Source organism: Numenius arquata, chromosome 2 (assembly GCF_964106895.1).
Source record: "Numenius arquata chromosome 2, bNumArq3.hap1.1, whole genome shotgun sequence".
Taxonomy (NCBI): domain Eukaryota; kingdom Metazoa; phylum Chordata; class Aves; order Charadriiformes; family Scolopacidae; genus Numenius; species Numenius arquata.
This window is the reverse complement of record NC_133577.1, coordinates 76,127,863-76,265,267: the sequence shown is the minus strand read 5'-3', so window position 1 is coordinate 76,265,267 and position 137,405 is coordinate 76,127,863. Positions and strand designations below refer to the sequence as shown.

At 50.6% G+C, this 137,405-nt stretch overlaps 7 protein-coding genes across 9 annotated transcripts; 5 read left to right on the top strand and 2 right to left on the bottom strand.

The window, feature by feature from the left end:
• The first annotated feature begins 12,432 nt into the window (after positions 1-12,432).
• Positions 12,433-35,463, top strand: CSNK1E (casein kinase 1 epsilon). Its single transcript, XM_074144396.1, has 11 exons — positions 12,433-12,646; positions 16,844-16,931; positions 22,911-23,021; positions 23,184-23,332; positions 24,085-24,313; positions 31,555-31,725; positions 33,384-33,532; positions 34,045-34,237; positions 34,333-34,472; positions 34,842-34,907; positions 35,441-35,463. The coding sequence occupies exons 2-10, from the start codon at positions 16,856-16,858 to the stop codon at positions 34,872-34,874; spliced, it is 1,251 nt and encodes a 416-aa protein (XP_074000497.1). The 5' UTR covers positions 12,433-12,646; positions 16,844-16,855; the 3' UTR covers positions 34,875-34,907; positions 35,441-35,463.
• Positions 35,464-52,161: 16,698 nt separating this feature from the next.
• On the top strand, positions 52,162-66,578 carry TMEM184B (transmembrane protein 184B). Its single transcript, XM_074168469.1, has 8 exons — positions 52,162-52,362; positions 54,851-55,016; positions 58,480-58,570; positions 59,102-59,177; positions 62,191-62,282; positions 62,585-62,754; positions 63,987-64,181; positions 66,337-66,578. Exons 1-8 carry the CDS (start codon positions 52,162-52,164, stop codon positions 66,576-66,578), a joined length of 1,233 nt encoding a protein of 410 aa, XP_074024570.1.
• A 4,118-nt stretch (positions 66,579-70,696) lies between these two features.
• On the bottom strand, positions 70,697-74,396 carry MAFF (MAF bZIP transcription factor F). 2 transcript variants are annotated; one of them, XM_074168611.1, is made up of 3 exons: positions 74,007-74,396; positions 72,909-72,962; positions 70,697-72,814 (listed from the first exon to the last, which is right to left on the bottom strand). In XM_074168611.1, the coding sequence occupies exons 2-3, from the start codon at positions 72,942-72,944 to the stop codon at positions 72,401-72,403; spliced, it is 450 nt and encodes a 149-aa protein (XP_074024712.1). In that variant the 5' UTR covers positions 72,945-72,962; positions 74,007-74,396; the 3' UTR covers positions 70,697-72,400. The 2 variants fall into 2 exon arrangements, with proteins under 2 accessions (XP_074024712.1, XP_074024711.1); XM_074168610.1 differs by having other exon boundaries at positions 70,703-72,814; positions 74,096-74,116.
• Positions 74,397-75,050: 654 nt separating this feature from the next.
• On the top strand, positions 75,051-90,885 carry PLA2G6 (phospholipase A2 group VI). Of its 2 annotated transcripts, XM_074168481.1 has the most exons (16): positions 75,051-75,259; positions 75,793-76,008; positions 76,806-76,986; positions 78,506-78,693; positions 79,939-80,035; positions 80,997-81,179; positions 81,397-81,505; positions 82,100-82,249; positions 83,930-84,020; positions 84,934-85,097; positions 85,625-85,775; positions 85,953-86,089; positions 86,726-86,880; positions 87,627-87,794; positions 88,922-88,995; positions 89,592-90,885. In XM_074168481.1, the coding sequence occupies exons 1-16, from the start codon at positions 75,051-75,053 to the stop codon at positions 89,731-89,733; spliced, it is 2,415 nt and encodes an 804-aa protein (XP_074024582.1). In that variant the 3' UTR covers positions 89,734-90,885. The 2 variants fall into 2 exon arrangements, with proteins under 2 accessions (XP_074024582.1, XP_074024583.1); XM_074168482.1 differs by lacking the exon at positions 82,100-82,249.
• Positions 90,886-91,613: 728 nt separating this feature from the next.
• Positions 91,614-103,856, top strand: BAIAP2L2 (BAR/IMD domain containing adaptor protein 2 like 2). Its single transcript, XM_074168784.1, has 14 exons — positions 91,614-92,157; positions 93,107-93,182; positions 93,484-93,570; positions 94,678-94,739; positions 95,333-95,404; positions 96,022-96,138; positions 96,532-96,678; positions 97,149-97,301; positions 97,537-97,666; positions 98,626-98,851; positions 99,770-99,841; positions 100,197-100,377; positions 102,215-102,255; positions 103,072-103,856. Exons 1-14 carry the CDS (start codon positions 92,119-92,121, stop codon positions 103,145-103,147), a joined length of 1,479 nt encoding a protein of 492 aa, XP_074024885.1. The 5' UTR covers positions 91,614-92,118; the 3' UTR covers positions 103,148-103,856.
• Positions 103,857-109,120: 5,264 nt separating this feature from the next.
• Positions 109,121-114,155, top strand: SLC16A8 (solute carrier family 16 member 8). Its single transcript, XM_074168295.1, has 4 exons — positions 109,121-109,349; positions 109,854-109,997; positions 110,540-111,403; positions 113,764-114,155. Exons 1-4 carry the CDS (start codon positions 109,121-109,123, stop codon positions 114,153-114,155), a joined length of 1,629 nt encoding a protein of 542 aa, XP_074024396.1.
• A 4,284-nt stretch (positions 114,156-118,439) lies between these two features.
• Positions 118,440-129,902, bottom strand: PICK1 (protein interacting with PRKCA 1). The gene is made up of 13 exons (XM_074166858.1): positions 129,826-129,902; positions 128,778-128,869; positions 127,438-127,549; positions 126,834-126,962; positions 126,643-126,709; positions 124,900-124,989; positions 124,410-124,463; positions 124,248-124,310; positions 122,527-122,660; positions 121,657-121,749; positions 120,598-120,648; positions 119,029-119,173; positions 118,440-118,759 (listed from the first exon to the last, which is right to left on the bottom strand). Exons 2-13 carry the CDS (start codon positions 128,816-128,818, stop codon positions 118,509-118,511), a joined length of 1,230 nt encoding a protein of 409 aa, XP_074022959.1. The 5' UTR covers positions 128,819-128,869; positions 129,826-129,902; the 3' UTR covers positions 118,440-118,508.
• Between the last annotated feature and the right edge of the window lie 7,503 nt (positions 129,903-137,405).

Below are 137,405 nucleotides of genomic sequence, written 5' to 3'. Positions count from 1 at the left end.
TTTTCCTGCCGTGGTCAGGAGGGCGGGAGTCCTCTCCCCAGCCCGGGTGTGCTCCCGCCGCCAGGACGCAGCGCAGGGACGCTGAGCGGCACGGCACAAACTGATGGAGCCCGGCCATTGCCCGGCCTCAGAGCACCATCTAGAGATGAAAGCAAGGTTGGCATCCCTGCAGGTCCCGGCATTCCCGCAGGTCCCGGCATCCCTACAGGTCCCGGCATCCCCGCAGGTCCCGGCATCCCTACGGCTCCCGGCATCCCCGCAGGTCCCGGCATCCCCGCAGGTCCTGGCATCCCTGTAGATCCCGGCATCCCCGTAGATCCCGGCATCCCCGCAGGTCCCGGCTCCCCGGGCTGGCCCAAGGCTGCCGGCGGTCACGGCGCTGGCGTGGCACCGATGGGCTGGGGCTGGCTCCCCAGGCAATGCTATGGGTCAGAGCCGGGAGTCGGGGTGGAAACGTTTGAGAGAAGGCAGGCTCTGAGAGGAGCAGCATCCACCGCCAACGCTGCACCCATAACCTGCAATAAAGGTCAGCCCTCCTGACAGCCAGGCCAGGGCTTTCACAGAGGGACCACTGACTCTGGGAGCAGTTCAGTTATCTGTTACCACACCTGCAAAGGTGCTCCAGCCCTGGGAAGTTAGGCAGAGATGATCTGAGTTTGGAGTCAGGTCCTTTTGCCCTGCTGCTGCCTCACAGCCCTGCCTGGGTGCGTGTGCTCAACGTATGAGATTTGCTCCCCTTTTTTTATTATTCAAACCCTCCATGTGGCACGCACAACTTAAAGCTGTAGCAGGGTGTTGCTGCCTGTCCCCTGCCACAGGCAGCTGGCCAGCACTCTTCCCCTGGCATCAGAGGGGCAGTGAAACTGTGTGGAAGTGGAGAAATGCTCTGCTTGAACCTGTTCTCGCCAGCGTGAGGCCTCTCAGGTAGAGGGTTTGCAATGCCCTGGAAGCTCTTCTGTCAACCAACCTTTCCGTATCCCCTCAGGACATTAGATAATGACAGCTTGGCTTGCAAGCTGTATGGAGCCTTGGCTCCTGGGCATCTTACAGTTCCTGGGGAATGCAACACCAGCAGGGCAGTCAGTGGGCCATTAGTGTATTTGCTTACCTTTAACCATGTCCCCTCCAGAAGGAAGCATCTAGAGGGGCAATGCCTCTGCTCCCTGGGCAGCCTGGTCACAAAGACCCCAAGCGAGTGGCTGTCAAAGTCAGGTCAGCGTGGAACGAGGAAACGTGTGATGCCAAGCATATGATTTCACTGCCCTGCAAAAAAATTCAGGATGGACACAAACACCATCCTGAAATAGTCTGTGAAGCACTGGATATTTGAGCTTTAAAAGTTCTTTTGGCCTCTGAAATTAGCAGGATTATTTTGGTGCTGGCCCCAGATTTGAAATAGTACGTCTTGAAACCTGGGACCTGGGAATATTTGGGTCCCTGGCTGTAGTGCATTGACAGAGTTGTTTGAATGTCCCAGTGCTACAGCCACTGAAATAGTCAGCTGAAAAAGGGTCAGCTGAAGGCCTGTACGATACAAAGCCTCGTTACAGAAGACGTGAGACTGTGAGAATAAGGAGCTTGAAATTGCTCCTGACAGGTGATTAGATGCTCACCCAGCAATAGACTCTGCGTGTCTGCCAGGGACCTGCCACAGGCCTGTGCACCGCTCCTGGGGTATCGAACAGAGGAGGACGAGCTGACGCAGGAGCTCCAGAGAAGACTTTGAAGATATATATAACATGACCTGCAGCCTGCATGTGCTTCTCTCAGGGATAAAATAATGAATCAGTTGGAGAGTGGGTGCGAGCACATGACAGGCGATGCAGACCTATAGCAGAACACTGGGGACGACACAGAAGGAGCTGAGCAGAGCCATCATTTAGCTGCAGGCTGCTGGGTTACACCGTGTGCCTTTTTGCTCTCCAGGACAGCGTTGTGGAGAGTAGCATCCAGGCTGCCTTGAATAGAGAAACTTATATGTGACCCATCCAGCACCGCACGAGGCTGTGGGGGAAGTGGGGAAGAGCTGTGATGAAGAACAGCTCTGGAGCGGAGAGCTGCAGACAGAGGATGACTGGCTGCACCCAGGGTGCTAGGGTTAAGTAATTGGGAGCCCTGGAGCGGTCAAGGAGCTAGCAGTGCTTGGCAAGCCGGTAAGGACCAGTGGGACACAGAAGTCTGAAGTCAGTGGAGGAGGGAAGTCAGGGTGAGAGCAGCTGGCAGTGGTTGCTGCAGAGGAGGTACAAGGTGCGTCGGTGGAGTTGTACTGGCTGGATGAAACTGCACGTTCCCTGCTGCTCTGAGACACATCTCTCATGTAGCAGTCAGATGGTCTCACAAGCTTGAAACTCACCGTCAGCGGTTAAAATGCAAGAGCAATTTGTGAAAAACATGGGACTTTCTGAGTTATTGTAATTACTTGATAATTTGTCCCATGGAGAAGCCTCTAGAGCACTCAGGTCTTAAATGGCCCTGTTGTGCTTGCTTTTGCAGTCACAAGAGAAGGGGCAGGTCCTGTTCTCAGCCAGAAAGAAAGGGAAGGGGGACAGAAGTGGCTGACAGCAAGGCAAAGTGACTTGCCCGACACCACAAGGTAGTCAGTAGCAGAAGGAGGAATTTTAGCTGCCACTGAGGGTTGAACTTGTCACGTCTGCACAGATGGGGACTGTGCAAGCCATAAATGAACCAGGAGTGGTTGCCTGAATAGCTCTCTGCCCATCCTGCATCCGCAGCTGCAGCAAAGCTGTGGCCAGGATGTTGCACCTCCCCGGGTCTGTGCACAGCGCCCGTCACCTTCGTACCACTGCCTACAACCCCAAGCGCAGTGCGTATTCCCAACTCTGATACCCCCAGCCTCTAGACATCAAGATGTAGGAACTGGGAGCTGCCGGGCCACAGTCCTTCCCACAAAAGAGCCTATATGGGGCCTTATAGACACAAATCAGCACTTGCAATCACACCCAGAAGGGAACGGGAGGCCGTGGCTGGCTCAGACGAGCACATCCTGAGGTCCCTGGTGAGCAACTGCATGATGCAAAGCACAAACAAAAATCCACAACCTCAGTCCTTGCAGAGAACAAGTCCCCAGCTGCCTCTTGCCCTTCGCTGTGTGGGACGGGTGGTGAGATGGCCTTTTGTTAATCGGTGCCCTATGCCTGGCGTTCAGCTGGCGAGGACAGGCTGTCCCTTCCAGAGAAACCCCTTGCATAAGAATTAAAGAGGAGCTGGGCTGAGATGCTGAACTAATCCACCAGGGCATGCCGGGAAGCCGCATTTTAAGCCATTCTCCCTGCCCTCCCGTCTCCCTGTGCGTTGTTTATCTCTCCTGTCCCTCCCACAGCAGTACGTGATTTATCCTGACTGGGCAAGCTGGTTTCATAACCGCCTGCGCTACGTCGAGCCCCCCCACCCCACCCCCTGAGTCTGCATGGGAGATGCTCGTACACGGGAAGCTTTTTAGCTACCACTGGTTTGCGCTGCTGTGAACAACAAGCCCACGCGAACGCCGCTCTCCCCTCCTCTCAGTGCGTGCGGTATCGGCACCCTGCGCACGCATTTCGCCGCTACGGCTGCGTGTTCGCTCCCCTGGCGCACAGGCACACGCTCCCACCGCACGCTTCCACCGCAAGCTCCTTGCCAGCCCGCTTGGCAGGCGTGTGATGCTCGGCGAGCTCACCGCTACGTGCAAAACCGGCACACTTGCCGCGGGCGTTCAGAGCTACCGCCCCAGCTGCTCCCCTGCCATGGCGTGCTCCTCACCCACCGCCCGAGGTGTGATACCTCACCCTCCTTCAGCTGCACCGTTCACATGGGACTCGTGACACAGGCTTGCAGCTCACCTTTGCCACGGACATATGTGTGTGGCACGTATGTACCTGGCACATGCCAAACACACACCATACACAGGTGGGGCACTGCGCATCATGAGATTGTAGGATAATTCAGGTTGAGTGGCCTCAGGACAGCTCTAGTCCAGCCTCCTGCTCAGAGCAGGGTCAGCAAAGAGGTCAAACGGGGTCGCTCAGGGCTTTACCTGGTCTTGTAAACCTCTAAGGATGGAGACTGCACAGCTTCTCTGGGCAACTTTTCCCTGTGCTTGACTGTCTTTGGGGACAGAAAGATCTTCCTTGTATTCAAGCTGGACCTCTCTTGTTTCAACTTACGCTCGCTGTCTCTCATCCTCCCACCGCTCACCACTGTGAAGAGCTTGGCTCTGCCTTTTACCAAGACTCCCGGGTACTTTCCCACGGAGCTGTTCTCCATCTGGCAGGTCCCCAGCCCATATCGTGACCAGGGCCTCCTTCTTCCCAGGTGCAGGGCTGTAGTTCAGCCCTTGCTGAACTCACAATGTTCCTTCAGACCCAGCCCTCCAGCCTGCTTATGTCCCTCTGATGTCAGCCCTGCCCTTGGGCATGTTGACTTGTTCCCCCTCCAACTAGGTATCATCTGCAAGCTTGGTGGAAGTGTACCCCAGCACCTCCTCCAGGTCATCAATAACCATGTTAAAGAGGACAGGTCCCAGGACACCCCACGGAGACACCCCACTTGGTACCAGCCTCTTGGTAGAGTACGACACATTAACAACTACTCCCTGAGCCTGACCAGCCAACCATTTTTTTAACCATCTGCTTGTCCACCTATTGAGACCACAACACCTTTATTTGGATATCAGAACATCGTGGGAGACAGTGTTGAAAGCCTGGCTGAATTTAGAATCACAGAATCATCTAGATTGGTCGATCAGATGGATTCTGACCATCGCGTCCAATTTGAGATAAACGACTTCCACTACTTTCCCCTCACCCACAAATCCAGTCATTTTATCGAAGAAGGTGATCAGGTTGTTCAGGCATGATTTGCCCTTGGTAAATCCACACTGACAGTTGCCAGTCACCTTCTTCTCCTTCATGCGCCCAGAAATGTGCTCCAAGAGGACCCACTCCAGGGCCCACACAAATCTGACCAGCCTGTAGATCCCAGGATCAACCTTTTAGCCTTTTTTGAAAAGAATGCAGTATTTGCCTTTCTCCAGTCATGGGGGACCTCCTCTGATCTGTGCCTCTCCACCAACCAGCCTCCCAAACACAAGTCATGTCACAGCTGCACTGCCTCCTGCCTGACCAGTCCTAGACTTCATTTAGTCTGATCTGCAAATCTTCCTACAGAGGTGAATGTGGCTTCTCAGTTCTCCGTTGCTTTGCTCCCACTGTTCCTAAGAGAGACAGAGGGCTGTGTCTCTGAGCCCCAGGCTTGTTTCTCTTCTCCTTGGGCTGCAGGTCCTCTCACTAGAGGTTTTAAGAAGTTCACACTGCTGCCAAAAGCCGCCCCTGGTGCCATGCAGAAAGGCAGAGGGGAGCAGTGTAGCTTGATCCCACTCCTCCAGGAAGATGGGATGGGCCTGCCGCAGCTGATGGCTCTGCTACAGGTCGTGGCCATGGGGGCAAAAGCCCAAATAGAGAGAGGGACCAGTTCAGCTCCTTTTCTCCAAAAAATATGAGGGTTGGAGTTTCTTAGAGGAAGACGTTCTGCTTTCAAGGTGAGGAGGAATCCACAAGACTTGTCAAGGCAGAGCTGGTGCCTCCCCTGCATCTTCTCCAGGCTGCCGGGCCAGGTTCTTCCACTATCGCCTAGGCGCTCAGATGTCTTGGTGCCCAGGTTGCACGCAGCATGCAGCTGAGGAGGACAAGGTTACATGTCTTCAAGCAAGATCCTGCTGATTCAGCCCTGAGTCCAGCTCCTCCCAAAGAACCTTGGCCCTGACCTGTGGTCCTGTTACGTCTACCCTGGCCTGACAGAGCTCTGAGGGTGCACCTGAATATTATTCTTTGTTTGTTTTTTTTTTTTTCCATTAGGTCTTCTTTTTTTACCAAAGCAAGCCAGTGTGGGTGTAATAGTCAGTTGCAAACTGACAGAAGCTGGGAATACCACGAGGATAAAAAAGGCGAGGTATATGGAAAAAACCAATAAAGGCCCTTAATTACAGGTGTGGCCAGGAGCAGCTTCTATTATTAAGGTTGCCTACACTTCCCCTTTTAAGACCCTGTTTTCACTTGCTTATAACTTTGTCAAAGTTTCACCACTGGAGCAGAAATTTTCCACAGAAAGTGATTGCCTCAGCTTGAATTGGGCACATTTATTTAATTCTTTTTGAAAATGTTGGCCTACCACTAGGTTTCCTGGGCTGCAGGAATAGATATTTGGCCTAGGGGATGAAGCTGTGGATCTTCTGGGCTTTCAAGCAAGGGCTTGGCCTTGGCCTTGGGCAGGACCTCAGTTTTTCTGTCATGGAGGCTGTATTTTGCCTGCTCCATGAAACACCACTGCTCAGCCCCACCGGCGCAGACAAATTACATGGTTTTGTTAAACATGGGAGGAAGACTTGTCACAGCTTCACAGCTACAAACATTTCACAGCTAACCTGCCCAACCCTCCCTTGGCTGCTGAGGCTGGAGTGATGCCATATGGGCTTTCCCACAGAGAAGCAGGGCTGAAGGAAACCTGGAGGGCTTTCCCTCGTAGGGCATCATCCTGCTGCTCTGCGTCAGGCACTGGGCTGAATCCCTCAATGCTTCCCTCTGCCCTGTGCTCCCAGCTCTTTAGGCTTCTGGGAAGCCCAGTGGAGAAAAGCCCCTGATTTGAATAGGGAAGGGACGAAACTCAAACGGAAAGGACTAAAAATCTGAGGAAAAGCAAATGTGACTGGGAGGCAGATGAGACTGGGAGGTGCAGAGAGATGCCAGGGCTGGTTGGGCAAGGGGCTATTGCCTGGGAGCTGCTGGAGTGACTTGGGCTGGTTGAGAAGGGGAGTAGGAAACAGAAAGCAGGGCTGGTCAGGGCAGTGAGATGGGGAATGGGAAGAGCAGATGCATGGTGATCAGAGATGGGGAATGGGAAGAGCAGAGGAGGTGTGATCGGCAGTGGGGTGGGTAGGGGGGGATGGGAAGGAGGCAGGCAGTACTCAAACCATTTGCCTGGGGAGTGGGGGATTCTGGTGACAGATGGGGACTGGGGATGGAGGGGAGCTGCCACTGACCAACTGCCCAGGAAGGCTTGGACTGGTGACAGGGAGCAGCTTGTGTGGAAGGTGACAGCATGTGGTGGGAAGGCTGGGACCGACTGGCCAAGGACACACAGCTGTGCCGGACTGGTACTGTCTGGGCAGGACACCGGGCTCACGGGTGCGGTGGGGAAGAGACAGGGAAGGGCAGGTGAGGTGGACCTGGGAGGGGCAACAGACAAGGCCAGAGCCCAGGGCTTTGTGACAAGCCTGAAGAAGGGAAGCAGAAAGTGGGAAAGCTTGGAGGGGACAAGGGGAGCAGGGAGGACAGCCATATCAGCTTGTGTTTCTGGGACCACAAATTTCTCCAGTGCCCAAACAAGCATCTTCTCCCAAGTCTTCTTCCCATCTCTTACTGCTCCTGTGCTGTTACTCCAAGTGCCACCCAACCGTGTGTCTCGCCTCTCACCAGCTCTGCTCCTCACTGAAGACAGCAGGCCACTGCTGCTATCTGTTGTATCAGAACACACATTTCTCATTGCTGAGAAATGGCAGCACCGAGGCTGGCTGTGCAACTGCCCTTCAATGTCCTTATGCATATGAATTACAGTTGAGTCTTTAATTATGTGGCCACAGATTTATTTTCCACAGGACACCTGCAGCACACAGGTTAGATGGTGCTCTGGATGAGTCTGGGCTGTGTCATGAAGAAGGCTCTTTGTAGGGACTCAGCATCATCTCTCCCTTTTTTTCCTAAATGTGTGAAGAAAATGGAGTGACTCATTGCCGAGACAGTTGTGTCTTGGCCTGGATCCCTGCCCCTGCCGTGGATTTCCTACCTGATGCTGAGCCGAGTCACTTGAAGCAACCTTTTCAGAGGTAGCTATTAGCTATGTTTTATTTATTTTGGCATTTTGCTTTGTTTTTAGCCTTGTGCTATCCCGGGATGCTGATGTCTCATTTGCAGGAATATTTATTGCTCCCTGCTGTATGTGAATGGGGACTTGCACTTGACTCTAAAAAAAAAGGCTTTAAAATGCAGAGCACTCTGGCAAAGAGCTCAGATCAGCATCCCCACCTTGCAGGCTGCATTTGACCTTCCCTCCAGGAATGCTTGGTCTTCTCTAAAATGCTATTCTCTTGCTTGGTATGAGTATTGAAAAGGCAAATCCGTCTGGGAAGTACTGAGAAAGTAGTGTGTGTGTCCCATAAAAAAGACCCTGTGAACATCAATCATTGGTTTTGAGTGGGGGCTGCATGTTCTGCATAAACTGTGAGTTAACGCTTCAAACAACGCTCTTTCGCTCTGTTGGATTTGTCAAGCCGCAGGTACCTGCCTCCTCAGGAATGTCTGCTCTTGAATTGCAGGTGGAAATGCGTTTTTTTTCTCACTTCTCATCTCTTCTTGCTTTCACTGGCCTTGCAGAAGTAGAACTTCAGCACAGAGGCAAAGTTTTCTCTGCTGCTTCCCTGATTCCTCACACTTTTCTAGCACAGGCAAGTTTCTCTGTGAAGAAGTGGCTTTGGTCTTCAAAGCAGCATGTCCCTCTCCGGACAGTGGGTGAAACGGGATTCTGCTTACAGTGGATCAGGCAGAGCTGCCAAATGCGACCTGGCATTTCTCTGACACTGGAGCTCAGCTTTCCCACAAGTTTTACTAGGTGCTATGAATATCATATACGGTGACACTGGAAGGCCACCCAGCAGTGATACTGTGAATAAACAGGACAACCCTAGCCCTTCTTCTCCTTTCCTACCTGAGGAATGACACCGCAGGCAGTGGTGAGGCTGGGTGGATGTCCAGTGACGTACAGCCCCCTTGGACACACCAGCCCACAAGAGTCAGCCCAAGACACATTGCCATGGGTTCCTTCTACAGCCCTGCAGTGTGAGCACTGGAGACTGCCTGAGGAGCTTCCTGACAGCAGCCAAAGGGCCTGGAAGCAGAGCCACCCTGTGTAGCCCATCTTCTCCTTGCCTGCCTTCAGCAGCAGCACTCCCTGGATTGTCTAGGGATGCTTTGGCCGTACCTGAATCCCATGAAAGATGTCCCAGGTGCAGGTCCCCCAGTTGCTAAGCTAAGGGCCTCGGCTGGAGCCTCAATCCCCTTCCATGCTCTACACCCAAAGATCCTTCCCAGGCAAACCAGGGAGAAGGGATGAGGCGAGGCCTCCTGGGGTCTCATCCTGGCATAGGGTCACGAGTGTGACTGTAGCTCACTGCTGGGTCTGGGAGGTTAGACAGCCTTCCAGGTCCTGTAGTTTAAACAAAGTTTTAATGCACCTTTATTGTTGTATTCTGGTGCCTAATACAGGGCTAGACCTTAAGGAATGTTCATTTTTTGGAGCGGTGCAGAGAGAGGAAAAGATGCTTGTGGTTACCACTGCACACCAGTTTGGTAACTGGAGAGGAATGGAGGTGACCCAGCACAGATCAGATTGTGAGCATGGATTCTGCCTGTCCCTCAAATTTCTTCCCTTCCCTTCCCTTCCCTTCCCTTCCCTTCCCTTCCCTTCCCTTCCCTTCCCTTCCCTTCCCTTCCCTTCCCTTCCCTTCCCTTCCCTTCCCTTCCCTTCCCTTCCCTTCCCTTCCCTTCCCTTCCCTTCCCTTCCCTTCCCCAGCCTCTCTAGTCGGGGTCCTGCTGCTTGTGTGATATAGAACACTTAACTTTTTTAAAACACTGGGGCAGGAGTTACCTGTTACAATCATAGAATGGTTAGTGTTGGAAGGGACCTTAAAGATTATCAAGCTCCAACCCCCCTGCCATGGGCAGGGACACCTCCCACCAGACCAGGTTGCTCAAAGCCCCATCCAGCCTGGTCTTGAACACCTGCAGGGTTGGGGCATCCACAGCTTCTCTGGGCAACCTGTTCCAGTGCCTCACCACCCTCACATTAAAGAATTTCTTCCTAATATCTAATCTAAATTTCCCCTCTTTCGGTTTAAAACCATTACCCCTCATCCTATTGCTACCCCGCCTGATAAACAGTCCCTCCCCATCTCTCCAGTAAGCCCCCTTCAGGTACTGGAAGGCCTGAAGGCCTTCTCTTCTCCAGGCTGAACAACCCCAACTCTCTCAGCCTGTCCTCATAGGAGAGGGGCTCCAGCCCTCTGATCATCTTCATGGCCCTCCTCTGGACCCATTCCAACAGGTCCACCATGTCCTTCCTGCTGTACCACTGGAGCACTAACAGTCCTCATGGAGACAGGGTCCCGACGGTACTGGCTGCTACCCCCATAGCCAAAACCAACAGCCCCAGGCCCAGGCTCCTAATACAAATCACTGCATAGCAAAAGGTGTAACTAGGCAATGCTTGGAGAGAGGAAGGTGGGTGTTATTAGATCACATGGCTAGCCAGGCTAACAGCACTAAAAACTTGATTACAATTCAATTAAGGGAACGTTTCTAATTAAAGAGTTCTTATTTTAAGCCCTAAATGATTAAAATAAAGGTAGCTAAAGTGTCCGTACACACATTCTGATTTCATCCCCCAAGGGCTGTGTCTACATTCGGGATTTCTTCAAGTTCCCTCCTGCCACCTCAGCCAGCAATAGGGGGAGAGCTGGTGTGGCCACCGTCCCCCCAGACCTTATACCCACCTGCCAGGAAGCGTCACCCCCAAACTCTGCCCCCACTGGCCCCACTGAGAGCCGACTCTCCGGGGATCCGGTTGGGATCCATCCTTCCAGGAACCCTCCCCGGCAGAGCCCGCCTCGTTCAGTGCCTGTACGGGCCTGCCTCTCGCAGCACAGTCGTGAGCGGCGCTGGGCTCCAGCAAAATTCCCTCTCGGCTGAGGGTGGGTGCACTCACCCAGGGCAGTAGGAAGGGCGAGCCCTCGGCTGGATTTGGCAGCGGTGGCGTATTTTATTACCTGCCTTCCCATCTGCTCGCTGTTACGTAAGCTGGGAAATGGCGGAGGTTCAACGGAGCGTCATGTGTAAGGAAATGTCACTGCTACCAAAAACTCAATTAAATTTTAACTTCTCGGGGTGGAGACAAAGTTCTGTGATAAAATTGGCCCGGCAGTGACAGAGGGAGATGGCGCTGGTTCCCAAAGGGTTGCATAAAACAGGAACTATTCCCAGATCCCAATGGCCCATCAACTCGGCGCGGGTGCTGACTGGCAGCACACAGGAGGGAGGCAGCAGGGTTCAGAGCGTTGCAGCCCACCATCTTGATATGACTTGAATCAACTGCTTTCTGCACCACACAGGGCCGGCGAGGCTGCAGCTTGGGCCTCTCGGTGCCAACAGCCCGTGCTCACGTTCTGTGTTTGGAAGTTGACATGGAGGTCCTGGCCTTGATGCACCCAGGGGGTAGCCTGGTATGGCGGCTCTTGAGTTCTCCCCCATCACACTTATCTCCTCCACCTTCACTTGACTACAGGAACTGCAGTTATTGACTTTAGGATGACTGTGCCCAATCAGCTCCTCCCTAATGAGGCATCCCTGTGGCTGTGAAGCTTGGCAGTGCCTGGCTTTTGACCTACCACCATCCCCTTCCCTCTCACCCTACGCTGGCCTCCCCTGGCACTCCTGCTCCTGGAGCCCCCCATGGTGCCTCGCTCCTGCTTCACCCATCCAGCCCCAGCTTTCCACCTCCTGGGAGCCCTCAAACCCTTCCCCAGCCTGGGCTCCGCTCCTGCACCTCCATGTGGTTCTGATACGCCCTGGCTGCCTCCCACCCCCCGACTCAGCCGTCTCTTCCTGAGCTGCTCCAGGGCTCCCTGAGGCACAAGGTGGCCACCTGGCCCCCAAACACCCCGGGGGTAACCCTGGCTTTGGCCCTGTCTGCTGGTGGGCACCCCATGGGTGTCAGTCCCTCCGTGTTAGGGTCTAGGTGTGTATGCTGACATATGTGTGGGTTTGTGGGTGCGTCACCCAAGGGGTGACCCCCTGCTCCCATGGGGCACAGGCCGAGGAGCCCTGACCCTCTCTGTTGGGTTGAGGTGGCTGTTCCTGCTGGACCCCCTCCTTGGCACCCACTGCCATCGTGGTGGGACTCAGCACCCTTTGTGTGAGGATCCCCATGTGGGACCAGGGGCTGAGAATCCCCATGTGGGACCAGGCAATGGTGCCGTGTTGGGGCTGCCCCCCATGCCACTGTGGGGTGCCACGGGTGGGCTGTTGCCCCACTCTCCCCTTCCGAAAAAGGAGAAAGCTTTATGTGGGGAGCCCGGCGGCCGCTGAGGGGAAACGTCCCCCCAAAACCTACCCCGTGTGTGTGTGGGGAGGGGAAAGGGGGTGCAGGCCACCCTCCCCCCGGCCGGGTCTGAGGGTGGACGCTGGGCGGGAGAGCAGCGGGAACGGCGGCGGGCGGTTGCGCCTTTAACGGCGGGCGGAGGAGGAGGAGGAGGGCTGGGGCTGCGCTGGGTGACATCAGTGGGTTTGGCTCCGGGGCTCAATGGAAACTGGGTGAGCGCCGGGCTGTGCCGAGCACACGCCGGCTGGAGGGGACGGCGAGCGGGCGGGAGGCGGCAGGCAGCGCCGCGCCGCGCTGAGCCGAGCCGAGCCGAGCTGAAGGAGGGACGCGCCGGGCACGGCCGCCACCAGCCCTCCCCAATCCTCCGTCATCCTTCCCGCCGCGGCCGCCGGGCCCCCTGACAGCCGGCGGAGCAGCAGCCCCACACGGCTCCCTTCCCGCCAGGGTGGGTATGGGGGGCGCCCGCCTCCATCTTGGGGCGCAAACCCCGGGGGAAAGGCGGCCCCTCCGGCTCTTTGTGTGCGCGGAGGGAGGGGGAGGGGGCGGGGGAGGGGAGGGCAGGGCGCGATGCGACGGGACGGGGGGGACACGGGGGGGACAGCGGGGGACAAAAGCCCCTTTGTGGGGGCGCGGGGAGGGGGTCGCCCCCTCCGGAGGCGGCGGATTTGGGGGGGGCTCCCCCCATTCTTCCGCTTCTCCCCCTGCCTGGGCCCTGCCGGCGGGGCCGGGGCGAGCGGGGAGGGGGGTGCCGCGCCGTTGTCGGCGGGGGGCTGCGGGGGTCTCCCGTCGTCGTCCCCCCACCCGTGTCATTTAACACCCCCCTCACTCACTGATGCTCCTTGTCTCCCTTCCACAGCCCCCCCCATCGCCTGTTTCGGGGGTAGGGTGTCTGCTTTTTTATTTTTATTTTTTTTTGGGGGGTGTGTGTGTGTGTGTGTCAGTGTTTCCTTTTGTGAAGGGTGGTAAAGGTGGGGGTCGGCGGCCGGAGCCGGGGGGGGGACGACACACGGGGAGAAGTTCAGAGCCGTTCCCGGGGGTGGCTGCTTTTTGTTACCTACCCGGAAAAATAACAGCCCGGGTAAGGCTGTCTTCGCGTAGTGTTTTGCCTGTAGGGGGTGGGGGTGTAAGGGGACATATTTATTATGATTATTTTTTTTGTTCCCCCCCCTGTTTTCCTCTTGTGGCTATTTCTTCCTCAAATGTAGTCCAAATGCTCTGTCCGTAGGGTTTCTTCTCCCTCCTCCCTCCCCCTCCCCCCCCCCCATCTTATTTGTCGCTAGATCCTCTCCTTTTTGTAAGTGTGAAAGGGTCTGGAGGGGTTTGATGTTTTGCATTTCAATCAAAATGTGATTAATTTTTTTTTTTTTCCTCTTTTTTCCTTCCCTTTTTTTTTTTTAAGCCAGTTGCAATTATTGTTTTGCCAGCCTCTTCCTTTATTCCCTTCACACACACACACACACACACACAAAAAGCCATGTAAAGCCTTTATGGTCTATGGGCAAAGCAGCCCCCGCTCCCCACACTTCCCCTGAAAGCCAGAGCAGGGTGCTGGGCTCGGCAGCCTCCATTATGGAGCCGTGGGTTTGGTTTTGCCTCTGGCCTTTGCTAGCCAGGGCATCTTCTTACTCCCGAACCCCTCAGGTGGGGACCGAGGTGGCCCTCCTGTCGTGTATCGTGTCGTGTCGTTCCCCCCCCACCCCCCCACCCCCGAGATTGTCCCTGCATCTTCCGTCGCCATCGGTGCTGGCACAGCGGAGCGAGATCAACTCTATCGTGTGTTTATATAATGGCCTTTGTGCCTGTACGTGGGTATTTTATATTATATAAAAGGGGATTGGTGCAAAATGGTGTGTGTGTGTGTAAGCAGCGCTGGCGGCTGGATAGTAATTTTTTTTTATTATTATTTTTTTTTTTTTTTTGAGGCCGTGTAGTATATTGTAGGTGTCTGTGTAATGTTGGGTATTCACGTATGCAAGCGCTCATGCAGAGCACACACTCGCTTTGAGGTTGTATGTGTGTTAATCCCGTATGGAAAACTAAATGGTTTAACTAAATGATTGCCCTGCAGCCCCTGGGATCGCTGCCTTGGCTGGAGAGCGCAGGAAGGGTGGCAGGGCAGGGGGGGTTAAGCCCGCTGGGAGGGAAGGATGGCTTTTTGAATTTTACACGTATAAATAATATAGAGAGAGTAATAAAATTTTCATATGTAATAATATAAATTCTATACGTAAAATTTTCTTTCTTCTTGTAATAGTAGACCTGAAGATCAGATGATAAGGGTGGAAGCTGTAGATGGTGGGGGTATGTGTGTGAAGTAGAAGCAAATGTGGTGGATGTTTGAACTCCTGGAGCAGTTGTTGAGGGGGTGGGATGTGTTTGTCCTGCCTGCTCCCCTGCCCGTGAATCCAGGCTGTTGCTCTCTGGTTGTCCTCCACCCAGGTTTTCTAAGCACACTTGTGTGTGTGTTGCGGGGGGAGATAAGGCAAAATGACAGCTGTGCGAGACCCATGATTTTTCACTCCCATTATCCTGCTTCCCCGCTTCCACCCCCTCGCCCTGGAGCATTTTTCAGATTCCCCTTTGGAGCCTGTTGCTTAATCAGCCTAGAAGGGCTGCTGCCTCGCTGTGCGAGAAACCCTTCTTAACCTGGCTCCTGCCTGTCCCAGAAGGGTGGGACCAAAATTTCGGCTTGGGACTGTGGGGTGTTGCAGAGCAGTAGCCGCTGTGCCCTGGTGCAGAAGGGGACCTCACCGAGACCTGTTGCCCGGCCTCTGTGGCTTGCTTGGCTGCGGTTGCCCCGGCTGGGAGTTGGATTGGAGTGGAAGTGCTCAGGGTTCGCAGGCCTGGGTGAACGTGGCCATGAAGGAAGGAGGTTCCAGAGCCTGCCTCTCTGACAGTGGTGTGACGGGTTCCTGGGGACACAGACCTTTGATCGCTTATTGGAGTAGGAGTGTAAGCAAGTCAGATGTATGTTAATGTGGTTATACAGAACAGCAGGCAGCGGATAAAAATCATGTCTCTTTGCTGCGCCCTCACCCAGGTACGCCTGCCTCCTGGTTTGGTTCCCAAGGCTCTGCCTACATTCCTTGTAGTAAGAAAGTCAGAAATAGCCACAGGGTTTTGTAGACTTTAGACGCACAGAAACCCACATGCATAAGTAAATACTAGGTGAGGGGACTCCACCTCCAAGTGTTTTGTGTGTGGTTTCTGGTGACTGGAGCTCTGCTTTCAGGGTTCACAGTGTCCCCTGAATGCCTTGATAGGATTATTTCCCCGCACTTCTCTGCGGCCCATCCGTTCCTCTTTCTGTAATCCCATCTCCTGGGGCAGGAGAAGCAGCTCTGGGTTTATAGTATGCCCAGAATCCTGTAGCTGGGATTATATTTTTTTTGTGCTTGTGTCTCACAAGGCCATTCCTCCCTCCTTTCCTTCGGTGATACTTCCTTCCCACTGAGCTCCAGCAAGGGAAAGTTCCTCTCACCTACTTGTGAAAACATGAATCATTCCTCACCTTTCCTGTCCCCAACAGGCTCTGAGTCTGCATTCTGTACGCTAATAATGTGGCAGTGCATAAATTAGGAGTGTGGCAAATCCCTCTAAAAGGAGCCGTCTTGGGAAGAGCTGCAGTTTCTGGAATAAGTTGGTGGCCATGGAAGGGGCAAGGGAAAAGGAGCTGTTTAGGGGGGAACTGCTGTTTGTTGAGGTGTTTGCAGCAGAAGTTGAGGTTGGCAAGGAGAACAAACTCTGTGGCTGTGGTCCTTCCACCTAGTTGGTTTTCTGTAGAAGGTGAGTAGGCTAAGCCTGGGCATGTCGATTGGGTATAGCAGGTCAAAGGGTTAGCTAATCACCTCAGGTAAAGGGATGAGGAAAGGCCTGAGCTGCTAAAAACAAACAGTCAGCACACCTAGGTAGGCAAGAGAGACAGAGAGGCTCAGGTAGACCAAAGGAGGAGTCTGTGATCCCATCAGCAGAAGCGTGTGGAGATAAGCAAATGACATTCCTAGTCAGTGTGCACCTTGCAGGGTTCAGTTTAGTGAGATGTCTCCTCCCTATCCCCTGTGCTGGCCCCTGCCTAGGGGCGATGGAGTCGCTTGCTCCTGGCAGTCTGTCTGTCTCTCGCAGCCCTTGGGTCCTGTGCTTCGCTGCTGCTGAGGTGCTGGTCTAGGGCTGGGCCAGAGAGCGCTCCTTCTCATGGGGTTTATTGTGCATGTGCTTTCTGGTGCCTCATGTGGTTATCACGGTCCAGGTGCCAGGTACTGTAGGTTACAAGGAGCAGTACCATCTCACTTCACAGTAGTATAAAGCAATCACCCACTGAAACCTTCCTAGGAGAGATTTCCTGCCCTCTCCCAGTCTCTGAACAAAATGGTGGGGAAGAGATTCAATCCTTCTTCGTTCCCATAATGGGAACAAGGAAAGCATACTTGAAAGGGTCATGTTCCTGCAGCGTTTCTAGCTCATGCTGTCCCTGGACATCCAGGAGGTCAGGAGAGGTGATAGAAGCCATGTAGTAAGTGAAGTATTTCAGGATTAAAAACTGTACCCAGCCTCTGGGTGAAGTGAGGAGGTCTCTTCTGGAGTCTTGCATGATTCACTTCCTGTTTCTGCTCTGACGCTGTGTTTTCTGTGCTTTTTTTCTCAGCACGACTGAACCATGGAGCTTCGAGTGGGGAACAAATACCGTCTGGGCAGAAAGATTGGCAGCGGTTCGTTTGGAGACATTTACCTAGGTGAGTGTGAGTCTCTGTCCTTCCACCTGCAAGGTTGTTTTTCTCAATTGCGTCATTGTTTTGGGGTTGTTTTTCTTTCCTGTTTGGTATTTGTGGGAACCATGTAAGGGTGGAGGGTGGTGGAGACAAAAAGAGCTTCAAGGAGTAGTGCTAGTTGCTGCCAGTCTTCTGATGGCAAAGAAAGTGGGATGAGCTCAGCTTTGCCTCACAGGTATTGGAGAGACAGTGGTGTTTGATCAGACTGATTTAGATTTGGACTGTTCAGAGCACATTTGTCATACACCCTACTCCAGCTCTCTCGCTTCCTTTTCTTGAGCTTGGGTGTGGGTGGGTGGTGGAAATGGCTGTTCCTTCAGGGTAAAAGGAATAAAGTTTTGGGAAGATCGGTAGTGGAAGAGGTGGTCTGTCACCTGTGAGAGAGGTCTGAGACCATGAGATGTAAAACAGGTCAGAGAGGCTGGCCTGGTTAAAGTCCTGGGGCCTAGATCTGTTGGATCTGTAATGGGATTTAGAGTTAATGTCTGGAATGACCTGAGCTGGGAGCTCAGTGGACAGAGCCCATGAGACGCTAGGTTTCCTCTTACCACAGCAGGTCACTTGGGGAGAAGCTCTTCCAAGCCAGCGTGCTGATGTGTAGATATGTTCCCTGGTGCTTTACCTGCTGATGTTTTTATTGGCTCAAACTGTGTGGGGCCAGAGTGGTGAGACTACCCAGTAGCCTGATTGATCCCTCTGTGAGAGCTGGTGTGGCTTTACCTGTCATCTAGGTCTCACCTCTACCTGTTTAGCTGTAGTCCTGCAGGACAGCAGAATGATTTCCCGCTCCCTTCTTGGTGTTTGCACCCTTTGGGTACTTACAGATGGTTGTCAGGTGTTTCTTGACTGTTAATGTGCTTGGTTGAGTTGTAGTTTGCTTCCCAGTACGTCCACCACTCCTCACTCTTGCTGCTCCTCTGATTTTTCCCAGTTTGTCCATCTGCTGAGCAGTTTGGAGCCTACACAGCATTCGAGGTATGGCATTTCCAGTGCCTGGCAGTGAAGGGCTACCCTTGAGTGATCTGTAACGTGATGCCTCTGCATAGACTGCTTTGGGTCTCCTTGGCTTCCCCCATCACCAACACTCTTATCAGGTTGCAGAATTGGCCTTAGCACACTGTCACCTGTATTGTAGGAGATCTCTTCTAGGTTCTGCAACATCTTCCCATCTCTCCCTGAATTCCTTTCGTTGAATACCTCTTGTTCAGATTACTTTTCCCTGTGTTTGTAAATCACCTTCTGTTTTCTCCCTCTGGCTTTTATCTCCAGTTCCCTCTTGCTTTATTATTCTCTCTTGATTGGTGTTGGCAGCCTCTCTTGATTAAGTATCCTGTGGGAATCATCACTAACAGGCTTTGTTGCCACCTTTATCCAAAGCATGAACAAAGATGATAAATAATGGACCTGGGATCCTAATTCCACTGTATGTTGCCTTTACTGCAGCCTTCTCCTGTATGTCACTCCTCTGTGGCCCTCCAGCCAGTTAGTGTTTCAGGTGACAGTGCTTTTAATTCCCAGGTCCTAAGGATTGAGGGGTGGTAGCCCAGACACAGCATTTTTCACCTGTGCTAGAGCTTGAAGCCTTCCAGACCGTCTCTAGGACAGTATAAATCGTTGGGGTCTTGCAGAACATCTAGGGTACATGCGGAGAAAGAAGGGGGTAACTGAATGGCAAGGCCTGTTGCTGTATTCCTCTGCACCACGTAACAGGTTGTCCACCTGTGGAAACGGGGCATGCGAAACAGGCTCTGGTGAAGGGGTTGTGCCCGCCTTGCCTGTAACCAAACAACGTGAGAGGTAGAGGAAGCCCCAGTGCCCTGGTGTGGTGAGCACAGCAGGATCCTTCAACTGCCAAGTTCAACCAAGTTACTTGAATGCAGTATCAAAGCCCTTGTGATGTTCATTGAGGTGCAAGCCAGAGTGTTTTGAAGCAGTGATAGCGAGACTTCTTGGAGCCTGGGTGACTCCCCAGCCTGGAGGGATTGGGCATGTAGTCTCTGATGGTGCGTCTGGAGGACACTTGTGCTTATGCTATCCTCTCACGGTCTGCTCTGCAGACAGAGGGACTCATTCACGAGGACTTCTGTCCTGCACTGGCTTCACCTCACAGTTCTCTCTCTTGATAATGGTGTGTGTCATGGTTTGGGCCTCAAACCAGGACAATGTGGAGACAGAGCGGAGGACAAGCCTTGTCTGTCTCTAAAAGCGAGCATGGGCAAGCCGGATTTGTCCCCATCTTCTCTCTTGCAGGATGTTAGTACCTTCAGCTGCTCTGTGACCAGTGGGTACTGTGTGCTCTGCTGCTTGGGATTTGTTTTGGGGTTTTTCCTTTCAGAAGGAAACTTGAATTTCTACATGGGCAGACACAAAGGATGGTCTCCTGTTAATCCTCAGCTGGGGCTTAAAGCACAATGCCTTGCTTCCATGCCCTGCCTTGGGGGATATTCTCCCCACGGGTTCTTGGGAAGGTGGGAAGTGAGATTGGGCTGCCTGTGGGACTTGGCTAGCCCATTTGCCTCTAAAAAAGCTCACTCAGGAGAGCAAAATCCAGCTTGCAGAGGAATTGCTGAGACCTTTGGGCCGTCGAAGGAGAGGTGCTTTGTCAGAGGTGTTGGCCGAGGGGCAGGGCAGGGTTGCTGGATGTGGTAGGAGTCCCACCAGGCTGGGGTGCACTGGAGGGGGACACGGGTGGTGGAGAGGAGCTGGGGAGACAAAGCATGCTGGGACCTGCCTTGGCTGGGGACAGTTCCTGGTGGCAGGCTCCTCCCTTGCTGGGAGGGGAGTGCCTTCCCTTTGTTTCCTGGCCTGTTAACTCTCTCTCGCCCTATCTGACTTCTTCCATCTGTTCCCAGCCCTCCTTTCTTCCCCTGCCAAGCTTGGTGAGAGGGGAGTGGGGGGCTGTGCCTGTTGGCTTGTCTGATGCGCAGGGAGGGTGGCGTTTATTGTATCAGACACGCAGCAAGGCTTCTGCTCCGAAAAAGATCCTGTTTAGCTGGTGACATCCTCCGTCCCCAAGGCCCGGTTTCAAACAGCTCGCGATGAATGAGTTGAATTTGTGCAGCCCCCACAGCGGAGTGAGACTGGGGGTGGATGTTAGGAATTATCCCCAATCCTACATATGTCTCTCGAGTGGCTGAAGGCTCTGCTGCGTTTGGCTGAAATGGGAAGGGAGCAGAGAACTGTTGCTTTTGCAACCTGTATCTTTAAAAAAGATGGTGGTTAAAGTGTGGAACAAAGGATCAGAGAGACTCCTGCCCTTAGATTCCCTCCTCACTTGTGGTGGTTTTGGTCTGGGTAGATTTCTATCCAAGAAATGGTAGAGGGAGCAACCTGAAGACATAGGGGAGTTTGGGGAGGGGCTGAGCCTGAAGTGTTCACTTGGTGACCCCCTCAGCAAAGACTAACTCCTCATTAGGTGTGATTGGTCCTACTTTTGCTGTTCCAGGCCACAGGGTTGTCTCTTCTTTTTCTAAGAGACTAACACCTGTTTTTGGGCTATGAAGAGCGTGGGGCTGAAGGCCATGTTGATCATTTGAATGGCATATTCACATTATGCAGAATCTAAGTTTTCTTGATGCTTACCCCTCCTTTCCCTTTTCCTGCTTTACATGCTCACAGATAACACTCCCCACCTGCAGACAGCCTAGTAGGTGGATGCATCGTCATCTTCCTAAACACGCAGGGTAATGTGGAGATGAGAACTCATTCATCTTTCCACTGTTCAACTTCGGGGAGTAGGGTTCATTCGAAATGCTAATGCTGCTGCTGCCAAAAGTTAGCAAGACTTATCATTGTGTGTTTGTCAGCAGATGGACTAGGAGAGGGAAGAATACCCTCAGGGAACAGACAAGAGAGCTGGTGCAGAGCATTTGGAGGAAAGTCTTCATAAAGGCAGGGAAAAGAGAGAAGGGAAAGAAGCGCTCTTATCTTTTGGATGTCCTGGGTTTTTCATACTGAGTGAGAGCCAGTGATTGAACTGATCTTGATTGAACTAATTTAAAAGGTAGATACTAGTTCAGGCACATGTTCTTATTGTGATCTGAGCCCCTTTTCCTGCTCTTTTCCTCCTTACACTCCTGATGCTTGTAAGGAGGGTCCTGTGGTGGAGTATAGAGAATGTACAGACTTGTTTTGCTGCCAGCAGTTTTTAAGTGGAAAATGCCAGCATCTTTCCAAATGTAACCATTGGACAAATGGCTCTAGCTCTCAGGATGGCTTTTCCCCTTTCCCTTCTCCTGGATCTTGAGTAAAAACCCTTATTAAATTCATCCCATTGCTTCTCCTTCCCCTCCCTTGGAGCACCCTAAATAATTCCTCTCCCTCCTTAGTGTTTACAGCCTTCAAATATTTGCAGGCTGTTGTCATGTCCCATTCTTCCTCCCCACCCTTCTTAGTTTTATCTCTTGTCTATGTTACATATTTAGCTCTTTTAATCTTTCTTAGTAAATCAATCCCTCTAGGCCCCAATCATTTTTGTTCTTGTGTTACAAATTCCTAGCAGCTTGTCTGTCTCGACCCCGTGCTGTAGTATCTAGATGACGTCTTTTTGCTAACAGGCAGCTTTTGGCTAACTTTGTGTACATGCCAGAACTCTTCAACAGGAGATGGATCTCCTCAGGATCTAGAGGGAGAAGGGCTGCAGTTGTGTGAACATTTCCTTTTTGTCTTTGGTTCCTGGCTCTGGATGTGTTATGTGAAAGAGGATGGATGGAGAGATCTATCTGCAGCTGTTCTTGTGGACTCTGAAAGTCATCACATGGATCAAGAGGCATGAATTAACCAGACCTACCAAACTAGCTATAGGATATCTACAAAAAAATCACCTTTGACTCCAGATTATGTTTGGCATGCATGTTCTGGAGAAGTTTATTTTATGACAGTGTTCATAAACTTATCATGATTGGAGCTGCTCTCTGATTTGTGTTTGAGTGCAATTTTTAATAGTTTTAATAGAGGAAGGGCTTGTCTGTGTGTATGAGGCAGGCATGGGAGGGGGGGGAGAGAGAAGCACGTCTTGAGTGTCATTCCCGTGACCTGTGTACAGATCTTCATTCTTTCCATTTTAGGATGATGTGAAACATCTGGAATCCTCTTGGCTAGGATGAGAGAAAGACCAGCCTGTTACTCCTTTGACAGTGCACTTTGGGACCAGAGTGCTGACTTTTGTGGCTGGCAGCTCTGTTCTTTTCAGAAAGAAGCATATGGGGTGATGGTTTTGTGTCATCGCAGACTATCTATCAATACCTTCAACAAAGGCGTCTGAGTAACTTAATTCAGTACCGGATTCAGTTTATATCTTCACGCTTCTAATTTAGGATATAGCAAATGTTTCTGTGTTGGCAAAAGATAAAGGTATTATTAAAGCCCTCAGGAGAGGGAGAAGCTGGAGATTTGGGAATTGTCTATATTGAGCAGGTCAGGGCTGTGGAGACACCAGAGGTAGCTGGGAATGTTAGCAATGTCTCCTCCTGAACTAATTGGCTCTGTTGAAACAATGTACCTAAGGTAACCAGTAATTTTGCTCAGGAAGAGGTACTCTGTATCACTGCCTGAGGGGCTGGCTTGGGTTCAGGGACTAGGTTTATGATCAGGGACAGCTAAAACTTCCACTCAGTTTTGGAACTGAGTACATACAGATTGACCTCCTAAAGTCTGGCACTTCTAGAGATGACGAGGCAATTAACACCTTGTGGGACTGTTGGTCTACCCTGGCTGCAGGATCAGAGGTGGTTTCCTTTTCATGTGCCTTCCTCTGGGCTTGCCTTTGCAAATGGCAGTGCTGGAAACTCTGTATGAAGTTGAAGTGACTGAATCTCATTTCTGTCACAGAGGATAAATTTCAGGGCAAATCTTAAGGTTTTACCATCTGTATGGGCTTTGTTAAAATTGTTTAGCTTCAGTGGAAGCTTGCACAATCTTCATTTCACCCTCATTTATATGCAGGAGCCAATATTGCAACTGGTGAAGAGGTGGCCATCAAACTGGAATGTGTCAAAACCAAGCATCCCCAGCTCCACATTGAAAGCAAGTTCTACAAGATGATGCAGGGAGGAGGTGAGATGGGGAGGAAAAGATGGGGCCGGGGGAGTGGTTGAAGAAGGAAATTATTCTGGAGGGCCTTAGAAAGGAAAAGACTTGGTGTTGCATATGAGCTTCTCAGTAGGGGATGCAGCAGTTTTTCTCTGTTCTGTGGGCTTAATCTTTCTCTTTCCCCAGTGGGTATCCCCTCCATTAAGTGGTGTGGAGCAGAGGGGGACTATAATGTCATGGTGATGGAGCTCTTGGGGCCCAGCCTGGAAGATCTCTTCAACTTCTGTTCCCGCAAATTTAGTCTCAAGACAGTTCTGCTCCTGGCAGACCAGATGGTGAGTTTCCTCTGAAGCATTTGTGCCTACTCTCCTTTTCCATGCCTTCTTTTTTTTTTTTTTTTTTTTTTTTTTCCCCTTCTCTCCCATCCCCTCTGCTCAAAAACTGCTACATCCCAGGCTTTTTTCATTTAGCAGCAAGTGGCTGCCAGGTTTCTATTTCTTGATAAAGCTGGGGGCCTGGAACTTAGGCACTGCTGGCTTTTCTTGATCTCTACCCCTCCTTCCTTTTCCTGGTTCTCACCCTGTATTAACATTGAATGCATTAGCTTTTGCCTGTGTGATGAACGACTGGCATTGCTACCTATCTCGACTCAGCTGCCTGTGCCCTGGGTTTAAGACCCTTAACTGATCTGGACCCTCTCCTTTCTCAGCCTGGCTAAGTTTGAAAGTTGACCTATGTCAATACTGAAGCTCAAAGTTTTAGTCCATACGAACTTGCTTCCCATCCTTCCTTGTGGTGCTAATGGTGACCTCCCCAGATGGAGGACTGGGCTGGTGTGCATGGTTGAATTCCATCTCCATTCTTCATTCCCAGATCCTTCTATGTCCAGAGGATGTCTTTTTCCTTGGTTGTCATCTCTGATGTTCTCTGCAAAATGTCCCTTTCCCTGCTCTGACAGGCCACTGTCCTAGACAGGGTACCTTTTTTTTAACAGATGCAGTTATGATAAGTTACCTTCTCACTTGTCTCACCACCTCTTTATTTTTTTTTTTTATTTTATTTTTTTTGTTTTATTCCACCTCTCCAGATCAGCCGTATTGAGTACATTCATTCCAAGAACTTCATTCACCGGGATGTGAAGCCAGACAACTTCCTTATGGGCCTTGGCAAAAAAGGCAATCTAGTATACATCATTGATTTTGGTTTGGCCAAGAAGTACCGAGACGCTCGGACCCACCAGCACATCCCTTACCGGGAAAACAAGAATCTGACTGGCACAGCCCGTTATGCCTCTATCAACACCCACCTGGGAATCGGTGAGCCTGCTGTTGCCTCTTGGTGGGGCTTTCCAGGGGAGGTGGCGTGTCCCCAGAAGGAGGGGGTTGGGTTCTGTGCCTGGCTCCTCTGCTGACCTGTGTGGAGATGGTGGGCAAATAACTGTGAAGGCCTGTGTTACCTCACCTGCCTTTTGTGGCACTCTGAGCTCCTGAAGGCAGAAGTTGTCTACCAGTGTGTGTTTGTGTGCTGCTTAATACAGTGGGGCCTATTTAGCAGCAAGGCTGTGACCTCTCTGACTTTACTGCTGCTAACTCTGCCTTGTGCAGTTTTTGCCAGCTGATTAGATATATAAAGGAGTCATTGGCAGGCACTGAGCCTTCAGAGATATGTGCAATTGCAACCTCTCTTGTTGACTCCCGAGTGCTTTCATCAGTGGTTATTCTGTAGCTGTCAGAGCTGGAGGATACAGGCCCACTGCAACATGGTCATAGTCCTGTTACCCACCACTGAGGATGGGGACAGCCATGTGCTGGAAGTGTACAAGAAGATGAAGTAAGGGGAGGCTTCCTCCCCTTACTCAGATGGACATCTGAGTTTTGAGGATTGGCTGTCGTGGACCTTCAAAATACATGTGTGCCTGTGAACCATGCTGCCCTGTTCACCACTGCAACTTTAGGGAGGTAGGGCTCTGTCCTTAGTGTCTATGGCTAGAACCATGGGGGTAAAACTAGGCTGGGAAAGAGTGCTGAGAGTTTAGACAGGTCTTACACTGGTGATGGCCATCCTCCCAGGCTTTGTAAAAACCTTGTGCAGGTTAGTACTCACTGCACTTAAACCTCTTGAAGTCGCCCAAACTCCTGTCCTGGGAATGAGCCCCTGGTGCACAGCGCCTGGTTGCTGTGAGGAACAGAGGTGGAAATCTTTTGCAGTTTTCTCTTCTGTTCCCTGACTGGAAACTTCTCTCCAGTGTGTGACCTCTTTCCCCTGCTAAACTTTGGGTAAACTTTGTCCACAGAGTGAGGCTTTCATAGTTACTGTGGTGTCTGTTCTGAGTGGGCTGACTTGGTTCTGCTACTGATTGGCAAATCTAAAGAGCAGAAACACTGGAGCTGCCCTGGCTGTGGACCCAGAAAAGTAGCTGCTGTGCTCGCAGCTCAGTTTGTATCTCAGGGAGACCTTCTTCTGAAATGTGTAAGATGAGAATTTGAAAATCAGAGCAGGGAACTCTGCGAACTCCAGCGAGACCTGGACAGGCTGGAGAGCTGGGCAAGGAAGAACCTCATGAGGTTCAACAGGGAAAAGTGTAGGGTCCTGCATCTGGGGAAGAAGAATGTCAGGCACCAATACAGGTTAGGCGTGGACCTGCTGGAGACAAGTTCTGAAGAGAAAGATCTGGGGTCCTGGTAGACAGCAAAATGACAATGAGCAAGTAATGTGCTCTTGTGGCCAGGAAGGCCAACGGAATCCTGGGCTGCATAGGGAAGAGTGTGGCTAGTAGGTCGAGGGAAGTCATTCTCCCCCTCTACTCTGCACTGGTGAGGCCACAACTGGAATACTGCATCCAGTTCTGGGCTCCCCAGTTCAAGAGGGACAGGGAACTACTGGAAAGAGTCCAGCGAAGGGCAACGAAGACAATTCAAGGATTGGAGCATCTGCCTTATGAAGAAAGGCTAAGAGAGCTGGGACTCTTTAGTCTGGAGAAGGGAAGGCTGAGGGGAGACCTTATTAATGCTTATAAGTATCTGAAGGGTGGGTTGAAGGAGGAGGGAGCCAGACTCTTTTCAGTGGTTGCCAGTGACAGGACGAGGGGCAACGGGCACAAGTTGGAACATAGGAGGTTCCACTCAAATATGAGAAAGAGAGTTTCTTCACGGTGAGGGTGATAGAGCCCTGGAACAGGCTGCCCAGGGAGGTTGTGGAGTCCCCTTCTTTGGAGATTTTCAAGACCCACCTGGATGCAGTTCTGAGTAACATGCTCTGGGCAATCCTGCTTCGGCAGGGGAGTTGGACTAGATGATCTCTATGGTCTCTTCCAACTCTAAAAATTCAGTGAAATTCAGTGAACTCAAACCTTTAACAGCTTCCACAGGATTTTGTGTCCTCATTCTTCCTAGGGAAAGTTTCCCATTCTTCCCTCTTGTAGATGGTTTCTCAGAAATCTGGACTTGATCTGCAAAAAATAAAGCAGTTTCCCCACTGTCTTCCTTGCTCAATACTGTATAACTATAGACTGAAAATGCGTTATTTATATCGAAATGGGGAGTGTTGTGTGTTGAGAGTGGGCTGTGATCTCCTGACCTCTTCCATGTAGTAAAAATAGTTCTCATAGGGCTCTCCAAGTTGGTCTTCTGTATTTTGGCTTGGCCTGCTTATATATAACTGCCTCTCCATTGAATTCTCCGTCAAGATTTCCACAGCCATGGTAACTGTCACAAGGAGACATGCACAAAATAATTCTCACTACTATGTCTGTTGATACTTTAGTGTTTGCTTGCTCTGTCTGAACTGATCACAAGAGGCTAAATGGCTGGTTGTGGGGTTGTTATTTCTTTTTGAAGGACTTTATTATTCTTCCCACCCCAACTCAGCCCTTTACTACTGGTGCTTGGTTTGTGCATCAGGAAGAACAAACACTGTTTGAACACTAATCTGAGGGCAAACTGCATATGCCATCGGTCTGAGCGCAGCCGTCGTTCTCTTTATGCCCTTTGCTTTGGGAAAGTCTGGGTGTGAATCACTCTGCGCAACAGGTCTCTGGTGTATTATCTCCATGTTGCAGATAGTGTCCCTGAATGGCATAAAGGTTACATGGCTTGCCCGGAGGAAAGGGGATTGGGGTGTCAGGGTTGCAGCTGGGGTTCCTGTTTCTCAAGACCTTGCCACAGGGTGTATGACAGACACGTTTGTGAGTTAGCAGCGTTGCCATGGGAACCATCACTCAGAATTTTTTGACTTTTCAGAGACTGAATTCTCTGTCTTAATGTTACATTACTGTAGTTTAGGGAGAGGGAAGGAACCAGGTGCCGGGGTATTCGTGTGACAGGAATAGCAAATGAATAAATGCCTTTATTTGAATGTGCAAGCTAAGGGTTGGGCATTCCGATGTCTGGAGGAAACACATTCTTTTCCCAGTGACCAGGGGGAAAAAGTAGGAGGCGAGATTGGGGAGGATTTCCACAGCTGGAGACTTGCTGTTGGGGGAGTCATTGGACTGTGCAGGCTTTGGTTCACGCATTCCAGTCAATTTTCACATGCTCTGGGGATGAGAGTCCCTTGCACCCTCTGGAGCTTGTAAAGTCTGAAATAGATGCCCAGGGGTGCCCAGGAGACAGTCTTGGAAGAAGCCTGGTGGGCTCTGTCTGGATAACAGGGGGCTGGGAGCAATTCTTCCCCAACGCATGTCCTAGATGGCATCAGTGTAGGCTGTGCAGAGCATAAAGTTATTCTGCTCATCCTGCCCTCTGTCACCCGTTCTGCATTTTTGTGTGGTTTTAAAGGCTGTTGCCATGCAGTGGGGAGAGAAAGGGGAAGTGTGGTCCCAGCATGTGCAAAATCAGATCTGAGTCTATAGTCAGGAAAATGTTGCTTTGTTAAGACTGCTTCCCCCAGTGAAGACAGCTGATTTCTAGGGCGTCCTCCATGGGAACAACATCGCTTTGGATAGGATCAGGGTGAGGGGAGGCATTGTCCTGGGCGACCAGGAGGCACTTAGCACTGCAAACAAGTTTTGTCACGAACCTTGCATCCGAGGCAACCAGTCCTCAGTCTCCTGTCTTTGCCCAAGCATGTCTTCCCCAGGTAGCTCACCATCCTGCTACTCACCCCTGACTCAGCTCCTTGTGGGGACCCTGCTTTGGGAATGGAGTGAGGGTGCGGGCTGGCTGGGAGCCTCCTGGGAGCGGGAGGGAACTGGCACCAGTTGCTTGTAGAGTGGGCTGGGTTTGATGTGGGATCATGCTGGGTTGAATGGGAAGGCTACCTTGTGTTTCATGTTGGAAGGGGTTTTGCAAGGGAAGGAGGAAAGGATGAGTGTCCTGTAAAAGTAGCAGTCCCTTGTCTATTGTAGGAGAGCTGAGAAGCTGAAATAAAATGGAGAGAGGAAGTGTGATGTGGTGTCACAGGTCATGACGGTAATCCCGCTTCTGGACTGACTTGTTCTGGGCATGCATTGACGTCACTTCTGTTTCTCTTTCTCTTCTCAAACTGTAAAGTGAGATCTTTTGCCTGCGTCCCAGACGTGCTGTGAGAGTTAGTCAACAATTATCAAGCTTCTAAAAGTAGAAAGTTGTGATGTTAAATAATGTTTCTTTGGTGTGCGGAGGTGAACTTTTTTTTCTAACTAATTAACTACTCCACTTTTCGCTGTCTAATGTTGTCTGGTATCCTGTGGCTGTTGGTATATGAGGCCAGGCCAAAAAAAAAAGAAAAAAAAGAATTTGGAGATAGCTTAGGGACATGTAATAGTAACTGAAGATGAAACAAAGAAATGGGATGTATGAACTGTTTTTCTTCACTGTCATCCAAGGATGATTCATTCAGGATCTTGTAGTTAGGGTTAGAGGTGAAAGACAGCTACAGTGTTTTCAGGTAGCTTGACAACTGTGACCCATCATGTTGGTGCTTCAGGCTCCTCATGGATTTGAATCTCACTGAAATTGTTGAAGTGGGCTACAATGACCACACGTACCTAAGAAATGATACTTCAGGGGTGCAACACAATCAGATATTTATCATTCAGCATTTTAATAACTGGTTGTCCTGCTTGCAGTTATTTTTCCTTGATCATATTGCTGTGTTAAGGTGTAGCTAAAGTGTGTTTGCATGCATGTAATGGATACTAGTGAGCTGCCCAGTTTGGTTTTGTAACCCCTCTCCTTGCCTCCAGTAAGGACATGTAGCATCCACCAGTGACTTCAGTCTCCCTAACCTCAAGTCTCCAATTCTGGCCTTCCCCAGTTCACTAGGACTGTGCCTAGACGTGTTTGCAGAACATCTCCTGTTGTTCTGGATGGGGCTGGTAGCTGCGCTAAAAGCTGCTGTGCTCCACACAAATGGAGGTGTGTGGTCCAGCCTACCTTAAGCAGTGTGGAGTTCAAGCAAGATTTTGGAGGCAAGATCCGGATTTATTTCTAAAAGGCTGATTTTTAGCTGTTAGTAGGTTTCGTGTAGGTAGAAACCCAGTGGGTTTCTCTGGTTCCTGCCCTGCCTTTCCCTACTCCTTTGAGGCGCGCTTCCATGCTCCAGACAGGGAACCCACAGTTACAGGCTTTAAAGCTACAGCATGAATAAGTTGAGTGCTGGCAAATTGCAGGATTTAGGTTACCTTTGTCACCTGTGCTTTCAGGCCCTGGATGTGCATTCTGGCTCCCATTTCCACAGGCCTTCTGTCTCAGGATGTAGGTCATTATCAAATATTGTTTAGTTTTATTTATTTGGTATGTGTGGTGTGTAATCGCAGCCCTCTGAGAGTACGCATATCCCAGCCTTAGGCTAAATGCAAAACTGGGGGTTTCTTTTCCCTTCTCCCTTCAAAGCATCTAAGCGTCTCCCAGCCAGTCCTGTAGTTATCTTTGGCAGCAGCCTGATAAGATTAGGAAGTATTAGCCCCTTTAAAGTGTGCAACTTGAGGCAGTAAGTTAGAGAGGTCAAAAAATGCTGTTACTTCTACATGCTCCAAGTATGACACTTCGAGGATCTGCATGTCTGCCTTCTTCTCTACTCCTGTCTTGGAACATGAAATTGTTATGGCATTACATGTGCTGTGAACCAAAGGGAACCCAAATCTCCTCTCAGTTATGGAGGGCTGACACCCTCCTTTTCTTCTGCAACCACAGTGCTTTCCCCCCCCCCCCCCCCCTTAATATTTTTAATTTGCCAAGTCTTAGTCCTCAAAAATACTAGGAGGTTATGAGAGGCATGCAGAAGAAGGGCCCATGGTGACCCACAACTTGCATTGGTACACGTGGGCATCTAGATCTGTGACCTGCTACAGCTATTCCTATGTCAGGATTCAGTTCAGCTAGCAAAGTAAGGGGTAGCTGTAACAATCTCCTGGCCTTTGGATGGGGCAGGTGGTAGCATGTAACTGATACTGAGAATTAACCCACAGACCAATACATAATCTGCAGCATCTTCTAGGACATGGCACTGAATCCAACAAAACGTAGCCATATTTTGCCCCTCTTATCTGTGTAGGTTGTTGTTCTCCTCAAGATATAAAGTGCTTTCTTCATGGTTTATTTTATTTTTGGGAGGGAACAGGGGCAAGGGCTTCTTGGCAAAATCTATAGATGAATTTGTGGGCACGTTGAAGGAGCTGGGAGGAGTTTCGCAAGTTAACCAGTCAACACTTTAAGTTGCTGAGATTCTGTATCAACTCTGTCTTGAGCTTACTTGCAACTTAAAATGGCTTGGCCATTCCAGAGAACAAGTTCAGTGTGGAATGTTTTTGTTTGGGAAACAATTTTTATTTTTTTTTATTTTATTTCATAAATAAGCCTCTAAAAGCAGGCCCTTACAATGGCATATTAAGGGCAACCCTTGCTCTGAAGTAGAGCTGGTAGTGATTGATGCCAGTTACACAGTCATTCCCCATTTGGAGGGGAACCTTTTGTTCTAAGTATACCTCTCAATTCATGCCTCTTTTCTCCACAGCTTGAAAAAATGCCACCAGTCCAGAAAGATATTTGCACAGCATTACATGTTAGGCTTCTCTAAACTATCAACAAAGTCGTTTACCACAAGAAGGGGTCGCTAGTTCCTCATTTTTTTTCCTGTGTAAAGAGTTTCAGCAGGTTAATTAGAAGATGTGTTTGAAAAGGTTGTGTTTGGTTTACCTCTCCTAGCTTTGTCTTTCCCTGACTACCTCTGCCATGACTAATCCCCAGGGTGAAGTATCATTCTGGGTGGAGAAGTGTAGGTGCCCTTCCTCTAGGACTGGGAAGAGGAGAGGAGGCAGTCTTGCTGCAGCACTTCTTGAGCTGTTGAATTCTTGTGTGAATTAAGGCTTGTCCAAGTGAGGAGGTAGACAGAGTAATTATTCATTTATGAAGTGGGTTGGGCTGTATGGGGAGAGGAGCGCTTTAACTCTGGCAGTATGAACATCCCTGTGGGAATTTGTACTGGAATGTCTTCTACAAGTTTGTCTATCCATACAAATCTACCAAAGAAGAGAGAGGGGTTGTTTCTTTTGTTCCGCGTTCACCTCCAAAACTATGTGATTGCCAAAGCGGTTTTGGTTGTTGCTCACTCCTTGCCCCTGTGTAACTTCCTCCCACAGAACAAAGTCGCCGTGATGACCTGGAGAGCCTGGGCTATGTGCTCATGTATTTCAACCTGGGCTCGCTGCCCTGGCAGGGCCTCAAGGCTGCCACCAAGCGCCAAAAGTACGAGAGGATCAGCGAGAAAAAGATGTCAACGCCCATTGAGGTGCTCTGCAAAGGGTACCCTTGTAAGTGCTCCCATCTTGATGGCTGTCCTGTCTGGTGCATGGCTTGCTCTCCTGCTGAAACCCCATGAAGTTTTGAGTCCTGAAGGGCAACGCGCAGTACCCCCAGACCAGGGTGTGGTGCTGACACCAGTCATGAGAAGGTTAAGAGACCAGTGGTGATACCATTCTGGTTCAGAAGTGGGAAATGTGTTTTTTTGGAGAGTCGAGCCTTGTGTTAGTAAGGGCATGAGGGTGCCAAGAGGGATCTTCAGGATCTCAGAAACAGTCTGGAAGGGAGGCGGGCAGTGAGCTGAGAAGGTGTGCTGATCATCCTGAGTTATTCTGGATAATGAGGACGAAGGCCAACTGTAATGAATCCCAGAAATAACCAGGCAATGAAGTGGTAAGTGCAGTTCTTTGTAGGTAAAAGTAGAGTAATGTATGTGAGGGGAGAGTAGAAGGCTTGGTCCTCATCTCACATGCAGAATAGTAGGCTCTGAGCTGACCAGTGCCACTCACCAATGCGCTGTTGCAGCTACAATATTTGTTTCTGTGAAGGCATCAACTTTGCACTTAGTGGCTGCTGAGGGAAGTGGATCAAGTTTAGGAATTACTAGGAAAGAAAAAAGCACAACCAGTGTGCATAAAGCCATGGCCCGCTAATACTTTGCTTGCACTCTGCAGCTCTGGTCCATCCCACTATTTCAGAAGGGATGCAGTAGAACTGGAAGAAGGTCCAGGAAAGGGCCAAAAGGGTGAGCAGAGGTGAGGTGATTTTTAAACAAGAAACAAGCGAGTGGGCTGTAACCTGGAAAAGAGGTGGTTAGAGAGGTGATAGAAGTCTGCACTCTCACTGTGCCTCCGGAAGTTTGGATGGGAGTTGGTTATTTGGTGGCTCCAGCTCTTGGATTGGAAGAGAAACAAAGTTGGTTCCTGACAGCTTAAAAACAATGTGGTTCTTCACTCAGCCAGTAGCAGATGTGTGGAACTCCTTCCCAGAAGATGATGTGGGTTGTTAAAGCTTGCAGGAGTCCAAGGAGAGATTGGATAGCTACATGGAAGAGAGATCTGCTGAGGGTTATTAAATAATTAAAAAGCACATTCAGATCAGGAAGTTCCCTGAGGTGAAAATAGGTGGGAACTGGGATAATGTCAGTCTAAGTGTTAGACTTGCTTGCCATGGTCTTTCTCTTCTGTAGCTGCCTACTTCTGGCCACTGCTCAAGTCAGGCTGCTGGACTAGGAGGACCTCTGGTCTGGTCTGAGCTGAGCACAACTAGTCTTTCACAATTCACGTCCCTTCCTGTCTGTGGTGTTCCTCTGAACTGCATTGGTCATCTTCACACCATGTAGGCCTGGCTTCCCAAAGCTCATCTCAACCTGTTCTTTAGGGCTGCATTCCTACTTACCTTCAGCAGGCTCTGTGACTTGGTACCTCTTGCTTGAAGAAGCAGACAGAAAAGAGATGCATGAGCATTTCCTCTGATAAAAACAGGGGTGAGATCTCATCATCACCTTTGGCCAAAGCACTGCAACCATCAGGCTCTGATTTCATTGCACAACTCTGTGTGCCATCCGGGTCCTGCACACTGTGGTGTGCTGAAAGGCTGTGGTGGCTCTGTGGCGGGACCAGGAGGTTTGGATGGTGTTCAACAACCAGCTGTTCTCTGCTCTCTCCAGCTGAGTTCTCAACGTACCTCAACTTCTGCCGCTCACTGAGGTTTGATGATAAACCAGACTACTCATACCTGCGGCAACTCTTCCGTAACCTCTTCCACCGCCAAGGCTTCTCCTACGACTACGTCTTTGACTGGAACATGCTTAAATTTGTGAGTGTGTGTGGGGAAAAGGCTGGAGGGACAAGGGTTGATTCATGTCATAGAGATGGGGGAGGAAGGTTGAAAACTGCCTGCCATTTGTTACTTAACCCTGGTGAGCAACTTAACAAAGGGGACCAAGTAGAGTGAAAAGAGGCAGAGTTACTTGGTGGTGCTAACTGGGGGTATAGCTACTGTTGTATTAATGTGTCTGACGGAGCATGTGATCTATAGCTACAGGTAGGTGGAGACAATTTTTTCAGCAGAGAACTATGTTTGGAGGTGGGACACAGATGTGGACTGCAATATCAGCTGTAGTACCATATCCTTTCGTCCCTGTTTCTTCATGAAAGATAATGAGGCCCTCTCTGGGTGGATTGGAAGGTGGTGGTGGGAGAACATGTTTTGGGGATGGAGCTCCACTTTCTTGGCATGATGGAGCACTGTGTGTTTTCTGTCCGGGGCTGCTGCTGTCTCTCCTGCCTGACATCCATGTGTGGAATGGGGTTTTCTCTTGTCCCCAGGGAGCAGCCCGGAACCCTGAGGATATGGATCGGGAGCGGCGAGAGCACGAGCGAGAAGAGAGGATGGGGCAACTCCGAGGTTCAGCCACGCGAGCGCTGCCCCCCGGCCCACCTGCCGGAGCCACTGCCAACCGTCTCCGTAATGTCACCGAGCCCATGGCCTCCACCCCCACCTCCCGAATCCAACAGTCCGGTGAGTGGGGTGGGAGAGCTGGGGGAGGGTGCCACCCTTATTGCCACCCAAACTATTGACTGATACTCTTGTCTCGCGTTTCTCTGCCCCGACAGGAAACACGTCCCCCAGAGCAATCTCAAGAGTGGACAGGGAGCGGAAGGTCAGCATGAGGTTACACCGAGGAGCTCCTGCCAATGTCTCCTCATCTGACCTCACAGGGCGGCAAGAAGTGTCACGGATTTCAGCATCACAGGTGAGTCCCTGCTGTGATATTCGTGGCCTTGGCCTGGATGTTCCAGAAGGACTAAGGGCCCCACAGCAGTTTTTACCTCATCTGCTGGAGCTCGCATGAGCTTCTACAGTGTGGTGAGGGGAGTAGTACCGGGTTATGCCTTGCCTCTTCAGTTACGTATTTTCTGGAGGCCATGCTCAGTACTGTCTTAGTTCTTTGCTTGGAGTAAGCCTTCATCATCTTCCAGACCACAGTGGTTTGGAGAAGTGGAACAGTAAACTCTTGGGAGGGAGGATGTCCTGAGAGAACTGTGCAGCCACTCTGTTTTGGTGTCCTTCATGCGTTTTTATTCCTCTCCATCCCTTACCTATTATTCCTCTTCTTTTGTAGACAAGCGTGCCATTTGATCACCTTGGGAAGTGAGGAGCAATTGCCACTGGACCAGTGTTTGCTTAGGTGAGCCCCTCCTTGTGCCTGGGATCCGCCAAGGAGAGAATTGCTGGCATTAGGGATTAGGTTAAAGCTTTGATGTTGGTGTGGAGGATTGGTACGTTTCCTTTCCCTTCGCTTTACTTTGAGATAGTTTTTGGCTTCAGAGGGAAAAGTAAAGCTGGCTGCCAAAGCCTTGGGGGGGATGGATTATCTTGGGTTTGAGCGTAGCTTCCATTTCTCCAGGAGGATAGGAAATGTGGAGAAGGTAGCTGGGCTGGGGGGGCTATTTCGTTAGTTCCTAATGAATGCTTTTCTGGCAGTGTGATAGGGGTGGGGAGGCAAGTGCTGAGCGCGTAATCAAGTGTGCGAGACTTTGCACAGCTAGGGAGTGCCTCTTGTAGAGGAAACAACAGCAGCTGGAGAAGGTGACTAACGGGTGGCAGGAGTGCAGAAGAAAGGGCTGATTTGATTTGTTACACTACAGTTGTCATTGGAATTGCTGGGAACAGCCTTTTTGTCTAATGTCCTCTTTCTTTTTTTTTTTTTCCTCTTTTTAGTGTCTTCACTGTATTTTTCTTTTAAAAAACAAAAACCCCAAAAAACAAACAAAAAAATAAAAAAGACAAAAAACCCAACAAAAAAAAAACCCCAACAGAATTTCTTTTTGCCAACGACAAGGAATCGAGCTGTGCCCCTGCGCTGGCGTGAGCTGTTCCGAGAGGGCCACCTGCGTCCCCCAGCGTGAGCGAGCGCCTCCGAGAAGCTGACGACGTGGGAGCCCCCCCAGCCCACTCTGGCCCTACCGTTGCCCCACACTACTTACCCCCAGCTCCCTCTCCTGACTCTCTGCTCCTGGTTTTGGTTTCTCTCTTTTTTTTTTTTCCCCTTCTTTTTCTTCTTGGATATCTTATCTTCTGCTTTTTTTTTTTTTTTTTTTTTTTTTTTTAAATTTTAAAATCATATGGTTTCTAGCCATATAAATTTTAACTTGACTCTCCTTTTTTTCTTCTTCTGAGGACAGGGGATGGTGGGGGGACTGGGGTTTTTTTTGTTGTGTGGTTTTTTTTGGTGGGGTTTTTTTTTTTTCTTTTTTCCCAGGAGCCTTGTGGGCCAGGAGGGAATCAGATTCCAGCCACACTTGATGGTAGAAGTCTGATTTTTATTATTATAACAGAATTTATTTTCTCAAGCATTAAATGATTTTTAAGCTGTGAGGGGAATTGTGGCAACGGCCTAATCATTGACTTGGGCTTCCTTTCCTCGGGTGGCTTCTCTGCGGGTTGTTTTCGGCCGTCGGGAGGAGTGCCAGAGTTCCCTGATCCGAGCGGTCCTCACGCGCCGAGGGATCTCTATGGAGAGGCACCTGGTCCCATGGAGGATGGGAAGGCTGGAGCTGAAATACAGGGAGATGAGAACCCACTTCCCATCCCTGCAGCGGGGTCTTTTTTTTTGGTCTGGCTGTGCGTGTTTTTCTATTTTATTTTATTTTTTTCTAATTAAAACTTGTTTTAATTCCTGCGGAGAGAGCGTGGGACTTGAGGAGAAGAGAGGGGCACACAGAAACTGGAGTTTGGTGTTCTTTCAGAGCGACGGCTCTTGCTCTCTCCTTCCCTCATGCAACCCCAAGTTAAGATCCACCGTACATGCACAATCCCTTCCTACCCTCTCCCACCCATCTCCCCGCTCTTTCCCCCTCTCCCCCCCTCCCCCCCACTTTAGTTGTTTTTAAATATAATTTAGGAATACTCAAGCTGCTTTGTGGCACTTGGGGCTTTGAAACACAATGATCACCACTGCGACCTATGGCCTGTAGCAGACACACTGTCACTGTAGTGTGGAGCCGATGGGTTGTTGGCAGGGCGGGGAGGGTGGGGGTTAGTCTTTGTTTTGTTTGTTTATATCCTTTCTATTTAACACTTTGTTTTTCCTCCCTATTTTTTTCCTAATTTATTTACCCCTCTTACTGTCTCTCTCTTTTTTTTAATTAAAGAGCAAAACTTTTTATTACTTTGTAATTTAAAAAAAACAAAAAAAAACCTGAAGAACTTTGGGGGGGATTTTGTACTTTTTTCCTGTGTAAATATTGGACTTTTTTGAGCTTTATCGTGGTTGTTAATTTGAAGTAATAAAGTAGAAAATGATAAAGTGACACCAGCATCTGTCATTTTTTCCTTCCCCGGCATCCTTGCTGGGAGTGATGTCTTAACGTGCGGGAAGCCCTGTCTTGCAGCCGAACCTGTTCCTGAGTTCCAGGAACGAGTTTGATGAGAATTACTGGGAAAAAAAGGCAGTGGGCCGGAGCGCCTAAAAATAAATCTGAGCTGATCTCTGCAGTTGCAGCTTTGGGAAGGTGAGAGCTATGTGAAATCCGATTCAGGATCTCTCGGTTCCTGGACTTGAGCCCCTGGTGTCCTGCGTGTCTGGCCTTCAGGAGGAGGATGGGACCATTCCATGCCGTCAGCTTTGAGCGTGCACCGAGCGTGACAGAGGTGGACCCTGGACTTTGTATTTTCTTCTGTCCTCAAGCTTAAATCACGGAGGAAGGGGAAGGAGAGGGGTGGGAGCAGCAGCAAACGTGCTGAGCATCTGCCAGCAGCAAATACGCTGAACTCCCTGTGCTCTGGTGTCTGCGCTGGTGGGGCTAGTTTGGATTTCTCCTCCTTTGGGTGCCTGACCCCTCTGGCTGTGAATTACTAAATTTTAATGCTGGCTTATTTCTAAATCACTGCTCCTGTAGTGCTTCCCTGCGTTATCCAGAGGAGAGGCCTGTTTCTTGCAGGCTGTGTAAAAACTTCTCGAAACTGATTTTTTTCAGAAACACCTGCTGGGAATAAGTGGTGGATCTCGTCGACTTGGCAAATTCCTCCCAAGCCTCTTCTCTGCCAGCTGAGCAGGAAGAGCTGCTCCTTTGTTTCCAGCTCCTCGGATGAGAAGAGTCGGAGGGGAGGGGAGGGAGGAGGAGGGTGGTGTTGGTCCTGCCTCCATTTTGAGTGCATTTTGGAGGGGTCAAAATGAAGTTGGACTTTTTCCCCTTCTAAATCATGTTTTTCGGTGAGGAAGAGGAGCACCGCTGCTGAGGTGGAAGACGACACCCATCTCTGTGTGGTGCCTTTGCTCTGCCACGTACGTGGCTGTGGTGGAGCCTTTATCTGGCTGGCTTCAGGAGAGGTCCATGTCTTTTGGGTAGAAGCTCTCTTTTGTGACGGGAGGGAAGTGCACCTCCATTTTGGGAGATACGGGGATAGCAGGTCTATCTCTTGCAAAAGAAGCGGTCAAGCACCCCTCTAAAGAAGCAGGAGAAGGTCTCACCGAGACTTTCTGAGAGGATATCACCTCCTCCCGCAGCTTGCTTCTGTGTTAAAGTGTTTTTCAGGGCTTGGTTTGGTTTTTTTTCTTTTTTAGAGTTTTTTTTTTCTTTCTTTTTTTACATTGAAAATCCATTGTTCTGGCTTCAGCGGAGGTACGGCTTTGGTTCCCGACACCTACACGTGTGTTTTTCCTCGGTATTTCAGGGAAAAAAGCCCTGAGGTGCCTGCTCCAGGTATCTCAATCTTCCCGAGGGCAGGGCGGCCCCTTTAAGAGCGGGATGGTTACGTCATCCTGTTCTCCCGCCGTCCCGCCTCCGCCCGCGCGGTGCGGGGGAGTGGGCGTGGCCTGGCGTGCCGTGCGCAGGCGCAGAGGGCCGGGCTGGGCCCGGCGTCGCCATGGGCTCCTGAGGCCCTCAGCGCCCCCGCGCCGCTGCCGGCGCCCGCGGGGCAGCGGGGCAGGGCCTGACCCGACCCCTCCTCACCCCGACGGGCCGAGCCGAGCCGAGCTGAGCCGAGCCGAGCCCCGCCCGCCCGCCGGGAGGTAAGACGTGGCGGGAGCGACGTGGCGGGGGCAGCCTGGCCGCCGAGCCGGGGCGGTTGCGGTGGGCGCGCGGCGGGCCTCAGGGGCCGTGGGTGGGGGTGCCCGGTGAGGCCCACGCAAACTCACCCTTACCTCAACCCCCCTGCATCGCCACGGTGTGGCCGCCACCTCCTCCTCCCTCCCTCCCTCCCTCCCAGTCTCCCCCTTCCTCGATCCCCCCTCCTCCGCCTCCTCCAGTTCCCCTATGTGGCCCGCAACGATCCCCTGGTGCGGCTCCCCCAGCCTCATGGCCCCCCCGGTGTTGCCCCCCAGCCTTCCTCCCATTCCCCCCGTGTGCCTTCCCATCCCGTCTCGGCGTTCCCCCCCCTCCCCCCTCATGCATCCCTACAGTGTGCCCCCCACATCCTCCCCCTGTCCCCACATCCACCACGCATATTCTCCCTGCGTGGCTTCCATACGACACCCCCACCACCCCGCCCCGCGCTTCCCCACAAGCTCCCAGTGCAGCCACCACAATCCCACCCCCCCCACCACCCCCGCCGGTGCAGCCCACGCAGTTCCTCCCCACTCCCCAACATCACCCTGCTGCAGCCCACCCAATCTCCCCCTGCATACACACGCGTTGCCACATGCAGCCTCCTTTCCCCCGGGTGCTGCCGTGCTGCTCAGTGGCGTTGGGTGGGTGTCACTATCTGCAGGGATGTGTTTGTCCCCATGAGGGCTGGGAGCACAGTAGACCCCAGCAGTGTGGTGGGCACCGGGCTCTTGTTTGCTGTGCTTCCCCTGATTCGGGCTGGATGGACTGCCAGACACTGTATTTGTGACTGTGTGCTGATGTGGTAGGTGTGTTTCTGTGGAGGAGCCTGTTTCTGTGCCTGTGTGCTCCTCCATCGCAGGCAAGTTATGATCGGTCTTGTTTGGATGCTCACAGTGGCTTGAAATTTCAGTTGCTCCGTGAGGGCTAATTCAGTCTTGGCAGCTGCAACGTGTAGCGGAAAGAGGACTTTAGGAGAACGTGTGCTTGACTGGGCTCTGATGGATTGTGATCCAGGAAAGGGACTGGAGTGGTTTCAGGGACAGCTCTATGAAAGCTGCCTGGAACACCACGAAGCTGTCAAGAGTGGGAGGAGGAGGAGTGGGAAATCTAGAGGAAATACTGAAGATGGTTCCGCCTTGTAGAGAGTTTGAAACAATTCTTGCCACGTAAGGAGCTTGAACAGGAGTAATTATTGAAGACATAGACAGGCTTTCCCAGAGAGAAGACTGTTTGCCTCAGTTTAAGAGAAAAATAGAAGGCATTGATCAATAGTAGAGCGAAGGCTAACAGGATGAATAGACATGTCTGTTTCCTATCCTGCAAGAAAAAGACAACAATCGATGAAAATGTAATAAAGCATACATCCCACTAACAAGGACTTGGCTCTTTTAATACAATAGTTAACTGTTCCATTGAACTTGTGTTGCTGGAAGTTAACCTTGAGTGTTAGAGCTTAGCAGCCTCCTTAAAAGGGACCAGATATTTCTCTAGAAATGTTCGTGTTATTCAGGTTTCTGATACTAAAGGTTTGTATTTTTGTGGTGCTTTTGGAAAAAAATAAACTCTCACGCTTTTAGGATGTTGGCTAAGTACTAAACAATAGGGCTTTAGGGAGAGCTTTTCTTATGGTGAAAGTATTCCACAAAGGCCTATTTCAGACTTTTTTTCACTATTGTCCCCAGGAAAATGGGCTTTGAATCTGCTCTGGTCTAGTGGAGTGGTTTTTAGGTTCTTAATAGCATTGTTGTCGTGGTTGTGCTGTAAACCTTAAGCAGCATGTATGCAGCAGGTGGCTACCTCTGCATCTGGAGCAGAAGAGATTCAGTTTTGCTGTAAAATGATTGGGAAAACATTGCTACTGTAGTGAGCATTTCTAATCAGTTCAGTGGTGTGGGAAGATGTTTTTCTTTGTATTCTGGTCAGGTCTCTACAATGAGTTCAGAGTGCCGAACGGGTTGTGTTTTGGAAATGTGGGGCAATCAGAAGAACATCCCAGTCACTCGGACATCTCTTATACTTTTATTTGTCCATCTCCTGGGGACACGTGGCAGTTAGAAGGGGAAGGTTCTTAGACATGCATAAGCTGGTTAGAAAATAAAGTTCAGCGTGACTAGCTGGTTTGGCATATCGGAAGTGTTCCGAGTTGGCTGGTTTCTAACGATTCGACAGAATCCAGCTAGAAATCCGCCTTGTTCTCTGTCAGCTTGTTTGCCTGTTAGCTGGGAGCAGGCTGGGAGATGAGCTTTTGCGGTCTGCAGTTGTGGGATTAGGGTTCTTTTCTTCTCATAGATAAAGGAAGGATGGGTTGTTGTTTTTCCCAACTGATAATGAAAACAACTTTTAGAACACCTCTCCCCTCCCTAAAAATGTCAGTCCATTTCTCTGTCCGCTTCTACTGCTGAGTTAACTAAGACACATAATAATCATTAGAGGTTTTGACCTAAGACAACAACCTTTTAATTTCCATGTGAAGGAATTTACCCTTCATCCCTCCTCTCCTCCTGTTTTGGGTCTGTGTTTAATTGGCTTACGTTAGCAGCAATGGAGATGAGTGCTTCCCTGCTCCTAGCAGAAATGCCTGTTTCTTTTTCCAGCAGCTCAAAGGATATCTTTCAGCTCTTGCAGTAATGGCTGGTGGGGACAGGGAATTCCTTGGAAGATGTTTGTTATTTGGTTCTGGCTGCTTCAAGAGCCCAGTGTTGCATTGTTCAAAGTACTGCAGGTTGAAGTAAAATACGAAGTTGCAAATCAGACGTGTTGATTCTGAGAGGCCGCCGCTGTAACTAGTTTTCACAGGGTTTTCGGGGTAAAATTGAGGAAAACAAGGTTATAAAGCAGTGAATGTACAGGTTGGGCTGTCTGTAGAATCAGGAGAATAGTAGAGCCTCAGAGAGAAATTGCACTTAACCTTTGTACAGTAGAGCTTTCCTAGTACAGGACTGCTGCTAGCTATCTGCCTAACAAAGCTGCTCTGTGTTATTGAACAGCCAGGGCTGGGGGCAGAAGCTTTTCTCTGTTTTAGAGCTTGTGATTGATTGCACTCATCGAGGCCCCGGAAAATTGAGGTGGTGTAGAGAATAGCGTGGTGTTTGGGTTTTGTGTGCTGGCTGGCCCATCTGTTTGCTTGAAGCGGTGTGTGTGTTGTGTGCTGTTCTCGCTTCTTCCCAAACTCTTTGGGGTTTGCTTTCTTGTGGTGCAAGAGCGGTTTCCTGCCAAGACGTTACACCCTATCGGAACACTTGGGACTCTGAAAGTGGTTTGACACTGTGATAAGATGGATTAAAACATTTAGCTAGAATAACTGTAAAATATGATAGTGCTTGGAGTGGAAACTTCCTTTTGAAAAGGTTTTTGGTGTTTTATTGGTTTTTTTCTTTTTCTTTTTTCATTATGGACTACTTTGAGAGAGAGCAACTGGACATGTTTTTAGAGCAGCAATTCCCCAGGAAGATTTTGGAGGTGAATTTCTGCCAGTTGAAGCAGTGACCTGCTACTATCCTCCAGGAGTCTCACCTTGGAATCTTCTTCCTCTGGGAAGAGGCAGGGGACTGGAATACTTGCTCGTAGCCAGGTTTTTTCTAGTCTTTAAAAATCAGCTCAATCTCTATGTTTTTCGGGTTGTGGGTTGTTTTTTTTTTGGTGGTGTTGTTTGTTTGTTTGTTTTGTGATGGTGTAAGTAAAATATCTGGGAAGGCAACAGAGCAAACTGCACAGGGAAAATGTCGTGTATAGGCAAGCTGCCCAGGAACCCTGCTGTATCTGGGTGTGACCAGGTCTTCATAGCCCCTGAGGGGCACAGTTTACAGGAAACCTGAAGAGGGGAAGAACTTACATGCTGTACCTGCAGCATGTCCTTTAACCCATAGAGTACCTGGATATTTGTCTCCCCACCTTCAAGTCTGTCTCTGGATTCAAAGGATGGGAATACTGCTGTTATTTTCTGACAGTCACAGTGCCTGGAAATCTGATGATACTGAAAGGATCAGCTATTTGAGGATGTTGTATAATGGAGAATGACCAAGAGCATAGAGAGATGGTGTCACAACTTCAGGTTTTTTTGTGTCTAACCCAAAAGCATTCCTCTCTGCCTGGATGTGTTGTACGTCTGGCCTCTGGTTGATTCTGTGGCAAAAAGGTAAAAAAAAAAAAGGTCTCTCCGGTTCAGCAAAGAAAATAACTGCAACACGTTATCTAGTGCAGCAGCGAGGCTTTGAGAAGGACATGAGATGAAATAATACCTTAAAAGCTGACCTTGCTGGCCCACTGTTCCCTCCCCAGGCTGTGAAACATGACATGGATGCTATTGGAGGCTGCTGAGCTGATTGCTTGGGAGCCTGCGGTTGCCTGGTCATCTCCAGCACAGATACAGCCCAGGCAGCAGGAATTTAAGTAGCTGTACCTCTGTCTAGGTTACTTAAAATGAACCTGGACAAGCCAGTCACTTGAGGAGGCAGATTAGAGAGGATTTCTCTTCATGGCTCATCACGTCTCCTTGTTGCCAGTTTTGCTGGGAAAGGCTGGTTAGTGGTGGGTGAAGCTATTTGCAGCTAATTGTCCCATGGGAGCTGGGAGTGACCTCTCTCCTCCAAACTCCTCTGACTTTCAGACTTTTTTTCCCCTCTCCCCATGGCTTTGTGATGGCACTAATTTTACAGCAGAGTTTTAAGCCACAAGTTATTCATATAAATTCCCATTTAGTCAACTTCATCCAACTGGGTAATTTAATCTTACTGTGCCTGGAGAAATAGGGTTGAAGTTTTGTCCTTAAGCACACACCCTCTCAGGTGGGTGCTTGGTGTGCCCCGTTCTGTGTAGAGAAAATGCATTGCTGTTGCTGACTTCTGAGAGAGAGATGGGTATTTCAGAATCACCCTGAACTGTGTTTTAGTAGCTGTTGGAATCTGTCAGCTAACAGTGTTTGCAATTTCTCTGCAAACCTCTGTGGTCAGCTTCGGTGCCGAGTCAGGGAAGGTTGAGCAGCTTCTAGCCACTCATGTGGCCTAAGTAGCCTTTGGAAGATGATGCTGGGCAAGGGTTTCCCCTCTGGTGCTGTCTCTACTTGCTGTGCTTTAGCCAGTCAGGGTGAGAATGGTTTCCTCCCTCATGTATCACTCTCTGCCTGTGCGCTTCCAGGGGTAACTCTTCTGTAAGGGAAGCGCCTTACAGTGTCTGGGTTCATTCTTTAGCGAGCAAAGCTTTAATGCTGATGTATCTAGGGCTTGGCATTTTTGTGTGGGGAGGAACTGTCCTCTCCCAGGAGTACAAAGCTCCTCACTCTGCTTTTAGAAGTCTGCATCTGTAGGATTTTTAGTTTTCTTGATGGATTAGCAGGGCAGGAGAGAAGTGTGGAGGGGGCAATGTTGAACAATGTTGAATGAAACTAGGAGTTGGTGATTTTGGGGAATTTATTAGAAGGATGTATGTGTCTTATGTCCAGAGTTTAAAAAAAAGAAAAAAGCAACAGCCCATAAACAACAATAAGCAGATCGGATACTGTTTTAGGGATAACAGAATGGCTTCATAGCTTTTTCATAGAATGGCTTTGGGTGCTTTGTTGAGAATCACCATTTTTACTCCAGCAGTGCTCATTGCTGTTACGTGTTTGCATCAGAGAATGATTGCTGGGGAAGTCGGATGTACCATCTCCCTCACATGCTCACTGCACAGTTGCCTAGGCTTGTGATAAGATACCTGGCTTCTTCCAGCACATTTACTTGATAAATTTAAGTATGGATCTGATATGACAGATTCTTTATGTTATATTCTGTGTGGAAAAGTATGCTCCAATATACGTGCAACTGCCACAAATTCAATGGCTTTTGATCCTGCTGTAGAGTTTGACTTCCGATTCTTCTTAGTGTAACTGTATACCCTGTGGCAGCTTTAAAACTGTTTCCTCCTCTGTCTTGGTTGGCACTTGGAGGTGGGGAAGGATGAATTCAAGTGGTGGTGAAATAAGTTCTGATTTGACTTCATTCTTGAGAATTTGGAAAGTGAAATGCAAACTTCCTCTGTCACGCAGGACACAAGGGTTTACAACACATCCTTTTTCTCATCTCTTTCCCCTCTGTCAGTTGCAGAATATCTTTGTAGTCTTTCTGTGTTTATCTCCTGGGAGCAGAGGGCTTGACTGGTTCATGTGGAGTAGGGCTGCTGGGAATATGGGAAAGGGACACAGCACATGGCCCAAGTGTGCCTGATCCTACTCTTGAAGGAGAGGTTGGAAGGTTGGAGAACATCCTTTCTCCTTCTCTCCCTCCCCCTTTCTCTCTTTTCCTGTCCCCTTCCAAAAAAGGGACTGGATGTTGACCTATCACAATGTGGGTCAGTCCACAAAAAAAAAAAAAGAGGAGGAGGATGATGGGGGGAGGAGGGCTGTGTGAGTACAGCGAGACAACAGAAATTAATAGAGCAGAAAAAAACTCTGGAAAGAAGAGTGCACAGCTCAGGGTAAAAGGGTTTTATTGTTGATTCTGAGTTTTTAAATGGATGCACGGGGAGGGGAAGCTGCTCTCTGTTTGGATGACTATGTCTAGATTACCAAAATGGGTGGGGGCTGTGTGAGCTGGAACTGGAGAAGATTTTTTTGTGGTATTCTCAGCGTTTAATTTCTTTAAAACGAGAAAAGAAGCTGCATGGCCTTGTTTAAGGTTAAATTGTTTGTGTGTACGGTATGCTCTTATGTGTACATAGGCGTTGAATCATCTCTTGAGTATAGCTGAGTGAGTGTGTGTGCCTTGCCCTGTGGTTTGGTCCTCTTAGGTGACTGACTCCTCTCCCTTCTGCTTCTGAGGCTAATGGTCTTCCTGCTCCACTCATGCTGGCAGTACTGGTTTTATGTCCCAGTGACACTTTTCTCTTGTTTCACTGACTGTTCTGACAGCTGTTTTGATAACTGCAACCGGGGCAAAATCTCTCAGCTTTCCAACTCCTTACACCTCTGGAGAAATAACATTGTGAAGAACTGCATTTGAATCTGAATTTGTTGCGCAGAGAGAAATGCATTAAGCTAATAAAAAGCGCAGTAACTGTAGATTCATTCACTGCGTGTTTTTTGTAAATCTTGTTGAATGCCCATCTTCTAGCTGAGCACAGTATTGCTCACATGTGCTTGGAGTTCTGTATATATGCCTGTGTTTGGAGCATGTGTTGTGGGGTGACTTTCACTGACTTGATGTTAGTAAAGCTTTGCCCAGCATGAATAGTAAAACGTAAATGAGTTGCACTAGTAAAAATTGCGTGCCAGGTCATATACTTAACTCACAGATTGTTTTGGGAATGCTACTTGGAGAGCTTAAAAATGCACTGTTGGGACCTTTTCATGTCTCATAGCTAAGTAAACTAGATGCCACCCCAGAGAGCAAAAGCAATTTAAGAAGTAATGAATTTAAAAGCATTTGATTTTCTTTTATAGCTATCACTGATTTGAGCTGCATCAGCGACTCTTACTGTATAGCATTATGTTATTTTGTCCTGACTCTCTACCTCCTCCCTTTCCTACCTTTTGCCAGATGAGCTGGTGATGCCATGCCTTTGGGGGTTGAAAAGACTTTAAATCAATTATGAATTTGCAATACATACCCAGCACAATGGAAAGGACTGATCCCAGTTGGCAATTCTAGGTGTTCTTATAATTAAAATAGTCTAAAATAAACCTTGAACCATTTTGTCATGTGTTCTTTTACTCATTATAAGTCTAGGGGACATTCTGAAAACCGTAAAGCTCCTGCTTTCAATAATATAAAGCTCTGGCTTGTATCCTAATAGATGCAGAAAATTCAGATTTTAAATCACTTGCCACGTGGCACTTCTGCATCGGTCTTTTTGGGTCCAGAATAAGGATAATTTAGTGGAGAAACTCTTGGAGTAATAAGAAGTTAAGAGGGGAATGGAAAATGGTTTTGTGGTATCTTAACAAAGTTCAGCATGGTGGATATTTGAAACCATGGGAAGTGTGGAGTAGTTTTTAAGGAGGAGCAATTTCTTGCCTCATAGCTTTCCAGGAGAACCTTGCAGCCAGGTCATGCGTGTTTTGTTGTATCGTGTCTTGTACAGCAGGAGGAGGCTTAGCTGTTAAGACTCTTTCATGGGATAGCTTTGTGCATCATTCTTTGCTCTCTCAGCAGTTTAGAAATTAAATTCTTTTAGCCTTGGAGGAGATGATCTATTTTAAAAACACAGATTGTGTTTGCAGATGGCAGAGAATGGCACTTCAGAGTCGTGTCTTTGGGGTTCTTTTCCTACCAACATCAGGATAAAGTGACCGCGCTGTCACCAGCAGCACAACCGAGCGGGTCTTACTCAGAGCAGGCAGCCTGCTCCTCCTTACCTAGACCCTGTGATTGAATATCTGTTCAAAAGTACCCCTAGGAACTGAAGGACCAAGCTTGAACATTTCTTCCCTCCTCTTACACCACTGTAGTTGCATCGGAAATGGAGTTTACATGTTTGTTTATCTTTATGTAGAAATAGCTTCTCCTCGATGGTAACATTTTCCATGCCTTTACGCAAGCCAAAATGAAGTTTTCTGTATTCGCTTGTGCCGCATCTCTTCTGTTTACTGTTCTGAGTTTATTTTCAGTGCAAGAAGCTGCCATGTTAATGTTAGAGACAGAAAGCCTCTGTCTCCAAAAGATACGGAAATGACAATCTGCTTCTCATCAAGAATTACTGCGCTGCTGTTTTTCTGTGGATGCAGGCCCTGTGGACATCTCTCCACTAGCTTTACGTTGGTGTGGTGTTTGTAACAGAACCAGTCCCCATGCAGGCTTGAGCCCCTTCCCTATCAAGAATCTCAGTAGCAGTGTTTTACATCTCTAAGATTTTATCGGGATAGTTCATAGAATCGTGGAATGGTTTGGGTTGGAAGGAACCTTAAAGATCATCTAGTTCCAACCCCCCTGCCATGAGTGAGGACACCTTCCCCCTAGACCAGGTTGCTCAAAGCCTCATCCAACCTGGCCTCGAACACTTTGAGGGATGGGGCATCCACGACCTCTCTGGGCACATAACTTGATATAAATAGCACATGCTTTGCTTTATTTTCTTTTCTCTTCCTTACATTGAGAACAGATCCTAATACTCCTAAAGTGCTTTCAGAAAATCTCTTAGATAAGTTTAAGTTGGTACTAGGTTAGTGTTTAAGCTAATGCCCTGGCAGTAGAAGGTCCTGTCTTGCTCTAATGTGCATAACTTGTAATGGCATCTGAGCAGGAACACGTAACAGCTCATTGGGAATGGGGGTGTCGTCTCTGCATTCCGCATTTGGGGTGGTTTGCTATAAACCTCATGTAGACCTAAGCACTGCCCGAAGTTCACGTAGCCCACATACAGGAACTGTACCAGCTGATCCAAGTTTCCTGTGGCCATCCTGAAATACACCTAAGCCTGTATCCAAAAGCTCTGTGTGTTTGTCCAGATGTACTTTTCTGTGTGTGTGTTTCCAGTTTCCAAACCCGTCCTTTTCCTGGCTATCTGTTCTCCTGGTCCTACTTGTGACGTGCTATATTGCAGGTTACCTCCGGGGGGAGCAAGGTAGTCAGTTGGAGATGGGGAAAGCTTCAAGGGTGAAATTTAGAAGTGTTGAAATATTTTCCTTTGATATATTTAGGAGAGCCTTCCAGAGAGGGAGAATGAGTGTGCAAGTAACTTTACTCTCCCTTGAAGTGGAAGCAATGAAGTGGCGGTGAAAGAGATGGGCAGAGGAAACAGGATATGGCAGAAGAGTAAGGAACTCTTCAAAATTTATTATGAGTTAGATTAGTTTGGTTTGTATTCCATTGGTAATTTAGGTTTCGAAATGGCCCTAATTTGCCATATGGCAATGTCAAGTGCTTTGGTGCCTCACAGTGCTGGGAACCGTACGGGCAGAGAACAAAAAGGTGGTTGTCCCAAGGAGTTAAAATGCGCAAGAAACAACAGAGAAACGTAGCCAGCTGGGAGGAATACACAGAAAAGAGATCGCAGCCAGAAGCCTCACTTCTGTCAGGCTATTGCACAGCTGGAGTAGCAAAGTGAGAGAATGGAGAAAATCGAGGTGAATATGGAATAGCTTTGTGGCTCTTGGAAAGGACCTTTTTTGCCCAGGCGTGAGAGGAAGCAGGAAGGCATGTGTTGTGGCACTGCCATGGGTTGTGGTGGAGGTGGGTGTCCAAGAAACAAGTATCAAAACACATTCACTGCGTGAGGTAAGGGGAAAGCTGCTTAAACAGGGTGCTCGATCTGTCGCTTGTTAAGGGGGTGATGTGCTCCCAGGCACTGACTTTGCTGGAAGCCTGTTCTGATGATGTGCTGGGCTCGTGTCCCCTTGCATGGTGAGGAAGAGGCATCTTGGAAACAAGGCCTATTAAGAGAGTTGCCATAATCTATCCTCACGATGCTCTTTTTAACAAGGCAAAAGAGGAGCTGGCAGACTCTCAGCTGGCGGTGGCGAATAAGTTGAAATCCACTCACCTGGTTAAGGCTCGAATCAACTGTGCTATTATCTATTTCTTAAATGTAGTACAGAATTGCTCTTACAGCTTCACCTGCTTGCATACAGTTAGTCTTTCATAATAGCTTTGTGTACCGCTTATGCCTGTCACTGTAGCAGTGGTGTATGGGACTTCAGGAGATTAGAAGGGATAATTTGGAAGGTATATGTTGATTTTGCAGATTTAGGAGTACAGTGGTCCTTCATGTTTCACTAGCAAGGGGAATGAACTGCAAGCTGATGCTTACAAGTGATTAAAAGTATCAACCGATTAAAAAGCTGTCTTCGGGGGCAACCCTGAGGATCAGGGGGGTGCTCATGGGTGAGGTAGATTGGGGTTTGGGGTAGGAGAAGTGGAGACCTGGTTAAGAAAGTTTTTATTTTTTCTTTCAGAACACAGTGCTGGAAAGAGTTACTAGTTCCAATGACTGTGTGAATTAAAAGGGATTAGGTGAAGAATCATGCATGATCATGTAATTAATGACAGTTGATGTATAATCACAAGGGGGCAGTGTTAAGGTTACATACACAACTTGAACTTGTAAGTGTCCTTGCTTCTGAATATGTAACCCTTGTCAAGTCACAGTGCTTGTTTATCGCTTTTTGCTGTTTCAGCTACTTTTAAAATGAGTGCAGAGAAGCAGGGGAATTCCCTTTTGGGTCTTCAGTTCTGCTGATGTTACTGGCATTGCCTTTGGGTCTGTGCTATTGGTGTGGTTTGATTAGCTGGAGTATGGAGTTCCACCTGCCACTCGTGTTCTGCAATAGAGATCCTTGCCCCTGTGAACTTTAGGAAGAGCTTAGCAGCTTCCTCTCTTGCATAGCTCCCAAAGTGCACTGGGATGTGCAGGATCGCAGCTGGCTGGACTTTATTTAGAGCTAGGTTAACCACAGGTGCATCTGCTCTGATTTCACTTTAGATGTGCCCTTTGTGGGCTTAGTGGAAGCGCTGTGAATGTTCAGTAGCTTCAGAAGCCACTTGGTAGAAACCCCTTTCTTCTCAAAGTGATAAAAACCTTGCTACCTTGTGACATCTCCATCCACTCTTGATCTCTCCAAATTTTTAGATATAGTATGGTTAATGTAATATGTGTGTGTGTATGCTTTGAAACTCAAAACTTAACAGTTATAGTTCCTGTACTGATCAGGACTGGAAAGGAATTACCCTTCTGGAAAGCTGTAACTCAGAGCAGGGATATTTTGGAAAAAGAACAACTGGAAAGAATGAAGAAAAGCTAAATTTGAGGATTATTTTGTAAATTAAACCATAATAGTTGTGCAGCTCGCTCTGTAGTAAGAAAATACCTGCTTAAACAAATCTGGATATTTCCCAGGATCTGTATTTGTTCTCTTCCCCCTGTGGAAGAAAGCAGAAATGAGGTGGAATGTGGCATAAGTAACATTAGAGTGCTGTACACTGCCAGGGCAAGTATGTGGTTTGGAAAAGAATGTGCTGGAGGGGCCATTTGCACACCTTGGGTGTGCACGTGGATATTATTTGCTCCTGGCCCTCTGCTTTTACTGAGTGTCTGTTGCCTGATTTGTGCTGTGGCTTCAGGTGAAGCTAAGCTGGGGTAGTTCATCTGTGGATGTATGTTTTCTTTTATGCTTTGCTGTGACCTGTCAGTAAATGACAGACGTGTCCTTCCCTGCTGCAGCTGTAAACTGTGGCGATGGATTGTTGGCTTTTCTAAAGACCTTTCCATGTGTTGATCTTAAAGGCCTGCATAGGAGCTACATCTTGCGCTTTTACAGAAAGGGTATCCCAAAAACTATTAGGAGGCAATATTATGCTCTTCCCCTTGATAACCATGTCTTTACTACAGCCGCATCAGAAGCAGCTCTTCTAGTGGATAGAACCAATGGCTGCCCGCTTGTGATCTTGGTTTAAGTGGATAATCTTCTGCCAGTCCAGAGGTCACGTTAAAGTCTGCTTACTACCAAATTGAAAAAAATAGCTGCTTTAGATCTTAGACCTTCAAGAATTTGTTCCATTGACAAAAACAGCTTTTCATCCTGGAAATGACATGGGGTCAATGCTGCTTTGAAATTTTGCGTATCATTGTGTTCTGGATGTGTTTTCATGGGTCAACTGGCTTTTAAAAGCCAATTGGGTTAAATTCACGTCATATAGAAAGCAATGCTAAGTTAGAAATAATGATAGGCTTGCTAAGTGTACCATGCCATACAGCATTTGGTAAAAGCTTCACTTTTGTGCTTCACTTCTTTCTAGTGAGGAGAGCTTTCAGCACATATCCTTCCAATGAAGGTGCTTTGGGCTGAGTGTGATTTTCAAAGTGGCAGAGGGAGAGGTGGAGATTGCTTGCTGGAGGAACAGGGATGCTCTTCTTTCCCTCTTGCTGTGCAGTGACACTTTGTGGTGCATGTTCTTGTTGCCTGGTGCTGCTTGTTCTGCTGCCTTCCGGATTAAACCGTAAGACTAAGACTCTGGCTTTTCAGGACACAGCTGAATAGCCAGTGCTTTTGTGGAGTAGAGCTGTTAACTTAAGTGTGCCTGTTGTCTTCCAGTGTGGATGACTTAGATACTTCTTTCTGATCTCAGGTGAATGCTGAATTTGTCTCGTTCTTAAATATTTTTATTGCAGAATGGTGGTGACAATGGCAGTGGCAGTGTTCCATGATTTCGGGGAGGCTGTGTTGTGAGTGGTAGAGAGGTTCCTGAGTACCACATGATCTGTTGTATCACGAGGGGTGGCAGTGGCAGACTTACCCAGGTCCTGTTTGTAAAGCATGTGGGCAGCCTGGTGAAAGGCATGTGAGAGATGCAAAGCACTGTTACAGTTATGCTCCTGAGTCCTTTCCACTGGATTCAATTACTATTTGGTTCTCTTCCTTGACAGGTCTTGGCTCGTGGGTGGCTCTCTGGCAATCCCAACTGGAACCTCACACCAAAAGGCACCATGATAGTGATGACTGATGTCACTGCAGCCCCCAGATTGGGGTCGACTGCCACCACTCCAGCTGCGGCTCCGAACTTCTCCTGGATGCCAGAGGATGGCAGCCCCACGGCTGTGGAGCAGCCAATATTCCTCATGACCACGGCTGCTCAGGCCATCTCAGGTTTCTTTGTATGGACAGCTTTGCTCATCACCTGCCATCAGGTAAAACCCCGTCACTTGTACTTCTCATCCTTTCCTTTTCCCCATGTGGAGGAAGACATGATATGGCTTATCTTTGCCAAATACAGGTGTGTGATGGGGTTTTACAGACTCTGGAGTGGTACCAGGACCTCTTCTTTGGGGCCTAATATATTATCTGTGCTGATCAAGGTGACAACTTTTGTATGAAAGCTTTTCTGCCCAGGTTCAAACCGTTTCCATAGTGTGAATGGAGAGGAAGCAAACTCTTTAAAACTAGCAGGTGTAAAACATTTGGCCATCTCTTGAGTGTTTGCAGAAAGGTGTGTTATCTCAAGCTATCCTTTCCCAGGTCTTGTAGCTGGATCTGGCCATTTTGTTATTGTGTCAGCTGTTTGCTAAATGATTGTGGTCATGTTATTTGACATACCTCCTTTGATCTCCTGTGCCAGTGGATTCCACAGGCTGAACTCTGCTGCGGAAAGGAGTAGCAGGAAATGTTTTATTTTAATTTTCTCCCCTCTTTCTGGGGCAGGTGTCCTGGGGGCCAGAAAAAGTCAAACCCTGCATCCTGTTCTGTACCTCTCTTTCAAGCGGTTGTCATGTGAACTGAAAAACACAGTAGGGAAGAGCAAGCCCTGTTATTTATCAACCTGTGTTTTGTACCTGTTGGTCCGTAGATTCCAGAGTGGTGACTAGGATCTAGAAAACTACAGCCTATTGATGGAGTACAGGGGCTAGTGAAGTTCAAAAACGGATTAGTCACTGATGAATAAGAGTAACACCTGCAGTTTCACCAGCTTGGGTAACAATTACAAGTGCCATGGATCCTCCTGTTTCAGAGCACAAATTGATTGCCTACTGAAGGTAGAAAGAAATCTTTCTTCTGCAGTATAGCATTGCACACTTAGGCATTAATGCCCTTCTCCGAAGAAACCAGTGGAGGTCAGTGCCAGAGAGACAGTGTTGACTGAAATGCACTGTTGTCCTGTTACAAGGCAGCAGTTCCTGTGCTCTCGTAGGTGCATGGATCGCAGGGCTCTTGTGACATCCCAAGGGCAAAGCTTAGAGTCATCTGAACTCCAGCGTCAGCTGTTCTGGAGCGGGGTGAGGTGTGTCACTGGGATTGTCACAAGGAAAAAATATCCCTAAGGTTTGTTAGTTTATTTTCAACCTGCTCTTCTCAGGAAATGAGGCTTTTGTGAGCTCCTTGTGGAACAGGGAGAGGAAACAGAAGTATTTTGAGCCCTTCAGTCGATTTTGACCAGATTGGGCCAAGAGGCAGCGAGGGATGAGCAACAGACACCTGGAGAGAGTCAACATCCTCTCGCTTACAAGGGAAAGGCAAGAGCATCAAAGTATGCTTTGTAAGACCTTGGAGAATCATCACAGCACCCCCAAATGCAGGGTGAAGCTTTGGAGAAATGCTTGTGCCTCTTCAGGCAGCAAAAGCAGTCAGCTGTGAAGCACGTATGTAGAAAACTAGCTGTTACTAATCCCAGCAGTTGAGCAGCAGCTTGATGAGAGTTGCTGTATGGAGGCCTAGCCTCTGGAGAACGTGCCCTCTGCTGACTCCGTGTCTGACAGAGTGTACCTGCAACTCATGATGAAGTTCTGGCCGTGTTATTAGGCCATTTCAGCAGTGGTATTCATCTTCAGGGTAGGCTTGTGGTCAAACCCTTTCCCAGGAGGTGGGTGTTCTGTGACAAAGCATTTTAGGTGTGGGATTTAATGATGGCTAACAAACTGTGAGTGGTGGGAGTGGATAGGGTGGGGACACTGCAGTCCACTCAGCCAGTGACTTAGGGGGATTAGCATGTGTGCAGACAGTCAGACAAAATAAGCAGTGTGGCTGCGCGGTTCCTTTGAGCACGGTGCATGAGCTCGGTGCTCAGTTGATGGCTGACGCTTCGTGGCTGTGCTGTCACCGATGTGCAGAATGGCACTTTCTGAGCAGACGGGCTGTGGCTTATCAGCTCTTGGCAGTGCTGTGAAAGGCTCTCTTAGGTTGTTTCAGGTGAAAGTCTTGAAAGCATCCAAAACTGCCAAGAGGGAGAGTGTTTACAATGAGCGTGCGCTTAAGTGCATGCTCTTAAATGCATGCTCTTTCCCTCTTGAGAGAACAGCAGCCTGCAGTGTTGTGAATCTTAGGTACTTAAAATGGAATAGCAGCAATACGGGATTGATAATTAGAAGAAAAGGTATGAACAAAATATGGGCAAGGTGGTGATGATAATAACAAATTAATTCGCTATGAGAAACTAGATTAGAAATGCCTCCCATTTTCTTTTCCTCCTCCTTCCCACTCTCTGCAAACTAAGGGATGCTGTGTCAATGCCATCACAGTGATATTTTATTATTTTTTTTTTTTTAATATTCATCACCTTGAGGTTACTGGAGGCAATCAAGAGATGATTTACTGAGTTTGTTTTTTCTGGTTGTCTAGTTGACTCTCCAGTTCCTCCCTGTGCCGTATACCGCTGATCCTGGTCTTTTCCTTACTATCTCTCAGATCTACATGCATCTTCGCTGCTATAGCTGCCCAAATGAACAGCGCTACATTGTTCGGATCCTCTTCATTGTGCCCATTTACGCCTTTGACTCATGGCTCAGTCTCCTGTTCTTCACCAATGACCAGTACTATGTTTACTTTGGCACAGTGCGGGACTGCTATGAAGGTAAGGAGGGGTCAGACAGAAAATGGGGGAGGTGGGAAGTCTTTGCCCTGAGAGAGCTTTTGCTTCTGGTTGGGAAGATGGAGAAAGCATCACTCTCGCCTACTGAGACAAAATTTTACAGTGTGCCTCACTGGATGGCCATGGGTTGCTCAGTGACTAAAAATCATAGAATCATAGGATGGTTTGGGTGCATTGCCCCTGCCTTGGGCTGGGACATCTTTCACTATCGGGTTGTTCAAAGCCCTGTCCAACCTGACCTTCTCCCTCGCTGGCCTCTGAAGCATGACGAGATGTGTTGAGCCTTCCCTCCAAGTTCTGTAGAGACAAAGTTATTATTTTCTTGGGTCCTTTGCTTCAGGAAGGTGTAAAGCCAAAAATCTGATTCTAGCTGGGTGTTTAAAGTGAGGTATTGGTTAGCTCCCAGTTCTTGGAACAGCACTTACTTAGCAGCCAGGCCCTTGCTTTGTCCTGTTTTCCTGGTGCAGTTTGTTAGCAGTGTATTCTTCTGGTCCCATACTGTAGCTGCTTGTGCGATCACACAGGGTAGCACAGCCACCACGTGCTGGTGTTGGTGAGGTGTAAAGTGCCTTGGAGTCCTGCAGAAGTCAGGGTGCCATGTTCAGGATGAGTTACCAACTGCATCATTTTTGGTTATCTGCTGCGGATGATACCGCTAGCATTTTATGCGAGGGAAACAGTTACTCTCCAATAAATACTGTCTAAACCGCCCTCCTGATCTCATCCAGAAAGGGGCCTTTTACCCATCCAGCAGGAGAAACTGCACTCTAGCATTGTATTTTTGAGGACGGTTTATCTCCGTACCCTCAGTAAATCATAACTTCCTGGTGCAGTTGTTTTGGCAAGATCTGCATTGCAGAGAGGTGCCCCGGCCATGTGAACAAGTTAATCAGCTGAAGGGACCAGCAGGCCCTTCTTCACATACAGTGACAATGCTCTGACATGCAGCAGCAGATGGCAAATGTGTGCACGTGATGCAGAAAGCATCTTTGTTTCAGCCTGGATTTTTTTTTTTTGATTTTTATTTTTTTTCTCCTTCCCTACCCTGTGCGCATGTGTAGGTCTAGCAGGAAGCCTGCTGCTCTGCAAAACTCCTCTCCTAGCAACAGCCAGTATCTTTCTCCCTCACTTGCTCAGGGAGTTTGCAAACATCTGAGTGTCTGCTCAGGAGGCAGCCCATGCTCTGGAGTTCATGTTGGCATGTTGGGCTGTGGGAAAAGACTACAGGTGAAAGCAAAAACACCTTTGGTCAGCAGGGTCTCTCCCTCGCTTTTTCTGGGGACTGCTTTGAAACAGCCTTTGTGGTTTTTGCCTTCCCTTGCCATCCACCTTATTTCCACCATTTTTGGGAAGGTATTAGATTGCAAAATGGGGGGAGCTCTGTTAGGGAACCAGAGGAGAAGACCCCGTTCATAAATTTTGAAAACTGTCTTGGACTGTTTGTGGGCTGCATTTCATAGTGCGCGAAAAGATGAACGTATTTTGGTGTTGCTCTTTCACGTGACTCTGCTTCTGTACAAATCTGGGTGTCAGTAACACTGACACAAGTAAATTTTTTTGGTAATGTTGATGTCATGAGCACCATCTGATGAATGTAGATCAGGAATGGGAGAAGAGCTCTTTTGCTGGTACGGTGAGCTTTGATAGTTACTAGTTAGCACTCATTTCTTTTGGGGATAGACGGGCAGATATTTCCCCCTCCTTTTTTTTTTCCCCTTTCTTTTTTTTTTTTTCTTGTCTTCCTCTGATGTCATCTCTTTCTTAGTGCTTGTGGAATGGGCAGCTGGTATTGTAATGACCACATCAGAGGGCAGGGGTCACTGGAGGACAATAGGAAAAGCTCAGCTTTTCTTCCTCTGGGTGCTGGGAGCTGTCAGCTAAGTTGCAGGAAAATTGCAGGCAAAAGGGGTTACCACAGTTATTTAAATAAGTTTTCCACGGTTGGTGTTTTCTCTTCTAATTAATGCTTTAGCAAAATCATTGCTGTGTGAACGTACCTAACTTTGTTCAATAGCAAGGATTACAGATGGAATAACAATATCTCAATTACATACATAGAAGCAGGTATACCACTGGCTTTTATGTGTTGTGGCATTCTTGCCAGCTAGGCACGCCTACAAGCCATAAGTGTAATGTTTTGAGAGTATGAACGTTTTGGGGAGCTTTGAGTACATCTTTTTCAGGGCATAGTTTGGATGCTTGTAGAAGAATTAGACTTGATGTCTGCCTCTGACTTTGGAAGTTCATCCACATGGGGAAATTGACCTCAGGTCTAATAACTGCCTGCTTGGTGAAGTCAGCTTCTCAGCACTGTATATTATTAGGCTTTTGTTCTTATTTCAAAGTTCCTTGAGACTTTTGTTTCCATCCCAAGTTATTTTCTGTTTGTATTATGTCAAAGCTGGAGGCCAAAACCAGGATTTGGGTGTTGGCATTCCAGGGAATGCCCAGGTACAGACTATCATAGAAAATAACACTGAAAGATGGATCGCCTGGTCTGTCATTTTTCCCAAGGCTTTATGTGGCAAACTGAGGAATACAGTCCTTGCCCTAAAAAAATCTCACAAGCGTATGAGGGTTCAACAGCGATTATAACAAGTCAAGAGAATAGCAGACAGGGCATGCACAGGCTTACTGTCCGCGCAATTCAGTGTGTTTGGATCGCATGAAAAGGAAGCATGTCTGTAGTTATGATGAGAGCCCTCCCCACAGTGTCTTCACCTCAGTTTATATGTATCAGCAAAACTGAGACTTGAAGAGAATTGAAATGGGGCAGTGTATTAGCGGTCAGTCTGAGAAGACTCTTCCTCATCTGTACCAGGTTGCTGAGGAAGGCAGAAAAGAGGTAGCCCAAGGCAAAGGCTGTTCAGTACGCAAGAAGTTTCAGCTTTCTGAGGAAATGAAGCCCGGAGCCTGTTTTTCAAAAATCTCCACCAGACAGGAAAACAGAGTTTCACTGATTGGTAAAAGCCCTCTGTTTCTCCAACTCTTAAGTCTATAGTCTGGTTACCTCAGAGAGAGAAACTGTGTTCATCACCAAAAAGGTTAAATACAGGAGATAAGGTATGGTTGATGGATCAGAGATAACTTTTCCAAATTATTTAGTACCAGTGTAATGTCCTGGAATAATGCACAGGAACCTTGTAAAGAACAGCATCTTACAGATGCCAAGTAAAACAGAGACTGACCACAGTTTTAAAAGGTCCTGTGACATTTTTGGCATGAGTCATGGAACTAGCCTGGGACCTTGGCCAAACTCCAGTTCAGATAGTCTTGTGAGTGCTGAGGTAGGATGATAAATGCAGTGAAAATAATCTGGAGTGCTTTGAAGGGAAAGATGCTGCATAAGCAATCCCTGCTAATGTTTGGTCTGTTGCCTGTACTCTTGGTTCTTCCACCTGTTTTGAAGTTGGTTGTCATTTTACTCTGATTGATGTCTTTGCAGCCTTTGTAATATACAACTTTCTCAGCCTCTGCTATGAGTACTTGGGAGGAGAGAGCTCCATCATGTCTGAGATCAGAGGGAAACCAATTGAGTGAGTATTTATTGCGCTTAAAGCATGACGTTCTCCTCCTTCTGTGCCCACCTACCGTGCCTCTATCCTTTACCCCAAAAAACTGTGTCAGGTGACAAATGTCTACTGGGACTGGGCAGCATGGATGATTTATCAGTACCCTGCTCTGAGACACACCAAGCTGATCACATCCTCTTAGGCAAGCTGGACTGATTCACAACTTTTTTGGACACCTGCCTACTCTTTTGTTTCTTTTCTTACTCTCTTCTCCTCCTTTAAATCTTTTCTGTCTTCAGTTGGTTGCATGTGCTTCCTCTAGGATCTGTGTTTTTTCCCATGCTATTCAGTTAAAAAAAAAAAAGATTAGAGTGTGGAATCAGAATGTTTTTAAACACATCTCTGAAAGAGGGTATTGCTGTAACTGTAATCATGGTTAGAGAAAGCACCAGTCTTACAACTTTGCTACAGAGAAGTAGACAAAGAGGGTAGGAATCTTGCACTCTAGCCTGAATCTTGCTTCTGAACTCTGTCATCTTGTGCTGGCTTTTTCAGGTCCAGCTGTGTATACGGGACTTGCTGCCTGTGGGGAAAGACCTATTCGATTGGATTCCTGAGGTTCTGCAAACAGGTATGGGCTGAAAGAACTGTGCTGTTCTCTAGAAATGAATAAAGTGCGTATGGGTGGCAATGGTGCTTTTTGCTGCTGAACTTCTAAGATGAGCACTCCTCTGAGGAGTTTTATGATATCATTTCGAGAGGCCTGTAGACTGGTGAGAAGAGAGGGTGTTTCAAGGTTGGGTGGGTGGTTTGTTTTGAATGATCTTAACATTTTCTACTCGATCCTGCATCAGGAAGGCCTTAGCAAAAGACCCAATTTATCTCCTGGATCTGATGTTAGCCCTGGGAAGAAATTCTGATTTCCTCTTCGCTTTCTGGATTGCAGAGGTCCCAAGTTTAAAAAATTGATGGCTGTGTTGTGTTGCAGACACCCCACAGTTGTGTAACAGCCTCCTGAATTCCCAGTGCTGCTGTTGTGGTTTGGAGCTGAGGAGAGGGTCGGGGTTAAGCATGACACAACTCTTTGTAGGAGGAACCGAGTATTGCTCACCATGTGTGTCTGTCTGTGCTGAATTGGGGATGTTGAGGGGGAGGTAATGGGGGAGATCTAAACCTCGATACACCCCTCGTCTGCTCATCCCAGGTCAGTCACCTCTGGCTGCCATGTAGCAGCAGGTGAGTTTCAAGGCTTTGCTCACTTGCTGTAATGAGCACATGAGGTTTCTCTGAAGACAGCATGAAGCAGGTCTGGTTCTTTGAAAGGGTTCAAGTCGCTGTAATTCCAGTCACTGGGTCTAGGTATCTGCCCTGGTGGGGCAGATGATCTCCTCCATGTCGTGCCCCATCTTCTGTGTTTTAGCAATATGCAGGAACATCAAAAGTACAATGCAGCCTCATAGTAATATTCAGTGTTAATCTCTGCAACACAACTGGCCTTTTTGCAAAGGACCACATCTTTATTTTCTCTGTTGTTTTTGTTTCTGTTGCATATTCTTTCCTCATTGCTTTCCTGTTTTCTTGCTTGATACTTTATTTACTAACCTGCTCCCAATATGCTGCTTCACCTGTTTTTCTTAGGCTTCATTTGTACACACCGTGTTTGATTTGACACATTATCCATTCTTTTTGCTCCTAATGTTAACTTTTTCCTTTTAAATATGTCATAAGCAAACGTAACACCCATCAAGGTAAATGAATGCTGTAGAAATAATTTCCCTTGGACCTCTTGTTTCTCATGTCCCACAGCCTTTGGCAGTTACCTCCACATGGGTTGCACCTGGCTGTGTTTGGAAAGTTTTTTGACAACAGTGAAGACTACAAGCACTTTTATGGGGGGAATTCTGCCTGCTTCCACAAATCCTCAGCTCGCTTGGTAACTCAGGCTTAGGTGGATATTTTGCTTTTTCTTTGCTGCTCTCTGGCAGCAGTTCTTCTAGTCAGGCCTGCCGTTTGCAAACTGCTAGCGCTGTTCTGGAGGCTGTGAGGGAGGTGTCTTGCAAAGGGATGTTTAAGTACTTACGTCCTTCTTGGCTCCAGCTTAAATATTGTCCTGGTGAGAAATCTTCGGCACCAAGACTCACTTTCTAGTACTTCTAGACTTCCAGGATTGCTGAGGAAGACCTTTCAAGGCAAATTCCTGGATAGATTGGTGCAAAAGGGTTACAGAGCACATCTCAGTGCTGATCTGTGCCGTATCCACCATCGTGGTGATCAGCAAGAGGAAGGTGCTGGAGGGAGCCCGTTTTGTCCCTGCTCTCAGTATCTCCCTCTTTCATCCTGAGAGAATATGTGTGTTTTAACCATTCCTTCTTTCCAACTTCACCCCCACCCCAAGCTGTTCTCAGGCAGGTGCCTGTGGTGGGTCAGTCAGTCTGCCTGCGTTGCCTGCAGCCCTCCAGCAGTCGGAGGACAGTGTGTGTCCTTACAGATGTCTTGATCAAGATTCTATGCTGAGTCTGTCTGGTGACCCTCACAGATCAGTCACACACCATCCATGTGCTTCCCGTATGCTGTAGCATCTTCTAGGGAAGCAGCTAAAAATAGGACGTGGTGGTTTGGATTGCGGGGAAATGGTTAAAACATCCCCAGATTGGAAGGAGGGGAAGCTCAGAGGACGGAGTTGTTTACCAATTAGCTTGACCTTTTCCAGTTCACATATTTACAGTGACTCACTAACTGGCATGTGCTGGGGTTTTTAATCTCCTTGAAGTCTTATGACCACTAACAAATTGCATCGTAGCCAAAGCAATTATGCCTGTTTGGTTTACCTTCTTTCCATACACAGCCCTCCCCACATGTGTGCAGGTCAGTGCCTGCCCAGTGACATTTTTAGGGTCACAATCCTCCACTCTCTTAGGACCTTGAAGTTCAGCGTCTCCAGAAAGATGAGGAATGGAGTGGCTTTGAGAGAGGAGTTGACCTTTTTCGGTGATTTATATTGGCAGAATGGACAGAGCTGATCCCAAGTGCCACAGAACCTTTGGGGAGATTGAGTAAAGGTCACGTGGCTGACAACAGAATAGTTCTTAACTTTTGTCTGGCAACACACGTTACTGTATACAAAATGCCTTAATATCATGGCAGTTGTCAAAGTTTCCTCCTCAGAGAGCTGGGTTCCCCGCCTATCCAGGGTAGCTTCTTGCCTAGCTTTATGGCAATTATGGATTGGAGTTTGCTTCCCTTCACCAGTGTCCCTTTGTTAAACTTGCTGTGTCTGTATCAGTGTGGGATTTTTTGCTTTTCATGCTGTTACCATGCATAAATGTGCTGCAACACAGCCTATGAAAAACAGCCTTGAATGAGAACAGCTGAGCAGCTTCTAGGAGGAACCTACAGAGAGGTTTTTCATCGCATTCTGGACAAGTAGATAGCACATATACTTTTGAATCTTCTTTATCTCCTTTTGGGTGCTGCAGTCCACAAGCACAATTGATTAGCAAGTGGTGGGGTCAAGCTCCTTGTTGGGGCTGGATTGTGTTGCCTTGTTGAGTTGTCCCAGTGGACACTCCATCGTGGTGCTGGTTTGGGAACTTGGCCTCTTGCACTGCCTGCCTCCTCATTCCCCTTCTCTCTTGTTCCTGTAGGCTACCCTGCAGTTCTGTGTGGTGAAGCCCCTCATGGCGATCAGCACAGTCATCCTTCAGGCCTTCGGCAAGTACCAGGATGGTGACTTTGAGTAAGTTTGTTTGTCTAGCACACAAGCTTTGGCTGCCCTTTCTCTGTCCAGCTGTGCTTATGGTCTGTGTGTGTGCTGGGCCATGGGAAGAGACAGGGGAAGAACACAGGCTGAATATGCATGTGAGAAAAGAGGGCAGGGAAAAGCCTGTTGGTTTCAGGTTTTTTTTTACCTCGGTTTGGGGGTGGGAATGGGAACAGGGAGGCAGGAAAGAAACTGAGTCTTGGAACTCTCCAGTGATTGTGGCAAGGGAAAAAGATCATGCTGAAATTTCAGACGTTCATATGTTTTTCTCTTTTCAGTGTAACCAGCGGCTACCTCTACGTGACGATCATCTACAACATCTCTGTCAGCCTGGCACTGTATGCCCTCTTCCTTTTCTACTTCGCCACACGCGAGCTGCTCAGTCCCTATAGCCCAGTCCTCAAGTTCTTCATGGTGAAGTCTGTCATCTTCTTGTCCTTCTGGCAAGGTGAGCTGCTTTTCCCTTCCCTTGGTAGGCACAAAGGGCTCTCTGCAGGGGCTCAGACACTAGAATTGACAGAGCAGATGCTGATTAATAGCCAGATTGTTTTCCTGTATTATTATTATATTTGTTTTATAGCCTTTCATTGTTTTTCTCAAAACAGGGAGACCTGCTTTGTTCATTTTAATCTTTGTTTCTATGCTCCTGAATCCTCACTATCCCTGTGCACGCGCATGTGCACATGCATATCTGCCTGGCAAAATCAGCTGTTTGGATGAAGAGTCCTTTGCATTGCTGGAACACAGTCATAAAGCACAAGCTGCCCACATTTTATCTGCATGCTGCCATTTTATTGATTAAAGTGGCACATCTAAAAAATTTTAATACTTTTTTTAGTGCTCTATAAATAAAATTTTAATGCTATGTCTGTGATTCATGTGAAGCAGCAAGCTGGCTGAATGCAGTGTGTGCTGCCATAGAACCGCCACCGAGCAGAAGGACATTCAGGATACGTATGCATGATGCAGAGGCACATTCAGAAAGCTGAAATTCTACCTGAGCTTAGTGCTTCTTACTAATTGGCTCTAAGCGTTTCCCTCTTCAGTGCCCTACTTAGGTTTACTGAGTTGCACTTCAAAGACTAATTGAATAGGAACTTAGGTGGAATTTTGGCTGTTGCAGTATGGCCTATCCTCCCTGTCTACAGACAAACTAATAAGCTGTCTAATTTATCATTGTGAGCCATCTGGTCACATGCTTTCTGCCTTCTCTGGAATTCTTCAGCCACCTGGCTATGGACAGGGAGAAACATCTTTCTTGCAATGGTGTGTCAAAACCACTTTATGCTTAAATGGACGGCTCTGTTACTTCAATTTTTGCTCTTGCAAGTGGAAATGCTGAGATTACAGGAGTGCTTACAGAAATATCTGACTGCTTCTTACCCATTAGGACTTGATTAAGTCCTGTAGCAGCTAGTTCTGCAGATTACACGTCAGTTGAAAACAGAAGAGGGACAGTGTTCGAACATTCTTTGCTTAAACGTATTTGTCTCATTTATTCCTCCTTTCTCTGTTGAACAGGGGAGTGCAGGTGGGAGTATCTAGCCTTCTGTGTTTGGAGCTCCTGTGTTAAATGGGTTTGTGTCTAGGACATCCAGCACAGACAGCTATTTCCATTCCTTACAGTTAGTATGTGATCATGTTTTCTGCATATTTACATGAGCTTGTTGCTTTGTTTAGGGATGCTGTTGGCCATCTTGGAAAAGTGTGGTGCCATCCCCAAAATCCACTCCGCCAACGTGTCTGTGGGTGAAGGCACAGTAGCTGCTGGGTATCAGGACTTCATCATTTGTGTGGAGATGTTCTTTGCAGCCATCGCCCTGCGCCATGCCTTCACATACAAGGTGTATGCAGACAAGAGACTTGATGCCCAAGGTAGGAAATATGCCAGCACATATAGCATGTCTGTTTGGTAGTGAGACTGGGTGGAGACTGGTCCCTCTGGCAGCCAACACGCTGATATGACTCCCAACCTGAATGCTTGGAAAACATCACATCCCCTCCTCCGTGGTGTCTGAACAGATTCATTGTGCAATGGCTCTGCAGGGCAAAAACCTTGCCTGAATTGCATTGTTCCCTTTTCAGTTCCCCAGTATGCCACCCACGACAGCTTGTTGCAGACCTGAGAGCTGCAAGAAGTTGCATCCTTTTGGTAGAGTGAGTTTGTCCTTCTTCCTGTCTCCATAAAGGGGAACTCCATTGCTCCAGATTGTGCAACAGACTGAAGGCAGGAGGGACAGGGCCTGAAACAGGCTCTGTTTTGAATCTGGCTCAGGAAGATGAGGCTGTGCTTTGGCAATATGTTTGGCTTTGAGGAGGAGGATCTTCACGTAATGATTTTGTGAGGGCTGGGCTGCTAGAAGTCTTATTCCAGGGAAGAGGGAGATAGATGTTATCTCTGGGAAAAGGAGGGTTCTGGTGCCCAGTCTATGCAAGTACATACAGTGTTCTCCAAGTAAAGGGGTTCCTTCCTGCTGGGGGGGAGTCTGTGCTGAGGTGCGGGAAGACAGCAGCGCTTGGGCAGGGTTCATGTAGGTGATCCCTCCATCCCAGCCCTTCCAGAGGTTTTGGAAGGACAGTGGCCGCAACCGGGGCAGATGGGATCTGTGGGTGATGAAAGGGTAAACTGTTGGCTGGTACAGTGGGGAATGTTTCGGTCGTGGGTCTTGTTGAGTTCTTGTTATTTCCTCTTTCTCTTTCTTTCTCTGTCTCTCTCTCCTCTCCCTTTTATCTCTCCCTTGCTTTGGCCACTGGTCCCTGATGCAGCTGTTCCATCATATGGGCCATACGGTAGGTACAGCATGCTCTGTGTGTTTGTCTCCGTTGGTTTTTAACTGGGACGCTGTTCTGTCCTGATTCCCAGCCTGCCTACTGCCTGCTCTGTCCCTTGCTCCCCCTTCCTTGTAGGTCTGTAACTCGACTGCCTCACACAGCTGCTTTGGGCTTGTCTGGATCATAAGTTGTAAAACAGCCCTGTGAGCAGTGGCGTAACACATGGCTTTGGAGCGTTACTGTCAGGACTGCGTGAATCTCTCTCCAAAGAGCTGCACCGGCTCTCAAAGGAGCCGGTTTGCTCTCACCCCAGCCTCCCTTCACTCTCGTAATTGCCACAGATGATCAATGTGCTTTGGTCATTTGGGGAGCTCACCCCCAGGACTGGCCACACTGGAAATGGGACCTAGAAGCCATGAGAAGTGGCAGCTCCTAGAAGGACACACAGCCTTCCTCTGTGCTCAGCATTTGGGTGGGACAAACTCCCAACTGTTGCTTCCTCCACTGTATCACTGTGACACCTTACACCTGTGGAGTGGTTCTGCTTCTAGTGCTGTCTGTTCCCCTCTTTTCCCTCCTTTGTGCTACTTTCCACTTTTATGATCTCTGTCTTGTGGGCACTTCCATACTGCCTGTCAGTCTAATTTCCAGTGAGTGGGAATGGCAAGTGCCATTTCTCCTGTATTTTTAGAATTTCCTTAGTTTTTGTCTTCTGAAACCCTTTACCAGGAGCCCCTCCCTTACCTATTTTTGTTGCACATCCAAGTCGGCATAGCTAGTGTCTAGTGGAGGTTGTTGCTGTGGGAATGTCCCATTCTCATGGCATGTCCCCTATTTGGTGCTCAGGTGGATTCACTTATCCAACTTCTGCTAGCCTTAGGAGCACTACTGGTAAAACTTAATAGAATCATAGAATGGTTCAGGTTGGAAGGGACCTTACAGATCGCCTGGTTCCAAGCCCCCTGCCATGGGGGGCTCCCACATGGGGGGCTCCCACACCTCCCACTAGACCAGGTTGCTCAAAGCCCCATCCAACCTGGCCTTGAAAACTTCGAGGGATGGGGCATCAACAACTTCTCTGGGCAACTCGACACCATTTGTGTGGCATATCTTCAGCAGCTGCTTAGGGAAGTCCGTAAAGTGAATTCTGCAGGATCTAGAAGTGCATGTTCCCTGTTCTTCTTACCTTTTCATGTTAAGAGGTGTGGGGGAAGGCAGCAGTATTCCTCACTTGTCCCTCCCTGTCTTACCCCAACAGGTCGCTGTGCTCCCATGAAGAGCATCTCCAGCAGCCTCAAGGAGACCATGAACCCCCATGACATTGTCCAAGATGCAATCCACAACTTCTCCCCAGCCTACCAGCAGTACACCCAGCAGTCAACACTGGAGCATGGTCCACCCTGGCGCAATGGCAGTCATGTTATCTCACGCTCCCACAGCTGCTCGGGTGCCCGCGACAACGAGAAGACCCTCTTGCTGAGCTCTGACGATGAATTCTAGGAGGGGAAAACTGCCAGCCCAGGCTGTCATTTTCCTTCTTTTGTTGTTTTTTATTTTTTTTTTAATTTATTGAAGCAGAAACATGCAAGTCATATCACTTCCTAGAGAGTGCAGATGGCAGAAGTGGGCACTTCCCATTAGCTTTTGTGGGGATGAGCAGTGTGGAGGTGGGGGAATGCCCAGGACTCCATTTTTGAGCCCATTCCTTACAGCAGCAATTGACTGGAATCAATTGAAGCAAAGCTCCAGGGTTTGGGGCTCTGGCCTCCCACACCTGCCCAGCTTGGTGTGGAGTGTGACTGGCCTGTGCCTGGAGTTGTGGCCAAAAATGTTTTTGCTTTTTTTCCAGCTGAACAACCCAATTGCTTTGTATTCCTCTTCCTGAATGGTTGATGTAGGCACAGTTTTCTTCCCTGGCTCCCTGGTACTAACATCTTGGTGATCCTTGGGAAATAGGATTAGGATGCAGTGATAAGCATTCCTGAGGACCAGATCAGAGATTGGTCTCTCTTACAGCCATTGCTTCGAATGCTTAGTAACGAACGTCTGCCCCCACCTCTGAAGCACCTGGTTGTGCAGCCCTGTACTGGAGTGAGTGAGGGGGGAAAAGGAGGGGACTTCCTTCTGTTCCTCCACTCCCTGCATCCCTCCCTGTCAAAGCTGATGCTTGTTAAAGCTCAGCAGGGATGGAATTACTGTCTTACAAGGGCGGGGTTTTCTAATCACCAGGTGTCTAAGCTTTTCCATCTCCCCTGCGTTCCTGTGGCAAGAAGCCTCCCGGGAGCATCTGTCTCATAACAAGACCGAGGACTGGCCGTGATAGGTGGTGGAAGTTTGTAGGGCTCTGGCCCTTTCATCCCTCTTTGGGAAAGGACGATATGTAAACACTAAAACTTTTTTTCTTCTTGTTTTCTGTCCCCCACCGACATGACTGCCCTTCTTAAAGGTGTGGATTGCACCAGGTCTCTGCCAGCGCAGGTCCTGATCTCTTGCAGGTGGCTGTCCCCCATGCTTGTCATCACTGACTTCCCCTGCGAGCTGCACAAGTTTTGCCCTTAGGCTGGAGTATTCAGGAAGGGATGTTGCACACTCCTCCTTTGCTTTTTATCTCTGTAGCTGTTCTGGGCCAAACTGGAGCAGATTTGAAACCTGACATGACCTGGCTGGTTAAAATTGTCCCTCTTAGTTTCTCAGGCAGCGGTTCCTGCTGCTGCTGCACATTTTGCAGACCCTGCAGCCACTGCAATGCTGTCGGGAATGGAGCCAGCATCCACAGGAGTGGGAAAAGAAGCTTCCCCTTACTTCTTTTGGGTTTTGGATTGGTATTTAGTGGAGCCAAAATAAAAATGATCCCCCTGTAGATCTATCCAGGGACCAGAAAATGCCTCTTGCTTGCTTAAAATTGTATAGGGGAGGAGGGGGGAGCACACTCAACAGCCACAGATCGGGTGCCCCAACCACCAAGCAGGAAGCAAAACGGAGAGGTTGGAGAAAGCTGCTGTGGTGGTCTTGGCCGTAGTTTCTCTGTTCCTCTCCTGCTTGATGCCTACCCTGCCATCGGCAGACCTGTGCGTTTCCAGATTGCCCCTCGTTGCTCTGCTGGGAGAACTGGGGTCTGCTTTACTGCCTGGAGTTTACCTGTCCTCTTGTGTCCTAATCTATGCGCTTGCTTATTCACTTTCTCGGAGGTGACCGTCAGCGAAGAGCGCCTCGTTTCCTCAGCACCCCTGCCAGAAGTGGGTGGTCAGGAGCTTGGGGGGAAGGGGGCTTGAAGAGAGGTGGGTTTGCTCCCTGCTGTGAGAACAAGATAGGCCAAGGCTTAAGGACAGTGTCTCCTTCCGTACTCATGTGTCTGGGGGGATGGTGAAGCAGCTGGGAGCGATGGTGCTGACTGTTGAGGGAGCTGGAGGCAGGGTCAGTGGATCCAGCAGCTTCTCAGATGCTGGATTTCCCCATTTGCACCCATCCAGTGATGCCATGGGGTTGGTTACTGCTTTTCCTAAATTTGTTGCTGCTTTAGTGGACGTGCAAACTCTCTCTGCCGGGCTTTGTGTGGGCTTACGGCATGAGTTTTACACGAAGCCTCTTGGAAAGCAGGGCTGAAGATGGAATGGGCTTTCCTTCCATCTTCCATGGCTTTAGCGTGAGGTATTTATGTTAAACTTCCCTTCTCCCTTAGGAAAGTGGAGCGTGGGATGTGATCCCTTCCTCCCCTTTCCTTGCATTTGCAGGCCTTGATGATGTCCCAGCGTACACTTAATAGGTGACTGTCCCCAGTCTTTGTTTCATTGGGTGGCTGAGATGTAAAATCTCTGGGTTTGCCCTGTGGAGCTTGAAGATGATCCAGGCTTGGGGGAAGCGTTTTTTTTTTTTTTTTAAATTATTTTGAAATGTATGCTGCATATATATGCTGCGCAGAGGATTCTGGATATTCTCAAAGCTTCCTGTAGTGGTTTGAAGTATAACCCTTTTGCACTAGCTGCCTTTGGAAAAGCCTGATGAAGAACTAGCGCCCAAACAACAGCCAGCTGCCGTGCGTTATAATTTTATATATATAAATATATATATTTTTTAACACCACACAAAATCATCTCTTGAGCTTTCTGCTCTCCCTCACAACAGGTAAGTGCCAGAGCAAGGACTGGCTCTGTAGCTGCTCTGGCTTGGAGGAACAAATATAAGACCCAGAGCTTGAGACCAAGGAGGCCAAGGCATCCGTGGTCTTGCAGGTCTGCTCGTGGTAGCCCAGGGCCCCAACAAATGTGTTGGTTCCAGGAGTAGGCCCTTGGAGCTGCTCTCCCTCACCTGCTTCCCTTCTTCTTCCTTCCTTCCTTTTGGTTTACCATGTAACATACCCATGGGATTTGTTTATTATTTTTCCTTATAGAGTAGTTCTTTGTATATAAACGACTGAAAAAAAAATGTATGATAAATAAGAGAGTCACCTAGTTTTGTACCTATCGTGTTTAACTGATGTGAGCTCAGCGACAAGCCGCTCTCTCTATTTTGGTCTTCGTGATGTTATACTCTGCAGAAATGAGCAAATATGATGACAAATAAAAATATAGAGATAATATAGATTGTACTTCAGCTGCCTCTGCGTGGTGCTGTCTGGGTGATTTCTCTGAACTGATTTTGAGCCTTTGCTGGTGGCAGGGGCTGAGGCTTAGTGGGTCAGTGTGTCTTGTCCTCCTCCAGAGGACGGCTTCACGCTGTCCGTGTATGCAGGAGCTGAGGGAGAAGCACCTCTGGGGATGAGACATCACTGATGGCCCTGGGCAAGGAGCAAAGCCCATTTGCCAAAACCTGGAGTAGAGATGTGCTTGGGTGCTTGATGCAAAACACCTGTGGGAGGAGGGGGAGGCTGCATTTTCTGACATGAGCCCCAGGAAACATCAGCTCTGGGCTTTTCTTCTATGAGCAGTGGTGGGGCTGGGGCGGTTTGCAGTAGCAAAAGAGAATGAGAATGTAAACCCCGTGTAGAACCACCATGTGTGTGGTGCAAGCTGGTGGGAGGCTGGGACCTGGCCCACTTGAGTGTCAGGGGAACACACGCTCATTGCTTCCACCTCTGCTCAGAGGAAGGGTGGCTTTTCCCCAGAGGGAGGAGGTCAGGCTTCACCTCTGGGTAAGGTGCCTGCCGTGCTTCCTTCCCCTTCTGCCACCCACAGATGTGAGCTCCCTGCTTTCCTCCTCGCTGTTCGCAAGTCGGGCAGTGAGGTCACTCCCCAGGGAAGTTTTTGGGTAGAGCTGCCCTGATTGCACCTGCCTCTCCTCCCGCACTGGGTCCGGAGGCAGCACAGAGGGAATTTTTCTAGCAAATAGCATCATCTTTCCCAGGAAAAGCTGATTCAGCACAGCTGAACTGCTCGTAAAAGCATGCACTTTGTGGGAGGGTGATGTTCAGCATTAAACTTGTTTACTGACCCCTTTTCTTTCAGAGACTATAAATCCGCGTTTCTCCTAAAAAGTCATGAGCTGTCTGTCCCCTTCCAGTCTTATTTTGGGACACGTTCTTGAACATGTCCTGCAGCAAAGCTAGAGGGAGCTAGAAAACCTGGTGTCACCGAGACACAGCCCTGTCCTGACATTCAAGAATGACCAAACACACTCTCGCTGTGGAAAAAAAAAAAAGAACTTGCTTTATTTGTAAAGTCTACAAAATACAGAGGAGTCGGGTAGGACACATACTGTAAGTCAGAAAATAAATAAGTTTTTTTTTTTTTTGCTCTATATAAGTATAAGATAAAATGTGATTTGCATATATAAAATATAAAGTACGGCTCTGTACCAACATCCTGGCTGTGCCGAGAGGCGGAATGGCAAAGAGGACGTGAAAATAACTTATGTTCGTGCAATAAATAAACCCAAGAGGAGTTGGGGGGGTGGGTGGATGCTGACCACAGTGTCCCCCTCCACGAGTGGCCGGCATCTCTCTCCGGGGCGGGATGGAGGCTGCGGCCGAGGGCGGCTGTGATGGCAATACCCAGGGCAGGGGCAGAAATGGGGGGGGATCATCTAGGGCAGCAGGCACCAAGGAGGGTCTGCCTCCTGCTATCTCCCCCGTGCTGCCTGTATTTAGCAAACCCAGCTCTTCTCCAGCATTTCAGCCTGCTGAAGAGCGGGTTGTCCCACACCGGTGTCCAAGCTGGAGGGAAAAAAACAAAGGGCGGAGCCTACCTGCCTGCCAGACAGCTCCCAGGAGCAGGGATGCTCACCGCCCCCGCTTCCTACCTCCTGCACCTCCACCCAACTCTGCCTCCGCAGCTCTGGCTCTCGGGGGGCCAGGAGCACCTTTCTGTGGGCTTTGTAGGCGGTGGGGCGCCGGGGAGCCCTTGGTGGGGCCGTACAAGCCGGCCTGTGCTGCGCAAAACAGTGTTTATCTCTGCTCCAGCTGCCTCCGCTTCCTTCCTGCCGGTGCCGCTGGGTTTTGGAGACACCAGGCCGGCCGGGCTGAGCGTCCTCGTAAGCAGGAAGAGGCGTGAAGGATGTGCGTGATGGAGAGAGATAAAACAGCACCACGGCTTCTCCCCTTTGCAGTTCAACAGCCTGGGCTGACCCCCTCACGTCCCCCAGCTCTCCCCTGCCTGAGGGTCCCTCCTTCATCACCGTCACCTCTGGGCTCCCCCAGCCCCACAGGCTTCCCAAGGCGCTTTCCCACCCTGCTCACCCTTACCCGGCACCAACCTGCAGCCACCTTCTCTCCCCCTCTGACCTGCCACTTCCCCTTGCTATGTCCATCCTCAGAGGCTCCAGCCATGCTGCCACCTCCTGCCCTGCTCCAGCAACGGTCCAAATGCCAACCCCCTTCCCCTCCATCATATCCCTTCTGCCATTTGCTGTGAAACCTCTCGCCCTGTTTCCCTCCCTGGCACATGCTCCTGGGGAAGCCTGGCCCACACTCAGCTCTCCCATGCCCTCCCCAATAAATTGAGGTGCCTGGTGTTTTCCTGCCAGCTTGGAGCCATGGGATGCTTCCCCCCCACTGCCACCTGCCCAGGCTCGCCCTCTCCTGCCCACACCCCCTGGGGTGAGGAGTGTCCGGCCAGAGTGGGGTCGGGGGTCTGCAGCAGGGGATGGGGCTGAGTTGGAGGGAAGGGGGCTGTGGGGCTTCGGGGGCCACCAGTGGGGTCCTGTCCTCCGCCCCAGCACTCACGCTGCGACAGCTCTCCCTATACAGGGGAGCTGGATGTCAAGGGATGGGAGAAGGAGGATTTCAGGCACAGGTCCTGGTGGGAAGGAGGTCAGGGAGGGTAAAAGAGGGGATTTGTGGGGGAAGGCACCCCGGGGGGCTGTGCCCAGCCAGGGGACGGAGGCCAACACTAGGAATAGGCAGCCTGGTTGGCACCAGACTTGACGATGGTGATGACGCTGGCGGTGGCCACCTTGGCAGGGGTCCCGTGGGTGGCCACGGTGCGGGCGAAGCCCTGCAGGGCCTCATACTTGCCACGGAGGGTGTCAAGCTCCAAGCGCATGGCAGCATTCTCCCGGGCCAGCTTGTCTACCTCCCACTCCAGCTCCATCTTCTGCTTCTGCAGCTCTTCCTTCTGGCAGACGCGCTTCACCCGGCAGCTGGCGGCATAACCTCGGTTCTTCAGTGTCCGCCGGCGCTGCTTCAGCCTCGCCACCTCCTCCTTGGAGAGGCCCCGCAGGTGGTGATTGAGCTCCCGCACTGACAGCCCCATCAGCTCCTCGTCTGACAGCAGCGGCGTGTTCTCCCCCAGCTCCCGCTTCACCTGCCGGAGAGAGGGGCGGTCACCCGAGACCCCCTGAAACCAGATCCCTACCCCCCCCCCCCCCCCCAACTGCCTGGTCTTGCTTGGTGCTCACCTTCAGGGCCTTGCTGGAGAGCGGGTCTGCAGCCATCCTTGCTTCACACTGGCCCTGCCAAACAGCCAGGAGAAGAGCTCGTTACTGCCTGCCCGCGCACCTCGCCTCAGCACAGAGGGCACCGGTCCTGCTGGCCCCCTGCCCGCTGCCCACGTCTCCCCCACCGGCCCTATGACTCATTCCTACTCCCTTAAAAATTACGTAGTAATAATAATAGTAATAATAACTGCAAAGGAGAATAATAAGGGAGGAAGGCTGGACCTCCCATCCCTCCTTCATCCCGCCCCGAGGTGGTCGGGATGCTGCTCTGCCCAGGGGACCCCAAAACGCCCCAGCCTGGCTGCCGGGTGGCCCAGGCTTCCCCCTGGGGAGGAAACGCGGCCGAGATCCGCCCGAGGCTGAAAAGAAAGTAAAAAGCAGCAGCAGCAGCCCCACGGGGCGAAACCACCCGGCGGGGAAGCCGCCCAGCCGGGACCGGCGCGGAGGTGCCACCCCACCGCCCCCCTGCCCGGCGGGCGAGGGCACCGCGGCTCCCGGCGCAAGGCTCCGGGGGTGAAGGGTCGGGGCCGCGGCAACGCAGCGTGAGAGGGCGAGAAGTGGCCTCCCCCGTGATTCAGCAGCCCAGGGAGTAAAAGTCACCGAAGCGGCGCCTGTCCCCTCGCCGGTGGCCGGTCCCGCGGTTTGGAGAGGAGGCCGGGAGCCCGGGCCGCCTCTCCCCGCCTCGGGGAGCCCCCCTCCCCATCAGCGGATCCCCCGGAGGAGCGAGGAGGGGGCCGGGAGCGCCCCGCGGGGGAGGCGAGGGGCTGGAGGGGGGCGGCGGGGAAGGTGGAGCCGGGGCGGCTGGAAGCTGATGCAATCCGGGCCGGGGAGCCGAAACCGAGGGAGCAGCGGCGGCTCCCTCCGGGCCGCGTCCGAGACTCGGGAGGAAAGCGCGGACGGCTCCGACCGGGGACTTATCCCCCCCGTCCCACAGCCCGATCCCGGTCCCGGCAGCGGCAAAGCGGCCTCCAGCCGGTGCCGGACCCCGCCGCCGCCGCCCCCCTCTCCCGGCCGCCCCAGCGGCGTCTCCCGTCCCCCCCCGCCCCGGCCAGCACTTACCGGGCGGCTGCGCTGGTCCCCGCGGAGCCGCTGCCGGGTCTGGCCGTCGGGCGGCGGCGCCTCCAGCCCCGCTCCCCGCGATTACTCACCCGCGGATTCTTTTCATTCATAAAAACACAGTCATGCGCTGACGTCACCCTCGCACCGCCCCCCCCGTCGCCGCCGCGAGGGGCGGGACCCGCCCTTAAAGCGGCCGCCGAGTTTAAAGAGAACCGGGTGACAACTTCGGCTCGCACGCTGTCGGAGTATGAGTGCAGCCACGTTCCAAACTGCTATTTTTCCCCCAAATTTCGGGGTGACGCACACCATGCACAGAAGGGGAAGGCCTCCTCTCAGCCCCAGCAGTATGGGGGCGCTGCCGCTTTAAGAAGAGCAGCCCCGCCCCGCCCCTCACAAAGATGGCGCCCCTCGCCTTTCCGCCCTCCTCCGCCATGGCGGCGGGCGTGACGCAGCGGCGCTGGCGGCGATCCCCCGCCCCAATCGCCCCTCCCCTGGGGAGCGCCGTCGCTAATTGGCCCACGCTCGGGGGGCGCGGCGCCGCTGATTGGCCCGCCCCGCGGGATGGGGCGGGCGGTGCGGCGGGACGGGGGGACTGGGGGACCCCGCGCGGGGGAGGCTGGGGGCCCGTCGTGCTCTGCGGCCGCCGCCGCCGTCACCGTCACCACCCTCAGGGCGTCGGGCCCGGCCTTGCCACACCGTGGGCCCGCCCCCAGCCCCGGGTCCCGCTCCGCCTCCCCCGGCGGCTCTTTCCAGCGCGGGCAGGCGGCGGAGGTGGTGGAGGTGGGAGGTTTCCCGCCGAGGCGGCGGGGTAAGGCCTGTGGGAAGGCGGTGGGCTTGAGGCATTGAGGAGAAGCGGGGGTTCTTCCCCGGAGGCACCAGGAAAGTAAACCGCCGGTGCCGGGCTTTCCCCCTGGGCGGTGCGTCACCCCGGCGGCTCTCGGTTCTCCTTTCCTCGGTCGCTGAGTTCAGGGAAGGGCAAGTGCCGGGCCAGTCACCGAGTTTCCCTCAGGCGGCGGGGGAGAAGCCGCCTGGGGCTCCAGAAAGATGCAGTTCTTGGGCCGGCTGGTGAATACCATCAACACCGTCACCCAGATATTCACGAACCCGTACCGGGTGAAGGAGGTGTCGGCTGCCGAGTATGCGGCTCACACCTGCCTGAGGAAGGAGGGCAGGGTGGCCCTGTATAAGAACAGCCTCGCTCGCTCGTGGGATTGCCTGCTGGTGAATCCCCAGAGCCCGCAGGTCGCTTTCCGGTAAGTGACAGACCTTTAGCAACCAATACTGAAGCATGAAATGAAAGACCTGAAACCTCCCATCTCAGGACAGCGTGCTCCGTGGCTGTGGGCGCGGGGTGATGTGTTTGATCAGGGAGTGGGCTCATGAGGAGTGGGAGGCCCCTGCGTGTGCTGGTGGAGGAATTGTCATCAGAACAGCTTGTGAGAGCAGGGCAGGACAGGGTCCAAACCCCCTGAAAACAAGCAACTATGAAATAGGTACTCAGGTCATAATATCCCCAGGTACCTGCACTTCCACTTATACCTGTTGCTGCTGTAGCATCTGGAGCACTGGAGGCTTCAGCACAAAAGGTAATGTTCCTTAGGAAGAGAACATGCTCTCAGCTAATGAAGTAGGCTCCCTTCTTTCCTTGGAACAAGTATGACACCAGACAAGGAGGAATAGGAAAGTCCTCAGCATTAGTGTTTGGAGAAGAGCTGCTTCTCTCAGATAGGTGGGATGGAGGTTGTTTCTTTGAGTGTGACCAACACTGCGTTTGGCTTTCCTCCAGGCTTTTCCAACTCGACAACGAAGCGGATGCCCTCTTGCTTTTTGAGCAATATGCTGGGCAGCTGCGCCCTTTCTACGAGAGCTCGTGCCAGCCCTTGTCGCTGGAGGATCTCCAGCAGCTCAGTGACTGCTTCCGCAACCACCCCAGCTGGTCCTCGGCACACGTTGCAGTGGAGTTTGGGCGTCGTGAGAGCTTCCGGCACAACCACATTCTGAGGCAAGGGGCAGGAGGGGTCTCCAGTGGGTCTGCTGCTGGGAGTGAGCTTGGGAGGACAGCTTAAACCAGATTTGGGTATCCTGGCTTGATGTACCAAAGCAACGTGGGCTGCTGCTTGGGGAAGCTTGACACCTGTTGCTACTGCAGAGGTCGATTTTAAAAGTGTTGGCCTTGGTGTGTCTTGCCCGAATGGCAGATGTGGTAGCAGGTGTGGACAGAAGGGGGTCCGGTGGTCGCTTAGTGTAAGCTTTTGACCTGCTGCTGTGGGTGTTGAAGCGCAGAGCTCTGGTGTTTGAGCTGAAGGATTGAACTGTTACTAGACAGTTGCACTAATTAGACTCTTACAATTCTCATGGAGCTGCTTTTTGGAAGGGGTTGTGGGTGACTTTGTAAACCACGAGAGGAGGTACAGTAGGACTGTCTGAAAATGGTTTTTGGCCACAAGCTCTCTTTCCATGGGGAAGTTCATTGAGGATAGCGGAGACTAGTGAGGAATTAGGGAGCTGGGGGACTAAAGGCAGCACCTCCGCCAGATTGTTGTCTGTAACCTGCCTCCTGCCTTCCTTTGGGCAGAGGAAGGCGCAGCGTGTCAGGGAGAGGATCCATGGGAGGGCTGCTTGGTGGCCCTTCTGTATGCTTCTTCCCTGGCAAGAGGCCGAGCTTTCATGAACCTTGTGGTTCGCCCTCACTGGGCCCATCACAGACACAGAAGGTACCTTCGTATCATCTCCCAGGGCAGCTGCACGTCCTCGTCTTGGCAGCCCTTCCTTGGCCTCACGTTGACTCCTCTTTTGCAGCTGCGTGAACAGCACGGACAGTGAGGATGGCTGCACCCCGCTGCACCTGGCGTGCCGCAAGGGAGACATGGAGTGCCTGCTGGAGCTGCTGGAGTGCCACGCGCGGGTGGACATCACCGACAGGAATGGGGAGACCGTTTTCCATTATGCTGTACGAGGGAACAGCCCCCAGATCGTCGAGGTGGGAGCAATTTCAAAGCTGGCAGGAAGTGGGACTAGAGTGATTTGTCTCTATGCTGTGAGGAGGGAGACAGGAAAATAGATGGAGACGGGAGAGAAAGTCAGTTCCCTCTGCTGCCTCAGGCTGATTTCAGCCTCTTTCTTCCCCCTTTATTGGTGCTGTTTCCCATAAGCAGGCTCCAGATTCTACCCTGCAGCGGAACAAGGATATCGAGCAAGTTTCCTCAGAAAGTCTCCGTCATTGCTATTTGTATCAGACCTTCATCCTGCCTTTCCCCAGGCCCTTGGCTGTCTCTTCTCCATGTCCTCTTAGCAGGGTGTTTGGTTCTGGGCAGAGTGCTCCCGTGGGGGAGTGTGTGCTGCCCACAGACCGAAGGACATTTTGGAGCCACCGTGGTCTCTCCTGAGCCTACGGAACCTGTTCGAACTGAGCAGCCTTGCACAGGGAACAGCGATCAGAGCCTCAAGGCAGAGACAGTCTGAAGCCAAAGGTGTTCTCGATTGCTGAGAAGCACTGGGCAGAGTGACAGGGTTTGTGAGGGCGTGGGTGACCTTACATGTTGGTTCCTCAGGTCTTGTCAGCTCCCGAGCACCCAATGTGAGTGTGAGACCGGCTCTCCCCTACTGCAGCACCCCCCACATTTGCCCAATACTTGTTGTGACAGCTCTCCCTCTTCCTGCCAGACTGTGTGGGGGTTTCCTAGGGAGTGATGGGGGAGGGATGACGATCCGGGCTTGCCATGCTGTAGAGCAGGGCAGTTCAGATCTTTGTACTAAAAAGATTTTCCTGATGGCAGCAACTTGGCTTGTAGTTACAGAAATACTTCTCAGTCTGATCTGTCTCCTGTTTGTTTCTTTCCTCTCTTGGCTCCTCGCTAAACCAGAGAAAAGCAACTCTGAATTCCCGCTTCTCTTGTGCGCAGCAGGGCTTGCAGGGTTTCCCCAGTACGGCAGTGGGATATTTTTGTATAACAAATCAGTCAGCTGGTAACAGATGTCAACTTTACAGGGAGAATAGGAAAATTCCTTCAAACATACTCCCACGTGTATTTTAAAGATAACCCTGTTTGTATCCAAAAGCAGTGGTGGGTGTTGCAGGGGAAGTTGAGGCCCTGCCTGCTGACTGAGCGTGGTAACTGGTGGGGCTGCAGCAGGAGAGGGAAACTACTGGTTTCAGTTGGCGCGCTCATTTGGTTGGGCCAGGCTTTGCTCACAGAGTGTTACTGTTCTGCAGCTGATGGTGAGAGTCTGCTGGGCTGTGTTGTTCAAGGTTGTGCAAGCCCTTTTTGGCTGAGGGATGTCTCAGAGGCACATGGGCACAGAGAGCAGCAATCAACCCTTTGGGGAGGGAAAACAAGGAGCGCTTCCATAGCTACTGTGTTGGAAGCAGGGGTGGAGAGTACAGGCTGTAGCGTCGTGAGGAGCCCAGTGCTCCAGAGTCTGTCCTCGGAGCTCAGAGGGGCAGTCAGCACTCTTCCGTGTCCCTCTGTATGTATTTATCTACTGTCTCCTCTTCCCAGCTCCTGGGCAAAACCCCGACTACTGGCTTGGACCACCTGAGCCATGAAGGGATGACTGCTTTGCATCTCGCTTGTCAGCTGGGCAAAGAGGACATGGTCCGATCTCTGCTGAAGAGCCATGCCAGCTGCAGCGTCATGGGTACGCTGGGCTACCCCATCCACACAGCACTGAAGTTCTCCCAGAAGGGGTAAGGAACTGCTTGGGCTGCCAGAACAGGGCTCTTCTTCCAGTCTGGGGACCTGCCTGCTTGCTTAGGGTTGTCCAAGACCGAACCCCTTTTAAGGCAGTGCTCAGTAGGAAGATGTCCTGTGCTGTCCTCTGCTGCATCACCGAGATGGTAAAAGAACAGAGAAGTGCTGGTGTGGAAAAGAAAGAAACACTTTCAGGAAAAAAAAAAAAAGAAAAAAGTTTTTCCCTGAATTTATATATTATTTAGTATCAGACATCAGGAGAAAGACAGAGATTTTTTTAAAAAAGCGTTGGTGAAATGCTTTTTCTCAGAATGAGCTGTGAGAAGATGATTTACTGATGCTTAAATAGTGTTGCTAATTGCTGTACCTCTGTCTTTGAGTGCTCTGATCCTAATAAGCTTTCTGTTCAAAGCCTAGTTATTCCCGTCTCCTGTGGGCTGAAGGTACTCTTGACTCTTAATAACACTCTCTGGAACTAAATCGAAAGAGGCATGATGTTTACTCCCTGTTTTGTTTTCCCTGGAGAAATTTGATTCTCTTTGTATGTGCTTTGTAATACTTAATTTTCATAGAGTGTCGGAGCTTTACAAATAGGGCTCTCAAGTCAACACCAGCTGCTGCAGCATCTTGAAAAGTGCTTTCCAACATTAGAGACACATTCACAAGCCAAAAGTGTACTTCGGTCCCTTAGTTTGCAGTGGGGCTTGATCTCTTGTACATGGTTTATTTGGTGGTGTTTCAGAGTGGAGAGCATATACTTACTTGTATAGTCTACCTACCCACACTTATTAGGCTCTAGGTACTAGTCTAGTCACAATAGGTGTAATTTTTCACATATAGGGAAGTATACAGATTCTGAATTTAAGCAAGTATTTCAGTTTTATTCCCACATTTCTGTGGAGAGAGAGGGAGAAGAGAAGAATTTCCCCTCGGGTCCCTCAGAAATGCCATATTGCTGTATTGGAGAAGCACCCAGATGTTGCTCCACAACTTGGAATTGGGAAGGAATTATTCTGCTTCCTCCGAATGCTGTGCTGCTTGAGTGCTTCCTGCTGCGCCCTTCCTTTCTCAAAAGAGCAAAACAAAACTGCAGCTGAGGAACTTGCAGGTGTTGCAGAGAGAGTCTGCTGCTACTGAAGGGTTTCCTGAAAGGCTCTGGGTGGGAAGGCAGGTACTAATGTGAGTAGAGGTGTGAGTCAAGACGGCAGCCACCCATCCCTTCATCTCCTTGTCTTTGCCAGGTGTGCCCAGGCCATCCTCGAGGTGGATGCCAGCCAGGTTCGCTCCAAGGACCCGCGCTATGAAGCTATTCCACTGCACTGGGCGAAGAAGGCAGAGGTAAATGGAGCCAATCCGTGGCGAGGGGCCATGCTGCCACCCACCACCTGGTTAATTCCTCCTGCTGCCGACCTCTCCCTTTCCTGAGCACGTGTGCAGAGCCCTGGGAGTGTCAGAGCCCAGCCAGCAGCCCAGGGTTTGATTCTCTTTGTCCTGTGCTGAGCAGTGGTGTTTACCACAGGGGATGGAGCAGTGGAGCCTTGCAGTGAAACAAACTGATGGGCTCATCCCTAGTATGTCATCCTTGTCTGTGAAACGGCCAGCTTGTCCCTTTTCACCTTTTGTTGGGGGAATTGCAGCACTGTCACTGCTACCCCTGGGGGGAGCTCTCCTCTCATTACTGGCAGTTTCATGGAAGGAAGCAGGTTGATGCCTTGAAAACTGCAAGGAGAGCGTGATTTAGGCACAGGGTGGTGGCATGTAGGTTATGGTCCAGTTTCTGCCAGAGATGGGCAGATCAGTGGTGTGATATGCCATGCTGAAGCACCCAAATAATGCCTGTTGCAAGCAGAGGACATTCCTATGGCAGGACTGTTTTCTCTCCTGCAGTATCGCATCCCTCTCAAAAATGTCCTATGGAGTTTAGGAGCAGACATAAATCTGCTTGACTTATGAAGAGGAGAATATGAAAAAGCAAACTTTCCCTCCAGTCTGCAAGGATTCTGGCCTGAGTAGGAATTGTTTTTTCTCTGTTGCTCTCAGCCAGTTGCTACACTGGCATATGAGTCCCAAAACATCCAGAAGCTCTAGCCAGAATGTGAAACCACCAGCTAGTTCTGTGGTAAACAGAGAAACCCCATCACCAGTGGTTGGAACAACGCATCTGGCATCTGCCAGCCAGCTGTCCCTCTTCTTCCCCTGCTTTGCTTGCCACGAGACCTGGATCGTTCGAGCACCCAGGCCGTTGTCCTCACAATCGCTTTCTCTCTTCTTGACCTGGCACGTGCATGCTTGGGCACAGATGACGCGGCTGCTGCTCGAGTACGGCTCCGAGGTGAATGTGACCAGCCGGACGGCTGACATGGCTCTGCACATTGCGGTGAAGAGGGGACGCTTTGACTGCGCCATGGTACTGCTGACACACGGGGCCCACACCAATGCCAGGGGTCAGGATGGCAACACACCGCTGCACCTGGCCATGAAGGTGAGATTTCTGCACCTTCCCAGAGGCTACTGGAGAGGAGAGAGAGATTTTTCTTGAAGAGTTGAGGCAGGGACAGACCCCATTGAAATTCTAGCTGTAGTCTTTCCTGGGGTGATCCCTTGTGGGTGCTTTGGCTAATGAAAAGAAGAGGGGAGGGAATGAGAGATGCTGTAGCCAAGGGGAGCGTGGCTCTTTGAGCTTTCTCTTGTCCCCCTAGCATGACCACCTGGATATAATCAAAGCAATCGTCGTGTTTGGAGGAGATGTCGAGATCCCCAATGATTTCGGGGAGACACCGGGGCTGTTGGCAGCCAGGAGCAGCAAAGGTGAGGGAGCATGTCAGCAGCCTTGCAGTGTGAACCCAGCATCCTGTCTCCCCTTGGTGGCCAAAACAGTGTCTTGGGGAGAGGTGAAAACATGCCAAGCATGGGTGATGCTTCTCCAGCATGCTTTCCCAGCTTCTAGTCGCTCACAGTGTAGGCGCTTCCTGAGCTAGCGGCGTAGGCTTTGTATTAATAGCCCTTGACGAATTTATCTTCTGTGAGACAGACATGCAAGAGGAAAAGCTGGCACGCACTCCCCCTCTTTCAGGCCACAGTGTTGGGCACTGCAGGCTCATAACGGGATGATGCAGTGCTGCTGAATCGCCCAGGCATAAGCAGACACGGGCCAGTTCTTCAGTGGCAAGAAGCATGTGGCACACACCCTTGAAGCTGCACAGTACTGGGTACCCCTGCCGTGCACAAGTCCTGCTGCTTGATCTTAGGGGAGAGATACCCAAGACATACTTTCCCCTTCCCCAGGTTCATTCCAGAGGTTGCACGAGGGTTGAGGCTGCTGTGGATTTAGCAGATCCCCCCCGCAGTGTGTGCGTGCACTGATTCTCTTTCTGATCTGTGACTCCCCCTTCGTCACCTAAGGTGCGAACCGGAAAGTGCTCTTAGACCTGCTGCAAACTGTAGGGACCGAACGCTGCCACCCACCCAATCCTGACTCCCCAAGCCTGGCACCATCTGCCGCCTTATTCCTAGAAGGCCCACCTTCCTCGCGGAGCAGCTTCGACAGCTTAGGTAAAGCCTTCCCTGGCCCTCCCTTGCTCTCATCCCTTCTTGCTATCTTGGATCTCTTCTTCAGATGGGCCGTGCTCTGGGGACAGTCTCCTGTCTCTCTGTTTCTGGTGACTCTGTCCTTGTTCAGCTGTTGCAGGATCTTGTCACTTTTCTCTGTTTCTCCTGTGTGTGTACTCTAGACTCTTACACCATAAACTTCTGTTTTATAGACCTGACACAATGCAGCTCTGTTAAAAAGAAAAGGGATGACTGATTCCATCATCCCTCTGGAAGAGGTGTAGGACTTAGATGCCTGCATGTACTTTATGCGCTGGGTCATATACAGAAGGGGAGATGCTTGCTGGTCTGCCTTGAGGACCTCCCAGTGTCATGCTGGTCACAAGGAAATAAGAAGTGTCACTTGTTCAGATCCTGGGGCCAGCAGCTGGGAGAGGGAAGGGATGAAGCCCAAGGATAAGTGACTTTGGTCACAAGGTTTATGTTATGCACAGGATGAGCCAACTTGGGATATATGATTGTGTCGTAGCTTGTGCTCTGTACTGCGCAGTCTGTGTGAATAACCCTGTGGGTCTATACTAGGTTCTTGGCTTTCCTCCTCCAGGGAGCTCTGGAGGTCGGGCAGAGGCAGCATGAGGAGTTATGGAGTGGGCAGTGGGTGAGTTGGCTTGGAGGGAGGTTTTGACCCTCATGTGGGGTGTGCGGGCAGGTAACAGCCACTTGGGGTCCACTTTCCCTCTCAGGTTGGTGGTTTCCTTTGCAAAGGCCCTCTTGTGGGGGGGGCAGAGGACAACACCCTCTAACACCCTGGGGTGTGTCTGTGTCACCGCAAATGTCACTGGCTGGTGACACCAGGACTTTTGTCTCACTATGGCCTTGTGAAGGCAACCCCGCAGGTTTCAGTTCTGATGCAGTGACAGAGCAAGACAGTCCCTTTTTCATCCTGGACCTCTGACCTTTGAAGAAACTCCTCACCGTGTTCGTTGTTATCCACAGCCACCTTCTGGCCTGGGCACCGACAGGAGTATTTAACTTCTCTTCCCCCTGTTCTTCTTTTGGTTTCACAGGCTGGCTTCTCATCTAGGCTGGATTGGTGCCTCACACCCAGGGTGGCCTGGGTGTACATCAGCTGAGTGGTAATGACAAGCCACCCTGTCCCCACGGCTCTCCTGCCTAGGTTACCTTGCAGGAGTAGATTTAGGTTTTATCTTATGGCTTGCAGTAAACTGCGTAGTGGGCGCGCTGCTAGGATCTGCCTTCTCTCTCGCCTACTGTGCTCATCATCTGCTTCTACAAATCCTTCATCTTTGCCAGTGCATCTCCAGCTGCCTGCTCTAAAGGAGGGGGTTTCTCCTCTTTGGTGTGGAGTTTAATCTGGGGGGGATACCTGGTGGCTATGGGTAAGATGGCTTGTGTCTCCTGCACGGAGCTTTATTCGAATGGGAAGGGAGTTGGATGTTCTTTGTGTGATTATGGTGGAAATGCTTTATGGCAGAGGTGGGAGGTTTGGGTACCTTGACCAAGTTTTCTGGGGGCAGAGGGAAAGTAGGAAGAATAATTGAAGGTTTTGTAATTGATTAAGTATAATTTGGTTGACTAGTATCTCTGAGGCACGTATCAGAGGGTTCAAGTAGCAAAGTGGTCTCTAATTTTTTCTCCTTTTGCGTGTTCCTGGCCCTCTAGGGTACAAGGACCTTCTGTATGTTTCCACAACGCTTGGACAGTTGTTGAAGGCACCAGATGTTGTGGACTCGCCCAGTGATGGTAGAAGAAAGTAAGTGAGGACCAGCTTCTGTCCAGGCTCCTGTGCAACTTGAAGGTGAAAGCCATGTGTGTGAATTCTCCCCACCCACACCTGTGGGTGTGGCATCCTCAGAGCTGATGTTATTTAGCGTCCATTGACCTTGCAGTTTTTGCCAGAACCTTGTACCTGTTCCTGTCCACAGCCTTGGAGCTGCAGTGGAGCCCAAGCTCAGCAGGTGAAACTCCTGCTCTGTCCATCCCTTCTGCTGCTGGGCACGAGATGCTGTTTTGGCTTTACCATATCCCCATCTCCACACGCTGCCCTGACGCTCACCCACCTCCTTTTCCAGGCTGTGCACTGCCTTGGCAGTGCCTACACCTCACCTTGCACGGAGCAGTTGGCACTGAAGTGCTGCTAGAAGGATCTTAGGGATGTCTGCTTTTTAATTATGACACAGTATAAACTACTGCATTGTAAGGGACTTGGATGTGTTTTTGGCTTGTGAATGCCTCTCTGGTGTAGAGGTTGGGAGATGGCTAAATGAGCAAATGGTGTTGCACAAGCTCTGATGAGGTATATCTGGCCAGGTCACAGGATCACATGGGGTTGGAAGGGACCTCTGGAGATCATCTAGTCCAACTCCCCTGCCAAAGCAGGTCCACCTAGAGCAGGTTGCACAGGAACGTGTCCAGGCGGGTTTTGAATGTCTCCAGAGAAGGAGACTCCACCACCTCCCTGGGCAGCCTATTCCACTGCTCAGCCACCCTCAAAGTAAAGAAGTTCCTCCTCATGTTTAGGTGGAACTTCCAGTCTATTTGCATCTGAGGAAGTAACACGGGATTTATTTGCTTACTGACTATGCTGTCCACAGTGGCGTTCTTGTTACTGCGGCATTTGTAAGCTGTCCCACAGCTCCCAGTCACCTGTGTCTCTCTCTCCCCAGTCACGACCGCCTCCTGTGCCTGGACGGAGGGGGCATCCGGGGACTGGTGCTCATCCAGCTCCTCCTGGCTATTGAAAAGACTGCAGGCCGTCCCATCCGTGAGATTTTTGACTGGATCGCGGGGACCAGCACTGGGGGAATCTTGGCCTTGGCTATTGTACACGGTGAGGACAGTGCAAATAACGGGTCCCTTCTTATTCCTGTGGGCTCGAGTGCTCCTCTATGGGGAGCAAATGTGGGATGGGAGCTACCTCTCTGAGTCCTGACTGGGGTTTGTTGTCCCTGCCAAAGGAGGGAAGGGATGCTTGTTAATGAAGGAAAGCCCAGACCTGGCTTTGCGCTTGCTCTAACGTCAGCTGGTCTTGAGCAGCTTTCTGGGTTTTGGGAAGCATGTGGTGGCAGAGTGCAATGTTCTGTTCTTCCTGCTCTCTCCCTGGGGGTTTTACAGCAAAGTGATCAGCACTTTCTGGTAGTGGGAAACTACACTCCATGCTTGCCCTTTCTCTTTAATCCTTCCTAGTCATGCTGCTGAGGTCTGAGCAGACGCCAGGTAGGCTGGGAAGGGGATGGGATTGGGAGTGATGCCTTCCATCTCCCGCTGGTCCTGGAGAGGCCTATCTCTGATGTGCTGTTTGTTCTGCCTGCCCTTCCTCCCATTCCCTGCTCCTGCCGATGCTGTTGCCCATCTCAGGGAAGTCCATGGACTACATGCGCTGCCTGTACTTCCGCATGAAGGACATGGTGTTCCGGGGTTCTCGGCCCTACGAGTCGGAGCCCCTGGATGAGTTCTTGAAGAAGGAGTTTGGGGAAAACACCAAAATGACAGATGTCCGAAAACCCAAGTAAGTCGTGGCTGGGGCTACACTGGTTGATGCTCTCCTGAGTGTGCTCTAGACCCCTCAGCAGAGGTGCTCAGCCTCTCCTTAGAGCAGGTCTGGAGGAGTGCAATGTGCAGACTATTGAAGCCGTAAGTACGTTTTTTTCCCATTTTACTCATTCTGTCATGTCCTCTTCCCCAGGGTTATGGTGACAGGGACGTTGTGCGACCGGCAGCCAGCTGAGCTCCACCTTTTCCGGAATTACCCCGTACCAGAGACAAAAACCTCCACTGAATACAAGACAAGTGCATCTTTCAAACCACTCACTCAGCCAGAAGGTAAATGCTGGCACACAGCAGTCCAGCTGGATGGCAGAGGAGGGGGACAGCCCTCAGAGACGGAAGATTTCCTGTTCTTCCTCCCATTGCTCTGAAAATTGGGGTGTCCCATCAATGGCTCATCCCTCATCTGGACTTGTAGCTTGATCCTAGTGATAGTTCCTTTTTCTCCTCTCTCCTCCTCCCTTGGCTTCTCTTGTACCAGGAACGGACTGGCTAGTGAGGATCATGAGAAAGGAGTCTGCTAGAGGAGTCCCGCCTACAGTCAGGACCTTTCCCTCAGGGGCAGATTAACGTGGAAAAGCTGTGTAACTGAAGCTTGCAGCTGCCTCCAGCTTGCTGCTTTCTTTGTCTAGCAAACATAACTGGTTTGCCATCAAAATAGCAGCAATGAAGCTGGTAGAGAGCGAATTTGACCCAGGATATGTAGAAAGTGGTGAGAACATCTTTTAAAGCCCCCCAAAATAATCCTGTGCATCCAAGCAGAAGCTCTTACTGTTGGGAGAAAGAGGCACACCTGTCTAGGGTAGGGTCTTTTGGGATTGCAAGCCCTTCTGCTTTGTGTTGGTGAAGGTGGGGTGCCTCTCACACATAGGAGAGTTGCTGCAAGAGGCCGTTTGCTTTCTCTTCCTCCAGACCAACTTGTGTGGCGCGCTGCCCGCTGCAGCGGTGCAGCTCCCACTTATTTCCGGCCCATAGGCCGCTTTCTGGATGGCGGGCTGCTGGCCAACAACCCTACCCTCGATGCCATGACAGAGATCCACGAGTACAACAAGACACTGATCAAAAAGGTGAGGGAGAATCCTGGTCCTGACTGGTAGCTGGGGCTTTACTGGCTCCACTGGGCCTCCCTTGAAGGGGAAGAGGGCTTGGGAATGGATGCCTCTCTAGTGGATAAACAAGTTAGCAGTGCAGCACCCGAGAAGGAAGCATGTGGAGGGGGATATGTGTTGGGAATGGTGGCTGAGAGGTGAAATACCTCTTCTGACAAGGGTGTGAGATGGGGAGGCAGCCCCATCAGTCTATCCTTGCCACTTTGAGCAATGATGATTCAGTTGATGGTTGTGTGTGGCCCTTGATGCAGCTCTGCAGGACCTTTTCCTGCCCAAAAATAAATGGAGAAGACAATAGTAGGGCACTCTGCAAGGCTGAAGAGTGAATCCCTTCTGTGGTGTGGCAAGTTCCTCAGAAAGATGACTAACTACTGGCAGCTACTGCTCCCTGTAGCTGAAAGAGGAGGTGTGTTGCCAAAATGACTGAAAGAGGTGGACTGTTTCACAGCCATCTGGTCCTAGGCCGCATCTTTGGGGTGATCCCATGGGTTTGGGTGCAGCCAGGGGTATAAGAGACAGAACAGTGCAACTGTTAAAGTCCCATGGATTATACCTGTCTCACCAGGCGCTACTAAAGGGGGAGGATGGGGAAGAGAAAAGGCTACCTGGCATTTTGCCTTGGCTTTCAGAGCTTCCCCAAGACTCAAAGACATGGTCTGCCTTGAGTGTTGGTCCTTGCAAATAAATCTTTTGTTTGTCCACAGGGTCAGAGGCAGGAAGTAAGAAAATTGGGATTGGTGGTCTCCCTGGGGACAGGGAAGCCTCCGCAGGTCCCGGTGAGCTCTGTGGATGTTTTCCGCCCCTCCAACCCTTGGGAGCTGGCGAAGACCGTCTTTGGGGCCAGGGAGCTTGGCAAGATGGTGGTGGATTGTGTGAGTACTGGGAGGAGGGGATGTGGGAGGACCCTTGGGGCTGCTTGCAGGGAGGGAGCAATGTTTTCCAGTCTTCAGCTTCTTCCTTTTAGGAGAAAATCGTACTTCCTTGGAACTGCTCTGACCATGGCCAGTTCAAGGAGTGGATGTAGTGGGTAACCTAAGAATTGCGGGAGCACAGCAGGTCTGAAGCCCTGAATGCCTCCTTTGGGTTTCAAGTGCCAAGGGAGGTGCAGTTCCTGCAGCTGTAAGGAGCTAAGGTGTGGGAGAGCTGAGGACAGGATGGTGGTCAGTGAGCCTCCAGGAACATTTGCAGGTATGAGTTTGTGAAACTCGGTATCTTTCCAGAGAGCATTGATTATCATCTGAGCAACCTGGAAAAAAAAAATCAAGCCTCAGAAAACAGCAATTAATTTTTCTTTAGAAAATCTTAGCTATCCCCACTGGGGAAATCAGCAAATGCTAGAGAAGTGGGAGTATCACTAATAAAAAGCAGTAGTTCAGAGCTGTGGTTAGGAGTGTGTGATAGTTCTTGGATGCTTCAGAAAGAAGCTCATTAAATGTTGTATATGAAAACACTCCGAATGAATGAAAGCCAGAAAGGTCAGAACTGAGGTTTTGATTATGATCTTAGTTCTGTCGCTTTATCTCCTCTTAACTTCCTAAAGCCCAAAAAATGCCCAGAGAGGTCCCTCTGCTTCTCCTGTCTTTTATTTCAGGGGTCCCAGGGTAGCCCAGAAAGCCTGCAGAGTCACAGGCTCTGCTGGTACTGGGCTTGGACAGAAATGGGTAGAGATGAAATCCCAAGGAGGCTGTGATTCAGATCATCCTGGAGGATTCTTTGAGGGAATCCACTCAGTGCTGTGATGGATGGAGGATCTATAGGGTGAAATTCCTTGTGTCCCAAGGATCAGGAGCACTGTTCTTATATTAAAAACAACAATCAAAAAGCCACCCCGTTCCTGGTGGTGGACGTTGCCATCCAGGATGCCACTTGCTCCTGGTTTTTCCTCTCCCTCTGTGGCTTGCGCAAGTTCGAGTTGGTGCCAAGGGAGCCTCTTGCAGGCAGGGGGTGGGGGGAGCAGTGTGACAGTCAGGCTCTAACTCTGGGCCTGTTTCTCCTGCAGTGCACTGACGCAGATGGCCCAGCTGTGGATCGTGCCAGGGCCTGGTGCGAGATGACGGATGTCCCATATTTCCGGTAGGAGCTTCCTTTCCGCTCTCTGCACAGACCTATTTTTATCCTGCTCACTTCAGACCTGGCTGCGGCATGTGTCATGCGTCATCCCAAATAGTGTCCCCTCCAGCGGCATGCCTGCCCAGACCTGTCGTAGAATTATGGAATGGTTTGGGTTGGAAGGGACCTTGAAGATCATGTAGTTCCAGCCCCCCTGCCATGGGCAGGGACACCTCCCACTGTCCCCTTGCCCCCTCTCCTCATGCCCTGGTGACACATCGGAGGATGCCATGGCCCAGTGGTGGATTGAGCACACCTTGTCTGGGGTCAGTCATTGGGGATGCTGTCTAAGAGAGTCCTTAGGAGATGTGCATCCTGCCCTGTTCCACCACGCACAGCGTGGTTTGAGGCTCATGCCTTACTTGGGTGGTACTGTTGCTGAACTGTGGCTAGGCCTTGAAGGGAGGGGGAAGGCCTCCCACTCCGCAAGCCTTCTAGATAAGGGCAGGTGAACACCCAGGACAGTGGGAGCCACTTTGCACAAGTCTTGTGCTCATCAGGCTCCCTGCCTTGTCGCATCCAGCTGTGACCAGCTGGTGATGCTCTCTTGCCATACGCAGGCTCAGCCCTCAGTTGCACACGGAGGTGATGTTGGACGAGGTGAATGACACCGTGCTGGTGAACGCTCTCTGGGACACCCAGCTTTACATCTACCAGCAGCGGGAGCAGTTTGAGCAGCTGGTGCGACATCTCTGCCGATGACTGACCTGGAGGTTCCTGTTCAGCATCCCCATGGCAATGAGCAGGAGACGCTGAAATGGCTCGGATTTGCCCTTGAATCAAGATGTTGAGGTGGGGGAGGGACTACTACTACCGCTACTAATGAGGAATTAGTGATATTTAATAGACAACAGCACACATACACATGTATTCCAGGGCACACCCATGTATTCCCAGACAGCTGTGAAATGCTGACAGATGGTTTTCATACTGTAGCCCCATCTCTGCTGCTGTGCTCGATTTTGCTGCCCTGCTCTCTGACCTTACAGCCCCTCCCAGAAGCCAGAGCCCCCACCTACCTCTCTTGAGCTGTAGCAGCCGGAGTCTGTCTCCTGTCTGTGCAGCACCTCCACTGACAAAGCACCGTGCACCTTCTCATGTCACAGAATGGGCCCGGGCCAGGTAAAGCTTCAGAGATTACTTGACCCACTGGGGCCAAGGTGTTTCAAAGTGTATAGCACAGGGAAATGGGATTATTCTTCCCTCAACACACCCAGTTTGAAGGGGAGCAGAAGTGCTGCAACTTTTCCGCCGTAGATGTGACGCAGAATGTTGCGACTGGCCTTGGGAGAAGGGGGAACCTTTCCTGAACTTTGTCTTCTGTAGCACCTTCCCCTTTCCCTTCCAAGATGGGCCGGCGACACAGGTACTGACTGCGCCCAGGGTGGGAGCAAACCTCCCCCCAGACACTGTTTTGTGCTCCCTGACTTGCTGTGCTGCTTTTTGCTCAAGGGCTGAGATGTGAAAGCCTGTCTTTACCCGCAGCAAGCTCAAGTTGAGGGACCTGCCAAGCCTTGGCTTGGTAGAGAGATCGTTTCTCTTTATTCTTAACGTGGAATTGAAATGCTCTGAAATCAGTTCCCACCAAAGAAGCTGACCCTGTGACAATTTGGATTTACCTTTTTACTGCTGAAAATTCCATTGTGAATGCTGCACTCCTTAATGTTTCTGCAGTAAATTTTGCATATTTATAAATAATTTATGTATCTATTTGGAGACGTTTTGAGGAATAACCTGGAAAACTGAATTCTTAATTGTTTGCTTTTGACTGGATGGACTGCTGTTGTGAACAGCACTTCTATGCAAGATTAACATGACCTGAAATAAAGAGAGGATTGGCTTTGGTTCCACTGTCATGCAGTCCATGGTTGTCTTGTCCCTCTCTGTCTCCATCCTGCAAAGTTCCAGAAGGGTTCTGAGCTCGCAGCCTCTGAATTTCTTACAGGTAGAAAATCAGGAATAGGGCTCCTTGAGACACAGGATTATACCCTCTGTATGGGCTGAAGAGGTGAATGGCCTGTGCCCGCAGCCAGCCCTGGGAGCACGTGTGTGGTGCCCACCAATTCCTAAGGGACACCCCTGGCAGGAATGTGGGTGCTGAGTCATGAATAGGGGTAAAAACTGATTATCTGCCTTCTGATCTTCACTTTCACAAATGAGATTGTGGAATTAAGGGGCTTTTAATGTGGAGTAAAGGTTTTCTTTTTCGTACATAGCAGAGGGGCTTACCTTCCTGTGGAAAAGCATCCCCCCCACATCTCGAGATGGAGAGAACGTGACCTCCCTTCTGCTTTTTGTCCAGGGGGGTTGCATTCTCCCCTTCTCTCTATAAGCCTGCACCTTCCGCAGGGACTTCCCAGAGCACTGCTGTGTTCGGGCTCCTTGCCCACAGGCAGGGAGAGCAGGAGGGTTCAGGCACAAGCCCGTGCCTGCTGTTAGGGAGTCACATTGAGACCGGGAGCGGGAGGGTGGCTAAGAGCCGGAGGGCTAAGGCCTGGGGTGGGGGAATAGTGGGCAGGGAAGGCGTGAAACCCATTTTGAGCTTTCCTTACCTTTGCTTCCCTCCCAGTTATTTGCTGCCTGTGATCACAAGCTGATAGGGATCTCCTGACTTGCTGTGTCTGTGTGCGAGAGACCTGAAGATGCTCTGCCAGCACAGCGAGGCTGAGCGAGCCACCTCCAAGCGGTGTCCGTGACGGAGGCAGCAAGCCATAAGGCGGTCACTCTGGCAGGTGGCTGGCTCCGCAGGTGTCAGGACAGGGGGAGCTGGGTACCGAGCTGGCAATCAATAATTCAAGGAGGCGGTCACATGCCCTTGCTGGCTGTTGCAGGATTCCTCTCTTCCCAGAGTCCGGTTACTTCCAGAGATCAAGTTCCAGCCTCTTGGCTGGTGAATTATTAAACTCCAGCAGTGCTCCATTCCCTTTGTACCACGTCGGTGTCTTCCTGCTGTCCAACCTTGCCAGCGGCGGGCTCTTTCCATCCAGCCAGCTCTGCAGAAGCAGAGTCCTCCAGGCCACCTCGTATAGCACCTTGTGCTCTCCTTTGCTTCTTGGTTCTCCTTGGGAGAGGGGAAAAGCTCTGGAGATGGACCTGTCCTACAGATCCACCGTCTCCATCTATAAGGTGAGTGCTGACACCAGAGGCTGCTTCTGCCTGCCTGGGGGAGATGTGTGGGTGGGAGGAGAAGAGCTGTTTTTTGCCAAAGGCTTCCTTGGAGGGTGGAGAGCCGAGGGCTGTATCCGTCCCCAGGCTGAACTGCAGCAGCTCCTGTGGGACCTGGGCCGTGTTTGAGAGAAGATGGCTGGCAGGAAGGGAGGGTGGTGCGGGTCTTAAGGTAGATCTGGGAAGTAACTGGGCAACCAAGATGGTTTGGACGAAGCATGTTTATGAAGGCTGACAAGCCTTGGTTGCTGGTAGGAAGCTGGAGCTCAGTCAGCTGTTTAAAGCACGATCCGATCTCACGAATGCTTCCCTATGCACATCAGTGCTGCACCAAGGTGGTGAGGGCCGGGAGAAGGGGGAATTTCTGCTTTCTACCCTCTGGTCTGCTCTGCTGTAGGCAATAAACACCTTTGATACCTACAGCCGGTAAGAGCAGAGAGGCTGGTCTGAAGCAGTCCATCCCTTCTCTAAGCTGCCGAGTCTGGCAGCGCACCACAGCCTGGCCAGGAAAAAGTCATGTTCATGCCCGGATAATAAGCGGTGGCCCTCACCCCAACAGGCTCAGGGATGAGGGAAAAGGCTGCTCAGATGCCTTTGCAGTTACTCCCCTGTTTGCAGTGGGTGTGGGGCCTCGGGAGACAGCCATCTTTAGGCGACTGCTTGGCTCTCCAGCGAGCTACCTTGCCTTTTGGCATTGCTCCTCTCCCAGGCTGGCTGGAGAGGACTCAGCGCAGCTGAAGGCTGCAGTTACCTCTGATGGAGGGAGCTGACTTTGTGCATGGCGTCGTGGCTGGGAGAGCTCTCTGGGTCCCTGCTAAACCCAGCCAAACCGCAGCGGGAAGGCATTGACCTGCTGAGGTCTCTGGGGCATGGGAAGGACTGATGTTAACCTGCTTCTGCCTGGCCACAGAGTATCCTGGAGCAGTTCAACCCTGCGCTGGAGAACCTGGTGTACCTGGGAAACAACTACCTGCGTGCCTTCCACGGTGAGTGGGGTCCCAGATGGCACGGGCTCCAGACCGTGCTGCTGTCCTGGGTATCCGCTGTGCCCTCACCCAGGACAAGGCTGCTGGTCCCCTCCTCTGACATTTCCTGAGCTGCTTTTTGGCACTCTTCTCCTGCTCCAGGACCCACTGCTGTTATTTGGCACAGATGAGGAGAAAGAGGGTGCCCTTTCCTATATGTGGGCTACCAGGGGAGGCTGTCCTGTCTGCTGCTTGCTGGGGCTGGTGATGGTGGGAAGGCAGGCCTGGTCCTTATCTCCCCTTCCCTCTCCTCTCCTCACAGCATTATCCAAAGCAGCTGAAGTGTATTTTAAGGCAATCGAGAAGATTGGGGAGCGAGCACTGCAGAGCTCCACCTCACGTGTGCTGGGTAAGGCTCTCCCACTCACTATCCTCCGTCCTCTGATGAGCCACAGTTACATTTTGGCCTTCCCCCTTAGCTAGTCCCTTTCCAGGCACTGGGGGAAGGAAACAGCTTTAAATGATGTCTTACAGCACCGGGGCCTCTCCAGGCAGTAAGAGTCAAATTTATTGTGCACCCTTAAATATTCCCCAAGACCCCAGCACTCTCCCCTGCATCTCTCTGAGATCAATGACTGAGCCCAGCTCCTGGGATGGACCTCCAGCAATGGACCTCTCAGGGAAACCAGTCCTTGCTTGAAGGCATTCTGCTCTGAGAATTGAAGTTTTCATCTTTGAGGAAGCATTTTGCTCCTCCTTGCAGGTGTGAGGGAAAAGCTGGAGAGCATGGACTGACAACAGCTGATGGGGTGTTGTCCTCCTGAGCCCACAGCCAGCTGAAACGGCAGCTTGGAGCTGAGGGGCTTACACTCAGCAGCTCAAATAATTCTGCAGCCTAGTGCCGGCTGCTGAAAGTATGCTCAGGGAACTGCTCTGATACTTAGCATTTCAGTAAAAAACTTCCAGCAGGCATGTCCCTTCTGCAGAGTCCTACCATCGTCTGCACCACCCAGCTCACTCTTCTGCTCCCTGTCATCAGTCTCTTCCGTTCACGGTTTCATAGTAACAACACCAGTGAAGCGGGACCCTGCAGAGTATCGGCAGCGGGTGCTGTAGCTGCTTTCCTGTAGGACAGCCAGAACCGTGCACTGTAGCTGGGGTGACATTTAGGAGTGGAAATGGGGTTTGTAGGGGCTGTGGCAGAACAGAAACCCATCACCCAGAGCCCATGGCAGAGAGAAAGCTTCCTGCTGGCACCTGGGGCTGTAGCAGAGCGCTGGTCTGGCAGCTTCATGGGCTGGGGAAATCCTGCGTTGGCAGCGCCTGGGGAGTGATGGTGGAGCTGAGCCCTGGGGAGGAAGGCTACCAGCCTCTCTCAGGGTGCAGAGAGCATTGTGGTGTGCTATCTGGTGGACTTTCACACCCATATATCATCAGCCTGAGTCGCGTGTCTCCTTGGGGGCACAAGGAAATGGCCACGGGATTTTTCTACCCTCTCCTGTCTCTTTCCCTGAAGGTGAAATTCTGATGCAGATGTCCAACACACAGAGACTCCTGAGCTCTGATCTGGAAGTCGTGGTGAGTGGTCTTCCCGGGGGGCCGGTGCAGGTCAGGGAAAATGGGACTTCCTCAACCACAGCATGCTGGCACTTTGCCCCATTTGCCCCATCTCCCGCCCTCTGACATGCCCGCTGGCAGGTCCCTGCCCCCCTGCTGTCCCTGCTGCGTGTGACGGAGGCGTGTTACAGAGCTGGCATGCCCAGAGCCTGGCTATTGTTCAATGTTCGGTGCAGTTGGTGGACTGTCGCCACCCCTCTGCAAGGGTGGTGGCACGTGTGCAGTAGACTGTGCAATGCCTGGCTCTGAAGATGTGGCAAGGCTGTCCTCTCTTTCCCTGGGTGGCAGTGGTGGGACAGGAGTGGAGGGGATGCTAACCCTTCTGGATAGTGCTGTTTGTGCCTGTGCTGAAGCTCGGGAGTTAATGGTCGGGTGGGTGCTGAGTGCCCACCCCCAGGCTGCAGAGCTGCTCCATGGTAGTCTCATGTGCTCATTTCTGCCTTCCGTATGGGGTCCAGGTGGCAAAGGAGTCACTTGCTCTGTGGGTTTTGCGAGCTGCCCCTTCACTCCGTACGGTGAAGGGCTGAGGGTGATGGCCTCTTTGCCTCTTCCAGGCTCAAACCTTCCATGTGGACCTGCTGCAGCACATGGAGAAGAACACCAAAATGGACATGCAATTCATTAGTGTGAGTGATGAACTTCCTTCTCCTCCTCAGCCCTCCTTGTTTCCCCCTCCTTTCCACCCAAAGGCATTTTCTTGAGCACTTGAGGTGTTTCCTTGGCTTTCCTCAGCAGGAGTTAGGAGGGTATTATCTTCTTCTTCTGTCATGGACCAACCCCCCCCCTATTTTGGCTGATGGTGGAGGGCTAAAGAGGGCAGGCAACTGTTCTCCTTTGCGCAATGGGACTTGCCAAATGCTTCAACAGGGCTGAGACTTGGCATCCCAAAAGCAGAGTTCCCAGCTTCCCCTAACCACAGCCTCTGAATAGGTGTGTGCCATTGTGGTCCAGCTGGCCATGCTGGTGGCTAGTGTCATGGACGGAGACAGAGGCCTGGGGGCTTGCTGCCAGTGCAGGGGGAGCTGGGCACCAGTTCTTGCTCCTGAGATCCTGAGGCACATTAGCCCTCTGGGACCCTTCAAAATGAAGAGAAAGGTAAAAAAAGACTTTTTATAAGAGGTCCAGGTAAAGCCTGATTTCAGAGGGACTCAGATGCTCAACCACCCACCAGAGCAAGACTCTTGCTGCATCACAGTGTGGCTGGGTCTCCGGTTCCTCACCCAGCCTGGTTTGTTCCTGGCAGGAAAGCCAGAAGCAGTATGAGCTGGAGTACCAGCGCAGAGCCACCAACCTGGATAAGTGCATGGCAGACCTTTGGAGAATGGAGAGGGCCCGTGATAAAAATGTCCGAGAGATGAAGGTGAGAAGAAGGGGAGTTGGAAAAAGAACCGGATTATTTCTCTGGAGCCAGGGCTGGTTTCTGAGCAACCTTGTCCTTCCTTAAAAGCCAAGGGGTTGACCTTGATGTTCGAAAGGCAGCAGGCTTATCTGGAAAGGAGGAAACTCCTTTTCTACAGGGCACTACTGACCTGTGGTACTCACTCCTGCCAAGCCCTTTCCCCATTTAGCAAGCCTCAGTGTACAAGGACTTAATCCCTGGCACTCTGCTCTAGCTCCTCTGTGCTGCCCCAGTGCAAGTGGACTGGGAAGCTGGCAGATATGACAACCTGTTTCAACCCTTCCCTTGCCGTGTGTGAGCACACTCTGATGGATTTATGCTGATCCCTTCCTCCCTCTTTCCCCTGTGGCCCAGGAGAACGTGATGCGACTGCGCTCGGAGATGCAGGCGTTTGTCTCTGAGAGCCAGAGGGAGGCTGAGCTGGAGGAGAAACGCCGCTACCGCTTCCTGGCTGAAAAGCACCAGATGCTCTACAACACTCTCCTCCAGTTTTACAGCAGGGTACGGCCCTGGTGTGCCAGGGAGCAGAGCTGGGGCAGCCGGCAGCATGGCTTGGAGCAGGGGGCAGGAGGGAGCCAGGGCTGAGCTTCTGCTTGGGTGAAGGCAGCGTCTGTGCGTTGACTGCGCAGAAAACTATTTCCTTTCTTGCTGTGGGGTCCATGCTGACTGTACTAGGCTGGGAGAGCGTGGCTGGGGGCGAGGGTGGCGCTGACAGGGTGTTAGCTGGGTGTGTGGCCGATGAGAGACGGAAGGGTGATGTAGGTGTTTTAAGGCAGGGTCATTGGGACCATGGGGTATCTGCTGGAGGGTGCCATCCTAGAAATTCACTCCTGTGGGGCTCTGTTTAGCCATTCCCACAAACATAATTGTGGGGGGACCTGGTCTCTAACCTAATGCATGTGGCAGCCCTCGGCTCCCTCTGTAGTTTTTCTGCCCTGTCTGTCACCCCTTCTTCTCCCCTCTCTCTCCAGGCCCGGGGCATGATCCAGACCAAGGCGCCACAGTGGAAGGAGCAGCTGGAGGCCAGCCGCAACCCCTCAAACAGCCACCCACAGGGTCTTCTCGTGGCCTCCCACAGCCAGGGGTATCTGTCGGGCCGGCTCACCCCCACCCACCTCGAGATGGTGAGGAGCCCATGGACAGCTTCTGCCTTAGTGGTGGCGAGGCTGCAGCTGCCCCTTTCAAGCTGCAGTCCTTGGCTGACCATGGTATTTGGTGTGTCCTTTTCTGGCCAAGATGATGGGAAGTGTGTATGTGGGTTGCAATGGAGGAATGTGCTGGGTCTGGCTTTCTGAGAGGGACTGGGTATCTCTCAGAGCATCTCCCACCTGTGGACTTAGCCTCCTTTCCTTCCAACAGGCCCAGAGACCCCTGGGTTCTTCCATGACTGGGAGTAGATCCAGTGTCTTCTCTCCAGAGCCTCCAGAAATGAGACTGTCTCCTCAACCAGAGTCCCCCAGGCGGCCACTGCAGAGGACACCATCAGCCAGTATGACCCATGTCCAGGAGAAACACTGGGGAGAGACAGAGTGGTTGGGCCTCTCTGGGAACAGAGTTGAGTTTGGGGAGGGACCACAGCTCTATCAGACCACCGGTCCTCAGCCACATACCTGTGCACGATGAGAGGACAATGCATGTGGGAGCTGGGAAGGGCAAGGCTGAATGAAGCAGAGGGTGAGCTCAGCCTTCCAAGCAGGGTCCATCCAGGACAATGTCAGGTTTCCTGGCTGGCTGTGTGAGGAGGGGAACCCACAGGTGTGCAATTTTGAAAGGCTCCTTGAACCCTGAGGGCCGGTTCTTACTGGAGTTCCCATTTTGGTAATGCACTTTCCCTTGCTCTACCAAATTAAATATTACCCTGCCCTACAGAACCCAGCCAGTTACCTCATGCTTCACCTGTTTTTCTTTCCTGAAAAATTTCAGCTTAAAAAAAAGCTTAAAGCTTAAAAAGCTTAAAGCTTAAAAAAAAGCTTTTTAAAAAGCTTTTTTTTAAAAACTGTTAAAAAAAAGGGGGGGGCAGGGAGAGAGGAAAACGACCCAAATTTTCAAATTTGAGCAACCTGGTCTAGTGGGTGGTGTCCCTGCCCATGGCAGGGGGGTTGGAACAAGATCATCTTTAAGGTCCCTTCCAACCTAAACCATTCTATGATTCAGTTGCTCTAGCACGGTTGGGAAAAGGGACAATCAGCCAGGCATTTAGCGGGCAGTGCCTGTGCCCTAGACATCTGGCCAAAGAGGACATAGTGCAAAGCAAGTAGTTTCAGCCTGAGTTGATTTTCTCCTGCAAGATGAATGTTATGCTATGCCCTGCTCTCTGCCTGCAGAGAAAGGCCATCTACTCCTCTAGGATAATTACTTGACTGGGGAAGCAGCAGTCCTTTCGAGGCAGCACGAGCCTTGCAGGAGGATGCGGGACTCCAGCCAGACCCCTCTGATGCCTCCCTGCAGGTTTGCTCCCCACCGGCCGTACCTCCCGATCGGGTTCCTTCGGCGAGGCCAGCAGCAGCAGCGAAGGCAGGAGGAGGAGCGGCACGGCGAGAGTGCAGGCTATTGTGGCCCATGCGACGGGCAGCAACCGGACCCTGCTGCGGTTTGACCCCGGGGATGTCATCACAGTGCTGATGCCGGACGCGCAGAACGGCTGGCTGTATGGCAAGCTGGAGGGCTCATCCACGTACGTGACATCGGTGATGTAAATTGGCCTGGGGCAGGCTTGTTGGGTCTGGAGCTGGGAGGCTTAAGCCTGAAACTATCTCTTCGATCCCCTCCTGGTGTGGTCTGGGGCAACTTTGTCTCACCCACCATCTTGGGGGGACATCGCCATGTCGTGGGCTGTGCCTAGCGTGGGGGCTGTCCAAACTGAGGAGATGTGGGGCAGGGTGAGCCCGAGGAGGCTCCAGGGGCTTTGGGTGGAAGAGCCAGGGATGCAGTGACCCTCTCCCAGCTTGCACGGCTGAGTGACTCCTGTCATGGGACCCAGCTCAGGGCCATGAACTACTGGAGTTACCTGAGAGGCCTGGCATTTCTCAGCTCACGCCGCAACCGCTGCCGCACCCTCCAGCACAGACAGGGCATGGAAACTGCTGCACCCAGCGCTTACTGAATTACTCTCCGCGGCGCTGCCGGCCAACACCCATTTGGAAAGCAAACACGGCATCCCTGCACCGTGCTCTGCAGGGAAGCTCACACACTCAGGTGCCAGATGAGCAAGAGCAGTGCCTTTCTTTTGGGGGGATTTCTGGGGTGGAGCTGCTTCGCCCCGAGGAGAAAGGGATTTCCGCAGCTTCCTTGTGTGCTGGCCTTGGCGATCGTGCTCAGTCAGAGCGTCTCTTCCTGGATTGCACAAGCATTACTCCCGGGAACAGGGATTTTGCACGGGCTCTGAGATAAACGAGTCCTGCCCCAAGCTCAAGGACTGTCTCGCAATAACCCCGTGCCCCACCTGGGGATGAAAGATGTACAGAAACCCTGTTGCACGGCGGCTTGGTTGATGTGTGGGATGGGTGTAGATCAGGAGTGCTGGGCAGCTGGATCTGAAGAGCCATAAACCATGGTTGCCTGGAGCTCATTCGTCTCTGCTTCTGTGCCCTAGGTGCGGCTGGTTCCCTGAAGCTTATGTCAAGTCTCTGGAGGATGCGAGGGACATGGAAGAGCCAGTCACCAGGTAACAGGAGAGCAATTGGCCAGGCAGCAGGTGGGGTGGCTCCTTGCAGGTCACTAACACCAGTGGGGTGCCTGTTTGGGGTGTGCCCCATGGAAAGCTGCAGTGCTCCCATGCTGGAGTGTCTGCTGAGAGCCTTGCCATGCCCTGAGATCTCACAGGCTTACCCTAGATGGCTCCTGTAACACATGCAATATCTTCTCAAAGGTGCTTGTGACTGGGCCAGTCCAAGCCATGTGCATTTTCTCTGGAGACATGTTGTGGATACATGTCTCCATACATGTTGTGGATAGCACCTGTGCTGCCCCCTGTTCTTTGCTCTTTGACTCTCACTCCACTGTCTTCTCCTCTTGCTCAGGTCCTTCCCACTGCGGAGCAGTCACAGTATGGATGACATCTTGGACCGTCCCAGCGCTCCTTCCTCTAGCAATTACTGGCCTGCTGCTTCCCAGCCCAGTGTGCCGAACCCACCTCCCCTCTTGGTGGGTGCCAGCAGTCACCAGAGTGGGGTGGCCACCTCAGTCAGTTCTGGCTCCAAGGTGAGTGCAGGAGGAGTGTGTCTGTGCATGGAGTGGGCTACGTCTGTCTTTCATCCTTCAAGGCACACCTTTTCTGCATTGGCCTGCTGAGAAAGAAAAACAGCTTCCAGATGTTGGTGTGTGACCTCCTCCTTTCCTGACCTAAGGGGTCTTGTTAGCACTCACCCAGTCTGTTCCCAATTCACCATGTCCTGGTGGACCCTGCCAGTCAGCCTTGTGTGTGCAGATCCACAGTCCCTGGCTTTCCTCCCTCAAGGGACTGCTTTTCTGCCACTGCCCTTGTCATTTCTCTCTCTTTTTGCTCACCAGGGACCCTTCAGTTCAGTTCTTTTCTCCATGACCTCCCAGCCTGATTTCTGGTGGCTCAAGGGCAGCACCTCTTTCTGCTAATAGTAGGACCATGGAGTGATCAGGCTGGGCTGGGAGTGGGTGACCAGCTAACAGAGATGCCCTCCTTCTCCCTTCAGAGAATAGAGAGGAGTTTTATAGGGCTCCTCTTCTAAATTCAAGCAAGGGTTGGGTTAAAGTCACAGCTGAAGTAGGGGAAAAGCTAGGGGCAAAGGCTGAGGGCACAACCATTTCGGAAAGCCTTACAACAAATCATGTCCAACCCGTGGCTTATGGATGGTGTACTGAGGAGGAAACTCTCCACTTATCACTGCATCCAGCTGTGAAGAATTGACTGGTGAGGACAAAACTAAAGCTGAGGACAGTTGAAGGTGAGGAGCTGGGAGAGGGAAAAATGGTGCTGCCCTTGGGTTGTTACTTGCTCAGTCTCATAGAGCCTGGGAAACCTCATCTTCCATCACTGGTTCCAGGCCAGTGTGAGGTTGCATGCGACTGGATGGCTCAAAGGACTGAAAAATGCCCATTTAATTACTCTTTTTTTTTCTCTTCATGTCCTGCTCTGTGGTTTCAGGCAGCCTCAGGCTCCATAATACAGAGGGGAAGAGGCTCTGCAGCCTGTCCCCCCTTCTGGGTCACTGGTTTCCATCCAGCCCCAGGGCTAGGGTGTAGGGATAGACCTGGGATTGAGCAATGAAGTGTGTGGAGCATTTGGAGTACCATGGCAGAGCAATTGAGCCTCATTAGAAGTTTGGAAAGACTCAGCCTTGCTCTGAATTTCTGCCCAAGACATCCTTTAGTTGAGTCAGGAGCAAATGGGTGTCTGTTTGACTTCCTAACTGAACACAGATAGCCACATGTGGCTTTCTTGTCTGCCAGCTACAGAAGAAACTGGCATACTTTAGCAGGCCAGTTATCACTGATCCTTCACTATCTACTGGCCAAGAATAAGGGCCACAGGGCCTAGGTCCATCTCTTTCCATCAGGCTGGTCCACATTTAAGCAGTACGTGGTGTAAGGTAGGCAGATACAGCTCAGATACAGGAAGCATGTGAGGGCACTGACAATGAACTCTTTGCCGGGATGTGTGGGCAATACGAGGGGGGCATCTCTGGCTGTGCTGGTAGGGTGAAATGTAGCTCAGACTGTCACTGTTTGCTGTGCTCTTCACACGTGACACTTTGGGGATCTGAGGCCTCTCCTTTCTTCCCCAAGACAAACGGAGGTGTCCCAGGGGAACAGGCAACCTGTGGTGTAGGGACAATCCCCACCACAGGAATCAGGGTGTTATCTGGAGTGGTGAATTTGTGGGATTATGCAAACTTTGAATGCACGAGGAGTCAGAGCCTCATTAATAGGACTTGGGCTCCTAACTCACTTAAGTGTTTTGTGAAATCTTCCTCTCTGTGTGTGGTGTTTCCTGCCCCACTTTTGTCTCATCATTCCCCGCCCCACCCCAGATCACTCACTGCTGCCTTTATTTTCACTGCAGAAACCAGGAGTATTTGATCAGCCTCCTGAACTCTTCCCGCGGTGAGTGAGGCTTGGAATCATCGGGGGGAGGGTGGCATTATTACAATACTATTATTATCTAATCTTTTGGATTATCAAATGTGGGAGGAACAGTGGGAGGGAAGTGTCTGGAGGAAATCGATGCACAACCCACCTTCCAGGAAAGGAGGTGGGTCCACAGAAGTGGGCCATGCTGGCTGACTGGGAAGGCTCTCTCCTACCTCTGGTAATAGAAGGTAGGGCCTGAGCACCCTGAGCAGATGGCCAGACCTGCATGCTCCTTCTAATCCATCTTGGAAGAGCCACAATAGCAGCTTGCAGCCTGAGCGTGGAGCTACATGATTTGTGCAGCTCTGCCTGCCTGGAAAGCGCTGAGGTGTAAAGGATGTGGCTTTTAGCTTTGATGAGTCAGGTCTGTGGAGATGAGACTTGCCATAAATCCCTTCCCCAGGCATCTGGGCTGGTGTATCCATGTTTCTGGCATGGTGCTGTGGCCTCCTTCTGCTCCCTGACTCCTTGCTTGGAAGGTCAGGGGCCACAAGTGTAGAGCGCTACCGTAAAGGACAGCATTATGCTAGTGGCCCTTCTTCATCCAATGGAAGAGGGAGGGTGGCAAGCCCTGGGGAGAGGCCAAGCGGGGAACCACATGGCAACTTGCAGCAGGGTGTGTTAAGGAGGGAGAAAACATACATACTCAACAGCCGGCTTTACCACGCTCTCCTCCTTGGCATGGTGGTGGCTGTTTGGCAGGACTAAATAGCCTTTGCTAGGTCCGTGGGACACCTGCATGGTCTTTGCAGATCTCCTGATGGTTGCCTGTTTCCTTTCCCCTTCCAGAGGTACCAACCCCTTTGCCACAGTCAAGCTGCGTCCTACAGTCACCAACGACCGCTCGGCACCCATCATCCGATGAAGTGGGGCTGCAGATGACGGAGAATTTCAGCAGGGAAGGGGGAGGCATACAAGTGACGGGCTGCGACCCCCAGCCGGGCAGCGACATTGTGCGACCACTCACGGAGTGACCTCTCTCTTCCCCTCTTTTCCCTCTGGGACACGGGGACCCATCTCGCCTGGCTGTCTGGCGTGCTTTAGCCAGTGGCTAGACCCCCGATGCTCTTTTAGGATATCCCCCGGTTCCCCTCACCCCGTGTGATGTTACTGTACCTGAGTGGGAGAAGTCTGCTGTTATTGGTGATGGTGGCCTGGGAGAGGGGATGCTGTGGGTCTGGGAGGTGCAGAGGATGGGTAAGATCATCTGTGGCATGGGGCAGCGCTAGCAGGACAAGGAAGGCCAAGCTTTGCTAGCCCTGCTGTGGCCGGAGAAGGACACTCACTGAACACTCCCGTCAGTACCGAAATTTGAACCCCAAAGGGAGGAGGCCACAAGAAGGCTTCCAGCGACGTGGTCCGGCTGCCTGGGTCTGCAGTGTGCGGCTCTTGCCCCCTTTGGCAACTGTGTCTGTTTGTAGCCGCATCTGCCCCTTCTTGCCCCCACCATGGCTCCTTCCCTTGTTTGGCAGCCCTGGGGCAGGTGACAGTGCCCAGCGTCACTGCTGTACTCCCTTCGCCTATTGTCCTGTGGAAAAGATTTGGGGGTTTTTTAAATAAAATGGAGAATGTCGCTTCCGTAGCTGTCCCAGCGGCCGGGACGTCACCTCAGTCAGAGGAGACAGAGACGTAGGGTCCCTGCCAGCACTGGGGCCATGATGGCTGCCTGTGTTGAATCCTGCAGTGCCATGGCTCCAGCTGGGGCAATCTCCAACCCGGGGGGCCAGGGCAGACATGGAGGACACTGGGAGGCCTGCACAACGCACTGCTACCCACCCTTGGCTCCCGCCAGCTGTCCTGCCACTGGAGGGCAGCAAGCCCTCACTTCTTGGCCACCATGCGTGGGCAGGCCTGGCCCTGGAGGACAAGACCTGGTGGCCATCTTCTCCTCGCCCAGGGTGTGAGCACCAGGGCTGTTTAACGCTCCCCCGAGGGGGTGCCTGTGGGTGCCCCACCAGCCTGGCCCCACCGCCAGGGGCCAGAGGGAGAGATGGCGAGGGAGGGAGTGTGAGCAACAGCCAGGGCTTTAGCCGATTAGCCTTATTAATAGAAATTAAACCCCGGCTGCAAGTGCTGCAAAGCCCCCGCAGGGCTCCCCCCGCCCCGTGCCCTGCTGCCATGGAAGGCACAGCAATGGGGCCTGAGGGGCTTTGGGTGTTTACGGCCTGGGCCTTTCCTTCCCGAAATCCCACCTGGGGTGACCTGATAGTAAAACGGGTTCCCCTATGTGTGGCCATAGACTGGCTTGTCCCTGGCGCCCACCATTCACCCTCCTGGGTGGCAGCTGCTGAGGGGGTTCAGTTTGGTGGGGGATTAGGGGTTAGTGAGCTGCTGGGGGTGGGCTGGATCTTGCCCTTTGAGCCACAGATGGCAGCGGTTCCTCAGAAGATCCACCTTGTCTTTGCTGCCTGCTCGGCAAATTCCCTGCAGGACCACGCCAGGGCTTCTCCATCCTTCTGCCTGACTATGAGGAAGTGGGGCAGGGGCTTTGAAAGCAACGCCCTTTCCCCATTTTACCCTTTACTGAAGAATGGGACGGTGCCCTCATCCTTCACTGACCTCCCCCTCCCTTGCACCCCCCCCTTCCATTACTGGCACTCACCCTCCATCACCAGCACCTCACCCCTCACCCCTGCCTTACCCCCTCCCAATCTGCCCCTGCCCCTCTCTGCTGGGGGAAAGGCAAGGAGCCCCATGGCAGCGGGATTACCGGGGGATTCGGGCCGCAGCAGGCAGCCACCTCCTCCCCATTGGCTGGAAAAGCCTCTTAAAAGTGGAGAAGTGCTTTCTGCCCGCTCAGCACCTGCCGGTCTCCACCGACCTGAAACCATAAGCGGCTGCTGACCCACATCCACGCTGGGAGCGCCGTGGGGCACTACCTGCACCCGCAGGAGGTAAGGGGGACCCCCACGCGGGGCATCCCCCTGGGTCGGCCACGGGCGGCTTTGCTGGGCAGCATTGGAGCTGGAGGAAAGCAGGCTGAGAGAGGGATTAGCTCTCTAGAGAGGACATAGTTGCCTTGAAGGAAGGAGCAGGGCACAAGAGACTGCTCGACAGGCGCTGGATTCCTGCAGGCATCTCCCCGTGCCTGGCTGACGGCATGCCCACCATGGAGCAAAGAGCCAGTGGAACCATCTAACTGGGCGCCCTCAACCAGAGCCAGGAAGCACTAGCCGGAGGGAGAAAGGAGCACTGAGGACAGGTCTGCTCGGCCCTCAGAGGCTCAGCCCGTGCTCGGGAGGTCGTCGCTTCGTTGCGCAGGTCAGTGGCATGGAGGGATGCTTGCATCCTGGCACCAGCTGCCAACAGGATAGCTCATCCCAGGCCTGCACTCATTTAATTCTCTATCAAAATGCTTTCCCATGGTGTTGCCTGTGAGCTGGGGAGGCTGGTGGCATGAATTGTGGCCCTTGCATTTAATAAACAGACCCCCCACCCCATACTGTGTGGAGGCGCGAGGAGCCATCCTAGCATTTGTGTGAACCTTCCTGGACGCAGCTTGCCTGGCACAGCAGGGCTTTGCTGGGCATTCTCCAGCACTGACTGCCCTGTGTGCATCCGGGGACTGGCAGCCACGGCTGAACCTGTTGACCTGTTGTGTCCTTCTCCCTCCCAGCCAGGGCTTGTGACTTCTGGTGTCAGCACAAGTCTTCTCCGGGCACCCACCTACAGCTAACTCTGCGGCAGTGCCTGCTCTGGCCCACCTGAATGTGATGCCCGAGGAAGGGCATGTGCCCATGCTGATGAGCTTTTAGGCACATGTAAACTTACCCATGGTATTTTTACCTGGGAATAAGGCTCCTTAACTGAGGATAAAATAATAGCAAGCTGTAGAGTGTGCAAAGGCAGGTGCAGGGTACACAGTGTGACCACCATGTACAGCCATGAGCAGAAGAGCCAGCGTATGCGCCGTGGTGTTAGGAACAAGGCAGCTCTGAACTGCCTGGCTCAGAGCTGGGATAAATCTCCAGCAGAGCTATGCTATATAGCATACTGGCTTTGGAGGCATCTCCGCAGGTGAGCTCCCTTGGCGTACCTCATCTTTTTCAGCCAGCATCTAGCTGCAGGCAGGTAAAAGCCCCTTCGTGCCTTGCTGTACAAGTTGTTTAGCACTGAACAAGTGGCTCCTGCAGAGGTACCCATCCAGCTCCAAACTCAAACAGGGCTGATGGATATTTGTCTAACGTGCTCTTCAAAATCAGATGCTTTTGACTCATCATTGGCAGGAGATGGTAGAGAAATCTCTGAAGGGCATGCCACAGAGGGACAAATATTTTCTTGCTAGGAAGCTGGGGGGAAAAAAATGAATTGCAAGGATCCAATTGATTAATTTGATTTGTGGTGCAGGACAAGATCAAGAAGGGCGAGGCTGGGAGAGGGGCTTGGATAAAAAAACTTAGGGTGTGTTTAGTGTCAGTCACTTTTATTTGGGGTAGCTATGTGCAGCAGATGATGCAGTGGCGGAGCACCAGCACAGATTGAGAAATCATGGTGCTTTTGCAGCAGGTCACCTTTTGTCCAGCTGTACCTAGCTTGTCAGTCAGGTGGAGCTGGGAGATGAGCAGCAGGCGGGTAATGGCAGAAACAGAGCAAGACTGTTCAGTCTGTCTGTCTGTCCTAATGCTAGTGATCCAGATAACACCAGAAAGGGTGTGAGGGGGAATATGTGAGTATCTGGAGTGTGTATAATTAATCTTTTCTTCCTTGCAATGATTCTTTGCCTTGAAAATGTCTTTATAGCACCCTGTTCTCAATTAATGCCTCTGCCCCTTGGCACAATCCCTGAGGGGGAGAGACGGGAGTAGCCTGCGCCATCCCCTGTAGTTCAGCCCGAGAGTTGTTAGGATATGGCCATCCAGAAGAAGAGCTGCCTTAATCTACACTCAGAGCCAGATCTTTCTTCCTTTTTTCATGGCTGATGGAGTCCTGAAAGTTTGTGGATCTCTGCAGCAGGGACCCGTGGTGGTGGCAGATGGCCGGGTACTGTCACGAACAAACCCTCAAGTGTTTTCAGGAGCAACGGTCCCCTGGGGAGGGGAAGGAGGGAGACCGCTGTGGGTGGCTGGTGACTCCAATTCCACCCTTCCCTCCACAGGTAAACCTTGGCTTGGGCACCTGTCTAAAACCAACCAGCCAAGACTGTTTTGTGCCTCCTCACATCGACGCACTGTGGGTGCAGGTGCCTTGTGGAGGGGTCCAAAACTGGCCTAGTTGTCTTGTCTTGCAAGTCCCTCCCCCAGAATCCCCTAAACTATCGTTTCAGACCCCTCCCAGACCACTTCCCAGCCCTGTTTCCAGCCTTGGCTCTGCAGCCTGAGAAAGACCAGTCACTCTCCTTTTCTGCAAGATTCAGGTGTGTCACAGGGTAGGACCACCTCTTGCCAAGTAAGGGCTCTTTGCCTAGACTCTGCCCCAGCCTGTGACATCCATGCTTTTGCCTGTAGGATTTGCACTTGTTTAACCTGCAGAGCAACTGCAGTGCTATGGGAATTGGGGCAAGTCATCTCCGTCACTTGGAGGACATGAAGAAGAGGGACTGCCTTGAGAAATGCATCCAGAACCAAAGCTCCCAGGTGCCAGCCCTGTGTGTACTGTCCATAGGAGTGTCCTTGTCCCCTTGGCAGTCTCCAGTCAGCATGTGACTGCTGGTATTTCCCACAACTGCTAGTGCCAAGGGATGAGGACATTGCCGCCATCTCGTAGTCCTTCAGCCAAGGGAGCTGGGAGGAGAGAGGACCCATGTTGGGGGTATACTGCCAGAAGGATGGAGATACGGCAAACTGAACCTGGCAAAACTCATCTCAGGCATGGAGAAAGTCCACCTGCTTTCTAACACCTGTCTGATGCTACTTAGGAGCATCTATAATCAAAGGCCAATGACGTTTTTGCATGCAGGTGTGAAAATAAGCCTGGCTGACCAAGAAGCTGAGGCCAATGGGGCTGGAAGGGGCATAGCAGAGATATGATGCCTGCAGAAGAAATGAGAAAAACATAACCACAGCAGCCAACTGGAGCAAAATTCCTGGGCAGCTTAAGAGCCCAGAGAGCAACTCACAAGACATCCTCTCTAATTCCCTCCTTCTCCCCCCTTAGGCTTTGTTCCGGTCCCTCCATGTAGGCCCTAATCTCTCTGGCATGCAAATAACCACTGCCGCCAGTTTGCCCATGCTCTCCCCCTTCACCCATTTCCCAAATCTGGCCCCTTGCGGCAGGGAAGGGAGGGTGATGGAGAAGGCTGTGCACAGAGGCCTCCCAGAGGAAAGCACAGCAGGGTTAATGGACCTCCTGTGCCTCACTGCTGGAGGCATCTGTGGCAAGGCAGGCCCTGGAAAGCTCCCAGCTGGAGCAGACCAGGAGGGGAGAAGCTCAGAGAAAGATCTTGGGAATCAAGCAGGGTTCACATTGCTGGCTCTCACCTCTCAGCTGCCTGCAGGCAAGGCTGGATATGGAGCAAGTGGTGTGCTACAAATCCTGACACCACCCAACATCAGATGCAGCTCTTCAGTCTCAGCTGGGAGCTGTGACCCTGCTTGGATGTGCCTGATCAGGGTTTATGGAGCTGTGGGCTGCCCTGAGCTCAGGGGGACTTTCCCACCTCTGCCCAGCTCTCGCTTGACCTCGCACCCTGAAGCAATCCTGCCTTGCCTGGCAGGATGATGGTGCTGAGAGATGATGTGGTCCCTCAGTGGGGCTTGTATATAGTGGGCGTGGAGAGAAACCTTTTAGTAAATGTTTGTCTGCTGTGCTTTTCTCGTCTTGGAGAACCTAGAGATTTCTCTCTCTCTCTCTCTGTTGCTCTACTTTCTCCTGGTCTGCCTTTTCTCTCCCAGGCTAGACGATGGGGAGAGCTGACCCAGAGGAAGGGCATCTCCCAGCTCCTGTGAAGCCCCCAGATGGTGGCTGGGGCTGGATTGTGCTCTTTGGCTGCTTTGTGATCACCGGCTTCTCATATGCCTTCCCGAAAGCCGTCAGTGTCTACTTCAAGGAGCTAATGAAAGATTTCCACGTGGGCTACAGTGACACAGCCTGGATCTCCTCCATCATGCTGGCCATGCTCTATGGGACAGGTGATGCTTGGATACGCTTCCCCCTCTCTAACTTGTCCCTTCCCTGCCCTGCTACGGGCCCAGACCTTGTCCCCACAGGCTCTCCTCACACACACTGGCCTGGTCATGAACCAACATGCAGAATACAATTGTTCCACCACTTCTCTTCTAGAAGTGTGCTGCATTTCATGTTCCTGTTTCCTCTGCCCCAGAAGACCTTGGGGATCACCCCACCTGGCTCTCAGTTAACATGGGGTTTACTCCCACTGCTGAAGTTCCCCTACCACACCAAGCCCCTTCTTGTTCCCAGGTAACAAGGGGCTGAAGGCAGGGGAAAACAGAGCTCTCCACACTGTAGCCTCTCTTCCTTGGCCAGGCCCAAGGGCTGTGTATCTGAGCAGCCAAGCATTGATCCCTGTCATTAGTGTTTCGTCTTCCCCAGGTGCCCTGTTTGTGCAGGCTGCTCTTTCCCAGTTGTCCTATCTCCTTCTAGTCTCCTACTGTGTCTCCTCTGCTTCCTCCCAGGACCAGTATGCAGCATCATGGTGAACCAGTTTGGCTGCCGGCCCGTGATGCTCATCGGCGGGCTGCTAGCTTCCTCTGGGATGATCCTGGCATCTTTTACCACCAATATAATTGAGCTATATCTGACAGCTGGCGTGCTGACGGGTGAGAGCCCCAGGAGTTGGGAGGGATAGACTCATCTGGGGAAGAGCCAAGACCATGTTGTATCTCTCCTTAGCATTGCCATAGCTCACATCAGGTCTCCCCTTACCTATTTGCACCTGCTCACAGGAGGCATCTAGTCCTGAATGTTGCACCGGTGGGAGATGCATCTACTGCATCTAAACAGACAGGGTCTGTGGTTGAGGGGAGAGGGAGAGAAGAAATGGAAGTGATGCCCAATGATCATGGCAACTGGGATGGCATCCATATATTGGGGTAGGGGAGGGAGGCAAATTTCCTCTTTAAGCTACAGGTCCTGTCTAAATGTGGCCACAGCTACCAAATTCAAATACAGTTCAGGTAAACAGGCTGGTTTAGCCCATCTTCTCCGGGGGTAACCCACCAACGTGAAGGAGCAGACACTTGTGAGGAACACATGAATCCCACCATGGGACTTCAGGACTAGCATAGTCTGAGGGGAGTTTTCAGCTTGTTGCAAACTGCATCTCATGTTCTTGCATTCCCTGTCTCCCACCCTCATGTAGGTCTGGGTATGGCGTTGAACTTCCAGCCCTCCCTGATTATGCTGGGCACCTACTTTGACAAGCGTCGGCCTCTTGCCAATGGACTGGCTGCTGCTGGAAGTCCTGTCTTCCTTTCCTCTCTCTCTCCACTGGGGCAAGTGCTGCTGGAGAAGTTTGGTTGGCGAGGAGGGTTCCTTATCATGGGGGGCCTTCTGCTTAACTGCTGCACTTGTGGGGCAGTCATGAGACCCCTGGATATGGGCATGAAGCGGAAGATGGAGAAGGCTCAGGACAAATATGAAGCCAAGGAGATGCTGCCCATAGGAGGGAAATCAGAGGAGGGAATCAGCACCACTGATGGAACAAAGAAAGCCAAGAAAGCCAAGAAGAAGCCCAGGAAAGGAAAGAAGCTTTTGGATTTTAGTATCTTTTCCAACCGAGGGTTTATCATTTACACTATTTCAAAGTTCATCCTGGTCTTGGGTCTCTTTGTGCCCCCCATATTGCTGGTCAACTACGCCAAGGACACAGGTGTACCAGACACAGAGGCTGCATTCCTGCTCTCCATCATTGGTTTCATAGACATCTTTGCCCGCCCGGCCTGTGGCATGGTGGCAGGGTTGAAGTGGGTCCGCCCTCACGTGTCATACCTCTTCAGCTTCGCTATGCTTTTCAACGGCTTGACAGATATCTGCAGCGCCAGGGCTAGCAATTATACGGGGCTGGTCATCTTCTGCGTCTTTTTTGGCATCTCTTACGGCATGGTGGGGGCACTGCAGTTTGAGGTGCTGATGGCCATCGTTGGCTCCCAGAAGTTCTCCAGCGCCATTGGGCTGGTCCTACTTATCGAGGCTTTCGCTGTGCTCATTGGTCCACCCTCTGCAGGTAGGTTCTCTTGCTGCAAAACACAGGCGATTCATTTGGCTGCCATTCCACTGGTATTGCAGGTGTTGTGCATGGGCATAGAAAGACCCTATTTCTCAACTTCAAATTTCCCCTGGAAGCTGAGATCTGAAGTGAGAGCTCCCAGTCTCATTCCAGGCGCCACAATGCTAAATCTGAGCTGGGGCAGAAAATGGCAAGTGATACTTCCCTCTCTGCTTTGCTCAGAGACCTGAGCAATGGCAGGCGTACAGAGCTACCCAGTGACATGACTTCCCCTGTCACTCAATCCTGATCAGGGGCACTTCCCTCTCTTTCATGCTGGGATCCAGGTCTCTGCCTTCACTGCAAATGCTGCATAAAATCATGTTATGGATAGGGTCAGGCATGTGCTGCGGGCAAACCTTTTGAGAGTCTTCAGTAGGAAAAGACAAGGATCTTTCAAGTTCTCCAGGGCCTTTTGATTGCTGCTTTGAATAAGGATCTCAGTTTGTGTTGATCCCAACCCCAAGGCACAGGCATTTTGGTGTCAGTCAATTCAAAGCAGTTTGTGGAGCCACCTGAGGCATTTGCCATTACTTTTTTTAAAGAGGATGAAGCCACTCACAGCTTCTCAACCAATCTAGTCTAGGACGCAGTCTATGTTAAGGTCCATGCCCCACAAACAGCCCATAAATAGGCTGTTGAATGGGGAGAGACCCTTCACCCAAGAGGTGGCGTATGGTCCTGTGAAGTGTCTGATCAGGTCTGAGAAAGCTAAGTCATGCCAAAGGATCATTTCCAAATGAAGTGCAGTTTCCTGCATGTGTGATTTGTGAGGAAGGGTCAGGGATGGACCATGGGCAAATCCCCAGGCAGGAACCACTCCATTGTTTCCTTCACTCCCTTTCTTCGGCTGCAACACATGGGCTAAAGCCCATCAGTGAAGATTCCTGTGTGAATGAGCCTTTTCCCAACATGTTCCCCCAGCTCTGAGTGAAACCCACTCTCAGCAACTCTACCCAGCTCTCGGGTGAAAATTGGTGGTCAAGAGAAGACCCCTTTGATGCTAACAATAATTCATGTCCCATCTTACAACCTGTGGGGCAGTCGGCAGTCCCAGACCAGGGAGAGTCAAGAAATATGTGTCTGGGAGGCAGCTGCAGAGAGATCATGAGAAGATAGGGGGATTTAACAGCACCTTGCTCCAAGGATGGTGATGGGGGACACCCCTTACCCCTCCTGCCTCGGTTCAGCCGTGCCTTGGTACCATGCACATGCACAATGGGACACAGATGGTGCAGGGACACTGAAGAATGGTGTTGGAACCAAGTTGTGGTTCCCACCTTCTCCCCGTGGGGACTCACTGCTGCAGGGACCCTGCAGGGAAGCTTGAGTGTGCTAGCAAATCCCAGAGCTCGGAGTCGGTGGAGCAGCGCTTGGCTGGAAGAAGGGGGAGGGTTTGAACAAAGTGGCTTTGTTTGGTGTAATCCTTCTGAGCTGCTTCCCGCTCCGTGGGGCTGAGGGGGTTTGGCACAGGATAAGCTGCACACACACACACGCGCGCGCGTGCATGCACGCACACAGGCCCCTTGCTCGCTGCCCAGCTTGAGTGAACAGGGGCACATTCAACCGGGGAGGAATTCGCCACGTGCCTCCCATGACTGCTCCAGGAGGCACCTCAGTGTGCCCTGGGGCTGGTTTCAGGCCACGCACTGTAGTGCAGCAGGGACTGGTGGGTCACATGTGCTGTCAGGAGCATGCAGGACTGGGATGAAGCCTCCGGCCACCACAACCCCATCCTATAATCAGTGGGTGCCATCCTGACCATAATGGGGTGGCTGCTCAGGCTCCCCAGCACTGAGGACTGGGAACCTTCCCTCATTACCAGCTCTGGTGCATTCAGAAAGTGCACCAAGAACAACTCTTTGGCAGAGAAATCACCAGGTGTAGGCCAGCCAAAGGGATTTCTCTGCCAAAGAGACGTTTCTTCTCTCCCTCTTAATGTCTTCCTGACATGGTAGCTTAAGAAATAGCAATGCCTTCTCAAATTTTGTTCCTTTCCTGAGATCGGACAAGCCAAATCCTCAGAGGCTCATCTCACCTTGGCAAGAAGAAAATGGCCCACCACGACGCGAAACAATAACATCAGTGTGTCACAATTATTTATCCTTGTCCAAACAAGGGAAAACACCAAACCCACACTCCTGCAGTACTTTCCCTTGTGGTACAGTGTGACTCTTGCCCAGAGTGATTTTTATATATTCGGGACCCTTGAGAAATGGGTCCTCAGCCAAATGCAGGTGCTGCCCACCTATGCTGGGCTGTCCCTGCAGGAGTGCATAGCCTGAAGCTAACTGTCTCATTTCTTCTCCGACCATCAGGCCGCTTGGTCGATGCTCTCAAGAACTACGAGGTGATCTTCTACCTGGCGGGCTCAGAGGTGGTGCTCTCTGCTGTCTTCCTGGCCATGGCCACCTACTGTTGCCTGAACAGAGGGAAGAAGAAGGAGCCTCCCCTGGAAAAGAACCCCCCAGGTGGTGGGAGTGACACTGAGGAAGCAGAGTCCGACGTGCAGGAAGCCGAGGAGCACAGTAGCGACAACCACCAGCCAACCCACAACACCGACAATGCCGTGGTGGCGGCCAGCGAGGAGGCCAACCATGTGGCAGAGGAGCAGAGTGGGGAGGGAGGCGGGTGTCCCGAGGGGGACGGGGAGGTCTTGGCACGAGACAGCTGCAATGCTGACCAGACGGTGGAGAGGGACAGTTTTTAGCCAGGACAGAGGAAGGGGGAATGTATAAAACTGGCCATGTTTGCATGCACCTCAGCGTGGGAAGGTAGGTGGGATATGGGGGTGGAGAAAGGTGAGACAAAAGCAGATGGAAGACGTAAGAGGGAGAGGTATAAGAATAGCTGGTCCTTATGTATATACATCCACATACCTACCCAGTGATACGTCTGCTTGCATCCTGCACCCATGCTGGTACAATGCAGGCTCAGAGCAGCCCAAACACCAAAAAAGAAAAAAAAAATAACGATAATCTTCTTTCCTCGCTTCCAAACCAGCCCTGGAAAAAGTCTTCTGAAGAGGCTGCCAAGGACTCTCCTTTTCCTTCTGCATTGTCACCATACAGAACACAAACAATTAGAGACTCTTTGTAATCAGATCTGGTACGCTTTGGTCTGGTGTCAGTGTTTCCTCCGTCCCACTTCCTCGGTCCGCTTGGGATAGGGCCAGGCTAGCTGGCTGTAGGCTTAGGAGGTGGTGTAATTCATGGCCGTCACCTGGGCCACCTCCAGGAGGGGTAAGACACTGCCTTCCCTGCAATACCTCCCTGGGGCACTGACCAAACTGGTGGGACACCAGCTCCAACCACCCGGAGCATCTTTTGTGGGTGGTACACATGGTGCTGCTTTTCCCAGTAGGGAAGCGCTGGGTTAGAGGCTGCTGCTAAGGGGCCAGAAGAAGCCATCTAAGAAAGGCTAATGCCATTAGATGAGCAGCCATGGGTCGGAGCCTCGCCGACAGGAATAGCCAGCTTTATCTAGGCTGAAGTGAGTCCTGTTGACGTGTGAAGGAAACAACTTGGCCCCTACGGGGGTGGGGGTTTCAGGGCAGGTAAATAACCGTGTCCCCAGCAATTATCCACTCAGCAGGAACGGCACCAGATGCCTGTGTGTTTTCCTTTTTAAATAGAGAAAACCCCCTTACGTAAAGGAATCAAAGGTGAGGCAGAAGGACAAGCCGCAGCCCCTGGGTGCCACTGACGAGGGTGTTGGAGCACGTGGTAAGGCAGGCATGACCCCCTCGCCCCCATGGCAGTGGTGGATTTCTAGATTCAGAGAGGACAACCTTCCCTGGCATGCTTAAACCACTCCTAATCTGCTTTAGGACTGGATCTTTTATAAACACCCCCGGCCAAAGCCCTTTCTTCCGGTTTCCTGAACTGCTTCACCTCAGAGGCCCTGGGGGAACCTGTGACTACAGCGAGGGATCAAAAACTAAACAGAGGGCTACAGGGAAGGCAGTTCATGGGACCACCAAAACGAGGGTTTCGTCCCAGACCAGACTGAGCACAAATTAAGGGGCAATAGGTAAAAGCCTGCAGGAACCGTAAAGCTGTGAGAGCCAGAGGGAGGGCAGGGAAGTGAAGGAAAGGGTTTCATTCTAGATACTCCCAAGCAAAGAGCAGTAAGTGATGAGCAAAATAAAGCTGGTGGAGAAAGACAGTTTAAGAAGAGACATAAGAACTGGAAATTGGAGGGGAGAAGGTAAAGCCTGTCCCACCTTGGCTAACACCACCCTTATTAGCTCTCATTGTGAGCCAGTCACAGCGGTGACTTTGGGCTTTATTCCTATTCAAACCCACTTAGAAACATCCCAAATCAGACTAGGCACCACGACAAACCCCAGATAGACGCAAAGCTCTGGGAGAACGAGCAGCAGCAGCCAGGGTGGTGGAGCCCCTGTATGCATCCATTCACTGCTCCCCAAACTTGTTCTCCCCTCCCTGCAAGGAAAGCTCACTGTTTCTGCTCTGCTGGACCAAGTTGTCCTGCAGCTCTTTCCCCAGCAACCCCAAACCCCTTCCCCTGGGATGAGTTTCCCTTATTGACCCAATTCCCCCTCCAAGAAGTAGCCCAGAAGTCCCCAGAGGTCCAGGGTCCACAGCGTGAAAGCAACTGCCCTCATCAGTGCCAAGCAGGTCACGAGAACAAGGTCCCCTCTGTTTCCTTGTCACCAGTCATTTCCCACTAAGCCTCTCGCTCTTAAATCTTTTCACAAAAGCACAAAAAGGTCCTTGGGACACCAGATCTCACCCCAGAGGGTGCTGTGAGATACGCAGCCCTCTTCCTTCCCCTCCACCACGCAGGTTGCAAAAAAAAAAACCTTGGCCTTGTTGGCTTTCAGGTGGGCTCTGCTGAAGACTTTTCTCCTGTTCCTCTTAACCACTCTGTATCTTGGCACAACAACAGCTCTGAAAGAGGATCAGGGACTTAAGCATCAGCTCAGGCTTGTGATGCAACAGCTGAGCTGTGTGGAAGAGCTGGCCCTGGAGGGGTGCACAAAGATGCCACCAGGCTGGACTAGTGGCTTTACAAAGGCTGCTGTTCCCCCTGGAAGCCAAGATGCTGGTACTACTGGGAGGACTGGCCTTGCTACAGCATTTAAAAGCCTCCTCCTCTGGAAACCTGTGCTGCAGCGACCACTGCCTCTTGGCGGAGAGAGTATTCACCAGCATGAGCAAGAAAATAATGGGCAGCACATGACGCTCCTTCTTCCCGTCATATTTTAAGATTAAAACCAAAGGAGGATGAGCAAAAAAAAGAAAAAAAAAATCACTGAAGAAAACCCACGAAGGACAGGAAATGAAATGTCATATTTTTCTTTATTAGAGACAACAGTCAATACATCAGAGTCCATTTAAATCTTCCAGAGCAGCTTGACCATGGATGGCTTTCTTCCAGGCACCCACAGAGATGACGAAGCTCAAAAAAAAAAAAAAAATCAAAGAGAAAAAACAAAACAAACATCTCGATCATAAATTAATGCCCTTAAATAGCTTATTTCCCTACCACTAGAACGTAATGACAGAGAAGTCCAAACCCTTGCCTCTGGGAAGCACACCACGCCTGGCAGTTGTGCTGCCCACTAAAAGAGAAAGTGCCATCTGCCTCTGGGATCAGCCCGCAAGGACGGAGGCAGGAGAAGAGAAAAGGAAGGAGGAAAGAAGCAGCCTCAAGTTTTCCTTTTCTCCCCCTTCCCTCATGCTGGGGAGCGGGACATGAGCTACTGCTTCTGGCTGGCCCAGGGGCAGTGCAAAACGACTGTGCAGAGAGAAGAGCAGGGGGTGGCACGCCAGTCACGCTTGGCACTAAAGATCTCAAAGGCTCTGCCTACAGGCCACGTCCTCCTCTCTCCGCAAGGCTTCCTGTCTCTCCTCTCTAGTTTAAGGACAGGATATCTCCTTTGAGCTTCTAAGGTGGCTCCTCCAGGTGCCTGCGCAAGGACAGAGTGCGCAGGACTGGCTGCACACCCTCTAGAAGCACGTTTGGTCACTGTCCATCACGAGGTGCCGTAGAAGAGAACGACGGAAAGGAAACGCGTGCAGCTTTGCTGGTATTCCCAGGAACCTATTCCCAGGAATCTGCCAGCCTCAGACAAGCACCCTCACCCCAGCATCTCTGATGAGTTGGGAGGCTCCTTCCTAAGCCAGGTCCCTCCTTCCCAAGTCAGGTCTCTCCTTCCCACAGGGAAGGGCAGAGCCACACCCTGCAGGATTCTAGCCCTAGGATGTGGCTATGGAGTGTGCAAGCAGGGCCAGCTGCATAGGAGCTCAGGGACCACGAAGAGGACCCCAAGCTCAGGGACAGGTAGCCAGGGGAAGAGACTTCCAAATCTTTGCAGCAGGGCTGCGGCAGCTCAGCATGGCAGGCAGCTACTCCCACCAGCCCCTGCTTTGAGACCTGCCCCCAGCCCCTCGGATGGGGGGGCGATGATCAGATCACATGCACCACCACCAGTCTGAGGCACCAACTCGGACTTGCTCCCGTTTCTTAAGAACAGTGGCGCAGACAGCTGGGAGTGGTGGCAGCGATCATCCTGCAAAAATCCATCCTGCAGCCCACGGGGACAGGTGGAAAGGACAGAGGAAACTTAAAACAGGCCAGAGAATGGGAAGAGTGAAGACAGTGAGCAGTGGGGTGAAGAAAACAAAGCAGAAGGGGAGGACCGAAGGGAGCTGTTCTCACCATTTGCAATCATCTCCAGATGTTTAACTGGCTTCCATGTGCCAGAGGGGAATGGTTCAGCCCACAGGCTCAGCAGCGGCCTGTCTGCACACAGCATCATGTGGCGGTGCCGCAAGAGATTTTTCCTCCCCACACCTCAGTACCCAAGTTGGGCAGCAGAAGTCTCTGGAGGAAAAAGGAATATCCAGGCAAACAAGCAAGGGAAGGGCGAGGAAAGCAGAGGTTGGTCCCAATCCAACCAGCTACCCCCACCCAAAGCAGAGGAGGAATCCCAGGCTGGACATACACAGAAATCACAGAGGATGAATTGCCATGTGAAATACATGTTTTTATAACAGTCTGCAAAGTCCTTCCTCTGGCCAAGCTGCCATACTCAGGCATCATCAATGAGCTTTTCACCATTTGCCTCCTCCTTCCCGCTACCCTCTTTCTCACTTCCTCCTTCTTCTTCTTCTTCTTCCGCCCCGTCCGTGTACGTGTCCTTCTGCCCATAGTTGAGAGTCGTGCGGGCAAGGTCCACCTCAATGGGAAAGACATCTGCATCTCGGAGCACGGCATAGCAGTCGTCGTAGTACTTGGACATCGTGGAGACAAAGCGCTGGAGCTGGAACACGATGTCTTGCACTGTAGCGGAGACAAGTTGGGAACAAATCAGGCAAAAAAAATCCTTCAAAAGCAGAGCACGAAGGCTGTGACCAAGCCTCCCTCACCAATATTAGTTACTGTCTCCTACGCATTAAGCCCTTTTGGCCCCTGAGTGCAGATTTCTTGGGCACAGCCACAGAAGGGTTCTTCAGCAAAGACTTTGAAGAGCTGAGATGAAGGAGGAGCATGAAGGCCAAAGCTGTGTCTGCCTGACCCCTTCAGGTGCTGGATGCAGCAGTGGTACTCACCGTGTTTCTGGTCCAGGAGCTCTATTTTCTCTAGCACGTCCTTCCTCATCTTGGCAAAGCGCGTACGAGCCTCCTGCCGGCAACGTAGGATAAGGCGGTATTCATAGTTCCCAGTGCTGACCCGGTAGAGGGGTTCGCCCAGAGCCTGCCAAAAACATGGGGCCGTTTTAGACTCCCACAACAGTGCAGACTCACAATGACCTTGGGCTATTGCAGCCCCCTCAAGCTCACTGGAACTGTGGTCAGAAAGCACAAAACATTAGGAACGCTGAGCCACAACAACAAACTGGCAGTCAACGGGGCCATTTTGAAGGCCAAATACATGCCAACCGTGGTAAAGAAGAGCAGCACTACTAAGCAAAGACAGAAGGACAGACACCTTTCAACTGAGCGTGGAGAAGGCTTCTTATCTGAACTATCCAGGCAGGCACTATGAACAAACAAGTCTAGGGTCTGAGGGATATATTAATTTGTATCAATTGCACAAAAAATTCTGCCCTCCTCTGCAAGCTTCACCCTATATTGATTGCTTGACACATTATACATCTACACAGGGAACCCCGTGATATCTACAATCATCCAGACCTAACACTGGAAACCAGTAGCAATGGACCTATACATTGTCTCACAAAAGAGTTTAGAGAGAAAGGGGTTAGGTCTGTCAGCATTCTCCTCTGGCACCTGTAAACATAACATATCTAAAAATCCTATGTTACTATGGCTTGGCACACTGCACGTGCTAAAACCCAACTCTGCTGGGCAAGACCGGGATTCTTTCCTTCACATTTAGCAGGAAAGATATAATTAAATGTTGTGTTAGGAAAGTCTTATTCCTTCCTGGCACTGGGAATTGGGCATTCCAGAAATCCAAATCCCTGCTCTGAGACTGATACCTAGGATAAAACAAGACCTTACTTTTATGCAGGGAAACTGGGCACACACGGAACACCTTTAGCTATCTTAAAAAGAGCTGTTAAGCACTAGTCGTAAAACTCTAAACCAGACAGCAAATTGTTACTGCAGAACTTTGCCAAGGATTTTTTTTTTAAGTGTTTTGATTTTAAATTACCTATTTTTGGGAAAAACCCTGTTAAGAGAGATCCTTTAACCAGTTTTCCTCAACTACAAATGCAGTGTTCACATGTGCTCTGCTGGAGAAGCTAAACCTCCATTTCTCAGAAACAAGTCCAGAATTACTGATAAGCTGTACGCTACACACAAATGGCATCTGTGAAGATAACACCTTAATCCTCCTTACACAAGCTAATATGACTTAAACACTGAGACAGGCAACCACCGAGCAAACAAGCTGCAAGGGAGATGTCTGGTCCCTCTACTATTCCACAGCACCAGCGATTCATGATAGTTATTGGCAGTGTTTCCTAAGTAGCATTTAAGGATCTCCAATTTCTAATATATTAAGGACAAACGTGTGTAATTCGTACGATGTATTCACTAGTTTGGATGCAGACAGGCAGAGGAGCGCTTTTGCAATTAGAAGGCATTGTGCGTAGGGGAGCTGCAGAAGGAGAGTATGCAGTTGTCATTGCCACACATGCTGGTACTCACAATGCAGCTGTACTCTTCATCATCCATCTCTTTGACTTTCAGGCAGTAAGACTTCGTAGGAGTATGAAAAAAGAAAAAAAAGGCAAAAAGCAAAAGAATAAGGAAATATTAAGAATTAGAAGCAATTTCATTATCACTCATAGCCATTGTACCATTTCAAGCCTTCCATCGATGCTGCAGCTAGGGACACTGGGGAAAGCACAGTGGGATCAGAGTATATTAAACATCCCAGGTGGAAAGAAAATCTATTTAGAGAAAGATGGGGAGAGAAAAAAATGGGGGAGAGAGAAGGCGCTTAAAATTTATATTATAGGAGCAAACACTTTAGATAAGTATAATCTAAGAGAAAAAACCTGTATTCATCTACTGTTTGGGAAAACACAGTACCAGAGAAGTATGAGGAGGGACTAATTAAAGAGGGGGAAAACCAAGATAAATTGTGGGAAGGACTGATGTGGGAAGAGAAGCTGCCATGTTCACTTGCCTTAGGGCTGCAGCTCCAAATACTTCTCTAAACTGGTAAAAGGAAATAGATTCCTACAGTTACAGAACAGATGCACTTAACAACCCTACCCTGGTTTTTAGGGTGTAGAAAACAAGTGGTGAGCGGAATAGAAAAGGGGGAAAAAGAAGCATGGTCTAAATGAAAACAAACACGATTTGATAGTGATTTAATACGGCTAAAGACTATCCAAAACTACCTAAAAAATATGGACTCTGAGGCTGGTGAGCTATTTAGGGAAGTTCAAGAGCGTAAGTTGCATAGGAACTCTTTACAAATAAATAAGGAAATTAGTTTGGTCATGTAGAAGATAAGTCATCTGGGTTCTGGGAGATCTCTCTTACCAATGAGAACTATTGGGTCAAAAGCAGGTGTCTGAATCTGAGTAAGCTGGCAATAGACAAAGAATTGGAAAAAACAATGCATTCTTGCATGGATTGTGGAAGGATGGACATGTGACAGTACAGGTTGTATGTGACCCTCAGGATATGATTCTAGGAAACTTAATTTCAATCAGCACTAAAAAAAAATATAAATAAAAAAAAATAGCAGCTCACCAAATATTCAAACTTGACATCCAGGTATTTTTTGATAGTCAGCCTTGTGTCAGGAATGGCTTTATTCAGATACGTATTCAAGTCAGTAAGCATCTGCAAGGGAAACATCCTGTTGCTGAATGTAAGACCAAAAAGCATGACTACAATTCATCAAGTGCAACCTTCTAACCAGCGCAGGTCATGAGACTGCCTCGAGTTAAGTCTTTTTAACTAGAGCGTATCTGAAAGAAAATAATTGACCTTGACTCAGAATTGCCACAGAGCGAGCATCCAATACTGTCCCTGGCAAGTGGTTCCAGCATTAGAAATACATGCCTCACTTCTAGTCTGAATTTGTGCTCTTTCAAAGAATCTTGTTTCATTCTCAACTAGTCCTGGAAACTGCTCTCCCTGATTCAGAGGCCCACTATCCAACATTGTCAATCCAACATCGCCCATAAAGTGGTGGCCAAATCAACATTTAATACTCTCTTTGCTAAACTACATGGACAGATTCCCTGGAGGCTCTCGCTCAAGTGTTCCTGTACCTAAAGTTCCTAAGTACCTAAACTCTTTTAAATTTAGTTACATCTTTTAATTATGAGTACTAATAGCAGGGAAAAGGCTCTAGGGACTACACTGATCAAACGACCTCATCATCCCCAAAAGAAAAGGAGAGTAATACACTCATGTGCAAAAGTCAAAGGGACAAGCTTGATATATTCCTTATGTTACCTCTTAGGTTCCTTCTGAAGAAGAGTTCCCCAAAGGAAAGCAGACAACGACAGTTTTTCCCAGAATGAATGATTTATAAGACCACACTTTCAAACAGACACTTCTGTCTTTCTAGATTCCCCTCTTTTCCAGGCCCTTTACTCCTAAATTCTTTACCGGCTTAATTGTTTTCAGAAGGTGAATCCCAAACTTCTCAATGTTGCGATGGGCATCAGCAAATTTCACGAAGGCTTCACTGGCAGCTGGCTGAGGCTCCCGTACACCGATGACAGAGAAAACATCTCCAAATGCTGGATGAAGGTAATAAATACAAACAGATGAAAGCAGAGGTTGACCCTGGAGAAGAATCTTGCTTCCAATATTATAACTCCTTCCCATAACAGAATCACAGAATCTTAGTGGTTGGAAGGGACCTTTGAGATCATCGAGTCCAACCACATTAAAAAAACAAACAAACAAACAAACAAACAAACAAACAAAAACCACAACACACAAAAACAAACAAACAAGCAAACAAAACAAACCAAACAAAAAAAAAAGCACCCACCAACTAAACCCCACACCCACAACCTCACACACAACACCCCACCACAAACCAACAATCCCGGGCACTAGAGCATGCCCTGAAGAGCCATGTCTACACGTTTCTTAAATAACTCCAGGGATGGTGACTCCACCACCTCCCTGGGCAGGCTGTTCCAGTGCTTGACCACTCTTTCAGTAAAGTAATTCTTCCTAATATCTAATCTAAACCTCCCTTGCCGCAGCTTCATACCATTTCCTCTGGTCCTGTCGTTATTCCCTTGGGAGAAGAGGCCAACCCCCGCCTCTCTACAGTTTCTTTTCAGGTAGTTGTAGAGGGCAATGAGGTCTCCCCTCAGCCTCCTCTTCTCCAAACTAAACATGCCCAGTTCCCTCAGCGTCTCCTCATAGGACTTGTTCTCCAGACCCCTCACCAGCTTGGTGGCTCTCCTCTGGACACACTCCAGCACTTCAATGTCTTTCCTGTAGCGAGGGGCCCAAAACTGAACACAGTACTTGAGGTGAGGCCTCACCCGTGCCAAGTACAGAGGCACGATGACTTCCCTGCTCCTGCTGGCCACGCTATTCCTGATACAAGCCAGGATGCTATTGGCCTTCTTGGCCACCTGGGCACACTGCTGGCTCATGTTAAGCCGGCTGTCCACTAACACTCCCAGGTCCTTTTCTGCCGGGCAGCTTTCCAGCCACTCAGCCCCAAGCCTGTAGCGTTGCTTGGGGTTGTTGTGACCAAAATGCAGGACCCGGCACTTGGCCTTATTAAACCTCATCCCATTGGCCTTGGCCCATTGATCCAACCTGTCCAGGTCCCTCTGTAAAGCCTTCCGACCCTCAAGCAGATCAACACTCCAACCTAGCTTGGTGTCATCCGCAAACTTACTGAGGGTGCATTCAATCCCCTTGTCTAGATCATCAATGAAGATATTGAACAAGACTGGCCCCAAAACTGAGCCCTGAGGGACACCACTGATGACCGGCCGCCAACCAGATTTTGCTCCATTAATCACAACTTGCTGGGCACGGCCATCCAGCCAGTTTTTTATCCAGCGGGCAGCCAGTTTTTTATCCAGCGGATAACCTTGCAATTAGCTGGGGAATGATGCTATATATTCCCTAAAGGTCAGAAGTTGGCAGGGAGACATTTCTTCAATGTCTCATGTGGAAGACAGGGCCTGTGTTAGCACCATGACCGCTAATGTCAGGAGAGCAGCCCATCCCAGCTTATTTCTGGAACACTTAGTTTCCTTTGAGTGAGGGAATTGCGCATCTAGGTACTGACTAAAACTCCTGTAACTGGAGGTCAAAGATTTCTGCTCCCTTCACCCAAGGTTCTTTACCTCTGTGTGTCTGGGATAGCTCAAAGAAAGCCCTGAGAAGACTCTTGGTGTGCTCTGTCAAGCCTGTGGTGGAAGACAGAAGAAACGCTTAAGTCATTTCACCGAAACATAATGGAAGCATCCTTCTCTCCCATCTGGTGTCTGATTGAAGACACAGTTTACCTTTGTATAACTCTGCAGTCCTCTCCAGCTCCTCTAATCTCTTCACTAGTCCATCTAAATGGAAAAAAAGAATCAGAATGCAGAATTACAACAGTCAAATTCAGGACACAGTTAAGACTTTACCAACTGGAAGAGCATCAGCTTCATATTTTTGGTTCACATTTCTCTCACCTCTAAAGCCTGTCCCCTGGTCCAATGTGAGAAGCTTTTAGAATAACTGCCAACTAGTTTTAGAGTGTGGCGTCATCACCTGTCAGCATTCACTAAGTGGGTCCCCACTTTAAATTAAATTGACCTTAGCTAATATTTAAATGGCCCCAATGACAGAATATATCACTCAGGAAGGGCAGAGGCAATCACAACAGCGAGGTATAGCATTAGGAAAGAATTATGAAGGAATAATGTGGAACATACAAGTAACTATAAAAAGCTGGTAAGCACAAGAGGGTAAGTGTTCCCTTAAGAAAACGTCCTCCCGGACAACACTTACCGTTGCAAAGTATGGCTCGGCTTAACCCCAGGGCATCCGCTGTCCCTGAGCTCATGTTCTCTACCAGTCGATGCTTTACCTTCTTCAATACTAAAGGCCAAAAGAGAGTTGCAAACGAGGATCAGGGTAATTTCTAAGAGCATGAAAAGCACACCAGCATAATTCACCACTTTCTCAGGCATTAAATAAACTGGCCAGTCTGAATTTAACTCACTATTGAGGTAGTGAGCGGAAAAATACCATAGAAACTAGATGTTCCATCCAGACGTGCATAGCACATCTTTTATCATCTGCCTGTTCTGTTCTCACATGCTATATACTTCAATCAATAGAGCTCCAGCACTTCTTTTGGAAGACTATTCCAATAAAACACTTTGCTATAAGCTACATATCATGATATTTGCAACTAAACTTTGCTTATGCTACTTGCTGTATGACTTTCAGTTGAAGTCAGGAGACGAAGCTAAAAGGAAGACAAATAAGATTTAATGCTCAAAGTTATCCCTTTTCTTACTTTTATCTTTTGGATCTTAGTTAAATCCTTTTGTCACTCCTTGATGGAATTAATTTCTGTCTTTGGTGGTCATACCTTGCAAATTGCTAGAGACAATTATGCCCTCTTTGGAATCAGATTAATCAGCTACACTTCTTTAGAGGCAAACTTGCAGCGGGTTCCAAGTGCCTGCAGCTCCCAAGAACTCAGCTGGAGCCACAGGGTTTAGCATCTCTGGAAAACATCATATTCTCACCACACTTCTGTTTCCCCAGAAATCCATCTCAGTCCTCACTATTTTCTTGAACCCCTGTCAATTCATTAGCACCTTAATCACCATGAAAAGAAACGAAAGCAAAAAGGATAGATTTTTTTAAGAAAGTGAGAAAGTTAGACCATATAATGGAGACAGCTGTGTAGGCTTAGTTCAAAACACACACTTTGTTTTAGAAATAAAGCCTCCCCTCTCTCCTATAAAATTTATGGTTGTACAAAAGGGTGTACAAGTATCTAAAGGGTGGGTTGAAGGAGGAGGGAGCCAGACTCTTTTCAGTGGTTGCCAGTGCGAGGACGAGGGGCAACGGGCACAAGCTGGAACATAGGAGGTTCCACTCAAATATGAGAAGAAACTTCTTCACGGTGAGGGTGACAGAGCCCTGGAACAGGCTGCCCAGGGAGGTTGTGGAGTCCCCTTCTTTGGAGATTTTCAAGACTCGCCTGGATGCAGTCCTGAGTAACATGCTCTGACATGCTCTGGGCAATCCTGCTTCAGCAGGGGAGCTGGACTAGATGATCTCTATGGTCCCTTCCAACTCTAAAAATTCAGTGAAATTCAGTGAAAACTGAGCGTAGATAGGATTCTCCAAGCTGAGAAACTGCAACTAGTGTTTTACAATAGATGAATTTCTGTGTATAGCTGAAACTTTAAACAGATCAGCACAATTTACATGTATTCAAAATAAATACATTTAATTATTATCTAGTTGAGTTTCATCATCCATGCTAAACACAGCACAGAAAAACAAGCCTCCCACAACAACAGTCAAGCCTCAATTTAACTTTCAAGACTATTTCAAGAAGTCAGGGAAGGGTTTTTTTTAAACCTGGAATTCTCTTTGACAGTATCCATCTGAAAATGACTGAGTTAAGATGAAGAATCGAACCAGAATTTTACTTTGGTTTTAGCTGGGACCAATCTTTCACCCCTCCATATCACTTTAACATTCTAGGGAGAAGGAAACCGGTCTTACCAATATCCAAAGACTTGCCCTGCTTTGGGTCAGCCTGAAGCTTGTTGTAGTGAATTGTTACTTCTCCCTGTAGAAAAAACAAATCCAAAACTGCTGTGCTGGAAGCAAGTAGCAGTGGCTTCCTTTACCAATGGACAATAAAACTGTGCACTATGACCCAGAAGCTCCAGTGGCCCCCTCCTACCTCTCACCTTTACCATCTGTATCATCTTGGCCACCTCCACCTTTGTCTTCCCTTTGACGGACTTCCCATTCACGCCTGTGATTTCATCACCAGCCGCTACGGTGCCGTCTAAGGCTGCTGGAGTGTTATCAAATACCTAGTGGAGAGGAGAAAGAGCACAGGTATTCTGGAATCAAGAGGAAGAGGAAGGTGAATGTAAGGCTGAAGAACAAAAAAGGGACAATTGCATTCCTCCTATTTAACTCAGTTGTATTTTGTTCATGGTTTTTCTCCTTTCCTAACTAAATGGTAGGCTGATCGTCTTGTTCTCTCAGGAAGCTCTTGCCTCCAGGACGTACCTCCTCAGCTTAGGATTTTTTGATGTTGAGAATGTCACACCGTTCCCCTGTGCATTCTAACGTGCTCTCCAAGGAGAAGGATAATTTCAGAAGTCTTAACTTAATTCTTCCACACCTATTAGGTACTAGGGTAAGGAAATCGTATTCACTGGAAAGTGAGACGGTATCTCCCACTTTGAGAAAAACAAATAGCATAGGACTCTCCATGCTTTCCATCTCTCGGGCCAACACTGTTTTACAAAGATGGTTGATTCTTCCTCCCCGAGTGCCCACCTGGACAATGTAGAGACAGGGGCAGTACTGTGCTCCTCCCCCAATGCTGATCCCAATCAGGTTCTGAGAATCCTTCTTCAGGGTCACTGTCCCAGGTACAGTGGGGATCCCCCTAAATGAGAAAGGGTGGATGAGTAACTGAACATGGTAGGCAAAGCTGCGTGTATGAAACAGCTCTGGTACCTGAGATGGCCAGGCTGGATGGGGCTTTGAGCAACCTGCTGTAGCAGAAGGTGTCCCTGCCCATGGCAGGGGGGTTGGAACTCGATGATCTTTAAGGTCCCTTCTAACTCTAACCATTCTATGATTCTATGATTCTGAGTCGATACAAACTGGAAACATAATGGGCACTGCACATTTGAATTACAGAACCACAGAATGGCAGGGGCTGGAAGGGACCTCTGAGTATCTCCAGAGGAGGAGATTCCACAGCCTCTCTGGGCAGCCTGTTCCAGTGCTCTGTCACCCTCAAAGTAAGTAGTTTTTTCCTAATGTTCAGACAGAATTTCATGTGTTCCAGTTTGTGGCCGTCGCCCCTTGTACTGCCACCGGGCTCCACTGAAAAAGATCTGTCCCTATCCTCTTGACACCCGCCTTTTAGATATTTATAAACACTGATGAGATCCCCTCTCAGTCTTCTCTGGGATAAACAGACCCAGGTCTTTCAGCCTTTCCTCATAAGAGAGATGCTCCAGTCCCTTGAATTCATCACATCATCTCTGCCATAGAGTCTATCATAGGGCCAGCAGAAAGACCTTCTGGGCTATTTTTTTGTGACTGCATGCAAGGATTGGAGGTGGCAGAGACACCCTCATCCATCACCAGGCACTGAGGAAACACTATCAAGCTTTAGAGAGTGTATCATCTGCTTAGTGCTGGAGCAAGAGGAAAACTTGCACAGCGTAAATTAAATGCAATACAAGTGCTCCATGTCAAATTCATTGCTAATCTCATCAAACCTTTTACTTTCAGACCTAAAGAGTCCAGAGTTTGTCTCCACTTCTTCCTGCCTCTTATTATCTTTCCTCCATTGTAAATATTTTTTCCTCTAGCTAAGGCCACTAATTTACAAAAGATTTGTCAGCGCTGCTTTGCACTCAGAAACGCAAGGTAGTCGTTGCAGAGTAAACAGAAAGTGTTCTCTTTTGCTCACGAGCACAGCAATGCCTCATCCCCAGTCCCCAGAGGGAGCAAGAAATCAGGACTGAACAGCGAGTCTGACTCTTCAGCACCCAGCAAGCATCAGGAGGAGGTAAATTTATCCACTCCCATTAGGTCTTGGCTGCAAAGACTATTTCTATTGTTAGTGAAAAACAGGAAAAGACAAGCAAAATACTCACAGCTTATCTTCCTCAATATCATAGTCCAAATCTGCAAACATTGTTTTAGTCAAGCGGAGCCTGTACACCAGAAACTGCTTATTCCTAACTCCCTGGGAAGAAAGAATAAAACCCAATCAACGAGTGATCTCGATAGAAAACTGCAGAGAATCAACCCATCACCCTTGTCAATCCTCCCTCTCCTTTTTTTTTTTTTTTTTTGAAAGTAACATCGTGGTCTCTGTTCTTATATCAAATATGAAAAACATGTCAAGTGTCTCTGATTCTCTGCTCTGAAGGAGACAGGAGAAAGCTGATGAGTTTGAACGCTGCATGTTCCAAAACCCACAGGTGTGCAGTTTTTCCAAAGCACAGAACAAAACATGTTGGAAGCTGGAAGCTGCTTCTTTACACCCTCCCCCTGCCCAGCACCACGGCTGCTACAGACATTTATTTTTAACCCCTATGCCTGTTAAACATCTCCGTTTTGTTCTTGACTTCATAGCAATTTATGTCACTTTTTTGACATTTATCTCTCATCAAAAGGCAACGCAAAGCTTGTTATAACCAATTTTCACCAAAAAAGCCTCATTATTTCCCCACGCGCAAACCCTCCTCTTTAATTTTCTATTTCATTTCAGAGAGTAATTAGCAGGCTCGGTTTGTTTTCCCTCCTGCTTCAGCAGCACCAAAGGCCTGGCGACGCTGCCCCGAGGCGGTCACCGCCACATCCAACGCCACCGGCCGCCGAGGGGCCAGGGCTTCGCCAGCAGCTGGCCATGCCTCCTCCCCTCCTGGCAGCAGCCTCGCACGTCGGGCCCGGCCCTTTGCCGCTGCGTGCTGCCGGCGGGCCCGCCATCCCCCCGCCCTCTCACCGGGGCTGGGCCGCGGGGCGAGGGCCCGGCATAGGGGGCTCGGCGCTGGGCCCTATGGGAGGGGTCTCCCGGTGGCCCGAGGCCCGCGGACCCGGGGGACGGGGTCACCGGGCACTGGCACGGCCGTTTGGGGGGGCGGGTCGCCATGACAGGCCCCTAGGGGGGAGGCAGGGGGGGGAGTGTCTCGTGCTCACCGGAAGCGGCCGCCCGGCACGCGGCCCCCGCCCGCCACCCGGCGCTGTCAGCCCACGGACACGTCACCGCCGGCGCCAACCCGGAAGCAGCCCGGCGGAAACCCCACCCCCTCCGCTCGCGCCGCGTTGCCTTGGGGACGGTGACCCGCGGGGGCGGGGCCAGCTCGCTTCTGTCCGCCATCTTGAGAGCGGGGCGGTGGCAGCGCTGGCGGTGGAGCTGCGGCCCTGAGCTCAGGCTCCCCTCGGCTTGAGGGGAAGGGGCCGCTCCGCCCAGCCAGTCCCCTTTGGTTCCGGGAGCAGGGCCGGTGCAGAGCTGCTCATGGGAGAAAGCGTTCTGCACGTGTGTCATGTCTCCCCCTTCACCCCGAGGCCTTCAGGCCTCTCTGGCTGCTACAGCATGCAAAGAGGGAGGGCTGGGAAGTATGGTAGAGCCGGGCCTGCAACCTCCAGCCCCGATTTTGGGCTATGTCCAGCTCTGCTTTAGGTTTCAGAGGTACCCCAGTGTCCTGGTTTGAAGTAGAACAGAACCAACTTCCTGTTCAGTAATTTTACCTCAGAGCTAAGCCTCTTCTAACTCCCTGAAGTTAACAGCATATTGTGCAGAAAATGGTCGTTCTCAGAGCGGTAAGACCTGTGTCTATAGTTAATGACAAGGAATGGTATGCAGAGAGGCTCTTGCTTATAACAACCAAGCTCTTACTGCTATAACAACCAAGGTCAGATAACTTCATTATTTGCCCCATTAGAGGATTGGAAATGGAAAAGCATAGAGGGGCGCTGCACCTGCAGGAGGAGCAGACAGGACAGGTGACCCAAATCTGACCAAGGAGGTGTTCCATCCCATCTGCCCCATGTTCAGTATAAAATCAGGGATCAAAGGCTCAGGCCTCTTTCTTCAGTGACTCGCGTCTGAGGACCCTGTTTGTTCGTCTGCCTTTAATCCTGATCCGTGTGTTCCTGACTCCAGATCTGGAATCCAGTTCCCACTAATCACCGAGTCCAGTCTGGGACTTCCCCGGTGCCAGCCAGTGACATCATCCTGGGAGCTTGATTCGGTTTTGTATATATTGTATCTATTTCATTACTTCCTTTTTATTTTATTATTAATATTTAATTAAAGTAGCTTATTTCCTTCTAAACTCTTAAATCTCTTTCTCTCTCCCTCTCCTTGGAGTGAGAGGTGGGAGAGAGCATCTCTCCTCAGTCATTGGCCAGTCAGGCCTAACCCACAACACCCAGTCCCTGCTGGGGCACCCGAAGGCAGAGCCTTTGGGCTCAGTAAGTTGCGAAGGGGAACTGCAGTGGTGGCAGCCGCAGAAGGAGAGGATGGGAACCACTGAGCTGCACAGGTTTCACAGCACAGGTAAAACGGCAGCACCATGGCTGTCCTACTGCTGTTATTAGTGGATTGTGGTGAGCTATCAGCTCTTCAGTCACCAGGAGGGGCACCCGAAGCTTGCCCACCTCGAGGAAAAGGTGCTGTCTTGCACTTGTCACTTCAAAAAAGTGACAAGGTGATGTACCCTGTAAAAATACACCCAGTGCCGGCCTCCCACAGCAGGGAGCGTTTCAAAAAGATGTTTGTGAATGTGAACACGTCCCCAGACTGATGATTCAGATGACAGCAGGGCCACAAAGAGCTTTGAAACTGGCACAATCGCCCCTACTGCTGGCAGGCCAGTGGTGACCTGTGGAAGCAGTGATTTGGAAGCCAGTCAGCACAGCTGTATGCAAAACCACCGGGCTGCCATGGGTACAGCAGGATCGCCAAGCTTCCGCGTGTTTTTCTCCTCTGTGCTCTGTGTGTGTGTGGGTAGTGGTTAGGTGTTCAAATGAATTTTCTGCCTCCATCAAGACATCCCCATCACTGGGAGAAGAATGCTTTGATTTCCCAGAAGAATGTGGTCGCCTGTTGTATTATGTGTCATCTCCTCCAGCCACTGCTGGCTTCTGAGCAATTAGTAAGCTGTGAAACTTGACTTGCTGACGCAGATCAAAAATAAAAACAAAATTGCACTCTTTGAACTGAAAACTCCTCCGTGACCAGGAACGAGGCCGATGACGATGACCTCTCTTGCTGGCTGAGAGGGCGGTTAGTGTTTGCAGTGTGCAGCCCCGTCAGCCTCTCGACTGCAAACATCAAAACACCCACTCTGCTGGAGTACGAGGGCAAGAGCATGCTGTTAATAATCACTTTGAAGTCCTGGGTCTAAGAGGTGATTTATTTATGAAGGGAAGATGAAGGAGAAACGCAGTCCTTCAGGTGGGAGCTCTCTGAAGAGAAAAGACTGACATCCTGACCCTGGATGATGACAGGAGTTTTACACCAGTGAAGCGCTAGGATTGATGAGCTGGGCCCTGATCTCTGCATGTGAGGAGCTCGCTGGGGCTCAGTGGTACTACGGTGCTTGACTGCGGCGGAGGATGATGCAGAGAAGACAGAGCCAGACTCTTCCCAGGGCTTTTGTGCAGCGAAAGACAAGAGGGGAGGGTCGCAAGCTGCAGCATGGAAATTCCAGTTAGATGAAAGGGAAAATAAAATTACTATAAGGGTGGGTAAGCACTGTTGTGGCAGCACAGAGAGGTGGTGAAATATCCATCCTTTTTCTTCTTAAATGCTTACTTTGAAATGCTTTTTTTTTTTTAACTCTGTCCCCCTGTCCTCCTCAGAGCATATAGAATCATAGAATGGTTAGAGTTGGAAGGGACCTTAAAGATCATCGAGTTCCAACCCCCCTGCCATAGGCAGGGACACCTCCCACCAGACCAGGTTGCTCAGAGCCCATCCATCCTGGCCTTGAACGCTTCGAGGGATGGGGCATCCACAACTTCCCTGGGCAACCTGTTCCAGTGTCTCGCCACCCTCACAGTAAAGAATTTCTTCCTGATATCTAATCTAAATCTCCCTTCTTTCAATTTAAAACCATTACCCCTCATCCTACTGCTACACTCCCTGATAAAGAGTCCCTCCCCATCTCTCCTGTAGGCTCCCTTCAGGTACTGGAAGGCTGCTATAAGGTCTCCCTGGAGCATTCTCTACTCCAGGCTGAATAACTCCCAACTCTCTCAGCCTGTCTTCATAGGAGAGATGCTCCAGCCCTCTCATCATCTTCGTGGCCCTCCGCTGGACCCGTTCCAACCGGTTCCTGTGTTGAGGACTCCAAAGCTGGAGGCAGTACTCCAGGTGGGGTCTCACCAGAGCAGAGTAGAGGGGTAGAATCACCTCCCTCAACCTGCTGGCCACGCTTCTTTTGATGCAGCCCAGGATGCGGTTGGCTTTCTGGGCTGCCAGCACGCACTGGTGGCTCATGTCCAGCTTTTCATCCACCAGCACTCCCAAGTCCTTCTCCTCAGGGCTGCTCCCCAGCCATTCTCCACCCAACCTATATTTGTGCCTATAACTTTGCTATTGACAGCTGGGGGTTAATGTATTTGTGATACAGTTACATTGCAGCCCACCCCCGTGGCTAGCTGGGCACTGCCGAACACAGAGGAAACTCTGCAAAACCCTCCGCAAAGTCGACAGTTAATACAGACAAGAGCTGATTAAGCAAATGTCACACAGCAGAGGTGGAAGTCGGGCCTGCTGTCTGTCCCCTGTCACGGCGGGAATGCTCCGTGCAGTGGGTTAGGGGTCTGGGTCTCCCACACTGTCCCTTTGCTGTCTCCCACTAAGTGGGCTTTGCAGGGTCACCCTCAAGGAGGTGGCCACCAGGCCAGCCAGCTGGCTTCATTTGTAAGGGGGGAGCTCCACCGTGTGGGAGCTGCTGAGAATTTCTGCTGCAGGAAAGGGGGCCTGGATTCAGGCGTACTGGGTTTACAATGGTGGGATATTTCCTCTCCTTTACTGCAAGGAGCCAGGGGCGGGGGGAAGTTTCCTGCACACCTAGGAGAACACCTGCACTACGTAAATCATTTGGTTGTGCCCAGGAGGATTGCTGAGAGCCTTGTGCATCACTGGGCAACAAACTGGTTAAAAGAAGTCCCGGGACCCCATTTCTCCTGGGTCCACTTCTGCTGTTGCAGCTGCAAGGGGAAAAAACAACAGGCAGTTAATTTCTTCTTTTGTGGCAGCTCTTACCATTAGAAAGAAAGACAAGAGGCAGAACCGGGGTAAAAAACCAGACCTGCTGACACTGACAAGGCCAAAACCTGTAGGTCTGATGTGCCTTGCTTTTGTGCCGCTCCACTGACGTGTGCGCACTGTGCACGTCCTTCAGTGTGTCCCTTTGTAATGCGTGTGCTGACTGACCCTGCCTTTTGTGTACAGTCGCTCCAACATGACCAAGATCGATGGGATTCTCTCTGTGTGAGATGGAGACTGAATCTGCGTGTGCCCTAGAGCCATGTCTGTCTCAATATTAGAAATCCAGCCCATCCCCTCCTCCCAAGGGAAAAAGTAATGAATTACTGATTAAAATGGTTTTCTAAAATCCAAAAAAAAAATAAGGCTAGCCAACTTGTAAAAAAAACCCAGGAAGCTGCTCATTTTTAAGAATGGGCCTGATTAATTGTTGTATCAAAAATTTGAAAGGCAGCTTTATCCTGAGAAGTGGGCTCACCGCTTACGGCCTTCTGTTGTGGCTTGGATCAAGAGGGCTCAGCTTGCAAGTGCAGACATTTTTCCGCCCTTAAATAGACAACCTATGAAAAGTCAGCCCAGGCTCTGGGAGTCAAACTCCCTCCTGCTTGTCTTTCGTCGCGTGTAATAAGGAGTCTGCAAGCAGATCACACGTTGCATGACTAGCTGGCCTCTTGGCACTCAGATGCGTTCCTCTTACTGGGTCTGTGCTGAATCTCGTGTTTCTGGCTGCTTTTCCGCTACTATTGTCAGTGTCAACACAACTAACACTGAGCTAACATCCTCCCCGATTGCTGTCCCTCGAGCCACGTTGTCTAGTTTTTTGGGGAACTTTCAGTGGGCAAGTGTGGAGGTTGTATTCCCTGCCCACCACTCCACAGCCTGCCTGCCCTGTCCCTGCCCCACGTCTCCACTTCTGCTGGGTGCTCCAGACCCCTGCGGGGGCCTCTACATGGTGCAGGTGGGAGATGAAGGTGGTGGTGGTGGCCCCATTGAAGTGGAATAGGAGACAGTTGTACTCAGGAGTGGTTTATCACACACTGGGGTGGGTGTTTGCTGTTAGCGCTTGCATCCTGGGGCTACCAACTCAGAGAGGAAGGGGTGAGAAGCATTGAAATGTGGCTGCAAATGACACGACTGCTTATTTCCCGACCTGTACATCTTATCGCTGCTGCGTTCAAACTCCTCCCAGAATGAGATGTGCCTTCAGTTCATTCCACTGACAAGCTGGAGATACCTCTCCCCGACGGGGCAGCAAGCTCCGAGTGCTTACCCCTTAGAGTTTCAGCAGAATATAATATTGTCATCCTTCGGAGTTCTGGCTGACTTAATCTGGGTGGTGAAATTTCACATTTTGGGGATGAAAAGCAGCGGGTTTGTGCATTGGTTAAATTATCTATCTACCTACCTACCTACCTACCTACATATCTATTTTTCTGGGTGTTTTAATTGTCCTTCCTCTGAGATTTCCTGAATTGCGGTTTCTCAGAAGCTTATCCAGAGGGAAGAAGCCTGGTGAAATGGACAGTGCTTCTTGGTAGATGCATTGTAGTTCCACGTGCACCAAACACATTTCATTCCCCCTTGACTTTGTCCCCCACAGATTTCTCCTCCTAGCAAGGTCTCAGAAGCACCTGTTCTTACCTACCACTAATATACGGCTCAGTGCTGACCCCCCGAAGGTCCAGCTGTTACCTATATGAAAGCATTACATGCAAAGGCAGTATTTACGACCTGAAAAAACAGTGACGGTTTTCTGAGATCCTGCCGGTGGAAAGCATGGGCCTGGACTTGCCTGATCATTTTTAATTTGTAAGTGATCTTTCAGCCTTTCCACACCAGGGGCGTGACGGCATGCTATTGCACAGCCCAGGAGAACTGCCAGTCTGGTGAGGTGCTATCAAAGCTCATGGTCCTTGGGTTGAGCCCTTGGGGTGTGGAGCCTCACAATGGAATAGTGACAGGGCATAAGGGGGACCACATCTTATGAGTGGTGGCACAGTGGAGGGTGGGAAACAGGCAGAGACTTGCCCTCATTATGCATGGGTCTAACATGCCCAATTACCCCATCCTCTCCTCACCTCCACCATGTAAAAGACTCTTGTTGAGAGTGGTCATAATTCACGGTGAACACCCCGCCTCCCCCTTACTCCCTTCACACCCGCTGCTCTCCATTTTCCTTCCAGAAAAAAATGTGTCTTTGATGAAATGAAATGGCTCAGTCAAAGAACCCCTCAAATGGTTGGGGACCCCTGCACTTGGCCACCCTTGCCCACTTCCCAGCTCTATTTCTGTCCGAGTTTGGAGTTTAAGTGGGCTGACCTTGTGCCCTGGCTGCCCCGGGGGTCAGCGATGAAAGCGGATGGAGGCTTCACAGTCAGGTCTCTTGTGTGTGACTCTTTTGTTCCTGGGACAGGGGTGTGCAGTGCCTGGGACAGTGCTTAATTGTTCGGGGGCAGTGCTTTACCCGTCATACCCTTCCCCGGGTGGCCCCAGCCCTTCTTGCTCATGCGTGGGAGGGAAGCAGCTTCCCTACTCGTGGTAGGGAGGAGGAAGCAGAGTCTGAGTTGCTCGGCATCATTTCTGGCTGTTTATCAATCTGTGTAATAAATTTTGTGGAGTGCCAGAAAGCCAGAAAAAAAAAAAAGGAAGAAAAAAAATTACTTCCTGGCATTTTGTGACTCCTGTGTCTGTCACTGGGTGCATCCTCCATTGTCCTACCATGCAGGCAAGAGCAACATCACCTTGCTCTGGCCAGCTTCTGGGTCCATCTGCTGTGCTCCATGGGATGTACCCTGCCACCAAGATCTCCTTCTGCCCTTCTGCAGGTGTTTAATGAGAAAAGCCCGATGGGTCAGGCCTGAGGCACTGGCCTGAGCCTGAGTGGAGTTGGTGGGTTCGCACCAGGGAGCGCAGAAGCTTTGGGTTGGAGCACATTAACAAAGCTGGGTTGTATTGTGGGGGAACAAGCCCAGGGCTGGAGGTATTGAAGCTCCTGGGGAGCTGTGCTAGACCTGAGCTGGGCACCCACACCTGGTACTGCCCTGAGGACATGCAGAGGAGCAGTGGGTTTGCCGTAGGTATGCATGGTCAGGGGATGATGCTGGACAACCTGTGGGCGTGATGGTAAAGAATAGAAGGTTTACAAACATCCGTGATGGAGGTAGGTCAGCAGAGCTCAGCATAAGTGTGTGGGAAGCCTTGTACCACTCAATACCTCTTTGGCTGCCCCCTCAGCATCTTTCTTTTCACAGCGAGTCCTTCCTGTGCTTTACATCTTCATTACAGCTGAAGGCTGGGGCAGGAGCCTCCACAGCGGGCCCTCACCGCTGCCGTTTTGGGGAGTGACTGCGCAGAGGAAATGGATAAAAGGAGCGGAGGGTCAGGGTTTAATTACCCCATTGTGTGCAGAGACGAGTGATGGACAGAGACTGTCAGTGGGTCACCGATTAGCTGCCGTGGAGCAGGCAGAGGAGGGGGGAAATGTGATGAGCCCCCG

Bases quoted from the DNA above. Each gene is read 5' to 3' on its own strand.
- PLA2G6 (XM_074168481.1), top strand. From the start codon at position 75,051: ATGCAGTTCTTGGGCCGGCTGGTGAATACCATCAACACCGTCACCCAG. The intron at 76,009-76,805 runs GCAAGGGGCAGG...CCTCTTTTGCAG, and splicing joins CGGCACAACCACATTCTGAG to CTGCGTGAACAGCACGGACA. The intron at 76,987-78,505 runs GTGGGAGCAATT...TCCTCTTCCCAG, and splicing joins ACAGCCCCCAGATCGTCGAG to CTCCTGGGCAAAACCCCGAC.
- MAFF (XM_074168610.1), bottom strand. From the start codon at position 74,116: ATGAATGAAAAGAATCCGCGG. The intron at 72,963-74,095 runs GTGAGTAATCGC...GCTGTTTGGCAG, and splicing joins TGAATGAAAAGAATCCGCGG to GGCCAGTGTGAAGCAAGGAT. The intron at 72,815-72,908 runs GTGAGCACCAAG...TCTCTCCGGCAG, and splicing joins TCTCCAGCAAGGCCCTGAAG to GTGAAGCGGGAGCTGGGGGA.
- CSNK1E (XM_074144396.1), top strand. From the start codon at position 16,856: ATGGAGCTTCGAGTGGGGAACAAATACCGTCTGGGCAGAAAGATTGGC. The intron at 24,314-31,554 runs GTGAGCCTGCTG...TTCCTCCCACAG, and splicing joins CAACACCCACCTGGGAATCG to AACAAAGTCGCCGTGATGAC. The intron at 31,726-33,383 runs GTAAGTGCTCCC...TGCTCTCTCCAG, and splicing joins GCTCTGCAAAGGGTACCCTT to CTGAGTTCTCAACGTACCTC.
- SLC16A8 (XM_074168295.1), top strand. From the start codon at position 109,121: ATGGGGAGAGCTGACCCAGAGGAAGGGCATCTCCCAGCTCCTGTGAAG. The intron at 109,350-109,853 runs GTGATGCTTGGA...GCTTCCTCCCAG, and splicing joins GGCCATGCTCTATGGGACAG to GACCAGTATGCAGCATCATG. The intron at 109,998-110,539 runs GTGAGAGCCCCA...ACCCTCATGTAG, and splicing joins GACAGCTGGCGTGCTGACGG to GTCTGGGTATGGCGTTGAAC.
- PICK1 (XM_074166858.1), bottom strand. From the start codon at position 128,818: ATGTTTGCAGATTTGGACTATGATATTGAGGAAGATAAGCT. The intron at 124,464-124,899 runs GTAAGTGTTGTC...TTTTCCATTTAG, and splicing joins CCGAGCCATACTTTGCAACG to ATGGACTAGTGAAGAGATTA. The intron at 119,174-120,597 runs GTGAGTACCAGC...TGTTTTTGGCAG, and splicing joins ATGAAGAGTACAGCTGCATT to GCTCTGGGCGAACCCCTCTA.
- TMEM184B (XM_074168469.1), top strand. From the start codon at position 52,162: ATGATAGTGATGACTGATGTCACTGCAGCCCCCAGATTGGGGTCGACT. The intron at 55,017-58,479 runs GTAAGGAGGGGT...ATGTCTTTGCAG, and splicing joins AGTGCGGGACTGCTATGAAG to CCTTTGTAATATACAACTTT. The intron at 59,178-62,190 runs GTATGGGCTGAA...TTGTTCCTGTAG, and splicing joins TCCTGAGGTTCTGCAAACAG to GCTACCCTGCAGTTCTGTGT.
- BAIAP2L2 (XM_074168784.1), top strand. From the start codon at position 92,119: ATGGACCTGTCCTACAGATCCACCGTCTCCATCTATAAG. The intron at 96,679-97,148 runs GTACGGCCCTGG...CTCTCTCTCCAG, and splicing joins TCCTCCAGTTTTACAGCAGG to GCCCGGGGCATGATCCAGAC. The intron at 97,667-98,625 runs GTATGACCCATG...GCCTCCCTGCAG, and splicing joins GCAGAGGACACCATCAGCCA to GTTTGCTCCCCACCGGCCGT.